At 43.1% G+C, this 130,018-nt stretch overlaps 1 protein-coding gene across 1 annotated transcript; it reads right to left on the bottom strand.

The window, feature by feature from the left end:
- Nucleotides 1-8,628: 8,628 nt before the first annotated feature.
- On the bottom strand, nucleotides 8,629-83,986 carry xylt1 (xylosyltransferase I). The gene is made up of 11 exons (XM_076728664.1): nucleotides 83,652-83,986; nucleotides 45,019-45,607; nucleotides 39,991-40,163; nucleotides 39,645-39,847; nucleotides 34,646-34,726; nucleotides 33,018-33,234; nucleotides 32,440-32,616; nucleotides 27,309-27,574; nucleotides 22,123-22,321; nucleotides 15,539-15,872; nucleotides 8,629-11,910 (listed from the first exon to the last, which is right to left on the bottom strand). Exons 1-11 carry the CDS (start codon nucleotides 83,928-83,930, stop codon nucleotides 11,588-11,590), a joined length of 2,841 nt encoding a protein of 946 aa, XP_076584779.1. The 5' UTR covers nucleotides 83,931-83,986; the 3' UTR covers nucleotides 8,629-11,587.
- Nucleotides 83,987-130,018: the final 46,032 nt, after the last annotated feature.

The raw sequence follows: 130,018 nt of genomic DNA, 5'->3' as shown, positions 1-130,018 counted from the left end.
TTCCTCGACATTCTGACGAGCGCGGTCAGGCCGTCTGGACGTCACGGGCATCCACAGCTAAATAATGATCACAAATTAAAACCAAAATCATGTGAAATTAATCCGCCTTCTACTCCCCTGACGTTCTTTCTTTAACCTCCCTCGCTGCTGCTTGGGGGTCGTATTGATTCCTAAATGAATAATTGAGAAAGTCGGCTTAACTGCCCTTTTCAGTCCTCCCTGGCCTCCTCTCTAATTCACTTCGCCTGCCTCCCTCCCTCCCGTCTTTCTTCCCCCCTGATCTACGTCTTTCCCTTATCCTTCCATCTCCTCCCTTCTCACCTATTCCTCTCACTCTTTTCTCTCCTCCTCTGACCTTCCCCTCCCCGCCTTCTCCTCTCCTCATCTCTCTTTCCTCCCCTCTCCTCTCCTCTCGTGCACTGCTGATGTGGATCCTATTCTGTGACGGGTTGTTCAGGAGGGAATGGGCTGCTCGCATGGCTGGCCAGCCGGCCTCAGCGTATCATCCGTCAGCAAGACACGCTGTTGTTTTAGAGTTCTGCTGGGAGCTGTCTCCTTGTCTCTGTCTCTTTCTCTGTTGCTTCACTCTCCTCACACACACACACACACACACACACACACACACACACACACCCTGTCTTCCTCTGTCTCTATGCTCTGCTCTCAGTCTCTCCTGACTTATTTCAACTGTACATCTTAACTCGAACACACAGCTGATCAGCATTTTAAAATCGACCGCAGGCTCTTCGCTCTCAGTGAATCAATAGCTGAGTTAGGCCGGGACTGAATAATCCTAGTATGTTAATTCAACAGTGTGGGCTTGGAGGAAACGTCTGCTTCGTTTTAGGATAAAATCTGTGAAACAACAACACTCTCTGGTCTTTCCCCTTTAGAGGTGTTCCAGTTTAATGACCTGCAGTCTTTCTGACAGGTGTGTGTATTTTTTTTTTTTTTTTATTGTGTATTATTGTACAGTTTGGTGTTATCTACAGGAGGCGTTGACAAAACCCTTCCTTTTCTACTTTGAACATATGGCTTATATCAAATTGGGCACTGGGCAGATTTTTTGAAACAGTTGCACAATTACAGGACAGTCATACAGTCTGCAAACCGACTCAATAATGTCAGTTCAACAGCAGTATTTATCTAAAGTTTGCTAACATTAGCTGACATTGGCTAGCAACAGCTACTGGTCATACCAGACCACATGTAGCAGCAAAGCCCCTTTAAAATTTCTCCCCGTTAAAATTTCTCCCCGTTAAAAGAAGATCACTGACTGAATGAATGCTCGTGTTTTCCAGTATGAAATGTCTAATAATTACTTGCCTGATAAAGACTACTAACTTCACGGATTGTTCCTGACAGGCTCTGTCAGGTGCTACGTGGTACAAAACCAAGAACCACTTCTTACTTCGTTATGCAGCAAGCTAGCTAATGTTTTACTTGTTTGAAAACTGTGACGTTATAACATACCTGTTAATGGAGTGTCAGTTTTATATGGAAATCTCACCATCCATCCATCTGTCCAAGTGTGATGTCATTTTTCCCAGCCTGGAAATAAGTTAAATTTAACAGTTAATTAAAGGGTAGCACAGCATAGTATTACATAATGTGCCACATTACACATGTGTCAGCAACTATCCAGTGACAGACGTATTACAGGAATATGACATGCACCATCTGTTCATCACGCTAACGCTTTCCATGATGTGTGTATAAAGTAATTATTTTGGGACATATCATTCTAGGTAACAAAGCATGAACATAAGATAAATGATCGACGTGAAAGAAAGTTACTGTTCCTTTTTTCACTTGAATTTGAAATTTACTTTAAAGATAATCCAGGTGTGAGCTATACGAGTGTGTGTGCGAGTCAAATTTCCCGCACAGTTGAACTTTCTGGGACACTCAGGGCCGGGACTGCAGGTGAAGGATGGGTAGGCAGGGGGAATAAAACTGCCAGGCCTGTGTTTCTATGCTGGTTTTCATGATTTGGATCCAGACTTTGAAATGTATGAATAGCACTGAAGCAGGCAGCGTGATAATAAACGACAGTTTCTTTCATTTCCTCAAAGAAAATGGGATCTTTGTCCAACATCCATAAACCATCTTCACTGTTTTTTTGTTGTTTTTTTCATGTCTTCTTGATGTACAGTGTAGCTCTGAAGTCACTTTCCATTCTTCCTCTCCATACATAAATTTATAAAAACTGTGTATGAACTCACAGCTTTCTCGGCACGGCCTCCTCACCTGTGGTCATGTTGTCGGTGAGAGCAAAAGCTCGACTCTTCCTGCCTCCCGACCGCTCACACACACCTTGTACCAGCAGGTGTATGAGTGGAGCCTCGACGGATGCCTTCCCCCAGCCTCTTCGATCAACGTGCCGTGTGGCCTTGGCCCGCATCTCGCTCTCAACATTCCTGGTGTTGTTACTCGTCCGATTCCTGATGTTTTCAGGCACTTCCTCGTGTAACACCGGCACGACCTGTCACCTCTCGCTGCTGCTCCCGCGGCGTCTCGCACCAAGCCCTGCTGCACCTCCTTGCACCTCCTGCTCTCTCACTCTCTTTCTCACTGTCAGTGAGCTGTTATTGAAATATTTAGCACCCACTAAAGCTCACAAGCGTGTACTGCCTTTCTTCTGCCTGGCTGGAAATATATTGGCTTGGCAGTATAAGTTGGAGCTGTGCGGTGTGGAGCCGCCTCAAATCGGATTTGACTGTTAAGGATCTTTTTCTCGTGTTCGGCGGATGTGCAGCTGAAGCCTGCCGCTCTCCGTGGAGCAGCAGGAGCATGCTTGTCTGAAAGATGATGTCATTATTCTGTCCACTGGAAGGAAGATAGGAGAGATAAGTGTCATTACCAGCCAGCTGGTGATCAAAGTCTAACCATTTCCATTTCGTTTAAATCTCTTAGTGGCTGGTGATAGCGCCTTCAAATGGTAGTTTCCCCCAATCCACGGTTTCAGATCGATTCTCATCTCAGCTTGAGTGTTTCACTGGCCACAGAGAACAACATTTTCAGTGGTGCTGCTCGAATGTCGCAGGGAGGAATTGTTCAAAAAGGCAGAACAGTGGGGTTGGACCGTACAAAAAAAACGCACAAGGAGAAAGTCAGTGAAGCTCATCGCATATTCAGTGTAGCTGATGAAAGAATACATGCATACCCTTGAGCTGTCACAAATTCTTGGAACTGAATAAATTTCATCCTCTCTGATGCATCAATAGTGTCCAAGGAAAAGGCACATTCAGTGAAAAATGTACTTTAGGGTGTGTGTGGTTGTTCCAGACTGTAATCATGGAAATGACGACAGTAGACATTTCCAGGAAGCAAACATAATGACATTTTGATATTCAAATACAATAAGATGAACACAGTATACATGTTTTATCATTGTTAAATACTTTTGTGGGTGGCTGGTATTACACAGTTATAGAGCTTCTTGTAACTGCGTCTTCTGTATGTTTTGTTTATTCAGATTAGTGGAAGTTGGAGAATAAGGCGATGTTCTATTGTTTTGTTTTTGTCCACAAATACCATGAAAAGCCCAAACCAACCATGTTCTTCATCATCTGTCTCTGTGGCACTGAGCCCTCAAGCCTATTTGTTCCAACTAAATCTTTAAAACACAACACAAACATAAAGTTTCATTCCTAAAAATGAATAAATAACTTCCTGAAACAGCTGCGCACTACAGTTTTTTTTTTTTTTTTTTTTTAAATGAAACTTTACACAAACAGGACTAAAAAGTGGATTTCTTGAGAACTATTTTTAGCAGTGGATTAACACACAATACACACTCAAATTAATATAAAGTTACACAGGCAATGCTTGTTAGGAGGATCAACTCATATTTAGCTTTGGTCTTTTTATGAGCTTTATTGAACACAAGAAGAAGATATATATAGTCAAATATAACCAAACTTATCCTTTAAATAATACAAGATGTTTTTAGACGTGAATGCCATTTTTAAAATTGCAATGTACCAAATGTAAGAAATGTAATAATCTTTCAAATCTTTTATTTGAGTTTCAATTTTGAAATCAAAACTTCTTGTCATCATAAGTTATTTTCACATTTGGGAAATAGTCTGTTTTTCACCTCCACTCCACCACTAAATGTCCCCTTTGCACTGCGGGTGACTGTTCATTAAGTTTCATTTAGTTCTGAGAATGGGCTGCTCATTACGAGGCGGCATTAATATGCGACTTTCGGGTGAACTGAGGAACAAAGCAGGACACAACCCGAGCTCAGTCTGTGATTAGTATGCATGTGTGTGTGTGTACTTAGTAAGGAGGCTGAGCCAGTTAAGGCAGAAAGTTAAGGCAGACATAATGTGCAGTTTTATGAAGTCACCTCGAAGACTTGGAAAACAAAACATTGCATCAGCAAAGGACAAGTTTTAATATTAGTACAGTATTAGTACATTTCAAATAAACGTGGGAAATGTGTGTACTGGGTTTGGATTATCGGTCGACTGACTCTTCAAACATGGACAAGCATCAAATATCGTCCATCTGTGTGTTGGCAGGCCGACTGGCACTGGTGGCCAGATGGACACTTGATGCTTTATTGGACTGACACTTGACTTGGCTGTGAGCTCCATGGTTAGATGGCCGCAAGCTTTACTGATAAAGTCTTCATTGTTTCCAAACGCAAAGTGGCTTATCGAAGTTTGGGCATCAAGCAGAGCACACTGTCTGTGCTGGAGTTAAAATGATACTGTTATACTGTTTCCTGGAGGAAACTCTTAGAAAGTTTTATTGAAACATTCAGCACGACTTGTCTTTTTTTTGTTGATGTGATGAACAGTATTTTACCTGCTCCACCTTAAATACACTCATTTAGAATCTCTTTTGAATAACATTCATCTAGTTTTCCATTAGTAGTTGTACTAGTAGTCGTCTCCTTTACAGGTGCTTGCAATATATTTTAGAATAAACATAGTTTTCTTTGTTATTGTCATCGGTTTTGATATTTTGCAGTCAGTGTACCGTGAGGATGCTGGCTTGGTTTAAAGATAAGTTTGACTGCAGAACATTTTTGCCAGCTGGGATGTGAAAATCTTGATGCTCAGTATCTCAGAACTGCAGGCTACATCGAGGGTGAGGCATGAGAGGTGAAATCAATCATCAAGTATCTCACTATTAGATGCTGACTTTGTGACTTTAAATATAACCTATTGCCTATTACGTTGGATTTAAGTAAATGTTATAGGAGAGGAGTGATGCACCACACCATGTACGATACTGTGTTTGACATTTCCATAATTCCAGCAGGACAGCAGAAAGATGAGGACAGGAGAGAGAATCAGAGACCACAGAATAATTTCTAACAAAGAGGACACATAAGATGAGACTCTCGTCTGGAGACGAGTGGCAGCATCGTCCAGAGCCCCAAAACGACGTGTTTATGTTCAAGTGACAAAGCCCTCGAGCTTCCACAATTATTATGATGGGAGCAAAGCAGGAGGTGAGTTGATGGTACTGCAAGCGTCAAAGTCCCAGTAAGAATGAGGTCAGGGCGGATGAACGGATTCATCAACAAAACATTGGATTTTAACTCGATAGACCGCTGCGTGTTTCCTGTTTCCAACCGACAGTCATTGTAACCATGACGCCAATGGTCCCCTAACTTTAATGAAGTAATAATAATACTAATAACTGTATTTATGTAGCTTTACAAAGACATAAAACCAAGAAATGCCAGATGTGTTGTTGGCATCCAGTAGTCAATCAAGTAGTCCTTTCAACCCAAACCACATTGCTTCAGCGGGTGTGGACGAAGCACATTTAGCCGTTTAATGTTGAGGACTAGCTGCTTTGTAAAGGCAGAGGACCAGAGTTTATCACTGTGTGCAGACTGCAGTGTAAACTGGTTTCCAAGCTGTTTAATTTTAATCTACATAACAGTATTGTCATGTTAAACTGAGGATTTCTCATTTTTAATGAATCAGCTGATAAGAAGATAAGATCTGCTGCCCTGTCAATATGATACTTTAGGGCTTTTTTTTTTTTTTTTGTTAAAACCCAAATCTCCTATGATAGTGAACCAAACTGACAATTACACCAAACAAAACGCTCAGTGCCACTCACGAGTCGCCAGCATTAGACTGGCCATACTCTGTATTTTTGTTATTGTCAACAAATTCTGTGAAAAGACGGAAAACAACAGCGTGTTATTCCCTCTCTCAGTGCTTTTTTGGTTTTCATGGCATGTCTGTCTGATGTAAGCCAAAAACCCATCATCTTACTGAAGGACATAAATCTTCAAAGACAGGTCACAAATATACTGCATGCTTTCATTAAGAAAAAAAGGCTGAAAAAGAGCTAATGAGTGTTTACGGCAGCAGGACGTTGTAGCCGTAGCTCTTAAAATAAACTGCCGTGCAGAAGTTCACCATAACAAGGAGACATGTCAGCCAGCGCAATGGTGCCGATCACTGATGTGTTTCATTAATGGAGGCATATTTTTTCTTTGTCAAATGAATTTATATTTTTTTGTTCACCAGAAATTTAATATGACACTGAAATCTTTAAGGATAATAATTGGTAAAACTATACATTTTACACATTATCTGTATTAGCGGTTAACATGGGTGTACCGGATGTTATTTATCAGACAGTCATTTTTTTCCTTTCACTGTGACTCATAAACATGCCTTCCTCTGCTCGCCATGTGCACACGGCCATGTTATGGTAGTGACAGAGATGCCTACTATCACCGTTATTACGAGCTCTCTCCGTTTCAGGGGTCCTAATTAATCAAACAGCATGTGTGTCAGTGAGCTAGAGTTAAAAGCTGAAAGTGATCATCAGAGTGTTTATCCGCCATTAATCCGAGTCATTTCCTCCCAACATCAGCAGGGTAGTTTTCGGTGTTTCACATCGCAGTCAAACAAATGAACACCGCTCATCCTGCTGTGGGAGAAGCCAGCAGCACGAGGATGCACATTTCCGTCTTAAATGACACACCCACACAGGCATGTGGACTTGCACGCGATGTTTTTTGCTTCCTCACTGACTTGCTTACTCAGGAAACGCACGCACCCACACTTGCACACACGTAAGCTTACAGCAGAGTAACTGAGGACTAATTAGGCTGCCTGTCCCATGTCTTATGGGACAGTAAATGGGATCTGTTGGCACTGTGGTGTTCCTTTGATCTAGGCCTGTCAAACACTCAACAGTGCTGCGTTGTGGTAGATGCCCTCTGGGAAACACACGCACACACACACACACACACACACACACACACACACACACACACACACACATCCGCAGATAAAGAGTGAACTAAAAATTAGGGTTTGTTTGTCTACCTATTGACAGGACTGTGCTTTTGATCTCAGACGCTGTAAGCAGAACAAGTGTATCTGCACGTCATAGCTGTATTTATGGGTGAAGAGTAAGACTTGGACCGTCTCATTTATAGGAAGTTAACACGTATTTGCAAAGCTTAAACTCTCTCTGTAGCTGCATGGTTAAGAGCTGTGTTTTTGGGGCGAGAATCTCTGTGAGAGAACAACTGTTGAAGCTAATTTAGTGGAAAACATATGGGAACAACTAGCTGTACCCACAGTTAACAATTCAACTACCTCAGTTTGACTGAGGAAAATACTTAAGCCATGAAGTGATGGTTAAAGGCTGCAATTATTTCCAACTGGGAGCCGTTCAGAGATTGGAACATCTTTCTCAAACAGATTTTTTATGATTTACATCATATTTATTGTGCATGTAGTATCATTATTTTAACGATGAAAACATGGATACTCTGTTTGTTTGTACAGCTGTTATGACAGTGTGTTAACAAACTGTTTCTCACTTACAAATCCAGCAGACATTAGCGTTCATTTAGAGTCACGTCCCTGATCACCTTGCAAATCTAAGTCTAATATTCCTTTTCCTTTTGAGCTCTAGTTTGTTCTCCACCACCTCCAGAGGTAAACATCTGGCCCTTCAGCTGTTAAATGCTCCACTGTGTTGGCCAGCTAGTGGCTAACTCTGTCTGTCTGCTGTTTGCTCCTGAACAGATACTGTAAGTTTATTGGAGTGTTTTTGCTGAACACAGCTGCATGCGACAGCTGGAAACAACGCTGATGAGAGCGGTGAGACTAAACCAGTACGGTGAAGTTGCAGGCTGTAAAACCAAAGCAATGAGCTGGAAGATAGTAAAATGCTCCTTAAAGTTGAGGGAAACTGCAGAGTCAGGTGATAAATCTCTGTGGGTTTGAAACTATGAGCATCCGCTGTCACAGTTATTAGTTATTTGATCCTTTGTGAAGCTTGAATAGAAGACATCCTTCCAGTCGTTTTGCTGAGCCCGTCTGGTATTTTGAGACACATAAGGAGCTGAAACAAACTTAATGTCCCTCCACTAACACTTTATATGAATATCCCTGACATTAAAATGATAAAAATAAAATTAAAGTTTAATGATCCCTGTGAGTGAATAAAAATATACCATATTAAAGGCATTATATTACCCAGTTAAATGGACTGCGGCTATATTTGCAAAGCAACGTGCATTTAATAAGCAGCACCAGAGTAATGGTGGAAAGATGCTTCAGCAGGCTTAATGCTTTGTTATCAAGCACAACACGCACACAACTATATTACCACATGAGCTGTTTTTCCATAGAATTTTATTTCCAAAAAGCAGTCAGAGAAAAGTAAAACAAGCCAGTCAAGTACAACAAAACAAATCCCCCAAAGGGAAGAAATAAAAATAAAAGCTGATAAAGACAGAAGGCCTGATGATATATACAACAGCAGACATCTTTTTTGGTGTTGCAGTACCAGTGAATCACTCGACAAACTCATGGTATTCTTCACGTAAGATCCAAACAAATAACAAAATAAGGTGTTTTTCTTTTAATGGACAGAGAAGGTTCTAAAAGTCAGCTAAGGCACACAGAGCCTCCCCGGAAAAAAGGTAACGGGGGAAACGTCAGTTCAGAGAAATTTGTGCAACGGTTGCTCAACAATACATTCCAGCGAGAACAACAACAATCTGGCATGTGATTTTCTCTGAGAGGCAAAGAGGACAAGGTTGCTGTCACAGCTGTCCATAAACACTGAAACAGGTTATGTATTTTGATCAATAAACACCATCAATTCACTTTTTGTGCCCAGTTATTGACACTTCAAAAACTCTTAATAATTCAATGTCATTTTACCACATCTGTATTTACATGTACAATACCTTTTCAACAATAGTTCAATACAAAACACCTATGTACATCTTCTTCATTTGTTAATCATTTTGTTACAAAATAGGACTTCCACAATGAGTTTACATTTATTTAATTCACCTTTTTCCAAAACTGTCATTGAGCTTACATAGTAATATGTATTGTGTAAAGTAACTGTTGTGAGCACGGTGGCACTGTGAGTGAGAAGGTGGCAGCAGAAGCCGGCCGGTGGGGAACGAAAATAGTCCTTTACAACCCATCCCCAGCAACAGTGTGGATTTGAGGGAAGGAGTGATAGCAATTATAATCGACACATCTGACTGAGAGGCAAGGTGAACTTGACATTAATGAGCAGTAATGTCTCTTAATTAGCCTGTGCAAAAACACTCACTTAGCTCGTGTGGTGGCTAAACAATGTTGACAATCGCAGACTGAACTCCTAATTGGCTTCAAATGAAACTTATTTCAAAGTAAAACAAATGTGCGCCCGTACCTCTTGTTCAGGATGTGTTGCAGTACAGTGCTACCCTCCGCGCAATCAACTTGTCCAGAGATTGTCTTGATGGCAGAAAGGGGACTTCAAATGTAGATAGATTTGAAAAGGTGCCGTAGACCCGATCTAATACATGACGCATTTTGCAATCAAGAAATAAGATAATATCGAGTTGAAATTTTACATTATTGTCACAGCATGAAGATCACTACCACTGACTATCATTCTGAAACTGACAGGAACCATGAAACACCAAAAAGCACAGTTTCTCCTTCGATGTCCAGACGTCGTCCGATGTGTTTGGTTGTGAAGAGTGTCCTTGTTCACCTTCTCTGTTTGGTGAGGTTGTTTGGTAGCTGACCGCTGACCTCTCAGGCCAGGGTGGCTTTCTCGCGATGCACTTGGCACACAGCCATGTAAGAAACCGAGACAAGAAGATCTATTCAGACAGGACAACACGGACTAACACGCAGGTGCGGGCCATAAAAAGGTACAGTATAGGTTTGGGGTGTTGGCCTTTGTAAATAAAGGCGGCTTTCTTTACAAAAAAATATTTATCATGCTGCCAAGGCAGCGTCGCAGTTATTTAGTCACTGACTAAAAATATCAGTATTAATATAAACTTATAAATAAATAGCGACTCATGGACTCACCCCCCCTCCCCCCATTCACACACTTTTTCAGACTTCATGTATAATCATGTACAACACTGTTACTGAAATGACTGGAAGAAGTGAAAGAAAAAAAAAAAGACAACACTGAAAACAAGGAGGAGAATTTTAAGGTCAGGTTGAGATCGTTTCAAGTTTGAGGCAGGTTGATAAGAAAACCGAGACGGACAAAACAATTCTCTCTTTGTCCTCTGCCTGTCACAACATCTGGGTTTGATTCAAAAAAAACAAAAGTAAAACCTACACTAGGTGAATGTTAAGTCTTAAAGTACTATCGTACAACAACCACAAATGAAGCATTCATGAATTCAGAACACTAAAACGTCTACATTAAGTTTCTATTATAATCCAAATAGGTTTAATTATTCTGAGAAGGCCTCTGGATTTGCATTTCTCTTTTTCCGTATTTACCAAATGTGACTGCAGCAGATGTTTCGCCCAGCCGCAACAGTTCCACATCCTGATCAGGCACTGAACTGAGAGAAGTTGTGCTGCTGTTGCTGATTTATTCCGCTGATTTACAAACGGAGTCACTGAACTATCAGAGACTCGAGAGTTTTGAAGTAATTGGCTTTAATAATGCTAAAACATTTGTTGTTCAAAGTTTGGGGAAATTTGCTTTTAATAGTGCTGCATTCGAGTCGTATCAAAATAACTGTTCGGGCTTATCTGAACATTCAGATATCTTATTGTGTTTATGGTGACACACACTTAAGGAGGCACGTTAAATTCAGTACCAGGCCACCTCCTCGTATACGTGTCTTCCAGCTAAGGCCTTTTTGCAGCAGAGCTTCGTCTGCTACCAGTGTCGACAATCCACGCTCGCATGACCGCTGTGCCCCGCGCAGGGCTTTAAAAGCCGACTTCATAATTCATTCAGCAGCAAAATAAATGCTCGAAAACTGCAACGTTTGATCACAGTAAAACTCAGCCATGAGAAGAGAAAATAAATACACTGAGAAACTGAAATAGCAAAGCCAGCATAATCCCCTAAAAGGAGGAACCCCGTGGGAGGATCTTAAACATCATTCTCCTCGCTTTCTGTCCACACACCCTCACTGACCTCCCCCCCAAAAAAATCCACGCCTTCTTTTGTTTCTTTCTTTTACACACAGAGAGGAAGAACGTTGTTCCTTCCTGCACCTGCAACAAACCCCTTAAATAAATAAAAAAAAATCAACAGTGAATCTCCTGTGCCGTGGCCTCCTGTCCAGCTGGAGGCCTCGCTGCTACCTGATGCGCCCGTCTGCGCGCGGTGCTCCCATTTGGGATTTGGGGTCTGGGCAAAGGGAGCTCCAACGGTTCTTGGGGCAGGCCTGCATGACGGGGCAGGCGGTAGGGCCGACAGCGCAGATGTCAGCTGCCTCCCACAAGTCGCCCACCAGGCTGTCTACCCAGCGCTCCAGCTCCGGGCCGGTCAGGGCCGCGTTCCTCTTCGCCTGCTCCACGTAGCCCAGGCTGACAGGGATGTTGAGCACTGGGTTGAGGCCATGGAAACTCTGCTCCATGTAGCTGTTCTTCGCTGGCCCGTTGTGGAGCTTCAGAGTATCCTCTGGAGAGACGTGGGAAGGAAGAAAGAGAGAATGGAGAGGGGAATAGATGATGTGTGGAGAGTTGATAATCAGTGGTCAGACAGAGAGAGGGGAGGATTGTAGGAGTGGAAGAGAGTTGAGGGGAAAGGCAAAAGGGAGACATGAATGTTAAAATATCAAAGCAGAGAACGTGATTTGTTTTATTAGTATCTGAACAGCTTAAGGTTGCTGATTTGCTTGGATTGATTTTCACCGCTGGACTCCCTGAATCTCATTCCTTGATGTGGTCTGTCAGACCACTGCAATGCTGACTGTTCGGAAACGGTCACAAATACTCAGACGCGCCCTCATTCTTTCTTCCCATGACGGTCAAGCTCGGCAGGAGGACAGAAATCGTAGACACAACTTTAAACACTCTCCCCACCCTGATCACCACTGAAGCTGTAAATTCCTCACTGGCCCTCTAACTGGGGCGCGAGCCATCCTTTGTAAGCATGGCTGAGCAGACATCGGCGCTTTCATGCACTGGTGACAGAAAGATGCAGTCAGACATGAGGTGCTCCACCAGGCAAGGAGATGTCCGTCCTGTGCCAGCTAGCTTTGCAGTACCAGAGTGTGTTATGAAGTCGTGCATCTGCGTAAAGTTTTGTGTTTGTGTGTGAAAATGTGTAGTGTGTGCATGTGTGTGTGTGTGTGCGTGCATGCGTCTGCTGCTGCCAGAGTGGGTGGAAGGCCACGCCATAAAGTTTTACTGGCACTGCATGTAGAAGGGAAACCTGGTGCCAGGCATGGCAGTAAATTAAAGATGTGTGGATGGAACAGCTAAGGCGAAAGCACACACACACACGCAGAGTAAGACCAGCATACGCATGATTATTACCGTGACCACTGTGACCACAAGTGACAATTACAGTACGTCCGAGCACTAAACTTGGCATGTTTTACTGCTGTGATGAAATGATTGAAATGTTTATCTGTTAAATGCTAAAATGGGGTCTAACAGTGGGTTAGAGGAGTCCTACAGTCGGTGAACTGACTCGATAATGCCAGGTCTTCAGTAATATCTATGTAGTTTGCTAACATTAGCCACTATAATCTATTGGTCGTACCAGACCACACAGGCTGTACCTGAATGTACTGAATTGAATAAGGGTGCATTAAATTGCTTATTTGAATGTAACTGTACACAATCTTCCTCATTAGTGAGAGGAAGATTGTGTTATTTCTAAATGAAAAAGTTCCAGCCTTGCTTTAAATATGCAATTACAGGAAAAACACAGGCCTAGATTTTCAAGTATGATCAGTTAAAAAACAAAACAAAACAAAACAAAACACATAAAAAAGGTTAGACCTCTATAATGATTACACATAACTGGCGTACAAATGCAAAGTACACTCAGTTTCCAGTTTATTAGGTACACCTTGCTAAACCTAATGTGGTCTAATACAACAACCAGCGGTGGAAAGTAACTCAATACATTAACTGTACAAGAAATGTACTAGTACAATTTTGAGGTACAGTTAGCTGTAAGGATTTCTATTTTATACACCCGACTCCACTGTATTATCTAGCAGAGATATTGTGCTTTTTTAAGGTTTTACTAACAAAACATCTAAAAAGCAGTTAAAGTCAGCTCTACCTCTACCAGTTACAACAGTAAAATGCTGCCACACATGAATGCATCAATAATCACACACAGTATGATAATTTAATATGAATGTTGAGACATTCTGCATAATGAGTCCTTTTATTTTTGATACTTAAATGGTCCAGCATGTAGGATTTAGTGGCATCTAGCAGTGAAATTGTTTTAGAGATGTGCTGATTTAACTTCACGGTCATTCTGAGTTGGAGGCTGAATGACATTAATAAGAGGAGTTTTCTCATTTAGTTTAGTTCATCCCATTTGTATCAATGAATCACCAACAAATCATCAATGAATCAGCGCCTGTGCCTCATAAACTAGCGGCTGACTCTATCTGACATTCCTAATCTTCCTGGATAACTGTGCTACAGCACTGCAGGGACGACGAGCCAAGAAAGAAATGTCTTGTGGTGACACACAGTTAAATTAGTACCAGGAAAATTTCTCCAGAGAAGCCAGGACATGATTGTGTAATACGATCCTAAACAGCCGTAAATCAGAGATGAATATTTAACTCGTGCTGTCGCACAACAGACGCCCCCACAGCCCCGCTGAGACTCGGGTCAAAGACAAAAGCTGTAACTTTATTTGTTGTTTCTCTTCGTCATTAAGGCGGCTCAATGAGATTATTAAATGGAGAAAGACGCGATTATGCCGAAGCCAGCGTCTCAACTCTCAGGTGACTTTCAAAGCAACGTGGCTGCTTACGGTTTAGAACAATGCAGCCTTGCCCCTTACCCGTGCTGGCTGATTGATTTAATTGTGTCTTTGTTTTTCGAGGGCTAAGTGTGCTGTTGTTTAACACTCTGTTTAGTGTGTATGAGCAGCTCGCTGGGTTATTAAGGGTGACTTGGTGACAAACAACAAGGGTCTGCAGAGCCCCACAGGCTTGATTAGAAAGGGCATCACTGCAAATACAACGCTCTGTTTGTGTGTGTGTGTGTGTGTGTGTGTGTGTGTGAATGCAGACATTTTAGAGCACCTAAACTCGCGATTGTTACTTCACAGTGAATGCAATGTGGAAGAACAATAAGTTACTCAATAATAACTGCAATAAGTAACGAGATTACACTGTACAAATATTATTATTACTATGAAATTATTACACTGCAGTAATTGGTTTTTTCTACTTTAGATTCAGATTTTAAGAAAATATAACTTTTAGATTTCAATCGGACAAAAATGACTCGGAGAGGATGAAGACTTTTGCAGTGTGTGGATTCATCGACAAAGTATTGAGCAACTCTAACGATCAGATAAATGTAGTGCAGTATTACCACTGCACATGCACAGGAGCAGAAGTAATATGTAGCATCAAATGGAAATATTCAAGTAACACTGTTTTATATATTATGTTACTGGACGGTTATTAATGGTGCGTTAATGTGTAGCAGCACTTACTGTTGTAGCTGGTCGAGGTTGAGCTAATTATATATTTTCTGACAGTGTTGCTTCGTCTCGCTCATGTTTTAGAAGCTATTTTCAACAAAAGCAGCAGTGGAAATGCTCAACAAACCACAAGTGGCACAAAAACTGACTTATGCACAACACTGAAGTAAATGCATGTAGTTATTTTCCACCGCTGGTTACACTTGACAGTATAATGATACAAAAATGACAAAATAAAACCTCAGAAATTACCAACCAACTCCTCTGTGAACACCACAACAAAGTGTGGTGGTGCTATAAACTTCACACACACAGGATTTATTGCCGGGCTGCTGTATTTGATTGCACTGTGTAGCTCTTATTTTACCCGAGCAGTGCGGGACTTCCACCACATCGAGACATGTAGTGAGAAGTTTGGCATTTAGAGTAACACCTTAAGTACTTTTTTGATGAATGATTATCTTGTTGGAGAACAGCACATCGGTGCAATATGTCTCGATAGGCCTTTTGTACAAATAGCACAATCAATAGTCATTTTGTGTTATGATGAAGTGGAAACAAGTGCTAGTTATAAATAAGCCTCATGACCATCATAGAGGAATCTCTCTCTCACCTTGTCGTATGGGCTGGTGCTTATTGTAGGCCAGCGGGGCAACAAGGAAGCGCATCTCAGCCACGGGGCTCCAGTGGTGCAGGATGCGAACGCTCCACACGCCAGGCCGCAGAGGCTGGTTGAGCGGCGGGCGGTAGTGGGTGAACTCGGCGCTGGCGTCGATCAGAATGTCATAGGTGGCGGCGATGACGTTGGTGGGGTCGATCCACACGACTGTGACGGTGACGTTAGGACCCTTACTCCACTTCTGCATGCCCACTGTCTCGTCCATCGGGCCCATCAGGCCGCCGAAGTTTCGGAACATACGCTCTTTGGCATCCCACTCTGTGCCAATCTGACAGCGGAAGAGGGAGGATAAGGGAATGAAAGGGAGTGGAAACAGGAAAACAAGATTGAGTGACAGAATGAGGTAAGAAGAAAGACAAGGAGAGACGCAACAACCAAAAGCACAAAACATGAGGGTACAGAAATTCACTCCTGCAACTGCATGTAGAGTGCAGAGATCATAAATAAGCAACACACTGTGTGCATGCATCACTATTTGACCATGACCATGCTATGAAGATAACCAATATCTGCAGTGAATTATCGTGGGAAATAATCTTCAGCATGCATTTTTCATCAAACAGCACCACACTCCGGCACAGCCCTCCACACAGCCATTATATAACGTTACAATATGCAGAAGCTGACAAGCCTGATTGTTTCGGCCTGCGTGTTTGAGTCCATTTGTACGCAGTCGCTGCTACTGTATGCCTGAGCATGTCTTTGGCAAAGAATATGAGAGACAGGCTGAGGAAGGCGCACGACTAGACCCCGACCATATCCCCTTGGGGTGAGGATCAAATGCATCCCTGTTTGCACATTTCAGACAGATAGAAAGGGAAGGCAATGAACAGCAGTATCCAGCCTGAGCAGTGTTTAACTTAACCAGAAACTACAGGGGGGGAGATTACAAACTGACACAAATGGGAAAAATCCAAACAGAGGAAGACACTATACATACTGACATTATATGCAGACACAGCGACCAGTCTTTTGACAGGGAAAAAAGGAGGAAACCTCCATAATAATAAGGTTTTAGCGCTTCAACAAAGGCTGAGAAGGCTGCATTCTCTGCAGCAATTTTGAGAAACTGAATGTAAAAATGTAACAGATAATACCAAAGTCAAATATATCTTTGGTGAATTATGAGACATACAGTGCCTCTGGCTGCAGAACACAGGACTAGCTGCCAGCCTGCCGCACACTGGAGGACTGCCAGCGGAACAATGAGCCAATTTAAGATTATTACGTCCTGTAAGCTTACATAATTAACAGTTTGAATACACATGTTTGCAGGTTTGTTTGTTTGATTAAACTGAGATTTATGGGTTAAATTCGAAGACGGATTCTGTCGCTCAACTGCAATGAAATAGAGCCAAAAAAGAATAGAAAGAACAAATTACACGAACAGGAAGACTACAGAAGTGCAGCTAATTGCCTTTAATGTCTTCATGGCGGTCAAGGCTGTAACTGAAGAGGTGTGATCTGTGCAGGATCGCAGAGACTGCAAAAGTGTGTGGTATGCAAAATGAGAGAGCGATGGAGATTGATGGGGGAGATGGGATGATAGAGAGAGGTAACACATGCTCCTGCGCACACACACACACACACACAGAAATATGTATGGGGTGTTAGCAGAAATATGAGAAGCATGGTGGCTTTAGGAAGCGCTCATCCTCACAATGGTAGCTGATTAACACAGCCTCACCCTGCTGAACGATCAATGGCTGACTGGAACTGACTCTGTCTTACATCCTTTGAGAACTGTGATTGCGATGTACAGTATAAATAGACATTCCTTGCACAAATGAGACTGTGTGTGCGTGTGTGTGTGTGTGTGTGTGTGTGTGTGTGTCTGGGCCATCCGTGAAAGACACCTCACTTTCATCTCCATTATTGGACTGACCTCTGCCATTTCTGCACCTTGGACCTCACTTCTTTTCTCTTTAAATTACTAATCAACTCTCTTGTCTGGCACCTCTGTAGCTCATTACTTTATTCAAGGCTGACTCTCTGGCACACGCTACATCCCCAATTGATTGGCAGCACGCTCGTTCTCTGCCGCAGAGAGAAATGAAAGGAGTATTGACAAAGGAATCTCACTGTAATCCAGTGGGAGAGCGCATGCAGGAGGCCGACTAAAGTTAGAGCTGTGAGAGAGAGTTTCTGACAGTGTTCATGTTGGGTAGGAGGGGACCCCCGCCTCCTCCCCCCACCCGGAACTTGCTTCTGCTTCTTGGCCGTATTGCGATGTAAATTATGCACAACAGCCCAAGTTGCATGTTTTTGAGCCATGTGAGGCCAGATGAGTGGGCAGCTTTACTCCACAGGCTTTTCTCAGTACCAACACACACACACACACACACACACACACACACACACACGGCACTCCCTGTACATACAGATTAATAAAGTGCACATGCAACTTGTTGACTGGCTGTATGCCTTGTGACCAAAGCTCAATGCCTACCCTGGTTACCACTGAAATAGTGAGCAGAAGAAGGCAGTTTATCCTAAAAAAAAAAAAAGTGAGACATATATTGACCTATTGTATTTTTCTGCAGACAGCTGGAGGTCCCTATGCCCACGCAAATATGTGTTGTTGTCTCCACATCAGCTCAAAGTTTGCTGAAACATTAAACTTAATTCACAAAGTTTAGCAATTGAAATGTTGCAATTACTTTTTCCTGTAACGTCACTCTCTCAGTGATTCGGCTCAAGGTGCAGTGTATCTGCAGGTAACAGACGAAGCCACCAGCAGCAAGAAATTCTTTCCTCCAGTGTGAAAGTGGGTCAAACAGGGATTAACTTCTGGCCCATTTCAGCCTCAGCCTATAGCTTACGCTGACCTCCACACTCAACCTGCCCCTTGCTGCTTCTACCCAATAAGCTTTAGCTTAAGACCAATAGCCAATCAAGCCTGATGACCCCTCACCAAGTCGCAGGCTTATGACCTTCTTTCACTTATAGCCATACTTAGAGGAACACGCCTTTTTGGAATTAATGCTGATCTGGCAACCTCACCATGACCTCTAGCCGCCTTTTTTCATGTGCTCCAGTCTGTCTACTGGCCTGTTTACTCACACTTTCCACTCAAGCCAATTATTCAGACTTTCCATTCATAACCACCAATTACCAACAATCATTGCTAACAACAAACAGAGGGAGAAACTCACACCTAATGACGTATATTATACAATATTGTACATTATACTTTTCTCCACATATGCCTCATCATGTCGATTACCCGCATTACATGTTTGATCCTCTGCTCAATCCCATCACATAAAACACCCCCATCTCATAAATCACCTCTATTCAATTTCTTCCTTCTGACCTGCTAACCCTGCAGACCTTTCTCCCCGTCTCTATCTTGCCAGCGCCCACACTCTAACACGTCTATTAAAAAGACAGGTCAATCTGATCAGGTAGCAGCATGGACAGTCCCAGTCTGCATCTGGCCCTGCTTAAAACCATAGGGCACGGATGTCCCTCGAGGCTCCATTCAGAGGCTTATTAGTGGCACTCTTTGTGTGGGTAATCAAACACAGGTGCTCACCAGCAGTACCAGAGGACTCCCCTGAGACGCTGTTTACGCTACTGAGGGACTATGAGCAAGATGGCTGGCTGCTTGCTAATAAAGATACACTCTGGAGCGACGTATGAGGATGGAAGGGTGGAGAACAGAGTGTGCGAGTAAGAGAACAGGACATTTTCTGTTGTAAAGATGCAGGTAAGAGTAATGTGATGCATCAAAACGGACTTAAATGACTTAAATGAGAACATCGACCTAATGACACTCACAAATGAACACGTTATATCTTGTTTGTTTAGCCAGTGATAAACAGGAAAAGGAAGACAACCTGTTGTTTTATGGGAGGTTGCATACTGGAACTGTTTCTTCAGAAAGATCCAAGTTAGATAGTTTCCTCCTGTCTCCTATGCTAAGCTAACTGCTGCTGGCAGTAGCTTCATATTTACAGTAGAGACTTGAAAGTGGTTTTGTCTTTACATCTAACCCCAGGCACGAAAGCAAATAACTGCATTTCCCAAAATGTTTATTTGTTACAGCGGTTAACGGAAATTCGATAACCACTTAGCATGTTTGTCTGTGGTCTGCTACGTCCTACACACCTCTCCTGAATCTGTCTTTAGATGTAGATTAAGACATTTAGGTGTCAGGTGCATCATGTTTACAGTAGGGTGGAGGGTCAGCTTGATATATATTACAATAAAATCCCAATTTTTGGGCTCAGATTTTGCAGGTTTCATAGTAAATTAAATGAAAATGCCGAAACAAAAGGCTGAGGGGAATCAAAACTGGATAGAAAAGGAGAGCACAGACTACTGCCAATAGTCCACTCTTTGATGATATGCAAATCTGCATATCTGCATCTGTCATGCAAGCACAACCACTACACACGTCTGGATATATTTACAAAACTGTATGAATTATGTCCAAAAAAAAAATTGGAAATATTTTGCACACTGCAACATTTGTGGGAAGCAGAAATTACTTTTCCATAGCTATGCCGTAGTTTGAGAAAAAAGCCTTGTGGTGATGTGGTGGTGAAAAAGTGAGGTGATGTCACAGTTGTATCAGTTCTCCCATCAAACCACTGTTCCCGAGAGCTCCATAACAACTGCTGTCTGTATGAAGTTTGAGCGGCACACGTGTAGGCTTCCCCAGAGAATTACTGCTACCCATGAATGTGGATTGTGATACGGAGTCATCATCATTTCTACAACTGGCTTTATTTTGTCACCATTGAACATTCGCTGGATTTTAATCTGTACGGCTTTTATTGCAGCGAGGCCCAATGCCCCCTCACGGAGGGATAACTGAAGTGAAAAATGCTCCCTGTGATTCTCATCCACAGTGGGTTCTTCCTTGACCCATGTTACACCCTTCTACCAGGTTTAATGAAAATCGGGCCAGTGGTTTTTCTGTAATCTTGCTGAGAAACAGACAAACAAACCAACCAACCAACAAACAAACAAACCTGACTGAACATGTAACCTCCTTGGCGGAGGCAATAAGTATGAAACGTGGGGGCCTTATGAGGTCGTCTCAGGGACTGGATCTGTCCCCTGGGATGATACACAGTTTATTACTTTTTGTGTACATTTTTATCTATAAATACAAAGAGTGGACAAAATTAAAGAAACACCTCACAGTATCCAATCTGATAGTGCTGTAACTCATAATGGAGGTACATCATGTTAATTTTTTTGAACTGTCAAGACAAATTCTTATTGTACTTACATCATAATGAATTCCTCTATATGTACTGTATGTATGTACATTTTGGTAGAACGAGGACTAAATCATCAGGCAAAGTCAGTCATTCTACTGTATAAGATTTGTCCAACTAAGGGTAATACACCTCTCAATGTCAAGTCTGAGTTGAGGTGAAATACTAATTTTAACAGTGTGGGCTGTAAGTGGCCTTACACTAAATCATGCAGTAAAAAGGCCTATAAAGGCAGCTGGGAGGCGGCGGTAGAGGAGTGAAAAGAAAGACATATCTGTCTTCCTTTATAGCTAAAGGAGGACAGGGAACACATTGTTAAGCCAACCATATGGTTTATCTAGCAAACTCCAGCGTATAGCTTTAGTATAATGGGTCATATCTGCTAAGCTGACAAAAAGTCTTATTTAAGCTCTTTCTGCTCTCGTTTTGAATGACAGATGGACAAACTGACTGACTGTCAGCCGCTGCACACTGCCAGACAGTGAATGCTTTCTCTGGCTGAGCATCCAGATAAAAGCCACAGCTCACATCACTTCCCTGTCACTCACGGTTTCATAGGCCAGACACACAAACAGGCTTAGAAAGAGGGACCACTGGAAGTCTGGATCCCTTTGAGTTCGCTCTGTGACAGCTGGTAGAGGTCACCCGGGGTCAAGGTGTGTTCAGGTGTAAGAGTGTGGTCCACAGGCACAAACAAAGCACATTCATTCAAAGGTCTGTTGACATTTGTGCCTCCCACAAAGGTGTGCAGGATTAACCAGAGAAAAAGGTCAATTTATATTCACTCGGTTAATTTTGTCCTTTTTGAAATGACGCTGTGCGGCTGTCACATCAAAGCCGAGCTGTGTGTTGTGGTAAACAGAAACACAGATTAACATAACAAGACAATCAAGGGAGGCATTCCAGTGTGAAGGTGAGAAGAAGTTCTATTAGGAAACAACAAATAAGCAGCACATGAAGCGCTCATCCCTATAAACTTGGATGAATTCAATCAATTTACATTTTACAAGGCCATTACAGGCACCAGTTTAATTGTGTGGAGATGCGCTGCTATGAGTCTTGGCAAGGTCGCCATAACAGTGAATATAAGGTCACCATGGCAATGAGCTGTATATCTCACCTCTAATTATATGCATCACATAGGACAAACTATGAGGTGCTTAGGGTTTTAATGGAACTCATTTCCTGACACTGGCAATGGCTGACTGATTGTTTTGTGGCTCATGCCAAACAAGTGACTTAAATGAAAATTAAAACCGAACGCGAGCCGATCTGCTGACTCACCTCTGCGAACTGCAACCTGCTGAATGTGCTGCTGGGAGGAGTCGTTAGCTTGAAGGTCTTCTTGGGTGCCACCCAGGTCTCCATGGTCTCCAGCTTGCTAGTTGCCAGATTGGTGGCGTGGTGCTTGACCAGGTAGCCCTGGAACTGGTCTGACTGGAAGTAGAGATGCACTGACACCGGGTGGCCCATGGGGAAGTACCTGGCAGAGCATCGAGAGCGAGAAAGAGAATCCATTAGCAAACTCGATACCCGCTGACCTACCTGCTGAGCCGCTTTTCAGGGCCAACAGTGTAAGAGGAGCAGACTATCTAGATTCATCTGGATAACGTCTGCGAGGGACCAGCCTTGGACATGCTAATGTGGCCGCATGCTAATGTAAGCTCTCAATGAAGATTAGCGGGGAGTCAATGTGCTCTGTGATGGTGTGACATGGTGGACATTAATTCAATGACCTTTAACAGAAAACCAATTGGTCAAAGACATGTGTCCACCATGCTGAGAACTCGCATTAAGTATTGCTTGTTGGCTGCTACGCCCACGCTTGCATAACAGGGGTTTTCATTTATTTTCATGCTTGTACATGGTTATTACAGTACTATATCAAAGATAAGTAATGGATTAGTGAACAGTTCATCAAAGTACCACTGAGAACTTCTAAGTAAGTAAATGACAAACTTCTTCTCTGCTAATTATTGCTCTACAACGTGCTGGTTGCTTCAGCATGTGCTCCGGTTCTGAAGTGGAGAGGATGCTTAAAGACATGCGACAGCGCAGACCGCAGCGTTCTGCTGCCTCCAGAAAATTACAGAAGAGTCATGGGCTCTATTGGCAGCAGATTCAGATTAGTCAGAGTCCTGAACACACACAGACAAATCCAAGTGAACACATTACAAGTCTGCCGAACAAAGTTGAACTGGGTCATCCAGTCAGCCGAAGCCGAATGAAGGTCTTGCCCCTCTGATTAGTCTGTTGTTTGTTTGTATGTCGCTTCATACGTGGCAGAGGGCCGGCCCTCGGGGCAGCCAGCCCGAGTGACTTCTGGAAAAACAAAAAAGGGGCCAGGGTGGGCACTGCTGGGGAACACTCCACAGCTGCTCTCTGCACACGTTCTGACTCCTTCTTGCCCAGATTTCTCATCCTTCTGCTTCCTTGAATTCGTCTTTATTCCCTTCTCTTTTTACACACACACACACACACACACACACACACAGTCCCTCCCTGCTCCCCAGTGCCCATGGCCTCATCAGTATTCCACTAAAGGACCAGGAGTCAACCCGTCCCGGTAAATGCTACCCTGACAAGCAGAACAGCAAATATTTACACCCACAAGGATAGCAGTGCACACTCCCTCCTCTCCTGCTCCCTCTAACTGCGCCTTTCTCCCTTTCTCCTCTACTCTCCCATCTGCCTCTTCCTCTTTGCTCTTCTCCCCTCTTCTCCGTCTTTTATCCTGCTTTCTGTCTTCGTCCCTCATCCGCCCCCCGCCTGCCCCTGTCTTTCCCAAAAGAGACGTGGCTGCCAGTGTGAGAGGCAGTGAGAAGGGGTCGGGGCGTAGCCTGCACAGAAGCTCCATTCAGGCTTTTACTCCAGTCTCTCCAATCGAGTCACAGTGGGCTGCTAAAAGAGCCAAATCCCTCCCTGTTGCCTTTTCCTCTCAGTCTCACACTGAGGCTGACCCATCCATCTGCTGTTAACACATCTGAATTCTACATGCGTGCAAAATATGCGGCTATGCACACACATGCCATATGTGGCCACACTTGAGACTTCAGACCAGGACACGGATAAGACGTAGACTTCAAAGCAAATCCTTGATCGGTTTTAATTACCTCGCTTGTTCAGTAAAATTCTAGGTCAATAAAAAAGAAATAAAACAGGCCACGCCAGGCAGGCCTAGTGCGGTCATGCCACACACACACACACACACACACACACACACACACACACACACACACACACACACACACACACTGTGTGTTATAAGAATGATAAATTTAAATCTAAAATCACGAGGCTCATTTTGCTTTTTATCTCTCCCTTTTGTTCAGCCTGATCTCAACAATGCTTCAGTGCAGCTGTGACTCATTGTAGCTCATTATTTATGTACGAGGTCCTGATTTTTACTCGTACACTTGATAAACTAGTATCATATACGTATCTTGCAACACACTAAACATCGGCCTTTTTGCCTGTTTTATTACACAGAGGATTTTGAGAAATAGTGCATTATTTATGGCTTCCACCTTGTGATGCTGCAGTGATGAATTTATGACAGAACACATGATCAACCAGACAGGACTGCTGCGGCTTTCGGAGACGGTGTGTTAAATTATGACACCATGTTAAGCCTTGGAAAATGTAGAGTACGGTATTACACGACAGCATCTGTAACACAATATAACATGGACGTGTTGGGTGCCTCTCATGTATTAGCATTACATTCAATCCACAGAGCTTAACACATGTTGGAGATGTTTGAAAAACCCACATTTACTGCTGCTCTGCTGTAAAAGCTTCTTCGAACCAACTGAATGAAAAAAAAAAAGCATTGTCCATTTGAAGACAAAAAAAACCTGTTTCCCAAAGTTTCTCTCCTATTTCAGATAGCTGGAGATGACATATGTCTTTGCTGTTTTTGTAAAACACAATCAAATTATGAATGCAGTGTTTTGAATTAAATATAGGAGAGAAATATTAATATTTGAGAGAACTGAAATGCTAAAAGTTTAAATTTTAGTACACATTGTATGAACAGCAAAAAGGGGCCCAACTCAGGAACGGCTTAAAATCTTTGTTACTGTGCAGGAGACAGAATGTTTTAAGTGGTTAAAAGAGTCTGAGGATTCTGTAAATACTTTCAGGACAACGGAAAGTGATCTTAAACATCCTACTGGCTCCGTCAACGATCACCTGGGAATCGTTTGTTATTTTGTATAAAATCAGGCGCTTAGCTGTGTGACTCCAATGTAATGTTAATACACGAAAAGCACAAACTTGGGCAAATGTTGGGTGAGCTTATGGGTTTCTTTCTCCTTAATTCTGTCTTTCACTGTGGAAATAAAAAGTATTTATACTGTATATTCCTGGCACTGTGTACCAGTAAGCAATATCTGCTTTTCACACATCCTGCTCATTTCAGAAAGGTGGGCACATACCACCAAATCATTCTTCTCATTATGAACCCGCCTTCTCATCTGTGTTCAATTAGCTCCATCTCAAATAAAATGCAATGAAAGAATCTGCACTCAGTGATGTAAAAACACCATTAAAACAGCTTTGCAAGCACTCGGGCACCTCACAGACTTCACCCTGACTTACAGTTTGCATACTGTATGAGGACTTAAGACTTGCCCTAAAAGGCTTAACACAGCTCACGCACAAGGTGACACTTCAGTCAGTGTGCATTTGCTGAATATGCATGGAGACACTCACTGGATCACTGCTGGGTGGACAGAGAGAAACCCATAAACACCTACAAATACACAACGAAACACATGCACATAAGGTGACATGTGAACTTGTGTGTGTGATTTAATAGGAAGCAATACACACACACACACACGTATGGGCAGACACATCCACAGGACCACTCTGCGGTTGCTTGCACAGACACACACACACTCAAAACTTACCCTGCATACACACACACACACACACACACACACACACACACACGCAGACATTTACAGTAGTTCTCTCCATTTCCTGCTTTTTGACCTTTGGCCTCTCAGCTATGCTAAACTGCTTTTACATGTAAATGTTAAAGGCTGAGGTTTGCTTGTGTGACTGAAATGCTTTTTCTCACAGGCTCATTTCCTGGTAATGACAGACACGTGGAAACCACCCCTCTCTCTTACACATGACAAAGACACACGCACATACACGCATGCATGTACGTAACCACCTTTTCCCTGCTCTGCTCCTGCTCTCGCTGCTAACAGATGCAGCCTACGTGTAGAAACAGCTGTAGCCAATAGATGGTTTTGAGGTTTGACAGAAGGAAACATGCTTCCTTTCTCTGCTCGGCTTTACCCGCAGGACTTTACAGAACACCCACAATGCAGCAGGGTGGGGGGTGGGCGCTGGCACGGGACGCCTTGATGTACTGGAGACCTGCTTATGAGGAGCAAAACATCACAGCTGACACAAGGGTTTGTGCTGCCTCCTACGTTTCCTCTACAACAGCAAGTGACGCTGCACTCCGAGATGCTATCAGTCAGCTTACCTGACAATTTTTGAAACTTTCCTGAGTAGGACAATATGAATTGGCAGCCTGGATGACTACAAGGAAAATCAGCGTGCCTCCATATATTGCTAAAACAACTGCTTTCCGTCACGTTCTGCTCCATTTGCTTTCTGTTATCCTGTCTCGTGTGGGGAGAATTCCTCCTAATGTTTCTCGATGTCATTAAGATGAACATAAAGATGCCATCTTGCTTTATCTTTTATTTCGAGGTGAGATGCTTTTTATGAGCTGCGTGGGGCTTTCTGTCACACATGCACAAATGAGCAATTTACACCTCTCCTTTCTGTTTTGAATCAGCATATTTAATTTGTCACTGCTTTTTAATTGCTTTGTGTCTGGGTTTTATCGCTGTGCAAATAAACTAACGGAAAGCTCACCTAAAATGCTCCTACGCCAGATGTTACTGAAAACATATGCTGCTGAAAGCCCTTACTGAAGTACGTGAAGCTGAAACGTTCCATTTGGCCATTAAATATGAACCCATCGTGTGATTCTCCCCTTTCATTCTAACCACATACAGTATGTTAACAGCACTGGAATTCATACATTTCCACTAATAATACACTGGCCTGAGGGGACAGCTTTTGATACTATGAACCATATAGCCTCATTATCTCTGGGATGAATTGTCATATCATGTTACAAAATGAACAGCATTACCCAGCGTTCCCTGCTGCTGACTGGAGCTATTCACTGCTGTCTTATTACCATGACATGCGAGGCCGGACAGAGAGGTCATACAAAAGGTCTTTATATATGTTGTGGTTTCTCATGCTCGAATGGGTGTGGCTGGCCTTTCAGAGTAAACACAAACTGAAGTGCACCTGTGGATGTTGATGCAGGCGTGCCATGATGCTGTGGTGATGATGATGACGGTGTGTGTAGATGGAGAGCAGAACAAAAAAGGATTTGCATAGGTGAATGCACTCAGAAAACTAACCTGCAGCTGTGATCCTTCGGGTTTCCCTGCAGCGAGGCGGCAGCTCTGGCCAGACCCAGCCGTGAGAAGGAGTGGTAGTACGTGAGCTGCGTGTCCGACAGACTGGCCACGCCATCTGGCTCGTCGTACACATTCTCCCAGTACGAGTTCAGGCCTGGCGTTCCTTGGGGAAACGGTCCAAACAGGTAGCTGTCCAGCTGGTTCACTATCTCCTGGTTCACACTGGCTTCAAACTTCCTGGCGAAGAAGGTGGGCCGCACCGTTTGCTGCAGAGGGAGAGGGAGGCGGGGAGGGTGGGGAACGTAGCAGCAAAGCAGGGAGGGAAGAGATAAAGAGAAGAGAAAAAGAAGATTAGGAAACGGTGGTGTGAGAGGATGGCAGGGGAACAAATGTGATGTGTTAGATGTGTGTTGAAGTGACGTGTGGGCTGAGAGAAGAGAGGGAAGGAGTATAGGTGGTAGCAGATGAAAGGAAGCAAATCTGTTCTGTATACTTATGTGAATTAATTATTATGCACATTATACACACACACACACACAGTATATCTATGCATATACATAGATACATACACACATTATATCATCGTCTCCTAGTCTCTCTCTTCCATTCATTTGCAGGAGGAATGGTCTGTATGTATTAGATCTTGTGTCCTCCATGTCAGTCACTTCCACCCTGGGGGTCCGGCCCACCACAAGGAGTTGCAAGGGGGTTGTGAGGGGGTTAAAAGACTGATGCAGCAGAACCAGGGACACTGTCTTTTTTTATTCCAAAGGTTCTTCCTTCTCATCAAAACCTGATTCTGATTCAGGGGTTCTGGTGTGCTATGCTAAGCAGAGAGGGGCAGAGGGCTACAGAGGTCTGGTAAGCTCGCTTCTTTCTTCACTGTGACATCACTTGAGGCAGTTTATCAGATTTCATGCAGCTTCGTCTGTAGCCACAAAAAGCTTTTTTCACATAATAAGTAAGTTAGTACCCTCCAAGTCCCGTAAACAGACCTTGATGTGCAAAATTGGCACAGTTCCTCTTTAAGAAAGGAGAAATCTTCGAGTAAAGTACTGGATAAATGTGCCTCTTCAAGACTGAATAAAACAAGGAAGAAACAACATCAGCCCAAACGGTGATGAAAGCTCACAAGTAAACATGACTTTGTTTTAAAGGGTCACAAGCCAAAAAGATTGGGAACCACTGCTCGCTGTGGCTCCCATGACTCAACTTCCCCTTATCCAGCTTGTCAAAACAGTGCACCCACTATAATATTTGAATTAAAGAACTCCACATCTGATATACGCTGTTAGCCCTGCAGACAAGATGAGAAAAAACACGCTGTACAACACTATACATTTTCTGAGCTGAATACTTGAAACATCCATTGACTTAGAAAGGCTGTGATTGCTATCTCAGATGCAGGGAGGGATGTCAAAGGTTAAGGAGAAATTGAGGAGAAGATAAATTACCCATTGAGAGAGGTCTTAAAAAAGTTAATCACATCACAAAGAAACTATTGATGAAAGGCTGCAAGTCACTCAGGGCATCTGTGTCAGACAGCTTCATTACAGGAATTACAGTCAACGCTCGTACCCAAAGGTGCTCGACTAAGACGGCTCACAAGTCTCCCTCATACGGCACCGTCCTGTTGCCTCCTCTGTATTTATCCATCCATTCATCACATCTTTTCTCAACACCGCTTTGTATTTGTCGCTCTGTCTGGCCTCCTCCACTCCAAACCACGTCTTTCTCACCCTCTCTGTCTCTGCTGCTCGTGTGGTTGATGGTGCATCATGAAATCTGTCGCCTCCACAGCTTGGCTTACACACAAAGATGTCTTTTCAGTCCCAGACACAAAACTATTTACTGATAGTTACCCTGCACCGAACACCTCGGTGCTACCTGCGAAAGAAAAACGGAGACCTAAACAAGCTGCGGTACGCTTCAGCTCTCTCTCATGCTGCTCCGAGAACCATTAACCATCGCTGATCGGCCGCGGATATCAGCCGAAACACGAAGGCTTTTTGCTCTCTGACGCGCCCTCGGTGCCAGCCTGTCACAGCTCATCTTTCTGACAGACTTCCCAAATGCACCTCATTCTGAAGCACATTACTAAACAATGATGCACTAAAACAAAAAGGCACATCGCCACTCTCCAGAACAGCCCCCTCCCCTGGTGAGTGCACATCAAAATCCCCCTGCGGGATACTGCACAGTTACACCATGAATTATTGGTCTCATCTGCAATCAAACTGCTTTACCTGTCAGTATCTTCCCCAGTGCTACGGTTCATTAAGTCCTATTAATACCGGGGCCTGCTTTGCTTTTGGAAAGGCTGCTTTGTTCCCATGGTTGGACTTAAGTGATACCAGGGTGCCAAACAGACCCCGCGGCGGTGCCAAGGGCCTGTGGTAATGTGTTGGCGCTGAGCTGCCGGAGGCTGAGGCGAGACAGACGGCAGGCGGGTCTGGCGAAGGGAGAAGTGAGGTCAGTGCGACGGCTTTGACTGGTATGTGAAGGACAAGAGAGACGGAGTGCGTCACGCCGCTTAAATGGCATGACTTCAAGAGATATTTAACTGTGGCAGAACGTTTTCACTTTGTAGCGCAGCTTTTACTTTTTAGGAGCGCATTAAAAGTCAAACTGCGATAGCGGCTTTCTCTGGGGTCCTGGAGTCAATGCCACTCATTCACTTTCATTTTGAAAAGCTAACTAACCCACTTCTCTTCCTCATACTCAAGGCAAAGAGGATCTAATTACTATTAATTTTTTTTCCCTTTCAGGGTCATACTAATCAAGACATAATTTTGCACGTATTGATTGTGAAAGCTGTGGGAACTGGCTGGATGCAGAGGCTGAGAGGACAGACCTTGAGGGCAGAGAATTTAGAGATTGGCTGCTGCTGATTTCCCACGACATAGCGAGATGTGTGCGCCGCAAAGGTCCACTCAGAGTGCTGGATTTCATACTAATTTCTGTATGTTTGGAGGTTTGTCTGATGTCTCTGATGGACATCTGATGGAAGATAAAGCATTATATCTGCAGCGTGGCGCAGTGCAAACTTATCAAACTGCTGAAAGGGAAATTTTGGACTTTAATGAAAGTTAAAAGTAAAAATCCTTCACTTTCACTCCTACTCACAGACATAAGAATAAAACCTACTGCTGAAATTTATTTTGACTGGAAAATAATCTTGAATCTTCTAATAATCTTGAATTTTTATGCGTATGTATTGTTTCTAACATATTCTTTGAGACTTTTGAGACTTGTGTATGCAACCCTTTGCATCCCTAAAGGGTGACTGAAGCAGATACTGATTTTGGTTGTGGTCTCTTTCTGTGCACCATTTTTCTAGATTTTCCTTATCATATGAGAGTATATGATAGTAAAATTCCTACAAGTGTAATCCCTGCTTATACGATTGCAGGCTACTTGCTGTTAACATCATGTGTTAATAGCTACTGAAGACAACAGAATAAACAATATAGCAGCTGTAGGGTAAATGCATCTGATTCACATTAATGGGATTAATCATGTGATCCTCTGCTCTTACAGGTTCCTCCTATATTTCACTGTCAGTAGGAGTAAGTCACTGCATCTGTCTTATTCTTCATTTTTAGCAAAGCAACATTTACTCCTAAACTGGTCCTTTGGAGGATTCTACTTTTGCAACTATTGATATGTGAATGCTTAAAGAGTGGGTCAACGGGCAACATGATGCTTGGACAGGAGCAGTGACATATGTAATGGATTACATCTTACAGGCACATATACTGTGTATAGTAAACTGTTGCAGCATTTTACATAATGTTCACGTCATAGTCTTGAGATGAAGGCCGATTTCTCCAGCGTCTGTGGAAATTGCGGTCCAGCCGTCCTTGGGTGGAGGGTTTGCCTGCAGCTATTTCTTTGTGATGGCTTTCTTGCTTGCAGGCAAAAGGATTTTAAAGAAGTATTCAACCGGTACTGTAACTTTATCAGGGACTTTGCCATAGTTTTATGTTTCAAGTTGTAAATAAGATAAGAAAAGATATAACTTTATTGATGCCACACCAGGGAAATTAAGAAGCTACAGACAGCAGCGTATGTAAAAAATATGTGATACTGCACAAGATATTTGCAAGGATGTAGTGGATATTAGCAAAATGTTAATCGTAAATCATGCAGCAGTGCAAACAGTTGGTTTGTGATGTTGATGAGCATCAACACAGTGTTACATTAAATGACTGGAGTTAAACAGCTGTTGGAATGAAGGAGCTCCTTCAGGCTGTAAATTTTTGTTATATATTATACAATACTATACTCACACTATCCTCACAATATACAGTACTTGTATCATATTTTAAAGTCTATGCCATATTGTTATATTATATTATATATTTTGTTATACAAAATACCACAGTTCATCTTAAATTAGATTTTCTATCCCATTCTGTACATGATTATATCATGCTATAAAATAATAATTTAAGTTAATATGTGCATTATGTATTATATCACATTTCTGATTGATACAGACAAACACAAAGTATCATTGCTAACTTATCTTGTATATTATTCTGGTCTACGCTGTTATAGTAGATGTATCATGTTACTCTCATGTATACTAGAACTTTACACCTACTAATCCCACCACCACGCATGTCACTTCACTTGAGACAGTATAGCACTACTAGTACTGCGGGTACTGTATGTGTGCTGCTCGCTTCGTAAGTTTGAGTTTAATTGCTTTTGTATAGTTTCTATTTTAATTTGAAGTTCAATTTTATGTACATGTAATAATTAATACTCTTCTCTATTATTCTGTACTTATTTTTTTTTTTACGTGTGCCTGAGCCTGAGTTTCCCTACTGGGGAATCAAAACAGGCTTGTTTTTCTTAATTATGTCTTGGAAAAATATAAATAATTACAGGACAAGGACAAATAAATTTTTTTTTTTGCTTTTTTTTTTACCAGACCACCTTCAGCATTGTCTCAGAGAAGCCCTTTGTAATGCAGTACATTTTAATTTCAAGCTCTTTAGAGAATCCCCAAGTATGATTCTTTGACGATTGCTAAATACAGGCCCTGACCTTCTGCTGCAGCTCGCTCTGCTTCTGGCCATTGATTGAGTATCTCCACATTAGTGTTGCGTTTAATTACTACCTGGAAGCGGTGGAAGTCTGCAGGCTTGAAGTCATTAGGGGAGCATCCGCACCAATCGACGATGTGCTTGTACTGGCACTTACAGCCCAGTTTACGGTTCCAGTTGGTGATGCGCAGGTTGTTATCCACCATGCTCTCACAGTGGGCGCTGTTTTCCAGCACCGTGTGGAAGAACGACTGCGTGATGAGAAACAGAGACAGAAATGGGATGGGGAGACGGAGGGGTGGGGGATAGAGGGCAGAGACAGGGAGACAAAATTAGAAAATTGTATACCTTTTATTTTTTACACCATTCAATTCATGGAGAGCAAATAGAGCAGCAGCAGAGAATGGAGATTCACAGCAGCTCATGATAAAAATCCAATTTCCCCACAGAGATCATTCAGTTCTCATTCAATCCTTGTATACGGATGGAAAGTCAGCCTTTACATCTTGCCTTCACAGCCATGAAAAGAGAGCGGTGTATACTGTCTCTATAAGCGATGCAGTGTAAGTACAAAGCAGTGCTTACCTGTCAGTCAGAGGTTAAGAAGCACTTGTGTGAAAGCGGTGTATCTGTGAGTATGAATGTGCGTTACCTCTGCAGGCAGCAGAGTGTAGGCGTAGAAGCGCTTCATGTTGGTGACCAAGTCGTCCTTAGAGTTGATGACATATTCCACGAACATGCGGTTGAGAAGGAACCAGTCGGACCCGCCGTCCACCGAGATGCCCTCTGGGATTTTACGGTCGCCCAGCCTCCACATGTGGGTGTCGCACTCGTAAAACAGGCGATCCAGACCCTGCTTACGGATGAACCTAGCGAACACACACAAAGGTATGGTTATACCGCTGCTGCTGAATATATTTAAATATACAAAACAGGCCAATTATTTTTGTGAATTTATATGGCAGGAAAAAAAAACTATATCCAGGTGAAAATCAGACTTTAAAATTAGCATTTACATAAAAACATGCACTCTGTGGTTGTTTTATATTTAGAGGGACACTTGCATAAACAGCAGCTCCTTTATATTTTTCTCATTACTTCTTATAAACAGAGGATTCCTGAGCCGTGCTTTTCATAAGAAGCCCTTACTGACTGTAACTGTCACCGAACATTGTCCTCATTCAGGAAGAAACACAACTTTTGAGTACTTTGAGTGAAAATCTTGATCCTCCTAAAAGGAATCTGGGCTGAAAATTGGTAAAAAGCGAAAAGAGATGGGCTAAAAATGGGAAAATATGCTCACAACTCACCTGCTGCAACAAGTGATTAAAGACAGATGAATCATTTTTCACAGTAATTGTTATTAGTTTATTATCAAAATACTTGCATATCCAAACATTACTTCCTTCTGCATAATTGCAGAATTTGTCTCCTGTGCTCGGCCTTAAATGACTCGACAAACGTGTTGTTCACACTTGTCACTACACACTTTTATCAGCAACAACAAGAGTGACACCCTGCATACATAATGGATGGCATTACTCCTGCGAACGTATCGGGTGTCAGATGAAAGGAGTCAAATTCAGGTCAACTGGCTCAGATTGTCTCTGTTATCTCCACACTGACTGTTGAGGTACTGACCTTGTGGCTCATAGACACACACGCATGTACATATGCAGGGGACATCTTAGCAATGCACGCATGCATTTTTCAAACACTTGTTTGTTTCAATCCGTCCACACGTGTGCATATGCTGTAGTAGTGGATTACTGAGATATTTGTTGTTTTTAATTTGGAATTAAATTGCCAACAAAACAGCTTTGCTCTCGTCAAACAGCACTGAATAAAATTCTCTGACTGCAAATATGAAAAGGTACCGCTGAGTCACGCTGACTCATACATCCTTGCTGGCTGTTATTTTTTTCCTGCGTTTTGGGGGTATTTTTGCCCACAGTGTCGGGTGATGACTGGTTTGTCACCAGGGTGTGATGAGGCAGAAAGTAGAGGGCGGCAGGGTGGCGGCGGCAGAGAAGGCTGTTCTGGCAGCGACCTCGCTAGCTCACCCCACCAAGAAGGTTAATTAATGAAGCCACAGATGGGAGCTAATTGTATTATGATTCAGTGACCACGCTGTGCTGGCAGGAGGGCGCTGTGTGTGCACATAGGTGCTGCTGAGTGAGTAAGAGAGACAAACACAGAGAGCTAGCCAGAGAGTGAGAGGGAGAGAGGGTGGAGTGCTGCGGAGTGATTAAAATGGAGTTTGAACAATTTGCATCTCACCTGGCGTTGTCCCTGCCGTGGGACTTGATGAAGTTCATGTCTCTGTATTTGGACAGGAAGGCCACCAGCTGGTTATTGGTCCTGAAATGGAAGAAAATGACTTACTTTTGACTGGGAAACATATGGTGAGACCTAGCTGGAGGTGGACCAGTCACTGCACATGCTATAGGTAAAATGAAATGAGAAAAACTAACCTGTTGTAGTGATAAAAAAAAGGCCCTCAAAGACAGTTGAAGTTCTAACCCTGTGTCCCCGACTGTTCAGTTATCTCTTATTACAAGCTAAACATATATAATATTGAAATAATCTTGCCCATCTTGTGAACCCACACCTGACCGTCGCTAGTAGAACAAGATCATGGATCAGAGGTGTGTGTTCGGATCTCAGCTGGATCTGTCTAATTTATCAGTTTCTTGATTGTTCTCCTACTCCTGCTCAGACAAAGCCATCTGATCAGTGATTTGATTTAAGTTCCACTCGTAAACTAAACTCTGCCCGCATATTCAGTTTCCCTTGAAATTACGTCACATTACAGTGGCACTCTAGTGGAACTGATGCAATTGGTGGACTGGAGCTTTTATAGTATCTTTGCTTTTCTTACTGGTTTGAAGTGGGCTGAGCTCAGAATGTCACGTCCTTCCGTGCACAAATCAGAACTTGACGTGACATTTGTGAGGGCCGCTGTCAGTCAAATGGGATCAAACCACAGAGTCCTGATCAAAATGATTATTATTTATTGATTTTTTAAAAACGTTTTTGAGTGTTAAACTCTTAAAAAAGAATAGCTTTATTGTTCCAAATTCTGAATGCTGCATATTTAGTCATGAATATTTAAAGATCATCTCCAGGCACATAAAATACTCTGCTTGAAATAAGAATCTGTGTCTGATACGGTTTTTCCACAGTTCAATGAACTAGTTAAAAATCTCTTCAAAGAACATCGACACCATCTCCCTCATTGAAAAATCCCAAATCTATGAATATGCAAATGTTTATCATTTCAAAAGTGAACTACCAGACACAAGATGACGCATCCTCAGCGTGTGTGAACAGGAGCCTTCAAGTTTCCACATCACTCATGTGTAAGCTACAAAGTGGCTCGGGATTGGCTCCAAACTTGTTGCGATGTCACACATCATGCTAGTGTGTGAGTGTGAAAACAAACTCTGCACAGTGCGGGTTAAACATCAAAGAGCAGAAAGCAAAGACACGTCTTTGAGTGGAGGGGGAGTTTAATGCTGTGGAGAAACACTAAAGCCAAGTTTTCAGCAGCTTTAAGTCACGTAATGATCAATTAAAGACCTCGGCTGAACTCGGTGTCAGTCCCTCAGTTCCTTCAAGCCCTTAAAACTATTTAGGGTTATACAAAAGATTCTGCTATCCATGATTTTGATGAATGACTTCATGCTGCTCTTACATTGTAGAGCAGTCGACTTCCTCATATACAGGCCAGACAGGCTAAAAGCTTTGCTCTGCAGGCTATGCCCCAGTCAATGGCTCTAACATTTCATCTGTGGTGGAGCCTTTCATGATGGCTTGGCTTGCCTTTCTAAAAGAGCAGCGAGGCCCTGGTAAAAAGCTCAAGGATCAGTGGGGGGAGGGACAAGTGCATATTAATGTCATTTTCTCTTGAAGGAGCAATTTCACAGCCTGGGGGGCTTATCTTAGGAGGTCCTGAGCCATAAAGCCTAACTGATGATGTGCTGTGCAGACACATGCGCTCTTCTCTGTCTCTACTTCCCACACACACGCTGTGTATCTGCTAGTATGCACACTGACAATACAATATACATGCACAGAGACACACAAATGCTTGTAGGCATGCAGACGCACACACACAGAGCGAGGGGAATTCATGTCAAGCTCCAGATTTGCCACCTGAGTGGTCACCCCGTCCACTGGGTCTAGTTTGCTTACTGTCAGCCCTGTGGCTGCTCTGTCTCACAGTGGTATTCACACGCACACATTACAGTAACACACACACACACACACACACACACACACACACACACAGAGTGCTGTGAGTTTCAACCCCACCTGACGGCTAAAAATGAGCACCTTTTCAATATCATAGCCAATTAAACTTCATCATTATGCCACTGTTTCACTCCCATGGCCTTGCTGTTAAATTAATAATGTGCCTTTTTATAACTAGGACTTTAAATATACCATTCCTGAGGGGAACAGTTGAATTCCAGTGGCTGACAGGTTATGAACCCACACTCTAACAACACTAAAGCAGATGAGAGATGGATCATAAATTCATCATCTTTGTCCTGGAAGAACCTACAGTGCAAAAACTTCTGTAACTTCATTAAAAAAAAAAAAAATCCTGCTAGTTTTTCCACAAGTTTTTTACAATTACATTTTTAAATGAGTTGGCTAATGGGTGATAAAGTTTGGTTTTTTTTTTCACAAGAGGAAATGACACCTATCACTTGTGGAACAAAGCCAGAATATGAGAAACAGCACTTCCCTGACAGAGATGACAAAGTGAAAGAGATTAGAAGATATGACGCCTGCAGCCAGTCGTTGTCTCACAAAGCTCAGACTTCTTAAAAGCTGCTGTAAAGTCCATGAAAGGAGCTTTAAAGGGAAAAAAAGAGGTAAGAGCAAGGAGGCTGTGTAGATAAAAGCTGGGAAAGAGGGTTGTACTCTGACAAAGCAAGCGTGTAACTCATCCTCTGGCCTCTCTGGACACACGCACGCACATGCACACAAACACACACACACAGCATATCTCCCCCTGGACACGAAGCCCCTCTGCTGGTGTGAGGGGCTCTGGGTTTGCCTTTGAGAGCCATCCATGCGGCAGGACAGACATTATCAGGGAATTAGAGGGGAAATAATGCTTGTCTCCAGTCCCACCGATAACAACAGCAGTAGTCAGGGCAGTGCGGGCAGGGCAGCCCCCAACCCTTCCTGCCTGCATCTGCACAGTGTGGTCACAACGGAAAAAGGAGTGCCATTTGGAAAATCTGTGCCCTGAAATACTGAAACAACATTAAGACAAGACTGGTACAAGCTCACATATTTTGAGCTGAATAAATGTAGAGGGATCAATATAAATAATGGGTTAATTGACAAAGGAGGAGGCAGAATAAGGGTCGGGTTATACTTCAAAGTGCCGTTGTTCCAAACAGCCACTCTTTGCTAAAAGAGAGGTGAGGAAGTTCAAAGCGTGGCTCCTTTCTCACCTTGCGCACTGCTGACCATTCACGGCGTGAAGTGGCCATGAATGTCGGATTGTCGATTTTAGAAAATAACAGAAATGGAAAGGTGCGGGGGGGAGGGGGTTTCCGTTCTGATGAAGCAGACTGGCAGCTTAACACAGGGTTGTATTTGCAGTCTGGCAAAAGTGCGGCATCTGTTTATTCCAACATGTTTGTCTGCGCTGCAGTGTGTTACAGTAAGTCCATAATGATAATGTAATGCTGAGGTGTTTATATCTGAGGGAGAATGTCTCTGTCCGCCTGATCCGGTCCCCAAAGAAATCAGAAAGGATCGTCAGCAACAAAACAGCTGAATGGGTTTCAGTTCCTTGCTTGAGGACACTTGAGTTGCTCCTTCTGACAGAGGCTTGAACCCAGGCCTGTCACTTAAAGGACAATATTTGCAAGCTCACCTCAGTAAATATGCAGTGCGAAGACTTGGTCAAATCCAAGCTGTGGTTACAAATGCACATGCTAAGCAAAGATACAAGACACAATTTACATATTTCCATATTGCATGGATCCAAAATGTGCAGTTCCCTCTTGTTCCCACACCTAACTGCTTACTCTCCCTCTCTCGCCTCTCCCTGTCATCTCTGCCTCTCAGCTCCCTCTTTCGCTCCATCAATCGTTTCGTTTCCCAACAGATGGGGCTTAAAACCTCCACTGTCAGCCCTTTTCTCAACAACATCACCCTCATGCAAATGAGGAGGCAAAAGACAGGAAGAAAACAGTGTCTGGTTGTGTGCACTTGCAAATACCTTTAATCACGCACTGGCAGACAGACAGACAGGCGTACAGACAGGATAAATACGCACACATGTACACAGACAGGTGCTGAGACACACTGAACTATGCAGACGGCATGACATAAACTCAGGTGTGCACACACCGGTGCAGACACACATGCACAAACCGCCTGTCAGCAGCGTTTATCGATATGGTGAAAAACCTCAAGTGAGTCTGTCTATGAACAAAATCCACATTTGTCCCTGCATCTTGGCTCCAGCTGTGGAGACACCAGATCCAGCTTCCTGTTAGCCAGTGGTCATTACAGCTTGTCTGAATTCAACGGGTGGACATCTGGCTGCGCAGAAGAGATAACTCTCTCCTTAATAGGAGGATTTTAATTGGCTGCTGCAGAGCCACATCAAAAACCCAACAGACCCTGAACTCCCGCAAGGACTATAAACTCACATAAAAAAAAAGCACAAGTCACAAAATTTCTTCTCCAATAGGCTATTTCCATGACTTCATGTCCAGTCCACGTAGACTTTGTGGCTTTAATTACCTTTTACAGCTTTTTAAAAGCAATGGTTTCAAGTGGAGAGATGGCTTTCGGGCCGTAGAGTACACAACGGGACTGGAGAGTCAATAGGTATTGACCCTGGGCAATTAAATTGTAATCAGTTCACCATGTAACCCATTCAATGGAGTGCAAGCAAGGAAGCAAGGACTTGGAAGAGAAGGTGTTAAGAAATAGTGTTTAAGAAAAGCATAGGATCTACTTCATTGATCTGTTTGGTTTGGAGTGACTCTATTTAAAGCTCACAGTTAACCACAGGAGCCCAGACCAGTGAGTATTGAATTTCTTCCTTATTGGCTGAAAGCTGTCTACTATTGTTTGTGCTCTGGAGACTGCCTTTGTCACCTATATTAGATGCTTGCCCGTACACTTCAGTTCATTTCCTTAAAGGACAATTCATTACCAGACTGCCCTCCCCTCAGGCCCCCCTCCCTGACTATCCTTTACTGAACCTCCTTGCTGTGAGATCCATCTTTGTTACCTGATGGGGTAGTCGGCAGCACTGAGGTTGATGAAGAAGTCCCAGCTCCAGTCCCTCATGGCCAGCAGGTCAGCCATGCTGCGAAGATACATGGTCAGCAGACTGGCACCGCCCCAGATGGTGGCCATGCGCCACGGTGTCACCCTCACATTCGGATAATGCGTAGCCAAGGCGAGCACCTGCCTGTGCAGGTAGTTAGAGCGCTGGAATACAGGAAATGACACACTGATTAATATCATGTCTGATATAAAGAGATTACATTTTCCATTGGAAAAAAGCAACGGATTTACGAAGGTTTGCCATCACATTAAAGGTGCATCATGTTCACAGGCTGTCTGTGGCTCACCTGATCGACGTGTATGTAGTAGTAGTGCGAGGTGTGGTAGATGGCTTTGAAGAGGCGCTGAAACTGGCGAGAGGCTCGTCCATGGACCACCAGGACAAACGCTATTCTCACTGGTTTTGATGGAAAGCTCTCAGCAGAGTCCTCATCCCACTGGACATTGACATTAGCTTTACCTGTGAGGTGCAGAGACAGCGTCTATACAGTATTCATGAAATCACACCAGGAAATACAATTCTTGCATTTATGAACTCCCTTTAATTCACACACTACTGCACAGGTTCTTCATCAGTAACATAATCAGGGGCTGTTTGCTTGTTTGATTACCAAATCAAATCTGTTATGCAGCACAACAGGCACTATTAGCCGCTATATGATGAGGAGGACGTATAAATATCCTCCAGGGACCAAGAAAATCAATAACAAAGCAGAATGAATGTAGTTATTAATGATAATCAAATGTTATTCTTTTATTAAACAACAAACGCAAATAGCTAAACAATGAGGTTGCTAGGCAACATGATAAGCAGCAGTTTGAGTGGTATGATTAGCATATCCATAATAATTAACTGCAATGTCAATGTGAGCGTTCAGTGGGTATTTTCCATTGTCTGACACAGTCTGAACCGAGGTTTACTTCTAGTTTATAACTGCCACTCAGATGCTCTCTTGGAGACATACATTAAGACTGTAGTTCAACCTTGAAAAACTGTAGCAGGCAGAGATAGCAGGTCAACATGGGTTCACTTCCTTTTGCTTTCCACTGTGCCGTTTAAAGAAATGTTCTACGTGTTATGAACGAGGACAGAACCTCAACTATCTAATATCTACAACTGAGACATTAATATGTAAATGAATAAACAAGACCAAATTAGTCATACAGCGAAAACAAACACAAAAAAACAAAACAAAACAAAACCTCAAAACCGCGACTCACTCATCTATTTTCTTATGTGATTGAATTGGAACTATGACAATTTCAAGCCGACAGTACACACACACTGTAACTACTATCCTCATTCAGACAGGAATCCTATAAGCGATTCCTCTGGGGCTTTCAGGGTGGAGCACGGTTTGACAATGTGCCATAATTCCTCTCCAGCAAAACTCCCGGAAGATGCCTTGGATTTCACACAAATGACAACAATAAGCGTGCAGAGAGCACACTGCCCCGTTCGCGGCCTGCCAAGCCACTATCAAATTAAACAATTCCAACGATCTCTGGAGATCCATTGGTAACCTCACATAGCTCTATTGTGCGGTTTGTACCACCCTTAACCGCTCCAAAACAAACACTTGCACTTCAAACCTAAAAAAACCTTCCTCTAAGCAGTTCTGCATCATCAGGTCCCCCAACATTATCCCAGACATTGTTTGTTTTTAAATCTTCAGTTATTACAGCAAATGTGCAAACGCAGCTTATGAGACATGTTTGTTCACAGAACGTGCCTTAAGGAGATTAATGACTATAATTTGGGACTTTGGTTCCCAAGAGCCTGGTTGTGCCGAACAAGTAGAGGAAGCTGAGGGAATCCTGAGGTAGGGGGCTGTTTATTCCCCTGAGGCTACATTTCCTGAAAAATGCCCCTCCCGGCTCCCGTCCCTGGCTGGCACTGAGGTCCTATAATTACTCAAAATTTTAGGGGAAGTGTCTGACATGTCTTCTCTTTATGAGCTGACAGGGGCGGACTAAGAAGGCCTGCTCCCTCCCGTTCAACTAATCTCATTCATTCAGATTTAAGGGCAGGTGTCCAACATGGCTTTGTTTAAAAGTTGACCACAAGGTTGAGGTTAATGACATGCTCCCATGGCTCCAATTGGCCCCAACTAGCCGTGGCTCCTGTGAGTCAGTCATATTTATTTCTCACTTCTCTCTCTCACTCTCTCTCTCTCTCTCTCACTCTGTGTGTGTGTGTGTGTGTGTGTGTGTGTGTGTGTGTGTGTGCATATGTGACATCTCGGGGGGGTACGCTGTGGGCCGTATCAGATTGAACGGTAATTGGTGGCCAGCTAAGAAGGTTCACTGGTTTGCTTTGCACACGGATAATTGGCCAGTCGCTTCACAAAGCACTTTCAGAGTGTGTGCTATGCTAGCTAGCTGAACTAATGAGCACTGCTGTGTGTGTGAGAGAACCGAAAGTTTACTGTCAGTTTTGTCGAGCATGTGTGTTCCGCATCTGCAGAAGAGCTTCATGTGTAGTATTTTTTGAACAGGCTCTGACTGAAAGGACCACAGGCCTCTTCCTAAAAGAAAAAAAACAGAAGCCCTCCTCTTGAACTCATCACTCTTCATCATGCTTCCCGTCGCTATCAATCTTTTAAACTACCTCTCCCTCATCTGCTATCACCCCACTCTCTTCCTTCATCATCTTGTGTAACTTCGGGCTCTTACCCACCCTCCATCTTAACTGCTCATATGAGAGGTTAAAACAAGAAGTGAACTAAACCCCAAAGGATTTGTTTCAAATTGCATTTGAAAATGTCTCAGGGATGTTGTCTGCTCCTTGAAACCATCCACAAAGCCAAGTTTGCAGACATATAAATCATATCCATGGGTTTGATTTATTTGAATACAGTGACAAATTTCATTTCCTTTTTTTTGCACCTGTAATAAATGTTTTTTTTGTCACTTTGAGGCAGAGTAAACACACACAACACTTAAATATTATCACTTCTTACACAGATGTGGTGAACTTGTTTGCAGACAATAGCCCATTCAAGGCAGCTCAACCACAATGTGACAATGTCACTGCACACTAGCTGAAACCCATTATTTCCATCGGCTTTTTGCTGCGTCGAATGTGTGGCGTACGCAGCTCAGTGTGCTGCTTGGTGAGACGACGAACTGCTGAAGGCAGCGGCAGACGCAGCTCAAATTGCGTTGTGTCTGAAAGGGCCTTTACACATCCAGCAGACACAGCATTTGTTTGGAGTACAACTAGCTAACAGCATGTTGACATGGCATGTTAGCTAATTAGATAACCATCAGCTTATTACATGCTAGTCAATAACAACCAACTGAGGGAGTGACTTTACTCTTCATCTGCTATATGCTGTTGCTAACTCTGCTGCTTGGTGCCAAGCAGGTAGCATGTCGGAGCTGCTGAACACAGCGACCCGCTATGGCTGAAAATGATGCTATGAGAGCTGTGAGAGTGAACCAAAACAGGTAGGGTGAGGGCCAGAATCCTTTTCAGTACAAGGCCTTCAGGTTAAAGCTACATGGATAAAAGGTCACTGTCTGCCAGCTAGGACCTCTGCCGGAGCAACACAGCACACTCATCGCATTATTAGCCAAGTAAGCATATGGCAGGCAAAGAGATTGAACATAGTCCTCCTGTATTCACTGATGCTAATTCTGCAGCTAACACAATTGCTAATCTAGCCAAGGCCTCAAGGACAAAATACTGATAAAACTGGCCAATTTTCCACTAACAAGGTCGGACTTGAATTGGGGCAGGGGGCAGAGGGGGGCGGAGAAGAAGAGAGGGTATAGAATCACACATTGGCAGGCAGCAGGCAGACAGAGAGTAAGAAAGAAAAGTGATTTAATTTAGCTGTCGTGTTGTTCCAGTCCAGCCACCAGGGGAAAGCCCTTTTCAATTTCTTTGTCTCCTTTGATCAAACTGTCAGTGTGAATGGGTTGGTGAGTTGCTGTGTGAGATGACAGGAGCTTAGGCACAGACAAACGATAGTCCTGCTCTTGGGAAGGGGAACGCACAAAAGTTCTAAGTCACGGTGCCTCCTCGACTTCCAATAACACGAGTGAGGGCTGGGAAGGTATCTGACTAGAAACAGGCAGAATGCATAATAGCTTTCTCCTCCTCCCCTGCTGTCCACACTGCATTTAGTCCACTCTCATGAGTGTAAATGCACGTGTGTGTATGTGCTGTTCACTTAAACATGGTTGCCGATGCATGCTGCTCACCGATGGCGGCAGCCACAACAGATTATGTTTATAGAAGCCACAACCAGTCTGCAGATGTCCATAAATTCTCTGAATAAAAAAAAAAAGCCTGTGTGTGTTTGTGAGCGTCTGTTTGAGAAAAAGAAAGGAGAACCTGTGTTCTGTGGCCAGCTTGACAAAACAAATGAAAATTGGAAACCAATTTGGAGAGAGTACAAGCAGCATCCCGATTTTCTACAACAGTTTACTTCACCAATTACACATCAGCAAGAAAAGGCCTTTTTTTGCCTTTGACGAGAATTGCAATTACGTGTACTAAAGCCTGACTGGACAGACTGCACTCTTTGTACTTAGCTTTGTGGATATCATTTTTCTTTTTTTGCTATGAAAAAAGCTTGTGCAGCAGAGAGAAGGAGGAAATAACATGAAAAAATTAAATGTCAAATTACATGAGGAAAGACATTGACAACCTGTCAGCACTGTTTCCAGTTGGTTTTTCTATGCGTCTTGTACTTTACTAAGATGGCTAGAATAATCAACTACAGCAAAAATCTCTGTTAGTGTATTGATCTCCTGATTTTTAATCTATTTTTGAAGCAATTTGAGATGAACGATTGTTTAAAAAGCACTGCAGTAAGGAGCTCTTCAGAGTGGCTCCTTTGCATCATCTATTTTAACTGCTTTCACATAAATGCTGCATTTGGAAGATTAATTTCTCCTCATATGTCTTGGTCCTGAACACCACCTCTAACCCAGTGTTAGTGTCCTTCGCCAATTGAGCTGAATCAGTCTACAGCAAGTAGCAATATGACTGTCACACTTTGAATAAATAGGAACTCAGGACAATGGTGTACCGACTGGGCCACTGCAAGACGTTTTTTGTCTCAAGTGTAACTTCAATTGTGGCTTTTTTAGCCATGAAAATGAAATGTCATAGAGAAATACTCCTTCTATTAGGCATTTCACATAACACAACCATTTAGAGCTCAACAATCAGATGTCCTCAAGCTGGGAAGCTTGATAGGTATCAACTATCGACAGGTACAGGTATAGTGACTGCACGAACTTCATCATTACTAAAATCAAACAATCTGTCACATTAATTACATTGACTAATTACTCACCCTCGAGGGGGCAGTAGCGAGTGACCTTCTCAGGCATTAACTGCCCTTCCTTGTGTCTGCAGTACACCTCAGCGATCTGTTGCCGGCACTCCTTGCTCTTGGCTCTGGATAGAGCTGAAATGGCTTCCTTCCCACTGATCTCGCACTTGGGTGGCTGGTCGTAGGTCACATCCAGCGGCGCTGCAGTCGCCTGCCTCCTGTGGGGGTGCTGATGTCTGTGCTGCGACTGGGCCTGCTGGCCCTGTGAGGCACGATAGTGTTGCCGAGATGCTCCCGCGACGGCCTGACCACCCGGGTAGGAGGCATTATTGCCGACCGCCAACGACTGGTGGCCTACAGGCAGCACTTCGTTTGAGCTGCGGCCCAAACTTGGGGAGTTGTCTCGCCAGGCCTGCTGCTGGGCATGGGCTTTCTCCTGCAGACGCTCACGCTGCTGCTTGCTGCTAGTGGCCCCTACAGACTGCCGGTGTGGCTGTGAGCGTGCGCCAAAGTTACTATTGTCTATGTTCTCAAAGTCTTTGGGCACAGAGTTCTCGTTGTTGCTGTCCACTCGATTTTTCTCCTTCGGCCGGTGGGAGTAATAACCATCCTGGATGAAGAGAGAGGGAACAGGAGGAGAAAGGCAAGGGAAGTGTTGGGTAAATGGCGGGGAGCAAGGAGGAGGAGGGAGGACACAAACAAGAAAAACAAGATCAGAATTGAGTGAGCACGGTGCATATCAAATGTCGGATTAACAATCAATGTGGCATGTATGAGTGGGCAGCGCTGCATTGAACCGTGAGGCATGAAATGAAGTAGCAAGGTATTGAGTGTGAGGACTACAAGGTGCAACCTAACTGGAGGTGATGCAGGGCTGAAGGCTCTGCCGCTCCGTGCCATCATCAGATTAGCCCCGGCTTCAATTAAATTCTCCCTCAAATGGACCCAGCACTCCATAAACAGATTACCAAGAAGGGATAAAGGGCCAGAATATGACTGTGAGATTGTGTGGGTGTTCGTGTTTATGCGTGTGTGTGCATGCATGTGTACAATTCCTCATTCAGTCAACACACATGAGAATGGAAGAAATTGTAGTGGTGTGGCATGTGACTGGAAAGGCTGCACTTGTCAGCGCTGTGCGTCTGCATATGTGAGATAGTGTTGGTGTGTGTGTGTGAGCGCGTGTGTGAATGTCTGAATGTACAATTTCCCTATCTTTCCAGCAGAATAGACTGAAAGCGAAGGAGGGGCACAGGGGAGAGCAGAAAGAGGGAAAAGGGTAATGAGTGAAAGTGGGAAGTGCAGGGCGAAGGAGCTCTGACACGGCATGAGTTCTGCTCCCAGGAAGCGATGGCTTGTTCCAGTGAAATGTGCCGCGATGCATCAAACGGAAAACTAAGAAAGCAGCCCGGCTGCCACACCACTATTGCACACCTTGCTAGACACACAAGAGAAGAGGCGGAGGGTAAAAAGTGAGAGGGAACGGAACAACAAACAGCAGCAGAGGAAAGACAGAGCTCATAACAAAAGGGATCCCAGATGTATTTCTCAATTTACAATAACCGGGAGGGGGGGGGGGGGGGGGGGGGGGGGGGGGCTAAGGCTAAGTGCAGTATGAGGTATGTAAAATAGAATGCAAGCAGGAGAGGCAACAAACACAAGGGAGGCAAGTGAGATGTTACTGTGAGGCAGCCACTCAGCATGGAAATGCCTTTCCACCCCTAAAGCCAGGCATCTTATCAGCCCATCAACCTTCCTTCTCTGCAAACACCTTGTACCAGCACAATTACAAAGGTGGCTGGATGACACACTTTCATACTCAGAGAGATGGGGGGGGGGGGTGATCCTATAGAAGCGAAACAAGAAACAACAAACTGGATGAAAAACAGAGGAGGAACAATATTCTCATTGTCAGCTCCTTTTAAGCTGCTTCCTTGGCAGAGGTCTAATTCTCACAACACTGGATACATTTAAGCTTCGGTCTCTCCTCTCCTTGTTTCCTCTCCTCTTCCTCTACACTCATTTCTCTCCACGCTTCTCTGACTTCTCTCCACTCCTTGCCTTTTCGTTCCCTTCACACTTCTCTTCGCACATCCCGATTCAACCTATCTGCTCTGCTCCTTTCACCTCTCATCTGCTCCGCATCTCACTCCCCTTCTCTCGTCATGTGTTTCACCCATTTCGCGTCTTTCGCACCTCCTTTTCTCTCTCCCCTCCCTCCTCTTTATTCCCAGCTTCATCTCTGCTCCTGTCTGTCATAACCTCTCCCTTTCCCTCCCCTTCTTGTCTCTCTCTACTTTCTTCACCCTGCCAGTTTAAACAGACCATGTTGTCTGAATGGCAGAACCTGCTAATCCTGCATGTAACAGCTGCTTAGGCCAGTGATCACCTAAAAAGAAATCCCTACTTGCCGAGTTTCAAAGGGAATGCTTTAGGGAGCTAATCCATGCAGTGCATGTCACTGGATGTTTGCAGAGGTAAGATGAGTCTGTGTGCATTCACAATTATGTGTGTACAGTGCATGCTTCTGGTGGATTCACACAAGTGTTCATTTGTGTGTGTTTAAAGGATGGAGAGAGCAACTGAAGCAGAGGCAGCATGTGTTTGCCCCGGAGAGATACTCTTGCTTTGAGTCCAACTGTGAGAGACATGAGAAGATGAGGGACACAGTTAAATTGAAAAAAAAAATCCTAAGTGAGCAAATGTTAAAAACAACAGCGCCAGAATGTCCCTCAACCTGTCTGTATGGAACACATCGGTTTCGCTGATGAAGCATTCTCCACATTATCTTACCGCTGAATTGAAAATATACAAAATCTTCAAAATCAAACAAAAGTATGGTAAGTACCTCTTTACACTAAGAGCCTCATTTCACAGCAAGGCCAAATAAGGTCTACCTGTCTGTACTGTATAGCCTATAGCAAAGAAAGGACTGATGCCAGACTGCAACTAATTACTATTTTCATTATCAACAAATCTGTTGACTAGTTTTTGATTGATAAATCAATAGATTTACAGTCTAAGCGACAATCCAAAAATGTCCATACAATTTAACAAAGCAGCATTCCTGCAGCATTTTAGAGTGGAGGCGTCCCACCTCTCCTGAAATAAGGCCAGCCTTCACTCTAAAATGCTGCAGGAATGCTGCTTTGTTAAATTGTATGGACATTTTTGGATTGTTGCTTAGACTGTAAATCTATTGATTCATCATTGTTGATAATGAAAATGATAATTAGTTGTAGTCTGGCATCAGTCCTTTCCTTGCTATGGGCTATACAGTACAGACAGGTAAACCTTATTTGGCCTTGCTGTGAAATAAGACTCTTAGTGTAAACACGTACTTACCATACTTTCGTTAAGATTTTGTATATTTTCAATTCAGTGGTAAGACAATGTGGAGAATGCTTCATCAGCGAAACCGATTTGTTCCATACAGATAGAAAGTCAGTAGAAAGCAGAGCATTCTTATGAAATATTGTATTGGGTTTATTAAAGGAATAGTTCACATTATATGCAATACACTTATTCACTTTCATGTTAGCTGGATGAGATCAATACAACTGCCATGCCTGTATGGTAAATATAAAGTTGGAGCTAGGAGACCTTTAGCTTAGCTTAACATAAAGAGTGGAGAAACAGCCGGGCTCTGTCACTGACAAAATCAACCTATTAGCACCTCTAAAGCTCTCTAATAATGCATGATATCTTGTTTGAAGCTTACAAAAAACAAAGTGTAAAAATGACAATTAGCTGTTTGGTGTCAGACTACTTCTTGGATGGTAACCAGCTGAGGGACTTCAAGAAGTTAATGCTCGCAGTCAAGCTATGCTAAACCGAGCTAACCAGCTTCTGGCTGCAGCTCTAGAGTTTATTCACCATACAGACATTAATAAACAAGTGTATTTGCCAAAATGTCAAGCTATTCCTGCAAGCTTCAGGGAAAACAAGCAGACAGTGATGCTACATAACACACCAAAGGCCATGTATTCTGTAAGGGAGTCAATACCTGAAGACAAGATACAGCTCAGCAGGTGACACTGACTGATTGATCACATCATATGTTTGCTTGCAGTAATTAGTGAGAACAATGTGGAGAAAAAAGAAAAAAGAAAAGACATGCAAGCCCATCAGGCACACTCAGGTGCTGTGCAGCCAATCCTCCAAAACCCAATCATGTAAGACAGACAAAATCCTCACATTGGAGAAGCTGGAACCAGCAAACGTTTGCCATTTCTGATTGATAAATGACTCATCAACAATTGCTCAAGTACTAAAATTGTTCTAGATTCATTTAGATCAACTGGCTGCCTCATCAACTTTTCATTTCAGCATGAGATAGCTGTATTTAAAACTACTTCTTTGAACGCATTCCAGCTGAAAAGAAGCATCACAAAGATGTTGATTTGTTGCTAATTAACTGACACGGATGAGAGTCAGATGAAGTTAGCCCCATGTGGCCCTGAAGTGGAAATGAGGAATATTTGTAAGCTGGCACTGAGGAGATTCCTCTGGATAAACAATCTTCGCACTGTGCTCCTTTCTCCCTCCCTCTCCCCCACCTCCTGTGAGCAAAGGACTCCAGTTGCTGTGTTGCTCTTTAATCTCAGGGACCGGGCTCTAAGCAGGAAGCGGTGGGGCACAGAATTAATAGTGGTGGCCATTGGAGATAGGAGCAGCGCTGGGCTGCAGATGGGGCTGGGAGCTGGGGGTCGCCATTGATTGTTACAGGGGATATGTTTTCTACTCCCTGGGAGTGTTGAGGAGGCCAAGCCAGGATTGCCTGGCATGCGGTGTGCTGGCTGTGCACACTGACAGAAACACACACACACACACACACACACACACACACACACACAAACACACACACACACACACACACACACACATAAACAGCCCTCCCTGAGCTCTGCTGAGGAGTGAGGAAAAAGCAGAGGGGGTAAACGTTAATATCATCCATCACTGGTAGGTACATTTAGAGAGAGGCGTGCAGGGCTGGGAGTTTCAGCATCCCCTCCGGGAATGGTTCAGTCCATTTCTCAATACAGAGCTGGCCCTTTCCACTTTCCCCCATTTCCTCTGCCACAGGGGGAAATATTTCACCTGTCCTTCTCTCTTTCTCTCCACCCTCCTCTCCGCCATTCTCCTGTGCTGTACAGAGGGAAAAAAAAAGCACATATCTCTCTCTCAGCACCTGTCCAGCTTCACCACTCTCCTCCTGCACCTCCTCCCCTGGCCCACGTTTCATCCCACGCTCTAGGAAGGAAAGCAGTTCATCTGGTCCGCCCCCTCCCCTCCTCCCTAATGCCATCATTTACTGTTGCAGTCCCATGGTAGATGTGAGGGAGCGCAAAGTAGCAGCACATATCAGTTTCACCCCACCCTCCCAGCCAGCTTCCTTTAAAAGACATCATTCCTATGGGCCTGAGCAGAGATAAGCTAGTGCGTGTGCCAGCAGCGTGTACTCTGTCAACACAAGCTGCTATATGGACAGCCATGCAGGCAACCAAAGCACCATGTACATTTTATGCCTGTGTGTTTGTGCCTATCAGTCGTGCGCATGGATGTTTATGTTAGTGTTTCCTGTACTTTAACTCCCAGCTCGGGTCTGTGCAGCACTTTGGTCAACATGAGTTGTTTTTAAATGTGCTTTATAAATAAGTTTGACTTGACCTAACATAAACATATAGTCAAGCTGAATAAGAAAGACAGCGCTGCTTATGTATGAGTAGGTGGGTGCTGAGTCACCTGGACCTGCAGGCCAGCTTCTGCTACGACTTGCCTGCCATGCGGCTAACGAGCTCAGATTAATTACCTGGACTGAATCCCTGCAATACTCTGAGCAAGATGTGGCGTCTGGCATGACACAGAGGACTGATACGCTGACAGACTTAGTTCACAGCTGCTCCAGCACCTCAGGACACCTCGAGGAGAAATGAGCCAGGGTAGGACGACCTAAATGCTTAGTGACTTCTTAGAAGTCTTGCTTATTGTAGCTTATCAGTTGTAGAGTTTGGGGGCGAGAGCAGCTGCTCCTTTCGTCTTTCTTAGATTCACAGTTTAGGTATCAAATGCTCATACAAAGTAAGGCAAAGAATACTGAGCCTCAAATTCAGTTCGGTAACAAATAGCCTCCAGGAAAGAGGTTTAAAGTGTCTGTTACCTCACAATAAGAACAATCAAGTTGTTAACAGGGTAAAGAAATAAATAGATGAGTCATGGAGAGAGTTTTTTTTGATGCTTCAGTCACGTGGTTTTTTTTATAAGAGATGCTGAGCTTGAGTTGACTGTGTTTTCATTGTGTTCTAGTTATGAATATTTCCTGTGTTGCTGCTGCCTTTCTCTTTCTTTTTCTCCCTTCGGTCAATCCCTTCAATCCTCTTCTCTCCCGACGGCTAAAACTTGAGGAATGCTGGTCACATGTAATGTAAGTGTGTACGTGTGCGTGCGCGCAAATGCACGATTAGTGGCGGCTCTGAATGAACAGTCTGGGTTTGGTATGCACAGAAGCCTCTTGTTGTGTGCCCTGTAACAAGCCCCGGAGCGAACGTGGTGAAAAGGGAGTGTGTGTGTGTGTGTGTGTGTGTGTGTGTGTGTGTGTGTGTGTGTGTGTGCAAACGTGTTACAAATACCTAGAGGAGAGAGAGACAGTGAGAACCTCTGAAAACTACTTAACAGCTTTAGGTTTGGCAAATGGAATTTGCAGAAAGGATGCATTATCTGAAGAGGAAGCAAAAATATTAAAAACTGCCTCTCCTCTGGGAATCTGCTTAAACAGACAAATGATTCTAATCGGCTACTCGTTGTAAGTACTGAAAAAAGATCAAAGTCTTCCAGAGACAATGATCCTTGTGGGTGTTCATAAAGACCACAGGGCAGAGGTGAATTCGCAAACTGCTGTTGAATTTCCACTTCTTTCTGATGGACATTCTCGCATTGCAATTATATGGCTTCACCGACTATATTTGCATGCATGGATTTCAGCTGGGCAAAGAGACAAAAAGCCCAGACCTCTGCACCCACAACCACAGACACCAGAAAGACAGATTTCCTCTTCCTTAAAAAAGAACTTTTCTTAAATGCAGCAAAGCTCTACAAGAAAAGCTCCACACAAACATCCATATGAAGAAATGTATTAACTGTAGGGGAATCTCCAAGGAGTTTCTACAAGGCCACAGTGGAATTCAAAAATACTTCTGCTTCCCTCACAATATGTTTGCATGCCATGGCAATACCTTTGTGATTTCCTGCAGCCGATTTTCCCCAGAGCTTCCCTTGTGTGTGCATAATCCTCAGCCCACTCAAAGCATTGATGTTGTCTGATGGCCTGTTGATATGTGCAACCCACATCTGCGCAGTACAAATCATCCTAGGATGCTACAGATATAATATTTAAAGGCCTGCACACTCACTGCAAACCTACACAGGTGATTTCAGTGATTTTAGCTGATTGGGCCTCTTGTCAGGACTGTGTGGGCATGCACAGACTGTACTTGAATGACACCTCCCTCACTCTTCTTTTAGCTTTGTTGCACCTGTTTTGGTGTAAATGATAAAATGACCAATGGCTGAATCCCATTTAGCTGCTTCAGTTTCAGGGTGCTGGTATTGTGCATGATGACTCACTGTCACATTGTGATGACTTACTGGGACACTTGAACAGAACAGAGCTATTGTTAGTGTTATTAGTATCACTTGTGCTTCATCTGCTATGACAGATCAAAATGTCTGCTTTGGAAAAGAACTACTGCAGCTCATGTGCAGCAGTGAATTGTGTTAATTAATGAAATTAAGCTTGCCATTTATTGCTGCCACTGCATTTTGTTATTTTGTTGAGTAGGGTTCGAACATATTTCATTGAAGTCAAAGTCTGAATGTGCTTTTAGCAACACTAGCCTGAGCTATATGTATACGTATGTCATTCAAAGTAAGATGATAGCACGTCACAGCCTTGTAAGGAGGTTAAAGCATTATTTGACATTTTGGGGAATACGATTACTCACTTTATTCCTGAAAGTGAGGTGAAATGATTGATATCACTTTCATGCATGTACGCTCTATATGAAGCTACAGCTGGTAGGCGATTAGCTTAGCTTAGCAGAAAGACTGGACGCAGCTAGCCTGGCTGTGTACACAGGCAAACAGAAGAGCCTATCAGCACCTCTGAGACTGTAGCTTTTACACTTCAGTTTTTGTATGAATTAAAAAATGAGATATAACATGCCAATGCGTTGATTAGTGAACTTTAGAGGTGCTAAATTTTGAACCCTTTGAACAGAGCCAGGCTAGCTGTTTTCCCATTTCCAGTCTTTATGCTAAGCTAAGCTAACTGGTTGTAGCTTCATATTCAATGGACAGACATGAAAGTGGTTTCGATCTTGTCATCGAACTCTTGGCCAAACTGTTCCTTTAAAGGTGTTCACTGAGGCTGTACTGTAGAAATAGCTTCCTGGGAGGAGTCCAAAATCTGTTGCCAGAGAATGCAAAGGCACTGGTAATGTAAAACAACTACTTGGGGATGCAAAAGTGTCAATAAATGCAAGAAAGGGTTGGTTCAGGATAATAAAAAGAGATTCATGGGAAATTCCTCTTCTCTAAGGCACTTTGAGAAACAGTTTGTTGCTGTTTGTGGCCTCCACTGTTGATTCAGTGCCACGAAAGCCACTTTGTTTAATTACCCTCCTCCTGCATTGCAAAAAATCCTTTGTTCTTCCTGGCCACTACTACTTCATGTAGCATGATCCCACATCAGTATGCTATACTCACACTCTTGACCAGAGCTGTTGTGAGTATCACAAATCTAGAAATTCATCATTGCACTTACGATAAGTCATTAAAGCATCAGATAAATGATTGAAATGTAAATGAGTCACTTAATGGGCATAATCTAATCTAGAATCTGCTCACTGTTGTGGAAATGAACTGAAGTGAATGCTACAGTGCAAAACTAAGAAAATAGCGTAAATGTATTGATATGAAAATTTTTCTCTTCTGGAACTTTCCCCCAAAATTGGATTAAGTAGAAACTGAGTTGAGACGCGACCTCAAATAACCTCAAATATTCATTCTGAGTGTGAACCAACAACAAGGAAACTCACACTGGGAACAATGTTTGAGCTCAAATCCTCAAAGCATGTGGCAAAAGTGAAGCCAGGCTGCCTAAGTCTCACAAGGTTTGGTTCGCCTTCTCCCCTAAAAATCTTTACTCGGCATCCCAGCAGCTTACATAGATGGATTACTGAACGCACGCACACATGCACGCCCTCACACACACCTGCATCTCCAGACTCACTTGCCCTCTGTTTCTAATAGACACACCATACTGCATACACACAGGTCTGCGTACAGACACACACACACACACAGACACAGACACACACACACAGACACACACACACACACACACACACACACACACACTATTCACTTGTGAGACTGGTTTAATGCAAGTCCCATTTATCCTGGGGCCTGTGTGTGTGTGTGTGTGTGTGTGTGTGTGTGTGTGTGTGTGTGTGTGTGTGTGTGTGTGAAGTAATATATGATTACTCTGTTGTGCGGCAGCAGAAGCCAGAAGCCAGGTATTGAATCTGGTGTGTGTGCCTCAGTGTTTATGTACAGTAGAGACTGAAGTGTGAAAATCAGCTCTAAAGGTGCACTTTGCACATCTATGCCCACCAAGATTTCCTCTGTTCAATACATGTGTCTGACATGCTAATACAGAGTGCTCACTCATCTAATCCATCATGTACCAATATGTGACCATCCAGAATTTCCATTTCTATTCCAACATCATGACCTGTTTGCTTGACAAGGCCCAAACATACAAACGACATAAGACAACAGAATTGTGTCTGTTCTGTTCTAAAAAGCAGAACGTTGTTGTGTTTTGTCCTGGAGTAGCTAGTTATGGGCAGTAAAGGTGAGGGCAACCGTCACACATTATCAATGGAAAAATGACTGTTGTACAGCTTTCAGTGATGATACAAAATCATCACGATTCTGGAGTATTATTAATCTTAATCTACAGCTCACTATGGAGGAAACTTGTGTGTCTATAATAGTTTGCTTTAAGCCGATGAAAAACAAGTTTTCCTAACCTACACCAACAGAACACAAGTTTTGGCCCTACTGGAAAACTTTTTGTGGCATGCTGTCCGTCAGAAGCTGAAAAAAGTTCACCCCCAACCCCAAAATGTTTAGAAATCATTAACAATGACACGGGAAGCATCTAATAAAAAAAGGAGCTAAGTTGAGTTTAGTGAAATACAGCTCAGCACAATAGTGTCAGCAACTTTTATTTTCCCTACATACATCATATCCAATCAACTTAGGTTCACTCCATACGTTTCCCCTGCAGTGACCTGCCCCTCACTTTGACAACCACTGACATAGATTTAGGTGAGCTGGCCAAAGTTATTAGTTTCCTACATGTAATTGTTCATGAGCTTGCCTTTATGAACATCAGAGTAGTGTTGGGATAAAGTGAGTTAATCTTGTGCCAGGATGTGGTCTAAATAGACAAACGCAGGTCACCTGAATCTTCTGCAACACTGACCAGGGTCAGACACAGTTCTACTATAGAATAAAAGCATTTCAATTAACAACCCTCACTGGTTACAGTCTGAGGTTTGCAACTCAATACAGCTCCCACAATACACTGAAATATTTCTCTCTAACCTCATTACTGCTGCAGTCAACGTCCTTTTGTAGAGTATAGTGAAATGATATATGCCCACCCACTCCTTCGTTCTCTTCCCTTTTATTCTCAGAACCACTTCCTGTCCTCTGTCTTGCTCTGCCTCCCTGCTGGGTGAACCCCAGGAGTTTCCACATGACAACAGGAATCTAAATCATATGGCTTACTTACAGTATATTAGGTCTTATATCTCTCAAGGGCATGAAAGCCCTTCAACAAGCCATGAGAAGATACTGGCAACCCTCCTACTGTGTCCCTTTACCCCCCCCCCCCCCCCCTCTCTTATACCGGCCTCTTTTTTTTTTCCTCTGTGAATAAACCCCAGAACTTTACATCTCCAGCTTTGAATGGAGGCCATCAGGCGATTTCTGAGCCATATCTCACAAGGGCATGAAAAGGCCTTACCCCCCCACCGCTTCTCTCCACACACCTCCCTGTTCAGCCATGAAATGACACCCCTATTTAATCAATTGTGAATCATGAAATTTTGCACAAGAGACCCCTTTTCTTTGCACTTGACAGTGATTGAACTGCACAGCCATGCAATTCCATTCACCACGGCGATGAGAAGAAAAGCGGGGGGGGCTGTGCACTGTGTGTGAGAGAGTGTGTGTGTGTGAGATGAAGGTGATTTCCCTGTGACATCATGGGCCCCTACTCAATGGCACCGCAACAGAGGGTCCCTTCTGTGTATTGAGGCCTCGTGGTCAGACAGCATAGTTGGATCCTACAGCTGATCTATAGGGGCGCAAAGGAGGTGTGTGTGTGTACATGGGCATGTGTGTGTATGCGTCACATATGAACAGCAACATGAGCTCTAAATAGACCAGGGGTTAAGAATAACAGAGGAAAAAAGGGGGCTATGAGAGATTACAAGTGGAGGGGGCAGAGTGAGATAAAGCCTGGGAGAAAAAATAGAAAAGTAGTTTAGAGGAGAAGAACGAGAGAGAGAGTGGGAGATGGGGTAAGAGACCCCTGATGGGAAAGGCCCCCCACCCCCTTTCTTTCTTCTGCATGAACGGGCTGGTGGGAACGACATGTGAACGTATGATGTCAGGTCTGTAGGGAGTGTGTCAGCGAACATAGCTGAGATTCCAGGCATCTGTGTGACATAGTGGTGACACAGCATGACCCCACTGTGACCCCCATGCAGAGGTCAGAGTGCATCAGCTCCTTCATGTCATGGCAGTGCACAAAATGACAAGCACTGGATTTATGCAAAATCCATCAATTCACTGTACATTCTTGTGAGGGGAAGAGTAAGAAAAGAGGTGGTTGTTTGTGTGTTTCACTTAAATGCCGGTGTTTGAGTACAGTGTGCTAACGATGTGCAAATATATCACAGCGGTGAGAGCTTTGGTTTCACTTCCACAATGCAACCAGAAATTCTGCTGGCAGGACAAGCCTCTAGAAGCACATTATTGTGTAACATAAATAATATGGAGAAGTGCAGAATTGATTCCCCCATGACCAACTCCACTGAAAACACTAACTATTTTACATAACTATTTTTCCTATGGTGTAAGTACTTTCATCTGTTATTAAGGTGAAAGATGACTACACAAAGAGAGCACTCATAGAGGGTCAATATGGTATGCCACTACTGCATGCTGCTCTACATTTGTTGTTTACTTTTGCCATTTTTGCATTTAAACAAACTTCGCTGTGGCAGTAGCCCTGTTTTATGGATGGCAAATTCGGCTTTTGTTCATTCCACACACAATCAAATATCTCAACAGCCATTTGGATGTGTTGCTGAGTAATCCTGTACATACATACATGTACTGTTTGAGGGATGAACCCTGCTGAAATCGGTAATCCTCCGACTTTCCGTCTAGCCGCACCATGAGTTTGACATTTGAATTTTTGAGTAAGCGTCTCAACAATGATTGGGTGGACTGCAATGAAATTTTGTACTGACACTGATGTTCCCCTCAGAAATAAATGGCGCTTCCTGTGGCTTTTCATCCAGCATCACCATCATGTCAAAATACCTGTGAAACTAATTCCTTTCAGCCATTCCCATCAGCCTCAGCCAAACTTTGTGTTTAGTGCTAATGAGCAAATATTAGTATGCTAACACACTAAACACATATGATGAACATATTGAAATTTACACTTGCTTACCATCAGCATGCTAGCAGAGAAAAAACACAAATGTGTGTCGCAGACACACACACAATTAGCACTCAAATGCCAATTAGCAGGCAGATGATGCCTGCTGATGTTGGCATGCTGATGTAAGCTAAATGTTTAGTTGAAAAAAAAAAAAAAAAGACTTATTGCAAAATGAATCCCTTCTAAAATTTCTGGATCAGCACCTGGATGCAGCTCCGTACCAAAACCAGTCACCTGCTATTTGTGTCATGGCTTAACTTTCAACCAAATTTCAGTGAAATCTGTGCAGTTCTCTCAAAACAATCCTAGCTCGAGGTCCATTTACTGGCTTGTAACAGAGCTTTCAATGATAACATACAGTCTTCCATTCTGCTGATTAGGACTGCCAACACAGATGAGAAGCCCTAAACAAGCTGAATTAACAGTATGATGAGATATACTATGCATCAGTAGAAATGTGTTCACAGGTAGAGGTACAAGCAAGTAAATGGTTTGTCAACTGGTGTTTTGATGGAACAAGTGTGAACTGTCAAGCTCAAGGTTTCTGAGATATTTTGCTTAATGACAAACAAACAAGAGAAAAACATCCCCTCCTTCTCTGAGGTAAAAACAGACCAGGGCATTGCTTTAATTTGTTTTTATGTATTTCCTGTTCCATCTCTGCTGTCGTGGGAATTCAAGGCATCTGTTAATTACTGTTATTAATGATGTTCTGGTGTCCTGGTAGGCCTGATTACTCAGATGCAACATACGTCTTAACACTGTTTCGAATGTGGCTCGTGCCCTGTCACCCATCAGCTCTCGCTCTCATCTGTATGCAGTGTCAAGACGAATTCAGCTCTGGAAAAGTGCACCTGAATGCATCACGCCCAGACAATAACAGAGAGGCATTTTTCTGGGAACACAGTTTTGCAAATGACATAAACTGTCAGTGACCTGTGTCACTCTAACAATACAAAGAGCACATGTACCGTGCACCGAGGTTACGACCCTATCTGCTCTGTTTATACCTGCAGGGGAAATTAATTTCTGTGCACTCATAGACTGCTTGTGGGGTGCAAAGCAAGATGAAAAGACAGGGAAGAGGCACAATGCTAATCACCTGAGGCTTTATGTGTGTAGACTTGAGCTCCTCCAATGAGTCCAACTGCACAGACAGCTGCAGGTTACTTAGAAAGCTACAGGGTACAACGGGTTCGAGTGTGAGTCGCTATACATTTAGCATTTATCGTGGGTCCGAACGGCCCCTGAAAATGCCTGCCATCAGAAAGACAGGCGAGGCGTGATAATCGCACAAATGGTGATGATGCCGCACAAGGTTTACATGGTGTTGCACACCGTCCAACATACCAAAAGTGATGCAAGGGGTTAAGCCAGAGTGAAGTGAGTGAGTAAACCACACAGTAATCACAGTAAACCACACTCAGCTGAATGGGACTGTGTAGTGTTACATATAGTGTTTAGCCATCATTTGAATAAGGGGTGACACTGTGGCAGCAGTCTTAGACTAACCCAGGAGTCAAACAGACACCAGGGCCAGGACAAGTCCCACACAGAGGTGTCATGTATGCATAAATGCATGATGCGTTACTGTGTAACTGAGGACCCCTGTAGGACTCCAATTATTTCCAGAGGGGATATTTTGAATCTTGTCACAGTTTTATAATCACTTCTTGGCTGTCAGACAAAAACGGTTCAGGCTGAGTTGCAGGAATCAGAAGTAGCCTGTGGAGACAGTTGGTTGGATATCCGCCGTGAGAATTGGGGGTGAAAATCTGTCAGGGCGCAGCACAAGTGTTTACTGAAGCAGAAATACACGAAAAATTACTTTTTCAACAGCGTGAATGGTCCAGTTGTTGCATTTACATTTGCTTAATGCATTTTGCATGCTGAGCAGTTAAACGTTTGTCTTGAATATCATTTTCCAAATGATTATAATCAATTCATTTTAAAGTCACGTCATGTGGTCAGATTTGCATTTAAACAACAAATGCGAGCAACTAATGGCTTTTTCCAAACAGCTATGATAATCTTGTAGGGTTATACAGTGCGACATACTGCCAGATACGATTGGCCACCACAAACTAAAAAAGAAAAAAAAAGATAAACTCCTATAGTAATGCATGGTTTCAGAGGAAGGCAGTTGATAACTTTCTAAAGTCACAAAAGTCTAGAGAACTATCTGTCTGATGGAATGACAGAGAGATAAAGATCAGAGGAAAACAGGGGGAGGAGGAGAAAGTGAAGGTGAGGAGTTAAGCACATAAGCTAGCAATAACGAGTGGAGAGACAGCTGATACGATCTTTTGGTCTGACACCCAGATCATTAAAACATCTAAATGATCGAGGGCCCCACTGTCCAGCACAGCAGATCCTGAGGCAGAGAGGAGAATTCAGACTTTAAGCTGTTTTCACAGAACCTCAAATTCAAAGAAAAATCAACAGTCCAGTGAAACGTTTACAGGGTGAAAATGTTATATGGTCCTTTTTTGCAACAAAACAAGTCTTTAGTCTCTCTCCCTGACAGAATGAGCCCCTCTATTGCAATAACTGCGGTCACTGTGTTTATCAAGGGAGCTATTGATTAATTCTAATCCTGTTTGGAATGACAGCCGCAGCTTTCCCTGCTTGACCCTGGTATTAATTTTGCCACTAGCTACCTACAGTTTTTTTTGGGGTTTTTTTTTTTTGACAACAAAGCTTTTATCAGTGAAATTGACTTTTGTGGCTCAAGTTATTTGCAGATGATTTGGACAGAATGTTGACAATGGAAATGTGCGGTTGTCTCGATAGAGAAGCACAGGACAACAAACGCTTATATTCCCTCCTTCTGACTACAGCGTGCATTTTCACCAAAACAATCTGCTTTTATATTCACTCGAACTCTTTCACTACGTCACCCGAACACTGTGAACACAACACATTAATTTGCCTGTAAAAAATCATTTAAAAGCAAAAATAGCATCCAATTCACCAGCAATTATAGCTAATCAGCTGCTCTGCTGAGGTGCCCAAGAACAACAGGCACCATGCCTCTCTTCTCACTGTTGACTTTCCAACGCTAATCCCACCTCAGAACAGCATGGAGTCTCTCCTAAATCCCACCAAACCTTTTAACCCCGACATCAAAAGCCATTTGTTGCCAGCAGGGTTGGCGGACCAGGCCACACCCAAACAAGTTGCAACACAAGCCGGTCAAATTACAATGTTCACCTCCCCCTTTTCTACCTTAAAGGGCACCTTAATATCCCCTCCACCACCTGGCTGGCATCAAAGCCCAGAAACCCAGTGCTTAGCAGAGAGACACACCAGCCACATTGTTGGCTTTCATTTCCTTCTCCGCAGCGGGGGTGCACAGGGACATGCCAGCGCCCCTGCTCAGTGTGAAAGAGAAAAACACTGAGGTAGACAGGGAGGCTCTTTTGCAGCCAATAATGTCTGTAATTTGTCCACAGATTGAGGAGAGAAGAGACAAAGAAAGGCCCTCAGACACCACTCATTCAGCTGAAAGCACATTTATGCATGTGTGTGTGTGTGTGTGTGTGTGTGTGTGTGTGTGTGTGTGTGTGCCTGCATTCGTGTATGTGTGTGTAATTGGCAGCAGTGTGTTACAGCTCCTTTGCTTGGCTGCAGGGTTACTGAACCCCAGGACTCCTTCACCACCCCACCACCTTCATCCCACATATGTTGAGTTTGGCACAACAATGGACCAACCCCTAAATGGACAGATGTTTTGACGGACACACACATGAATATGTCATGTAAAAGTGCACTGAATGCGATGCACAAAATCACACACAGAGGAGACACACATGCAATCTCTTCACTGTCTCTCCTCCAGTCTTGCCTGCTGGCCTTGTATGGCCTCTACACACCCACCATATGCTAACTGCTGGAAGAGAGCTGTAATTTGTAAATGATTTAACCTTTTAATAGAGAAAAGATGAGGTTGGCTACGGCTGAGTCCCTCTGGATGTGAAGCCAGAGAAGAAAAATAAGGAATGGAGCTGTGATTTAGACATCATTTAATTGTACCGTCCAATTATCTATGCGGTTCATGTACTGAAGTGATCTGTCTGTCTGTTGTGTGTGTGTTTGTGTATGCCTGAATGTGCACTTGTTGGTGCATTCTTACTTGTGGATAAATGTGTGTGCATGCAAGTGTGTGTGTGTGTGTGTGTGTGTGTGTGGTTTTCAAAACAAGCTGGTGCCAAGGCTTAGCTGATAGGCTAATTAAGCTCACCACAGGGAATAAATGTTTCCTCTCTGCCTGCCATTTGTCACACCTGGCACGGAAATGTCACAAGGAAACGAAACACACACATGCACACAAACACACACACACACACACACACACACACACACACACACACACACACACACACTGGGCACAGAAGACACACAGTGGGAGAAGTGCTGAGGCAACAGAGCTACTGCGTGAATACAAGTGGAAGCGAAAAAGAAGAGGGAAACAGAAAGAGGAAAAACAGACAAATGAGACAAAGATACACAGCAGAATAGAAAAAGATGGAGGGAACTGTGCAAATGAGGAAACATGATTGAAAAAATAGCAGTGAGAAAAGGAAGGGGAACTGGAGAGAGAAACAAAAAGCTTTCTGAACCCTGCCAGACAACAGCATCCTGTTGAGCCTCACTACTTATGTTTTCATTACAGTGACATTTCTGCAGAACAAAGTGTGAGCGAGCACGTTTCCTTCAGCTACAGCTGAATTTAATATATATTCCGGAGGACATCACAGGATTGCATAATTAACCGAGCACCAGTAAGTCTGATAAATTATGACATGTCATCGCTGCTTCGCATCTAAGGGGCGTTTGTGTGTTTTCTTATGTATGTGAGGGTTTTATCAGCTGCTATGTAACAGGGGGGGTGAAGTTGGACTGGAAGTTGCAGTTACAGTACGTACTCTTTTGAATCAACACCGCACACTGTACTTTTTATTCTTTGGCTTTTCCAGCACAACATGAATGCTCTGTCTCCAGCAGACGCCAAAGCAGCCACTGCAGCGTCCAGATGTATTCCCAAAATCTGTTCCTGTCTACCTTTATCACATCCCACTTTTTCAATATGCCAACTTTTACATCAAATGCTCCATCAGCATGCTAATATGCTCGCAATGACAATGCTAACATCCTGAAGTTTAGCAGGTATAATGTTTACCACGTTCACCATTTCAGTTTATTGTATTAGCGTGCTAACAGTTGCTAATTAGCACTAAAAACAACGGTCAGCTGAGGCTCATAATGTCCCTGGTCATAAACCAAAGTGCTGAGCAAAACTAAATGTTGACAAAAATTCCTGAGAATACATCTAATAGTTGCAGAGATATTTCCCTTGAAACCCCAAATGTCAATCTTACGGTGGTGCTAGAGGAAATGTCAGGGGATCATCATCATCAGGATTCATCATCTAGGAACCTCGAGTGTCTGCACAAAATCTGGTGGCAATCCATCCAATAGTTGTTGAGACATAAGAGGCGGATGAGTCACTGCACCTACAGCATGCTGCTACCATGGCTAAAAAATCAGAAGGGCAAGTTTAAATAGCGAATAACATCAGACCAAGTGAAACCTCAGCAGTCAGTCAGACCCTCTCCCGCAAGCTACAATGTTTGCCATGTTATACTACACTTAAACTCCAGACTTCCCTCTCTCTTTCTCCCTTTCAGACGCGCACACACACACACCGATAGATGAGCTGCTTCACACTGAAATCTGCTGTTCATTACAGGCGTGACAGCTTAAGTGGAGTGTAGCCCCACAGCCATTGTTGCACTACTAACCACCAACACAGACCCACTGCTGCACGCTGCTGCACAGGAGAGCAGGGCGCACACACCTGAGAGTCCACGGGAGATTTAAGGTCGGGATAAGGAGCGATGACAGAAATTATGGAAAGCCTCCCCGGGCCGATGCAAGCTCTTTTTTTGGGAGGAACTGAGAGAAAAATAGATGTTGCAAGCGTCTCTTGTTCGATTGAAACAAATGACCTGCTGTTGTTGTGGAGTGCAGCACTGAAGTGGATGCCCTCTGAACAAACACTCCCCGCCTGGATTACACGGTGTGGGTCTGGGTGCTGGAGTGAGGCACGCAAGCGTTAGGGAGGCAATTCCCTTTCATTTCAGCTCGCTTGAAAATGTAAACTGAAACCGCTGTTCATTTGCAAGCGATTATTGGCCGATAGATTAGACATAACATCCTTTTCAGAGCAGAAGTTTTTCATTATCAAAACTTTGATGAAAGCCAACTTTCGGAATTGATTGCAATTGAAAGTAAAGTGAGCGGTTATTGCGCAGAGAGTGTGGGAGTGCATCCTGGTGTTATGTTGTCAAAGCAGGGGGAAAAGCTCTGTGGCTGTGCAAGCCAATGCGAAGGCTCGGCATTAGGGATGCCGCACCAGGCTGGGTCTTTTTTCATCCAATGCTGAAATTCATGCATGCCACATGGTGTTATTTCCATGGATCACTTCAAAGGGAAGTGGAATCAAAGATCTTGTACTTTACTAAAGCACGCTGGCATCAGAGGCTCACTGGTACTTTCCTTTTTCATCTTTGTTCCATGGAGTCCTCTTATCTGTCTCTTGTCAAGATGTCACTTAGTCATCCTTAACTAACACCAATCTTGGTACCAGCTGTCCTTTCTTCCCTCTCCTCCCTCCCTCCCTCCATCCTCCTGCTCAGCCCCCCTCTCATTATTCATTCCACCTCTTTCCTCCTCTGTGCTGACAATCGAAACAGTGCCATTGCCATCATCTGCTCTAATACATGCGACACACAGTCCGACAGCGCCCGTATGGTCCCGTCCTGCCCAGCACAGCAGAAACATGTTGGCCCCATATGGAGCTTCCCCACAGGGGGATTGTGTGTGGGACGCCTGGTGGAAGACAGCGAGGATGCTAGCTAAACTATGCTAACACACCAGTGGCTTTCATGGTGCTACGGCACAGGACTGCTGTGGAAGCCTTAAGAAGCTTAAACTGCAAGGTGGGACTGTTCTGATGAAGCTCTGTGGCTTCCTCTCTCTCTCTCTTGCTCTCTCTTCCTTTTTTATTCTAAGACGTCCGTTCTCATTTCAAAGTTTCCTCGGGAATTCAGCCGTGTCAGACTAGTTACACACCGACTGGACTTTCTTTTTGCATGACACCTACAGCTCAAAACTTTCTCAACTTGCAACACCATTCCTTTTCTTTTCACACGTCACTGCAAACACTACATGTAGTCCAATGGTAAATTTGAGGGCAACTCCAACTCCCTATGTTGTTGTGAAAGACCAATGTTCCATGCAGCAGTGATAAAGGAGAAGAAGAGCAGAAATAAGACAGTATTGGAGCTTGCGCCTCTTAATCTCCCCTCCTCCGGCTCAGCCTAACTGACATTTTCTTAATTTATTCCTCTCAGGATTCCAACATTTTAATTAGGTCACTCCAAATCTCCTCCCACGCAGCGTTATTCCAAAAAACTTTTTTATTTCATCATGTTTGTCATTTGCCTCCGTCGTCTCTCATTCTCTCGCTTCCTTTCTTTTTCGCACTTGTCAGTTTTGCTCAGCGGGTTATCTTGCTAATGATGTTCGGCGGCTTTTGCCAAAAGTAAATACTGCAGAGGTAAATACATAATTGAATGGTGGAATTAAATAAATGTGCAAGTTTTAATAGAGAAATCTCTCGTCGGTGTCAGTGGAAGAGAATGGCATGGTGCGATAATAAAAACTGAAGTGCTGCTGTCATCAGCTGTTCGGTGTGTGTATGCTGTGTCTGATGACAAAGTGTCTGTGTGTGAACACGTAGGTTTATGTAGGTCAGTGTGTACAGTATGCAGGCAGTAAGTTCATATTTTGTGCATTCTTGAGCCCGCACAGCATGCACACTTATGTGTGTGTGTGTGTGTGTGTGTGTGTGTGTGTGTGTGTGTGTCTCCACTATAACAGAAAGTGTGTATAATCTGTAAGTTGTTCCTCAGTGTACCAGGAGCCCTGGCTTATCTCCAGCCTCAACAGAAACAAGAGGAAATTACTTTTCTACAAAGCGTCTGACAAGGCAAAATCTTTTACACGTTTTCCATCGGCACAGCAGACATATACTACGACTTAAGTACTTTGTTGAGGGCCTCCAACACACAACTGAGGTAAAACCTCTCTGGTTGCAATTCTCTTTTACGACCAGCCGGTAGGTGTCAGAGCCCTGACGCACCAAGATGGCTGTCGGGCGCCGCTGGGTCGTGGTTGAATGTTGACTGTAGCTGGCTGTGAGTAACAGCCTGCTGTTGCTAATGTATCAGTTGTTTTCTTTTTTGTGTGTCCAAGTGTAACTTTAAGGGAAGCGAGAGATTCAAAGATCACGTTGAATGTGGCAGTTCTTTAAGGCAGGAGGAGTGTTATCAGTACAGCTGCACACTGACATCACTTTCACAGTTTTTCACATAGTGTAAGTTTGCTTTGCTCAATCACAGAATTACACCAGACCAGACTCACAAATCGTTGAAGATAATAATGTCAGAGAGCTCAAACTATTTGTCAACTGATCAGTGGACAGAAAGTTTATCTGCAAAAATTTGAAAATCGATCAATCATTTAAGTCACTTTTTAAGAAGAAATGCCAATAATTTGCTGGTTCTAGTATCACAAATGTGATAATATCTTATATAATATCAGTATCTTTGGGCTTTGGGCTGCTGGCTAGACATAAGCAATTTATAAACCAAATGATGAATGAACTCTTTAATCAATAATGAAAATAAAAGTTAGTGGTGTAACTTTTCAGGATGTTTCTCCTTACTTTCTCTAACTATGAAAAATTAATAAAGCAGAGAAAAATGAAATTTAATGAAAAGTATCACTGAAATTAAGAGCAACCAAATGCATGTGTATTACTATTCTTACAATGACTCTCATATTAAATCCTACAGTTAATACAGAAACCTTTTATCAGGTTACTTTGAACAGGTGGGGAGACAACACACTGTCTGCTGACCCTTTCAGACTGATGGCAAATACAAGTTTGTTAAACACTGTGAGATGTTTGGGGTTTGTCTTACTGGAGTAAACTGATGGTGAGGCGCTGAGATGAAGCAGAGGGATGGAGATGATATAAGAGGAAAATAATAAAAGATTTATTTAGTTGACAAATGAATCTATTTCTTTTAGATCTCACACTCTTGACAATTCCGCTGTTACGCTCTGACGCACTGCAGGAAAAAACATATGCCTGAGAAAGTCCCCCCGTTTCATGAATGACTGCACAGACAGACGTTCAATTAAAGTATTTCCTGGCTGAGTTTTGTCTACTTCTTCTTTTCCTGTTATGGGGACAGGATGTAGCGAGGGGAAACTCAAATCACCCATGTCCACTGGCTGGTACGTACTCTATATGAAGATTAGGTATGAAACGCCACAGACACTCAGGAACACAGGAAAAGGCTTATCTGCCATTCCCACGCAGCCCCCCAAAACTCATTCATTTGCTTCCTCAGTCTGTCTGGACCCCTCTTCTGCGCTGTTGTAGCAGAGCGACTCTCCAGTCCTCCAGAGGAACGCCAGTAAGATCCCGTTCCAGCACAGCCTGACCAGCACCAATCAGACTTTCCTACCACAACTCCGAGCTGTTCAAGCTGCGATACCGGTTTGTTGACTGAGCTCGATGCTGATCCATAAGAATGAGTCAGACCTACAAGGCCCAAGGATTGCTAATCCACGACCTTCTGAGAAAGATAAGCTGAGGAAGTCGGCTGTATCTTCACCACACTGCAGTGTGGGTTATGAGGGTTGAGCTGTAGCCTTGTAGTCTCGAGTGCTCGAGGGTTTGGCTAAAGCGGCTCTCTGCAACTGCAGGATCAAGCTTCTGCTCTGCATTGAGAAGAGATTCGTCCAGATGAGTGCAGTAATTATGTGGTTAGCCTTGGCAAGTGCTGGAGGTTAGCTGATTATTGGTACAGCTAAAGGCCCGGAAGCTGAAGGCACAGCTAGCCGGCTACAGTGGTGCACTGTGTGGCAAACCAAAATCAGGCCGGAGCGAAACTCCCTCTGTCTGAGAGGAAACCGTTAAAGAGCCATACAGAGCCCCCTGTGTGTGTGTGTGTGTGTGTGTGTGTGTGTGAGATGGAGTGAGAAGGAGTATCTTTACTGAGGAGTGTAGGGATAGCTGAGGTTCACTGGGTTCGGTCACACTGTGAATGTAAAGACTGCTTTGTGTGTGTGTGTGTGTGTGTGTGTGTGTGTGTGTGTGTGTGTGTGTGTGTGTGAGTGTTTGGATGTGTGCGTACGTGTGCAGGGAAGTGTGTGACATTAGACTTAACAGTGTTGCACTGTAACATAGCAAAAAAAAATCTATCACACACACACACACACACACACACACACACACACACACACACACTCCATTTGGATTAACTCTGTACCTTCTACATTGATGTCTGTTGTCTTTTCATACGTACACAAATTGAATGCACACGCTGTGCTTGTTCCCACTGTATTGTGGCTCAGATTTAATGGTTATGTTACCATGTAAAACAAATTCTAATACAAAGTGACAGATCAAGCCTAATGCTTACTAGTACATACGGAAACCATATGGGCTTGTCACCATAGTAAAGACAGCATTTGCTGTGCTAATCACTCCGACATAGCAGATGCACAGACTGAGGCATGATTGGCAAAATTAAAGCTACTTTCCCTCCTTTTCACAGTGTGAAACAGCTGTCCAAAATTTGAGAGAGAGAGCTACAGAGAGAGAGAGAAAGAGGGAGTGATGGAGAGAAGGGGAGAAAGGGAGGGCAATGAGGAATGGAGCGATGGCCAATAGCCAGGCCCCGCAGTGACTCAGATCGGATCCCCCGGAGTTGAGGATTAGGTTTTTGATCCAGATTTCAGGCTGGATTTGGGGCTTTTTCCTCAAGCTGGGCCCATCTGAAATTCTGGGTTTTGCGCGATGATGTCATATTGTTTGTGTGTGCGTGCTGGTGGGAAACAAAGAGAGAAAAGCGCTCACGGCCATCACTTGGTATTCAGAGTGCACTGCGGACGATGCCAGCCACAGAAGGAGCAGTTAGCCAGTCCGGCAGCATCAATTTGTCAGCATATCCCAGCAAAAAATCCTCTGGGGCCCCTGGGAGCCAAAGCAGGGCGCTGGCAAGAGCACAAAGGGCCTGGGGTGACCCAGCAGGCCCTGAATACACACAGCTGTACACTGATATAAAAAAAAACACACAAGGATGTACGTATCGCTCACAATGAATGCATACTAATAGTGACAAGTGGATGACAAACGCACATATTTAGTCCCATTTACAAAAGCCTTCTCCCCCCATCAGCACTGCACAACAACATAAACAAATACACAGCTGTAGCGTTATATTAACAGCTGCTGTAGAGAAGGGTCAAAGACAGTGCACGCCATGCAGCGTGTGTCCTCTGAATCATCGGCCCCGCTGCAGGCTGGGACGCCATGTGGCGCAGAACGCACACAAACACACACACACACGACGAGAGAGAGCTATCACCTTCCCTGACCTTTGATGTTCAATGCAGCGAGCACACACATCTCCTCAGCCCCAATCCCACCTCTATACGCACACACAAACAGAAAGAGTGTGTACAGCCACAGGCCATCATAAACTCACAAGCTTTCATCCATTAAACATAAGTCATGTCAGATTGTTGTACATGATATATATAGTATACAGTGCACATGTTGGATGAGTCCTGCTGCTAACAAACACTTTGATCTCAGGCATCTCTCTGACACTCAACACACACACACACACACACACTGCATTTATAATTCAGCATATACTCCAGCATATACGGTCCTGTGGTTCTAACAGGGCTTATGCTCTCACTCAGTGTTTTCAAGTCAAATAAATGTAAAGCAATTTGGTGTCGATGGTGTGTAGTAACACACATGGTGAAGAAGAAGAAACTGGATCAATGTGACAGTGTGCCTACAGCGAGCATGACATGCTAGCTTTGGCAGCTTTACTATACAGGAGAAAAGTGCAAAGAAAGTTTTTGATCCTGGAAAGCTACTAAAGACACCGAGGGGTGGGATCGACTTCTTCAGGTTTCTGATGGCCGTCTGTTTTTGTGTGCAGGTGCGTCCTCGACTCAAAACATATGGCAGTTAGTGAGAACAACATAAACTATGATAATAAACCATGTGATAATGATGAACACTGAAGTGGAAGTCTGACAGCGGTAATGTGGAGGATAAATTTGATCACTTGTCTCAAATTACAAGTGATTAGATAGAGAGGCCAAATCTGGTGGGTGGTAAAAGCTGCAGAGTCCTCAACAACTCAGGTAAATCAAATGGTGTCTAAATGGAAGATGCTCGTGCTTGCAATAACACTGACAACCACAAACCTGGATAATGACATAACCATATATTCAAGGACATAAACAAGCATTGTCAGGCTCAATGTATATAGTGTACCTGTATCTGTATGTGGAGCTTCACATTTTCTTACTACTGTTACCAGGCAGCAGACATCATTATAACCACCAGCGTTGCTATCAAGTATTAAATGGAATAATTTCAGCAGAAGTAATGCATAAGCTATATTCTGAGTCTATTAGCGAATAAAGAAAGACAAATAAGAATTTTTTAAAAAAGGTAGCAGAGCAGCATTGAGAAGCTAATAAAGCTCACGCTCATTTATCTCCATTGCTGCCACCAGACATAATGCCAGTGAAAATACAGTCCCATTCCTTTGATTATTCTTCCCACCTTAGAGCAACACGCTCACATCAGGCAAATAGTCACCAACTCATTACAGTCCTTCTCTATTGCTGTTAAATTACAGTCATTTGTGTCTTTTAGGCAAATAGACTGAGTACTAGGCAAGCAGATGTGCCCTGGCTGAATTATAATTGCCTTGACCAAATCTCTTTCTCAGCAGTTAAGACAATTATGTCTGCATACTCTATATGCCTGTGGAACACATGCATATGTGCAGGAGGTTATTATTAATAAATACACTAAATCAGCCACACACATGCATACAGTGTACAGTATATATACAGTTCAGTACGCCAGCTAATTGCTACGATTTTGCTTGTGCAGGTACGGGATGTGGCAGGGTGTGCTTACATTTCAGCGCCGTAGAAGCAGCCAAGCCTTGTCCACAGATAACCTCACAAAGCCACGAAGTATGTATGAAAGTTACTGGAGGAGTGCAGCGAGACCTACTTGGCCCTCCGCGTAAGAAAGAAAAGACGTATTCATCTATGCCGTGGATAAACTGAGAGTTACATAAAAAGATTGTTGTAGGCCTATTTGCCGGAGTAAAACGGATTTCACTCACGGCGGTTAAAGAGAAAACTTGAGGACAGAAAAAGAAGTCAAAATGCTGGACTGGCCATTCAGAGGAGAGAGAGAGAGAGAGTGAGAAAAAAGAGCGACATTGTTCTTTGTTTGAGCTCACGCACACACACACACACACACAGAAACACACACAAACACAAATAGAGTGCTGACACCAATAAGCACTCAATGATTTTCCTAATGGTTCTCTTCTATGGAAAGGCAATTCTCATGAGGATGGTTAAAGCACTGAAAGCCATGTGTAAACTCTCCTCATACCAGTGGCTCACACACACACACACACACACACACACACACACACACACACACACACAGTGTAAAATCCGTCTTGGCAAGCTCTCCCTTTCCTTTAACCTCTTTTTCTCTTTACATCTCAGTCTGTGTGTCTTGGAGTCGATTAACCCTCTGTCTCAGTTTTTTTCCCCTTTACGCCACAAAGTCTTTTTTAGTTACTTTCCTCATTATTTAACCAACTTTCCAATATTGCTCAGCTGCAATTTCAGTCTTTCTCATCCTCTGTCACATTAAGCATGAACATGCACAGACACACACAAACACACACTCCCTCACCTTCAACAAACCGCCTATAACTGCCATGGGCTGAAACACAGGGGGCTTTATGCCCTGTGAAAGTTTTATGAGGGAACGCATGAACGGGGGAATATTTTGCAACAGCATGGAGAGAATTCGAAAAAGACAGCACTTATGGGTGAAATGTTCAAAGTGTTTGAAATTCAGATCATTTTCCAAAAAAAGGAAGTTCAAACTGTTGCACAAGAACGATCAAGCTTCCCCGCTTCATGCCACAGAAGCATGAATGCCTTAAGTACGTAGCAAAGAGGCATTTGACATTGTGCTCACACAATCACCCATCCTAATTATCTCCTCTCCCTCTGCCCCCGCCTCCCCCTACACACACACACACACTTTTTTTTTTTTGTACATTGTAATTTCTGTATACCTCTGAGGCATGCCGTCCAATGAAATGGAACAGAAACGGGAAGGATGGTTGGAGAGAGATGAGAGGAGCGAGGAGAAAAGTGAAACAGAGAGGAAATGGGAATAAAATAAGTGGAACGAGAGCAATTGACGAGAGAGAGAGAGAGACGGAGAATCAAGTGAAAGAGCAGGTCAACTCCGGCGGCGGCGGCGGCGTGGAAGCGTCTGCGGAGCGTTGCTGATGTGATGGCACGATGATGATGGTGTTGATGATTCACCGCTGGTAGGAAATCAGAGAGAAGAACGTATTATTATCAAGCAGCTCAATTACAGCGCAATTTCTCCCCGGCAGCGACAGCCTCTGCAGGGCTCCTCATTGAAGCTGATTTGGGAGGCCTGCGGCGTCTTGAGGACCAGCGAGCGACTCGGCGGCGCAGTAAGACATCCCCACTCAAGATGGGAGAAGAAGTGGAGGAGGCAGGAGGGGACGGCCGGGGAGAGGAGGGGTGGGAGCACGCGGGGATGAAGAGGGGGAGGAAGTAGTCACGGAGAAGGATGCAAACGTGACGGCGTTCATGTGTGCGTCCGCGTTCAGACCTCACGAGCTCCACGCTTCGGCGGAGTGGAGACAGGCAGGAAGGACAGACTGGATCTAAATGCTCTGCTGATGGAGAAAACACCTGTTCAGTAATGAGCATGAGCTCTCCGGCTGGTCCTGGTGGTTAACATGAATACTGAAGAGCAGCTATTCATGTGGTGCACTGGGTGTTTTATAATTCTATTTACTCTCAAAGTGTGTGCGTGTGGTGCACGAGCCAAGGTGGAAGGAGCAGGGAGATGGAGGCCATTGTGTATGTGCAAACGTGTGTGTGTGTGTGTGTGTGTGTGTGTGTTAGTGCATGTGTTTGTGAGAGGGAGATTGTGTGGGTGAGTGTTTTTTGTGATGCAGGGAAGAGTATTTTATGATTTTATGCATTCTGTAGGTGTGCGCCTTCAGCACCAAGGGGACACTGAAGAGTGTGTGTATGCACGTTTATGCATTTGTGTGGATGTTTTGCAGGTGTGTACATCTTGACTGGTACGCTCTGGCTGTCTTCAGTGAGCTTTCCAATGTTTTTTCATATGATGCATATTCCTAATCTGCTTACTGCACATTGAGTGAAACATTTAAATCATTTTTTTATGGCTGCGATATTGTATTTGGAATTTCTGTTTGAGAGTTGGTGCAATACCAAAATTATGTTTTTTTTAATATTGGAGAAATACTGATATGTTTTTCTATCTTTTGTTTTTCATTTAACAAAATAATAATAAATTCTTAAATGTTATTTGTTGTCCAAACACAAGTAAACATAGAGGAAGGTCAAATAATAAGCCAACAGGATTCAAAAACTGACCAGACATTTGATGCCAGCGCTCCAGTTTTTGACAATGTGCTGCTGGCACATTTCCATTGGTGCTAAAAAAACAGAGGTTCAATACACAGCCCCAGTGGCACCACTGCAGAAAATGGAAAACTGTAAATTCCTTTTGCATAATTTAACACACATTTCTCTGCAGTCATGATGATGATTATATCATCGGTCTGTTGAATGACATCTTCAAACAACAGAAGTTCTCCTCACCTCAAACCGTTGGCAACTCTGAAATGTTATCCAGGTGTGGACACTACAAAGAAATATCTGTCAGAAGCAAGTATCCACCCGGCTGGATAATTAAACCAATGGAATCGCAACCTGTTTCAAGTGGCAGTGGAGAACTGGGATTATTGGGCAGATTCCTTCAGCCATCCTACTCAGTGTAACCCTAAATGAGAGCTCGTATTTAGAGATGCTTGATAAAACCAGCTTGATCAGTGTCTTGGCATCAACTTACCTCTAAATCCTAAACTTCACCAACAGAGGGGGAAATTACAGACCTGATCCCTGCATGCATGGAGGCTATTTGGACTCAGGTTAGTTTCCAGAAATGGCCTCCAACTACGCAGTCTTTGCCAGCCGGGCCCAAGCTACACTAGCAAGGCTTCAAACCAAACCGGGTTCCCCTGAGGATTACGCTGGGATTTGAGTCGACGTCGGATTTGTAGAAGGGATGAGACGTTTATCTTTTCTCCTCCGACACCCCCCCCCCCCCCCCCCCCACCCCAACATTTCTTCCTACACCTTTCTACAGTATTGCATAGAATCTGCCTGTCTCTATCTCTGCTTCCTTCTTTTTCCTCTCACTTTCTCTCTAATCACAGATAGAGACAAGTCTTCTGGACTGCTGGCATTCAGCTCCATTAGCGAGAAAAGAAAAGAGGAGGAGGAGGAAGAGGACGAAGACGAAGAAAAGCGCCGCTGTCAGTTCCTCTCCTCTTGCTCCGAGGGACTGGAAGGACAAAGGCTTTGCCTGACAGGCCAGATCGCCCCTATCTCTACCCAGCTGACGTGTCATCACCCTGTGTCCTCACCATACTGCCACGTACTCTTTTCTCTTTCTGTCACAACCCCCCTCGTCTTATTAGAGTAACACAATTCATGGGGATTAGTGTATGGTGTGTTGAAGAGGAGATAGCAAGGCAGCGGCTCATGCTCAGTGTCATTACCCTGCGTGGGTGTGATTACATGTTCATGTGCATTTGGGTGTCACACGTGGATCAGCATGTTGCACGTCTGTATCACGGCACTGCAGAGTTTTCAGAGAAGTGGGCAATCTACCCTATACTTCCCCTACAATGAGGCCGTCAAGTGTTTTTCACTGCGATGTGACCATTATGGTTTCGAGACAAACACACTCCCAAGTCCATTTATTGTGAATGTTGCAGGGGCTACAATATACTGTAGATGTTATAGATACAGTACACAATGTGAGAGGGGTGAAAAATCAGCAACAAAAAGGATATATGAGGCAATCTGACCTGATGGGATCATGCTAGTGCAGCTTCTCATCATGTCGCACCTCCCAGCTTGGCAGCATACACCATCAAGAGAAAACTCACTTGTGTTCCATTATAGAAAAGACACACGATCCTCCCTCAAATACAAGTCGCTCCAGAATTTGTGTATCGAAACACAATCAATAAAACACTACGTTTTTTTACAAATGACTGTCTCTCCGCTGGCCATAGGTAAAGGTTAGTGTGAGCACAGGCTGTATTTTAGCTGAAGTTATTTCCACATTCATCCTCACAAGGAGCCAGTTAATGTGTTTGTAACAGTACTGCCAAATCTGAGTTTCTAAGGCATTTTTGGAAATTAGACTTGACGGCTTGAAAGTCTTAAATTGATCCAGATATCCTGGTCCTAGTATTTAGTCCCTAGAGCAGTCAAGACCAAAAAATGCCTACTGGTTGGTGAGCAGTCGTGTCTTTCAAACTCCTTCATACCTCCAGTCAGTAACGCAGGCTTTCTGTTATAAATCTGAAGCCTCAGCCAAGTTTATGGGGGATTTAAATTTAGTTTGCTTGTTTTTTTTTCAGTTCTGATAAGGGTCTGAGACACATGCTGTGTGCATGGGCCTAAAAATAAAATTATGATCATACAGCACCCTGAGCCTTAGTTTTCACAAGCTGTTTCTTTCTGCTTTCTTATCCTGAAAATTGTACCTAACGGATCAATATCACATCCTATCTTAAACTGGCCCCAGCATCTAATGAAAACTAGAACCAGTATATTCTCCCACCTTCAGGCTGAGTCCTTGAATCAGCACTAAGACAGAACAAGAAATAGACTAGTGTTTAAATCTACAATAATGTGAGTATGATTCAAACCAGTGCAATGAATTTACAACAGCTAAGTGTGTTCCTTTTTCTAAAAAAACGTTAGCTTTTATTAATCAGTTCAATGCGATGACAATAAATTCCAAATTATTCAATTCAAGTACAGTGTCTTACAGCAGTTGGCACTGATCTGTATAAAATACAGCAGATCTATTTAAGTGGATAATCCTGCAACAACTAAACAGCAAGGGAGTTGAACGATTGGCCTAATGACCCCTCCATATGGTGATGGTCTTGACCAAATTGTGTGTGTGTGTGTGTGTGTGTGTGTGTGTGTGTGTGTGTGTGTGTGTGTAGCCTTTCGGTTGTGCGCTAAATATCAACATGGATACCCGACTTCAGATACCCCCCCCCCCCACCCCACGTCTTGTCTCCCTATCTCTTTCTCTGTCTCTCTCTCAGGGCTGTCTGCTAAGCCTCTTACCTGTGGGATTATTGGCAACGCTAGGTATTATATAGCTTCATTCATCTGGATGATGCGTTATTAATGTGTTGGGGAATGAAACCATCTGTAACGGAGGCTGAGGATGATGGGAGGATGAGGGGAAGATTGGGGGGAGAGAGGCAGGCTGTCTTACAGAGGCAGGAGAGACGGCTGGGCTGGAGCTGTGGTGTTTGCGTGTGTGTGTGTGTGTGTGTGTTTGTGTTTGTGTGTGTTTGTGTTTGCGTGTGTGTGTGGAGGGAGGGTTGACACAGAGTGATGCAACTCTAATTGGTGGTAATGGTGAGGTTTGTTTGAATAGACTTGACAGGAGAGAGATGAACAGTAGCTACGATCTTTGATTTTGCAGTTTTACAGATGAGGCATACAAAGGCATCAAGCTGAGCACAGAGCACACACAGACACGCAGGCATGCACACAGACGAGCGGAGGAGAAAGGACTGTAAATGGTGTCTGTTAAGCCCCTTCAAGACATGTGCATTACTCTGTCAACGTGCTGTCAAAAGAGACCCTTTTCTCCCAACTTGCCCCCATTCAGACATGGCATCTGGGACATTTCCATGTTCACATATCTGTTAAAGAAATTGGTTTGGGGCTTTCAAACATACAGACAGGTTCGCCGTCACCAGATCTAAACCTAACTGAACTATTATGGACACAGATGTTAGATGACGCTCTCCACCACCATCATCAAAACGCTAAATGAGGGAATGTCTTTTACTTCGTATGCTTAAAAATCAATAGAGTAGACTCGGAGAATCTATGACAAGGAGCACTTCCCTTTACAAATAGTGAATTTTCTTTTCATCTGTCACCCATCTGTGGGGTGACATGGAAAAGTTCCATGGTGACAGGACCATCACGAATGACGACACAGTGCTTGTGCAATTACTGATTCATCTTTAGTCAATGACACGTCAGAAAATAGTGTAAAATGCTTGTCAGAATACCCCCAAATTATATCTTTAAATTGCTTGTTTTGTTCAACCAACAGCGTAAAATCCACAATATTCAATGTACAATTATTTCAAGCAGAGAAAAGCAGCGAATCCTCTGATTTGACAAGCTGCAGCCAAAGAATATTTGGCAAAATGTGACACGGAGACAGAGAAGTGTTCCCACTGGGGACGTCAGCTTTGGTTCATTTTGAGCCAAGGAGCGCACTGGACTGCACCTCCCAGACAGCTCTGATGAAGTGACAGGTAGCTGTGATGTAGCTTTCATTCATGACAGCAGGCCAGCAGTCGGTGCTCAGAGCTAGCTTGTCTGGCCCGGCTAGCTTGACTTGTAGCACATCTTTCTTCTCAAAGTGTTTTTCAATGCGTTTAGTCACAGCAGCTCTCGATGGCATGACGCACTCAGGCTCGAGGTGGTGAACTAGCTCTTTGAGTCCCTCGTCCTCTACCTCACTGAGTGGCAGCAGGTCTCAATCATTCAGCACACCAACTGGGTGGTGGTCTCGGACTGGTGCTGGATACATTTTCTCCACCCGGCTGGCAGCGATGTGATCTTTGGCTGTGAGCCATCCTTCGAAATGGCTACTTGTTCTTAATGTGGTACAGGATAATTTCAGTAGTGTGTAACTTTGCGATGAAATTTAAAGATTATACTTGCGCATGGTTTCCCATCTCACAGCAGCCCCATATACTGCAGCTCAATGCCTTTCTTAAATTGCATCTGTAGTACGTTGAAGTTAACACAACTGCTTGGTCAGAGTTCTTCTTAGACTTCTCAGACAGGTAAAATTCATGACTGCATTACTTTCAAGCTATCTTGAAGAAGAATTAGTGCACACATGTGGCAGACGTTAAACCCTCAACACACTGTTCGCTATTGACTTGATGATGCAGTTATCCATTTGCCTTATTAAATATAACACGATTATGGAACTTGCTCTACTCTCATCTCCAAAACAAGACTCCACATAATTGGCAGGACTGTGTGAGTCATGCAAGTGTGTTTTCTGCTCCCGTGTGTACACTTAGTATTTCTAACATCCTGACACTTGTGGAATAGTTAAAAGCCTATTCCTCCTTTACACAGAGTCAGCGAAGAGGACAGAGGGGTGCAGAGAGAGAGGCTGCTGCCTCTGCTGTAAACAGATTACATGGATACCACTCTGAAGAGGCCCGCAGTACATTCAGCACCTGTGCTAGGAGTGTTTCACAGACAAGTGTCTGCTGTGATGTTCGAGCTGCTATGGATACCCCAAACTTTCAGTGTACAAAGTATACATAGTCTGAAGTGTTGGGATTCCATACTGACGTTGATAGTTTACATACGAGCAGGATCAGCACAGGGAAATGACAGGAGAGGGTTTTAACGGTACTCTGCATTATGAGAATCATAAAATGTTTTCCCATGGCAGGTTTTGAGGGATGGTGTCATGTATACAAATTACACATCGACTTCAAAGTGTCTTGGGTATTCAGTGTCTCTCTTTTAAGTCTGAGGTGCGTACGTCTTCCCTCAGATCTCAACATGTTCCCACCTCTCTCTGAGACTAACGGCACTTGAAAAAGAAGCTCTCTGTGACGACAGATGGATGGACTGATGGGCAGGCAGTGCTTTACTTTTCCCTCATTACGGGTTTTACAGAGTAACACTTTATTGGTGTAATGATTGGGACGGTTGAAATTTTAAATCACATAGTGCATCTTCTGGGTGTCTCTGGACTGTAATTATGTATGTTCAAAGGTCTGTTTAAAGCAGAATAGCTCACGCTTCAAGACGATTTACTTTTGGGGAGTGCCAATTTAACTGCCAATTACAACTGCTAAAGTGGTTTGCTATGATACAAAACCCAGCTCTGACAGTGACTGGCACATGAAATGGCTCCGGAACAAGCTACGCTGCCAGGAACGCAATGTGAGAAAGAACCGACTCTGAAACACGAGGGGAAGGTGAGAAAGGCAGTTTTGTTACAAAGTGAATGAAAAGATGTTCACGGAAGGAAAAATGAGAAGGCTGACACACAATAGTGCACTTCTGTATCACTCCTCTGTAATACACAGTATATGTTAGAGCTGTCACTGTCAAAAGTTTAGTTTGAAGGAACAGGCCACGGCCTGTTGTGCTTACAAACGGCAAAGTTTAAGCGTTTTCTCACACATACTGTAAATTTAGAATTCAACCAGATCATTAAAAACCAAACACTCCATTTGTTAACATGTTCTTACTGCAGTTTGAATTTCAATTCAAAGCTATGACGTCGGTGCAGTCATTACAGGCCTGACTGCAAAAAAGTTGGGACACTGTGCAAAACATAGATAAAACAGAATGGGATAACTTGCTAATCCTTTTTCACTGTTTCATGTATTCAACTGAAAACAGCACAAATAAAATATATTTAATGTTTGATCTCATCAGCTTCATTGATTTTTGTAGCTTATTCTGGATCTGATGCAGCAACATGTTTCAAAAAAGTTTGGACAGGATCAACTAAAGACTGGGGAAGTAGTGGAACGCTCCAAAAACACCTGTCTGGAACATTCCACAGGTAAACAGGTTCACTGGTAACAGGTGATAGTATCATGATTGGGTATGAAAGGGGCATCCTGGAGAGGCTCAGCCGTTCACAAGCAAGGATGGAGCAAGGTTCACCACTTAGTGAACACATGACTGGATTAAGGATATTAATACACAGGTTCAGGATCTCTTTGTAAAACCATTGTCCCAACTTTTTTGAAATCGGCATTTGAAGCTATGACTGTATACCCCCTCATCATAATGTATGTCATAACGCCAATTCAAAAACACAAATTGGAATAAAAGGACTCTTTGTGACTCTTTCAATTTGTGCATTACTATAAATATGCATGAGAATGTGGGTGTGTTTGTGTGGAGCTGCCTCCCTGCATTTTACATGCACACATACATAATTTTGGGTGTGTGTGTGAGTTCTGGTGTGTGTGTGTATGTGTGTGTGTGTGTGTGCGTGCGTCCGTGCGTGTGCTTGTGTGTGAGTCAGCACTGTGATCATGGACACAGTGGGATGAATCACATTGTGGTTGTGGTCGGTGAACAGACTGGTAGCAACAACAGATTTCAGCAAAGCTCCTAGATGCAAAACATATGTAGAGTGCATTGTTACTTGTGCTGCACATGAGTATAATTTAAATGATAAGCCCAACACGTCTGAAGTGGTCACTCAGTTATTTCATTTTCAGTCTCTTTCATGTTAACTCTGACTGCCTTTACCAAACATCGCAGAGCTCATTTAGTCTCATTAACTCCTGAAAAACAGCTTCAAAGACTTGGATTGCAGCATAAGAAGCCATCACTATAAGAGAATGGGAAGTGTTATTTAAAGTTACATAAGACCATTAATATCAGGCTATTTACGCTGACATATGGGAACCCCCACAGAGCTGGTAGTTGCAGACTTTCTTCCTCTTTTTCTAATACAGTGTCCAACATCTTCTGTCAGTCACAAAATACTCAAGTATCATATCTGCTGGCACTCGTTTCTTTGTAGAAAATTAGGCCTGCACCAAAGCCAAGTGAGCCACTGTGGGGAAAAAAAAGAGTGTTGAGCATCTTTATCATAAAATATAATGTCTATTAATTTGTGGTTAAGATGTATTACCACCATGCAGTGGAACTGTGTAGACAAAACTGCAGTAAACGTGCATTTTCTGTTGGTTTGTAATGCCATCTTTGCCATAGGAAGCCATTAGGAAAACTCTGTACAATGGAAAGAGTGTACATCAGGGGTAAAGTTACATGTAATACCATGACTAATAGGGAAACTAATAGGGAAACTTTTCACAACATGTGTGAGCTGGACACCCGCTGCGCACATGAGGATCATGACAGTATACGGCTACCGAGGCAGATGGAAAGAAAGCGCTGACGGCCAGATGTGAAGGCTGGAGCCAGGCACTTCTCAAAGCTTTATTCAGTCTCCTCCTGGAGGTAGACTGGTTTAATTCTGGCACTCTAACAGTTTTTCACATCCATCACCAGCACCGCCTTAATAAGCACCTATTAATAATAATTGTATGATGCTATCTCCTATAATAAACCGATGTCAGGCAAAACAAGACAGAGTAATTAATAAGTCTAGAAATTTATAATGAGGAATCTACAACAGGTAGCCGGCGTCTGTGTGAAAACACTCGCAGCTAACATTGTAGCACTCGTGCGAGTGCATCCAGATATGTTGTGGAGACGTGAACAACAGAACTTGACCGAACCAGAGAAGAAAACATGTATGCTCTCTAGCAGCATTTCCCTCAAGAGACACAACAGGAGACAACCACTAATTACAACTGTAGCTCCTGCCTGCTGGGATGACACAGCTCTGCCTGATGTTTCATCCAACACAAGTTAGCACATAGAAATTCTGCTTTTGTCATACTGTAGCTTCTGGCTCATTCTATTCTGGATCAAAGTGCTGCTCTCCCGTCTCTCAGGCGTGGCGCTTCATATAGCATCAGTTGGCACTTATGCGTCACCCTTAGGCTGGACAACTCTGCCTTGCCAAGCCACAGACACACACAATGACACGGACACACACACACACACACACACACACCACCCACAAAGGGAGAAAGAATGAAAAGGCGGTGATTAACCAGTTGAGGGAATGCATGTGGCCGAGGGTGACCAGTTGAATGTTAAGAGTCCGGGGGCCACAGAACTGCAGAGAGGGAGTCGGCGATGTGACAGGCAGGCAGCAGGCGAGCTGACTGGCTGGTGGACTGACTGGCATACAGGCTGTGTGAAGTGCCTCGAGGCGATGGGGATGAAAGGCCTTCTTTAAAAGGTCGCGGGTGCAGTTCCACTGTGTGCTTTAATAGTGAAACACATTTGGACAAACGGATGATGACGCAGTGTGAATAGGTTCTGACACAACTGAGCCACAGTTCCTGTTATGTCATTGCATTACTCATTTCTGTACAGTCCTTATTGGGAAGCTGCAGTAATTCCATACAGCAAACAATAATAACAGCCTCTAATGTAAACTCACTAATGAGCACAGCAGACACACTTTGTTAGAGGATTCTCCAAGTGTCCAAAAATAGACTCAAACATAACCCATCCTCGGCATGACTTTGTGCTGTGGAGATGCCGGCAGGTGGGACAAACAGTTCTACCAGATGAAGTGAGTGAGTCACTGTAAAATCTGCAGAGGAGACAGATGATACAGCGCACGGCTCCGAGTGACTGGCTGAGCGCGGAGGCCACAGTGTATCAAGCTACATCAAAGCCGGTTATCTCCTGGTTGCATGGTGGCTGAGGAGCAGGCTACACTTGAATGGCTGGCAGCTTTGTGAAGGGGAAAAGGCTGCACGCTTGCCACGAACAACCGTGTCCAATTTCTTCAGGGCAGCCTAACTGCTTGAGAGACCACGCGAGCAAGAAGCCCAATTTTCGAGAATTTAATTCCAGACATCAGGTTGTGAAAATTAATCACATGCTGCGCAGGAAAAAGCTCTGTACCAATACAAAACCTGCTCAGTGTGCAGCCTGCAGGGCACAGGGAGCAGTCAGTGGAGTCGGCAAGTAAACATTTGGATTTTTGGGGGAGCCAATTCTTATATTTTCGAGGAGCAGAGCGGGGCATCAGCTCCACTGTTTCTGCATGGCCACGCTTCCACAGGCTATCTTTAACTTCATTTCCTCCTTTGCTGTGCAACATGTTCATTTGGTTTGCTCCACAATCACATCTATCTTCAACCTTTGCCTCTCATGTTGCCACTACCAATAAAACTCTTTGTGTTTTCACAAACAGCAGATGACTCTAATCTTTGTACACTCATCAAAAACAACTCTGCAAATTGGGTTATGTTTCAATTTGGCCTTGCTCAGACAGTGCTGCTGAGCCATGCAGCTCCTGTGTTTGACTTCAAATGCCAAACAGACCGTGACAGTTCGAGGCTACAACCCCAGCCAGTGGCTCTGCTATTCGGGCACCTCCTCAGCTATTATCTTATGAAAGGATTCGCCCTGCCATGGCCATCAGTCCGCCCTGGAGAACCACACCATCCTGAGTTCAGATGTCCCCCTCAGCTTTGGCATTTTAAAGCGGAGACTGGAGTGCGTTCATTCAAACGGCGCAATGTGTCCTCAGCCCGTGCTCAGCTGAGGATGCTCGTCTCGTAAAAAACACGGGAGCTCGCTTTGCATCTGTCTTGCTTCAGACATCCTATCATTTCCCAACGAGACAGCCTCTGATCAAGTGACAACAATCAAACATTCATTCATTTTGAGGCCAGGCCGTGTGCTTGTCTCACATAAAAGAGCGCACACTGGAGATGTTTTGACCTGCCTGCCAACCCCTCCGGGCTTCATCCCCGGCGAGACAGTCTCTCTTTTTAGCGGGTATGATATGAATACATGTGTAGCGCCTCTGTCTTACCGGCTGCTGTATGAGGCGAGACGTCCCCTTCCCCGGCGGAGGAAGATGCTGCTGCTGCCGGACCCCGTGCTGGAAATAGTCGCTGCCAGCGGCTTTGTTGCCTGCGACCTGGTCCCTCTTCCCCCGCACGTTGGAGCCTCCGTTTTCCCTGTCTTCGCCGGAGTCGAGGCTGCTGAAGTTCCACACAATCAGCGTCTGCACCAGCAGCACCGTGAGGGCTGCGATCAGGGCGGACCGCGACCGGCGGGCCAACCTGCGAGCACACAAGCCGCCGACCATCTTCGCAGCGGGCTGCACGGAGCTGGAGGACCGTCTGTGGCTCTGCGCAGCGCGACGGGAGGAAGGAATGGAAGTAGAGGGAGGACGAGGAGGAGGAGGAGGAGGTGGTGGTGGTCGGGGAGGAGGGACGGAGGGAGGTTGAGCTTTACGGTGGCGGAGGCGAGGCGGAGAGGCACAGGGCCACCGTGTGGTGAAACTCGGCGTGAGGCTGTTCAGCGACAGACACGGTGCTCCAGGCTACTGCAAGGCTCACTGCCTCCTCTCTAGACTGAACCCTAAATTTTCATCTTTGCAAGAGGTGATTATGATAATGATCAGAAACCTGCAAATGCTGAAATTTCCAATCTTCCATATGATTATTATAAGGCAGAGGACAGCGGTATGACTGGGCCTGCAGGGATTCTTGACAGACGCTGATACCAACAGGGGCGTAGCCAGGAAATCCCCCCTGCCCCCCCATATAATGCTACCTCAGGCACCTTTGAACTAAGTCAAGCCTCCCAGTGAAACAGTTGTAGGGCCTCTCTCTCTCTCTCTCTCTCTCTCTCTCTCTCTCTCTCTCTCTCTCCCCCAGCTGGAATCCAACAGGAAAACTAACTGTTCCTTCTCTGCCTCCCATGATGGAAGTTACAGCTGGCTGAATTCAGAGATTTCCCCCCATGACAGCCCTGGTTCGGTGTGCCTGCCCATTTTTTCATGCAGGGAACTGATTGAAAGGGCTGGTCACGCTGTACCCAGTACTGTGAGCCGCTATATAAGCTGACACTTCAGTCCCCCTTTGAAAGCCTCGCTTATCTCCATATTATTTCCCCAACAATGTCTACACATCACATTTAGCACATATCCACTCACCTCTCCTGCTCATATCACCGATTTCTACTGACTGCAACAAACAATTATTTTCATGATCAATTAATGTGTTGATTTTTTTTCCGAATGAATTGACTTATGGTTTAATATATAAAAGCTCATCACAATTTCCCCAAAATAAAAGAAGCCAGTTCAGTGTAGTTAAACCCAAATTTAATGGAGGTATTTAATTGTGAATCCACAGTATTTTAATCCTCACATGACTCAAGAGAGACAGAATGATGGACAAAATCAAATTCACAGGCAGTTTAAATAAACAGTCGACATTAGTTCCTTATTAAAGAAAATAGTTATGAGGATGGTGTTTGAAATCTCCAAGAGGAATGAGAGCTTTTAATCCATTTTTTCAAGTTGAGTTTGAACATGCGGTTCAGCTAGTTGGTATACCTGTGGGCTGATATGATCAGAGAGCAGAGGTAGCTGAAAAACATAATAAAAAACTTTTGATTTAAAATAAGCTGCTTCAAAGATTTACGATCTTCGTTTCTTTTACTGATACTGTAATGGCCCGCAGAAATCTTGCAATTTAAGTTTAACAAGCAAGAAGAAAACACCTCTGCAAAAGTGATCATCTGGTTCCTCCACAGCTCTGATTGGGTTTGTTGCACCTCAGTGCTCCAAACGGACCATGTGTTCAATCATTTCTCTGCCACTTAACGTGATTAAAAAGATGCTCCTCAAACTGGTGCTCTCCCTGGATGTGTCACTGAGCAGCTCACGTGGAATCGTTTCTGGAGCAGAGAGGAGGACACCTTGTAAATGAATCCACGAGAGAAGCCCGAGCACGTTCACATTTGATACTTAAAATTCCTGCTGCAAATTCTCCGTGCGTGTAGATCAGTCTGTTCGTCTTGACTGCACATGGTAATTACTAAGAAAAACTGCAAGACATCTTAAAGTGATGCTTTCATTCACACGGGAGGCTGTCTAGCACTCGCTGAGAGTTTGTGTAGGAAGCTTCATAAATAGCTCTCAAGTCCTACTCTGAGGTGGGAATATTTTTAGTCCAATCAAACTTTCTAAAGAGCGACTCAGAGATGCTTGTTAAAAAACGATTCCTGAGCTCCACTGACACGGAAACGCCAGGAGGAACAGAGGTGGACCGGCAGATGCGTAGTACATCTCACCTACACCAAGAGGGTCAGTTTGGTTTCGCTTCTTGGTTTGTACAGTAGCAGGATGACGTGGACGCTGCCAAGCTTAAGACCTCAGCCAGTTCTAAAATGAATAAGAAATACTCATGAGAATAATCTTCTATTTTGACTTGTGAGTCAAGAAATTCGTTGCAAAAGTAGGGCTTAGGCACTCTGCATGAAGTGCTAAAATAAACTTACAGCTAAATCTGTGACTCAAGCACTGACGGTGATGAGCCCTGAGTGTTGTAAAATAAGGACCAGAGTGATGCTGACCAAAACATGCTCTTGCTCAAGTGCTGAATCAGCCAATTGCAGGCCTCCAAAGGTTAAGAGTCAGGGCTGCATCACACCATTCATGGTTTAGTGCACACCATTCACTCACTGTGTCCACTGTTACATATCTCTTTTCTCCTTTTTGTCACTCTTGCTTCCTGAAATCACCAAATGTCCAACGTGAATTATTCTTTTTCTATTCATACATTTCTATGTGGTCAAGCTGTAAACTGAGAAGAATTACATTAACGCAAGAGTATCTGATTATATTCACACAATTCAACCTGCCATGAACTTAATGATGTTCTTCACGTTCGTTGAATACTGCCAGATGGCAAATTAGCTACTATTCATGTAACTTAAGCACCAACAACTGGACAGATGTGGCACAGAAGAGCATGATGAATTGTGGGATACACTCAGCTCTGACTATGTTAGCTGCCAAGTGTGCTTGGCTTGCCAACTTACCTGGTGGTGCATACAGACACACTTAAGAGCTCACGACCACATGTGTAGGTGTGTGTGGGACAGATTATCTAGATTTAACAACTTCACGTCATCAAACATTTCCAAAACATCTTTCTGACATCAGAAAGTCTGTGGGTGACTCCAACAGGGGGTGTGATACTTTCAATGCTCTCTTAAATTATTGATATGCTGAGAGGAAGTCTTTGCTCTTAGACACATTTAGGCACGGCATTTATTCTTAATTTCAATGAGATTAAAATGATGTCATGATTTGACTTTGGCTGACTGTATGCACACAGGCCCTGGAAATAAAAGTCACCCTGAGAGAAGGCTGGTGAAGCAGACTAGTTTCATGAGTTTTTGACATAATAATGAATGAATTTTTTCCCTCCTCAAACTTTTCCAAATTATTGCTTGCTTCATCATGACTTTTTAATGGTCCAGAGTAATACTTGAAACCAAGCTTTCAGGGGCTTTAAGTTAATTTTAACATTTACTAATGATGATGAAAACTATGCAATATACTCCCACCATTAACTAGTTGGAACAGGTTGTATTTGTCAATTACTACACTACTGTAATTACCCGTTGTGTGTCTCTAAAGGCGTTGTCCTGTCTCTGAAATATGGCTGCATTGTTGTGGCTTACACTAGCAGATACAGAGCAACATCAGCATTAATTTGAAAATATCCTTAGCTGCTAAATGCACTATGTTCACCTGCTAGTCACTAACTTTGTCTGCCTCTTGGCGCTGAGCAGAGTGCACAGTGGGTCAAAAAAACAAAAACAAGAAGCTGAAAAATGCTCCGCACATCAGAGGGGAACTGTCAGGGATGACTCTCTGTTGGCTTGTCAATAAGAGTGCCACCTTTCACATTGCATGTAGTCATTTGATCCATTGTTTACATAAGAATATTAGTACAGCTTTAAAGCTGCCAGAAAAAGGCACCAAGAAACACCCCAGAATCACCCCATGAGGAAGCCCTGAGTGACAGCTGTGACACTGTGATAAACAAGACCCGTCGAGCTCCTAATGTTAAAGCAACTGTAACACTGGTTCGCCTAATCACTCAGAACAGACACCTGTCTGACGTTAAGGTTAGCGTTTCATTGGCCTCATATTCAAAAAAGAACAGACGCTTTTAATGAAAGCTGCTGTACTGTGATGGGAGTGTTTTTCATTTACTAAGATCTGACACACAGGGGACAGTTACATCAGACTATTGGTAAATGAAGAAGAGACTGCCTACTCCAACCACTTATCGTGTTTACTCTGTGGTGTCGAGTAAGCAATTGAGCTTTAGGCTACTAAAGTCTGCAGATGGGATAAATGATTATTAGCCAACAAAAAAGGCTAATTTAAAGGGGTTTTTGACGGGACTGCGGAAGAAAACCTTTGAACGTATATGTTTGTTTCTCTGTTGTATGTTTCAAGGAAGGCCTTGGCAAACTGCTAATTGCAAACCAAGGCTCAGGAAGCTTTGGGACACAGGGTACAATACTATTCAACACCGAAGAAAGAGAATACACTCAACACTTCATTTAATAATGCTGAAGAAACGCACTGACACTCTCATGAAAGTTATTCATGGTCAAAGCCATTTCGGTCTCTTTTTTTCTTTGTTTCTGGGCAACAAGCCATCGAGGTGAATAAATAAGATTGCAGGCCTGACACAGACAGTGGATATAGCTTTCTGGCACATAGCACATGTGGCAGGGAAAATAAGATAACTGGGGGCAGAAAAGAAAATTGCTGGACGTGAATTTTGACACCAGACAAAGTTTTGCATATATCAAGACTTGAATTGGGAAGTGAATTATATGCTGTGGTGGTTGCTGAAACACAGAGAAGGAGTTATCATTTTGAGCACCACATTGTGGTTTTCATCTTCAGGAATGCCTGAACTGACACGAAGACAAAGCATATAATGCAAAGCCCAAAACAACAGCTCTGTAGGAGACAAAGGCAGATATTTCAGAGTGTGAGCCGCTGACCTTGTGGTTCTCCAGTCGACATGGCAATTAGACATTCCTGCCATTTTCAGAATTACTTCTGGGTTTTTACAATAGCTATTCATTTTCAGCTTAGCTGTTTGTTGAGCTTATCCCCGTTCACTTCTCCCTTGTCAAAGAGTTGGAACGAGAAGCGATCGAGCACGTCTATCCAAACTTTAGCAAAACGAGAGGGAGCAATTTGTTCATGTCGCCCATTTTGCAGGAAATCATAGAGCTAGAAGAAGAGAAAGCTTAAGTATTCTGTCATCCATGTTCAAGTCTTTAATCCAGACCGTCTTCCCCAAAAACATCTGTATAGGTCGTTTTATGGATGTAACCCCAGTTCTAGACATGCGCCTACTCTCTGACAGTCAAATGCGTCATTTTTTAGTCACTGGCAGATGACCTATTCCGTTCTTTAGGGATGAGTACACGTTGCTTTAATATCTGTATTCTCATCATACAACTTTCTTAAAGTATTTGAATTGCAGCACAAATTATTAACTCGGTGGTATTTCTGCAGGCAAACAACGCCACCCCTACAGAGATAAGCCTGCAGACTACAGACAGATAAATGTCTTTATATGCTCACAGACACTCCAAAGGTATTTTAGCATCTTATAAAAGTGAATTCTCACTTCATCAAAGAGTGTGAGGGACAGGAGGATGGAGAGAGAGAGCCTGCAATGGAAGGAAAATGTAAAGTTGTTCATTACGGAATGAGGGGACAGGAACGAGGGAGGAGATGCATGTGCTGCCGTTAATGAGAGCAAAATGAAAGTGGAGCGAGATGAAGACGGGTTAAAAGACAAAACTAGATGTAATTAGAAAGTAGGGGTGAAGTCAGAAAATGAGAGAGAGAAGAGAAAACATAATCAAAGCATGGCGAGTATGCCTATAGGTCTACTAAATTAGCAAAGAGCCAAAGAGAGATAGATGAGGGCAGAGTCAGAGGAAGACAAAGAGCAGAAAAACAAAACCATTTAGGAGCTCTATGTAAAGATGATTAAAGACGAAGAAAAGGAGCCGTGTCAGAGCCATGTCTTCCCTTCTCATTAGCTGTAGCTCTGTTGCTTGGGGGACCGGGTGGGCTGACAGTCACCACGACAATGGTTACCATTCCCCGCAGCAACAAATGCTGATTTTAATTAGAGCCGACCTCTTTGTCACTCAGTGATACAGACGCACACACATAGACTGACCAGACTCACTTGGTGGGAGATTCAAGCCAGCATGCAAAACCGTCCTCACAAACACCCTGCCCGAGTCTGAGGTACAATGAACAGAGAGACGCCAAGGTAGAGCGAGAGACAGATGATCAGCCAGCTGGTGGAGTGAGTCTGGGGCAGGAGGGAGAAGAACTCGGGTAGGTGCTGCACAACATGACTGCTGAAGCCTTAGGCATCCCGCTGTAGGACACTCTCATGCATTCAGTGTTTTATGTAATCAGGCAGCGTGCTGACTGGAGTGCACTAGAACACAGCGAAACACAGCAGCAGACAGGTGTCCTTGACAGCGATGTCCCCGGGGGACCAGAGGGAGCCTTTTTTCTCCCACTGTGATCCGACAAGACACTAAAGCAGCAGCCATGATTCGTACACAGCTGATGCTACTGTACGCACAGGAAGGGAGACAGATCTGTTGACTTTTTTATGTAAGTGCAAAGAGCTGCTAGAAAGTTCAATGCAATATAAGAGGGGGCAGCTGATGTGTTCTGCCTGTGTCAAAGATTGAACATGTCACAGTCCTGAAGAGTGGAGCACCGGTGGTTCTGGTTTAAAGTTGATTTAATTGATTGTTCAGGAAAACCCTGCCCTGCCACCGTAGCTATTGGCACAGCAGGCAGGACGTCGTCAAGCTTTGGATTTCTGTGTGCACGAGGTCTAATAAGTTTGGAGGGTGGTGTCCGTTTCTTTATCCTTTCCAAACTAAAACCACAACCTCAAAGTGTGTAATCATGCATTAAACTGTTGATCTGCTCAAACCGTCATGTTCAAGCTAACTCCATAATTTTAGTTGGGTTCCCAGATAAAATACCTGTTCAGGACTGGAACATCCACCATCAGGAGCCAATATGCCTTTATATCAGAGTTTAGTAACATTAGCAGCTCTGTCCTGCTCTGTGTTTACTTTAGGGAAGTTTACACATACTCAGATAATGTTATGTTTCCCAAACTCATTGGTCGACGATGTTTCATCGTCAAACCCTCCTCTCTTGCACAAGTGAAGCATAATGTCTGGAAATGCAAACATTAAAGCATGATTCTAACCTCTGTCTTGTTTGTCCAATGATGTTTTTAAAGCATCCAAACCAGCTAAGGCTCATGTTAGAACAAATAATTAATGACTTTTTCTCTTTTTTAGTAATGCACTGATATAGTGTGACTAACCCTGCCACACAGGAACAATGCTGAAGCGCTGTGGGCGAGGATACTGACTTTTTACCTGCATCAAATCATTTGGTAACCTTAAAAAGTCAGCAGGAGACAGTCACTGAGTAGCTTTTTAGCCTTAGCATTAGCACACAAGCTACAGCTCATTTCAGCTGACAAAATTGGTTGTCACCTTCTTTTACTAATTTACTACATACTAAAAATTACAATGAATTTTGTTGGTAAACCTGTGGTGATTGTCATCACTGTAAACTTCATGTGTGCCACACTTAAAGGGGAAGCTGTCAAAAGCTGGAAAGGTAGCCAACTGTCACTGAGTGGACTTACAGACACCAAGTGAAACTAAGCTTAGCATGTATCATTGTTCTGTGGCCCTGGGCACCTGTAGTCAGGGGTCACAAAGGTCACTGCAAAGCTATTAAAAGGTCGGGGTGTTGAATCCAAATATCCCATCATGTGACACATCCTTGATGTGACACTGCCATTAGCACAGTGGTGACAGCTTGCTGTTGTGATTGGCTCATTTGGTAGCGGAGCCCGGTGATGTGAAGTCAGTCACCTTATCTCACATGGTGAGAAGCTATGTCAGTTTGTGCTGGCACGTGTGCACATGTGCATGAATGTGAGTGTGTTTCCTGAGGAATTGGATGTATTCCAGGATACTAAGCTTTTCTCACATCAGACAGCTTATCCTGGAGGAACACAGCACCTCTTATCAGGTACAAAGCTGAAAACACCACCAGGGACAACAGACCATCCAGTGCAACGTGAAGCCCCAGCTTCTAAAGGGCAAAGGGAAAATCAGCCCAGAGAAAATTTCAACAAGACAGTGCATTTACGCCTTTGTTTTGAAAGTGGAAGACCATTAAAAGCTGCAGAAAGACATTTGCACATCAGAGTGGCGATTTGATGTGTTGTTTGGAATGGGGCTGATTTCCATATTTGTAGTATTAAGGGGTTTTATGCACCTTTATAATACCACAGCAATCATTCTGGATCCCAATGTCTTCTTCAAAGACCACTGTCAAGTTAACAGGTCACCACATCAGTGTTACTGATCCATAACATGTTTTTGTTGCTAAGCAACAAAAGCAGCAGATGTCGCGTGTCATTGAGACATTTTTTCTTTTTAAAGAAGCATGAAATTTCTTGTTGACTTACTTGGATAACAAGATTTATAATTGGCATGCTATTCATAGTTGGATAACAGCTCAGTGTAATTTGAGTATTTTCCTGTTGTTGCTATCAATCCGCCAGTCTATTTGCTATACACATCTTACCTCCTCACAGATTCCTGTGTTTAAAGAAAATCTGCCACCAAAGATAATAAATCAATTTTGTCTTTTTGTTTCGAGGGCTCGTTCACCTCTCAGTGCTGTTGTATTTCTGTACACTGTGAACATATGGGTGATTTTAAAGCATACACATCCTTAATTGAGTATCGCCTGTCTGTGGTACCATGGTACCCCAGGCAGCCCAGCAGGTGGGGCACCATTCCGGTGGTGGTGCATCATCAGGGCATCAAACAGTAGCCCTGGATCCCTGGAATAAAGCTCTCTTCCATCCTCCCTGTATTCCTCAAGGGTCAGTGATTGAAGAGAGCTCCCGAGAAGGCAGATGGCACATGAAACAAGTCTTTCAGTACAAATAATTACACTGCTTTCAAGGCACAAACAGAACTGACAGATACAAACAAATGTTTTGCATTTTTTTTTTTGCAAAGTGTGCTGATATGACTGTTTTCCTTAGCACAGAACCACCACTCTCCCCTCCTCTCCATCTCTCTGCCTGTGTCTGCCTCCTCCACCTCTTCTTCCTCCTCTTCTGGTTCTGTGTGCCCTGCCTCTCTCTCCTCTTCCTCTCTCTGCTCTGTCTCTATCCCAGTGTCTTGAAACACCAGCACACAAAGTAACCTAAATCTATAGCTAACGTGTAGCTACGTGCTGCAAAATGAATTCATTATCTACCTGGAAAGCTTCATCACTCGACATGACTCTGTGTGAGTCTGTGCGTCTTCCTCCTCCTCTGGTGCTGGTTCCCCTCCTGCCTCTGCCATCCCTGGCCTCCCTGACACCAGTGTCTGACTGCTCGCCATCAGGCTGTGGAATACACAAATAGTTACTGTTGCTACGGCAACAAGTGACAACTGGCATTCGCACATAGCTTAACTTAATCGTCCGAACAACAATAACCCGTAAACATACAGTTCGGCATATTTCAACAAAATCAACAACAACCACCAACAGCCATACATACACCTTAACTAATGTATCGTCAATTAGAAAAATAACGGCTTCAGTCCCAGAGGAGCTGTGTTAGCATTAGTGATGACTGCGTCCACTGACCTAATGCTACAGTTCCCTCAGACAATGTGTAGTGAAGATGTGCATCAGAGGGACTTACAGGCTGCATGTTGTCAGTATCACCTTTAAAAAAATATACACAGTGAGAGCAGTATAGGCAGCTGGCAGACTTGATTTCAGTTTCATTTGTTTATATTCTTGTCCACCTGGGAGTATGCAGGAAATGTTCATGTTATTCATATTTCATCACTTTTTCACCTTTCCGCTTTTCCCACAGTTTAAGGTACTTCCAGTGGCAGTGAAGAGGCAAAATCATGCAGAGTGGGAACACAAATATGTCACCAAAAATCTGACCAAATCAGGCAGAAAACCTGTTTGAAATGACATCCACTGAAATTCTAGTAATAAAAAATAAATACATGTATCAGACAGTAAAAAACTACATGTTTTATTTAACATGACAGATTAATCAAGGCGACATCCTGCCTGTGATGTTCGAGTGAGGAACAAACCGTAGCAGCGTCTGAGAGGGAAATAAGGAAGAATTAGTACCATGGCCTTCAACAGAAAAGGGCGTCTCTTGTACGTGTCCTATTCACATAATTTAATTTCTGGTGGAGGAACATAATCATATGTAATCTGTGCTCATTTAAAAAAAATTAATGAGGCTCGACTGCAAATACATCAGTGGGTTTAGTCTTGTCGGGTGTTATGGGGGACAGGAAGCAAGTAAAATTACACTGGTAATATGCTTTGGATGTGCTCACTGGATGGGAAATGAACAGTTTCATTATAAACAATAGATCTATTCCCATTATATGGTATAGATGGGTTTAGTAAAAAATGCTGGTGAAATCAAAGCTAGTGTTTGCCCTTAACAGTCACACAGTGAGTCATTTTTTCAATATTTTATGTTCAAATGTGGAACAGACGTATGGATCTGAACACACCTGGATTATCGACTGTGATAATTATGACTATGATTGTGACTGAAGCAATCGACACTTACCTTTTTTCTGGTAATTGATTTGTTCTTTCTCCATGCTATAAACAAATTCTTAGTATGATAAGTGAAGAAATACTTTGTTCTTTCCTTTGTGAAACAGCAAGTACATAACAAAGCTGCTCATTGTGTTTTTTAGTCTTGACAGCAGCAACTTGGACGAGACGGCAACACATGGAGTTTCCTGTTATGCTGCTGTCATACTGGTGTGTTTGAGAGAGGTGACGAGGAAACTGAGTGTCACTGAGGGTCACACTACGAGTCGCCTTACGAGGTTACGATCACACTAGCTGCTCTGTGAGGCTGTGTGCTGCTTAGGCACAGTGGTACTTTGGGCTAAATGCTAGTATAATGTTTATCATGTTCACCATCTTAGTTCGGCATGTTAGCACGCTCACCATTGCTTATTGGCACTGATTAGTAAGCTGATGCTGAAGCTGAAGTCAATGTCATTTGTTTTTAGTTTATTTGGTCATAAAACAAAGCATTGGGCACATTAATTAGCAAATTAACATTTCGCAGCAATCCATTCAATAGTTATAGAGATCTGTCACCCTGGATCAATGTGGTGGACTGACATGCCTGCAGCATATGAACATTTTGCATGCAAATGTTTCAGAAAGCCTGAGGAAATCTTGGATGTATAGTATATGATCTAAATTGCATTTGAACATCTAGCAGCTTTTGTCCCTCAGCACTCATATTGTCTATTTGGGATGTAATTGGCCGTGGTCCCTGGTTGTCACAATGATTGAATAACAGCACAGGAAGAGGGCACCTCTAAATCCAACCTTCCCTCTGCAAGCCAGACTGTATGGATGTCGTGTCATGTAACCTGTCAGTAGCATTAACCTTTGGGGAATAGTGCAGCTCTCTGTAGCTTTACATCTATTAATATTGATATTCTGTGACCTTACAGCTACTCTGTTTGTCCCGAGTCACTTGGTGAATTTCCTCTCCAGGGGACGCACCGTTTTACAGACCAAATTTACCCCTGTGCACCTTCATTAAAGCACTGAATAATTTATCCTTCCCAGATCCAGCCCCTCCTGTTTTTTTTTTTTTTTTTTTTTGCTGACTGGATATCATGCAAAGCCCAGTTAAATGGGTTTGAATGGATCTCCGTGTCTGACGGACAGAAAATGACTTCTTGTGCATTGATGTCTGCTCCTCTGAGCATGAGTTATTCATATGACATGGAATCCAGTGGATTATATGAAATAGACTGTGTGTGACCTCTATGTAAATAGGCAGATATTGTATTTCACACGACCTGGCGCCTTCAGAGCCGGGCTCCACACGGCATTTCTAATGAAAAGGAAATCATCACCACATATGGTGTGGATACTTACAACTAAAGTAAGGTTTTAGTATTTTATATCACAGTCTCCTGCCTGTGAAAGTCATCCTGTACATGCACAGCATAACACAAATGAGGCAATAAACATATAGTATATTGCCAAAACCACAGTTTCATTTTAACACTATTTTTTGTACAAGTTCTAATCTGTTTATTATTGAGCTTTAGAGGTGCTGATTGGTGGATTGTGTAGCCATTGAACAGCTACCTTTATGCTCAGCTACATTCTGCTGGTGGTAGCTTTGTATTTATCATTTATTTATTGTTCAATTAAGCCTCAGTAGGAAAGTGAATATGTGTTTTTTCTCAGTTGGTCAAACGGTTGCTGTATGATACAGTGCAAATAATTCAATGCAACAAAAACACAAACTATGACCTCAAAAATTGCCTCAGAGCTGAATTTAAACTTTGCTGACAGGCTGGATCACCAATCGGCATGTGTCCACAAGTTCATTGGATGTCAGTTGGTTTTGCTAATTAACTAATTGCCAACTTGCAAATTCACACCACTAAAGAACAATCTCTGGTACTACTCTCATACTACTAATCTCCTGCATTATTAACTCATTTTGTGGTCAAATCTTCCAGGGCCAAAATCGAATTTTAACAGCTTTGTTGTTTCATTTTATGTAATGTTTTCGTGTTGTGTATATTCCTACATAGAGGTGTTTCTAATCAAATAACCACATCTAATGTAAACTAAGTATTATCCCAGCATAGGAGTAGAGGATGAACAGGACTGAATGGGAATTTGGAGGCAAGTGCACCCATACATGAATTTCAGATGTGAATCCCCAAAGCAAATTACCTGCTAACCCCATTTTTTATATTACCATTTTCTCATAGAGTAAGATAAGATGATCAATACATCATGAAGCTTGAGCTTAGCATAAAGACTGGAAATGGGGAAACTGCTGGCGTGGCTCTATTTGAAGGTAAAAGCTAATACAAATTCATAGAAGAATGACACAAATCCAAGACAATCATTAGTTCAATTCATGCCTCCAGTTAAAGTTAACACGGTGAGAAGGTAAGACAGTTCAAATGGTTACTCAGTAGTTCCACTTTATTCAGCACATCAAAGTCTTTCTTCCTTTTTGACTTTTCAAAGGTTCAACTTTTCTTCCCCAAATGACACCACACAACCCTGATTTAAGCCCTGATTTTCTTCATATTCACTCAGCTGCAGGCTGATTCTTTTCATCTGTCTTCAAGGTTAAGAGTTTGTCTAACCATCGTCTGGACTGCAGCAGCAGCAGCTCTTGCACCCGCTCTGTCTTCTTTTCCTCCCATCTCTCTCCATCTCGGGGGGCTCCACTTTCAGCCCCAGGGCCCTTTACTCTGAGGGCAAGCGTAACAGAAGTAGCGTGTCTGCATCTTCGATCTCAGTGAACATTTCTTTCCTTTACCGCTCCCTGCAGCCCTCTGTGACCAAGCAACCTTGTTAGATTGGTAAAAATAGTAACACCAGCAATGATTTGAGAGAAGCAAGAGACTGTTTAGAAAAAAAGACAAAGAGAGAGAGAGGGAAAGGAGACAGGTAATGAGGGAGAGAGAGCCTGGGAAATATATGTGCCAGCTACAGAAGCCCTCAGAGCGGCCCAATTTTCAGCTGCGTAGGTGAGAGAGATTATATGCCCCTGCTGGTTTAGCTGATTAGCAATGACCTCTGCTACAGAGGCAGCGACATCGCAAATTACCACACTTAGATCATAGCACACTTCTTTATTTAAATTGTGAAGTTTTCTAATTTGAATATTGCAGGCAGGTTTTTCCTTTATGCAACAGTAAGTACTTCTTGTACCTTTCTTGTCGTGAAATGGTGCATCAAAATCTGTTGTTATGGAATCGCTCCAGGATGAATGTTGCATTCATGGCTGATTATATGAAATCAGACGCGAAAAATAAAATATACAGCAGATGGCCTGAAAGACAAATCTTACCTCTTGATATTTACAGTAAGTGCAACCTTGGAGACGGTGCTTTTGAGCACAACAGAGAAATACCACATCAATTTTCAAAGTTCCATCTGAAGTTTGGAGCAAACTTCAGACCGAACTAAGGTCGAGCTTTAATGCCGTACCTGATATTTTTGGCAGACGCGGCGGTGGCACTGCAGAGAAAAGGCCTGCTGAATTCAGCATTAAAACACTAACAGTTTCCACTCAACCTGTCCTCAATCAATAAGATGCCAGTGTAAGTGTTTGCTCTCAAATGAATTTGGAATTCATATTGTTTTGGTCCTGCTCCTCCTCCACTCGATGCCCCTCTGCTGCTATTATGCCCCCGCTGTTGGTGCTGGTGGTTAACTTTTCCGCCTGATAATGGAACAGAGTGGACCACTCATCGATTTGTTTGTCTAGATACAAGTCAGCGCGCGTTCTCAGTGGAGCAGTGCTGTTATTTCTTCTCGCTGCGTGGCGGCCCGCAATGTCAATGCTTCAAATTAGGGAGTGACAAGAGGGGGTGGAAAATAGGCCATGTCATCTAATGACAAACATTGTACATTTTCAACCAATTTGTTTTCTTTGTGCACTTGATGAGGTCAGTGATGAATCTAATCTATGAAGTGCCCCTCACTCTGACAACAAGCAATACGTCTTTGGCAGGAAGCGCTGTATGCATAAGCTTGGTCTTCCTCAGTGAGCATTGTGATGAATGAGAGCTATTATACCGATGCATGTGATTTCTGCTCCATGTGGACTACTAATATTGGACTGACCCTACAAATGTATTTTTTTTTTCCCCAGCCTTATCTCCCTCTCTTCCTCTTTTCCTTCTCCAGGTTACATACACCTGGAGAAGAAGATGTTCACTTCATCTGATATCCAGGTGGCTCGGCTCCAGCAATGGGGCAAGGATCTATTATGCGATAATTGTAGTTGCCTTTTAGCCACAGGAGTGCAGGTGCATGTGCTCGGAGGACGGCATATGGAAGTGTGTGTGTGTGTGTGTGTGTGTGTGTGTGTGTAAGGGTTAGGGTTGTGGGAGGCTTTCATCTCAGCTTTGCTTTAAGGCCAATATAGCAAATGGCGCGGACTGACCAGCTGCTTGACGTGCTGTTCAACCGCCAGCAATCCCAGCTTCCTTCCAGAGCCACCACTGGCTGGCTGCCCATTTCTCTCTCTCTCTCTCTCTCTCTCTCTCTCTCTCTCTCTCTCTCTTCCTTTTATCTCCCCCTCCACTCTGTCTGTACTACTGTCATGCTGCTATCTTATTCTCCGTCCTGTCACTCAATTGAGCTTGCCTGTCTTTCATTTATCTGTCTTTTTATTTCAGTGTAGAAATTTAACTCACCTCCTGTCGATGTTAAAATGTCCAATGCCTTTCTGAGATTTGTTTGTCTGCATTTCAGGTAGTTGCCTTTAAAAAAAAAAAAAAAAAAAGTCTAATTCCACGCTGCTATGCTACGGGCGCAATCATAATTGTCTTGACAGTCACGCAGTGAGAGAGGCCGACCAGTCAGTGCGGGTGGAGGCATCCTTACACTCTCACAGATTCAGTGCTGTCAAGGTCCTTCTGTCCTTAGCCCATAGCCTCTGGACACGGCTGGTCCTGTTGTCTGAGCAGATTAGCATAGCACAGCACAGCAAAACCATGCTCAAACAGTAAAAGCATACACACATGTGCTCACGTATGCATGTTGCACACTGAAGTGGAGACACGCCAACACGGTACGTGCACACAGACTCTAATGAGAGGCAGGTCGCCATGTCGCTGCAGGAGGCCAGTCCCTGCAACTATGCAACAGAATACACAAAAGGCGTAAGATGAATCTTGACTTTTTGACAGGTTGAACCAAAGCTGTGTTTTGGGTTGGAATATGGTTATTTGATGAGTCAGTCCAGCTGAGCATCTCGCGCCTTGGCAAACGACTCCCTCATTAATCTGACAGACAGCAGTCTATTTCTGGTCAGCGCTCCGCAGCTTTTTGGAGTCGAAATCGAGCGCATCATTTTATTATCTTTTGAATCTGAAACTGAGGAACAAATTGCACTCGCAAGCCTTTGTCAACATAAACAAACAACAGCTGTGTTTATGCAACTGTTCTGCTTGGCTTATAAATGAAGTCTAGCCTCGACACAGCCATTAAAATGTTGTGCATCACATCATGCAAAAGGGAAATCACATCGTAACATCAGAGGCATCTATAATGGGAGCAGCAGTGGAATAAGCTCAGATCACCATTGCAACAACCAGCCAAATGATAACAATCACGGCATTCAAGTAGCATTCAAGTGGTACAGATTAAAAGCATTCTGCTGTCACATGCAATATTTAAGCGTGACCAACTTATCATGTCGTCTATAAAGGAGCCAAAGAAACAACTGAGAAAAACTTCTCGCCGCTTCAGAAGAGTCTCAATGCACTTAACGACAGTGCGCAACACTAGCGACTAATCTGAAGATCAGAAATTGAGAAACATGAATTCAAAATGTTGCTGACTGGGCAACTGACACGCCATCTTCAAACAGTGAAACATCTGTGGGCTTTGTGCGATTAAGCCCTGAGTTATTAGTTCATCTTTTCTCATTTGCTGTGAAACACCCACTGCGACATTGTCATTTAAACTTCAGTCAGCACTTTAAAGTCAAGCTGGAATTACACTTTTGTGCAATTGCTACTACTACAAATAGCCTACATAATCAAAGCTATGTGTGATTGTTGAATACGGGGAAAAAAAACACTTGTATTGATAATGTAGGCTATGCAGGGCTCAGAAGTGCTCCAGTCATCAGCGTACCATGGAGGTTAACAGCAGGCTGGATCTCAAATGTCAGTCAGCCACTGCTATGGGAAACACCCACCAATGGGTTTCATGAAAAATGGAAACACCTGCTCAATATCATTATTTTTTCTTTTTCTTTGCACAAAAAGTGAGCATTCAACTTTCGATTCAGCTTTGATTTAGTGGAGAGGATGTTGGATGAGTGTTAATGCTGCTGAAAGTGACTCCTGTCACCCACAGTCTTTTTTTTTTTTTTTTTTCGGTTGAGACCGTCTCTGCTCCGAATTGCCAGCTGCGACTTTTAAATCAGGCTGAGCGTGCATTGCTAAATTGTTGTTGTTGTTGCTGACTTTGAAGCAAGGTAATGACACAAACATCACTCAAAATGCAATTACGCCCCACCCCTTTCTTTTTGAGACTCAATGGAGTGTTAAAGTGAATGAAGGGAAATGTAGTGTGAAACCAGTGAGGCTGCATGGGCCGGGCTAATGGAAGCCACAAATGGTTGGACAGGAAGCAGTCTGTCCATGAGGAGCCCCCCCCCCCCCCCCCCCCCCCCCCCCCGCCTTCCACCTCCCCTTCTTCTGTTAAAAGTCACATCACGCTGGTGGAGTGGGAGAATGATGGAGTGAGGACTCAGTCAAAGTCAGACGGGAAACAGAGAGGAATAGAGGATATTTTACAACATGACAAGCACTGTTTATCTGAGCTGGGAGTTGAGGTGGAGTGGTTTGAGAACATCTATCCCAGGGTGTGTTGTTACAAGGGGGGCATGACTCGAATGTGCATGCTCTAAAATGACTTGTAGAAGACGTGTGTGTGTGTTTACCCGTCTGTGTGTGCGTCGGGGGCATGTCACTATTAATTTCTTTCACTTTAGGCACCGTTTTATGTTACAGGCACGAGCAGCCTTCTCTTACGTGCTGCAAACCCCTGAGTAAGTGGAGACAGCTTCAGTCGGCTTCTCCAGAGGGACTGAGCGCGAGAGAAAGAGGGATACAGAGACAGTGACACAGGAGAAAAGTGTGGAAACATGGCACATACAAAACAGAGGAAAAACCAAAAAGGGGGAAAAAAAAAAAAACGGACCGAATGAAGAAGGAAATATTAAGAGAAGGAGACGCATCTCTGCAGAGGAGCCAGAGAACCACCAAGGGAGACAATGGAGAGAATAGCCTGTATTGTTTTCTCTTCCCTTTGATTTTCTGCCCTCAGCAATAACACCCCCTCCATACACACACATACAAGCACACACACACAGCTACAGTGGCAGAAACACTCAGGGCTTGTTCTTCCTGTAACCAAAGATATTTCCTTGTGATTCTTCTCTCTGTCTGTGGACAGAAATAAAAGAAATGTTTGCCCTTCTTGTTTGCTTCTTAAGGTCTGTGATGTCTTCCAGGGATGAAATGAATATCTCTCCAAGCACCATTTAGCAGATCGTATTGAAGACACTAAGGTTTGAGTTTGTGACACGGACACTGAAGTCAAAGTTAGCATCCACCACAGAGCAAAGCAAACCAATTGCCAGAAATTAAATGCATCGTTTTTTGGAAGGCTGAAGGTTGTTCAACAACACTCAGCGTTGTTCTGGAGGTATTTCAGGAATCCTCAAAGACTCTTCTGACCTTCTGGATAAAGAAATATTCAGTTTCTTTTCCCTAACCCAAACAAAGATGGTTGCCAGAAGCATATCTCCTTGCTCAATTTGTATAACGTGAATCAAAATGACAGATTTTGCTATCAGTTTTATTGATATGTACTGATTTTTCACAAAAATAAACACAAGGTTAATGTTGTGAAATGGCTGCAGTTCGATTAGGTTTAGGCAACAAAACTACTTTGTGAGAAAAATATGATGATTTACATTAAGTCTGTTAACTTTCTGACATAATATGTTAAACCAAGTCAAAACTGACTTTTTTTTTCGACATGAAACATGAACACCAACCATCTGGTTGAAAATCCTGGGTTTTCTATCCATCCATCAACCCCAACCTCCATCCACCACCCTATCTGTACTTTCTCACTCTTTATAGTACATATACTGACATTTTGCATGGTATTTGGATGCATCTGCTCTCCACAGAAGTTAATGATAAGGACCAGAGTATCACCTGAATGCAAATTTGACGTTGGGAGAGACTGGGCAGGAAATACAGTAACAACTTGGGAAACAGTTGAAACAGACAGACACAATATGCATATGAGTCTTTTCAAAGATCACTAGATATTCATTTTTCAGAAAACCTGATATTTATCTCTGTGACTCGAATATCATGATTACACAGACTGGATCTAATCATCTGTGGTGTAAAAATTAAAAAACTAACTTTTCAGTACAACAAAAATATGTAAAGAAAACCAAACAAACATGGAATTTACTTTGTAGTTTGTGGCAAAATGTTACCCATTAATTCCCAACATCATCCAGGACATGAAGTACAGCAGCAATGTTAAGACGCATTTCTCCACCAGCAGTTGACCACAATGAAATCCATCCACATTCTGCATTTTTGTGGATTTCTTCTTCCAGACATGTCAGCTGGCTATTCTGCAGCAGAGAGAAGCTACGTATCAGGGGGATTCTGCAAGTCTTGGAAATACTGAAGAAAGTTGAAAAAGTGAGTGAGTGTTTACACCAGAACAATACATAAAATAAACAAAGAAGATAAGACCTTAAATGCACTGAGGATCATAAGCTGGTTGGAGTGTAGGTAACTTCATTGGTTCAAAGCTACGTAGATGAACTTCACTAACTAAACCCCATCTGTACCCAAACTGAACTTAACTCAAGTGAACTTGATACAAAAAAAAACCTTTCACAAAACCAATCATCAATAAACCAAAGAATCATTACAATTCATAATTCTACTAACTGATAACCACTCAATGCATGTCTTAGAGAAACCAAGGTTATCTGTGAGGATCACTGAGGTCCATTTCTCAACACCCTGCGAAGGCCTGGTGGACCTCTAAGGGATGCAGGGCACGAGGACTGGAAGCTGTGCTTCTGAATGCCAATCACAGTCTCTGGAGACACCTGATCCCCCCCAATCCTTCTCTCCCTCTCCTCTCATCTCTCCTTTTTCTCTTGTCAGGCGGAAGTGAACGCTCAGGGCTACATGTGTTAAGCAGATGTGTGGGAATTGGAGAGAACATCAAGGTTAAGACAAAAGGTGCAGAGAAAACCCCAGGCAACTCCGCTACCTGTGTAAGTATTTATGTCTGAGAGTCTCAAGGGAGGACAGATTTATTTGCATATACAGGTATGTGTGCCAGAGAAAAAGGCAGGTATTTCTATTCACACTGCGTGTGTGTGTGTGCGTTTTTCTCTTTCTGCATGTATGCGTTCTGTATGTTCATGTGCGTGCATGGGGCTCATGCATGTCTGTTCGGTGGGTGTAATTTTACAGTATGTTTGTGTTCATATTAATGTGCTGGTATTTTGAATGTGTTTCATCATCAGGCTTGAGTACCAGGTGGCACAGTGACAATGACCAACACTGTACATCTGTATGGTTTCATTTGTACAGCATATTGTTTGTGTAGAGGTGTCCATCTGTGCTCATGTAATAGTAAACATAATGTATGCATTCACACATGCTTACAGAAAATGCAATAAATATGTGTTTCATATAGAAGTATAAGCTACAGTATAACAATGTGCATGAACAGATCTAGAAAGGTAAATATGTAAATACCATAAAGACCAATAATATCTGTCATGCAGATGTACAGCAAGTATACATCTCAATCCTCCATTATGGGAATATTTACAGGCTGTTGAGCTGGAGTGCTGAACCATTCATACATCTATCTACCAAAGCAGTGTGAGGCCTGCTTCCCAGCCAGCATTCCTCCGTCTATGTTTCATGAGGATGATGATATGATGATACAACAACTGTGTTCAGCTGTATAATTTTAACCAGCTTCAAAACTTTCCCCACTGTGATGAGAAATCCTTTGATGTCTCCATGGGTGCGGGCGGTTGTGAGACAGCACGAGGCAGCTGTATGTTCAGTTGTTCTGTGTTGGTCTGATGCATTTTTTATTGTCTTTTTTAACTGCCATTTTTGTAAATAATTTCCAGGTGCAAAAGTCTCTATGCAAAATCCTTTTCTTCAGCCCAACCTGCAAATAATGCAGCTGACTGAGGTAGCGCTTAGTGCAGTCGTGCTGGGGGAAACTTGTTTTGGTGGAACATTTGCATGTGGGGAAGCCAGCCCTGCCAAAGAAAACATATCAGCTGCAAGCTTATTTACATTTGTACTGTTAGCGACCAGGAGAGCTAACTTGCCATTTTGAGCATGTAGATTGGTGGCTCAGAGATTGCTGTTGTTGTTTTCCATAATGACAAGAAATTTTGAAACGGTAACAAACAGATAGCACTCAAATTTTTTGCTTAAGTTAAAACTCACTTTATTTTTCAGCTATAGCTGCCGCTGGATGTTTGCTCTCTGTCACAGTATCATGAAGGTGCAGCGGTGCCATGCCATCGTTCTGACAATCAATTATTTTGATTCCCTGTGTTATTTTTTTCCCACCTGTATTCCACGAGGACCCGCCCCTACTCTGATCGACCAACCACCTCCCCTTAACCAAGCAATGAGCAAAAGCCAATCAGAGGGACCCTGGACAAATTTCAGACTATTGCGGTTTCAAAATAATGGTCAGCACCTGGGTGACAGGTGTAGTGCACAGCAGCATTTCCTTTGCTGTTAGAGCATTATGATAACAGTAACTCTGAAAATGAGGATGTGCCCGAGGCTAGTGACAATGAGGAGTTTGTTTTTCTTCCTAGTCTGAATCAGATCACTTAAATGCAGAAGCAGAGCATGAGAATGACAATGCTAGCTAAGACAACATGAGCTTTGAATGGGACAACTGTTAATATACCATCAAAGCAGCAGTCCCAAGAGGAGTTAGGACCGATGAGGGAACACTCACGTAGTTTTCCTGCCAAATGCCCAACTTGGGAAGCCCGACAATCTCAGAAGTGCCGCACTTTTCTGGAAAATTTGCTTTTCTTTTCTTTCTTTTTTTTTTTTTTTTTTTTTTTACACAAACAGCACTACCTCAGCTGAGAGGAACAATAAAAATGCTGGAGATGTGGTGTGTACAACCAAAAATAGATAAATAATAATGAAAAATTGAGTTAATCCATGTCTGCTCATCCCTCTGCCAAAACTAACAGGGCAGTGAATGTCATGAGAAGAGGTTTAATTTGATAAAACAAAATCAATATGAAATAGGATTGGGAATCTTATGAATAATTGGCAGCACATTTGAATTGGTCCACAGTCTTCTCTTCAATTTCAATCCCTGGCAGCATTTTAAGTTGTGGGTGTTGTGAAAGGATCTCTTCTGTTGAAATGTACGGTGAGCAGGAAACACATAAAGTTTTGTGCAAGGGGATAAAATTCAGGTGAAATCAGGCTTCAGTGGTTTTTAAAAAGCAGTTCAAAATTAATAATAACATTGCAACCTTATAGAGGAAATATATGTCAGGTTTGTTTTGAAGTTCTTCTGCCCCCTGGTGGTCACAATCAGTTGACGTAGCTTTAAACTAGATTGCAGTGGGTTTAGTTCATTTGATTATGAGATTTTTCCCACTGAATTTCAATTTGGAGAACTGGGAATAAAAATAAATGAGTAAAACAAAACCTGTGATAGAACTGGTTTAATTGGTGTCATAATTTGCAAAGGAGCATCTTGCAGTGTTTTGACACACACACCCACACACACCCACACACACACACACACAAAAAACACAGGCATAAAAATGTGTGCTTCAACTAGAACACCTCCTCAAATAACAGCTTGAAAATCTAGAGCTTATCATCCTTTGCTGCTCTCCTCCTGTCAGCTTTGACAACAAAATACCGATTACTATCGAAGTAAACTTTTGTCACCAATGAGGCAGGTATTAAAAAGCCTTTTTTGATCATTCTGCCTCACAAATTGGACAGACAAAACTGCCTCTGGAACTGGATTACACAGGAAACGTTAGATTCGTTGTAGCATGGTGTTTGCAGTGTGGAGTTTTATCAGTGTAGTTTTTGTTAATTACCAATGCACCATGCCAAGATAATGGAAATTAGTGAATCAGTGAAGCATCGTCAGTCAAGATCAGGAAATGCTTTCATTTTGGGGCTATAAAAGAGGAAGTTATTACCACATGAAATCAGACAAGATCCCCTTTATTTCCTGAGTTAGACTTCCAGATCGAAAACACATCCCCTTATGTTTTGCTGACTTGGCAGCACCTGTACACACACACATAGCATGGCTTATTATGTACTGTGTGTATACACAGGAGATGAGATGAGCAATAATTTAAAGCGTTCATATCCTTACACACGCTAAACACACATCTCCTGCCCCCTTTCTATTCCTTCCTCAAACAGACTCCGTCTGATGGCAAACATCCCAGATAGACGCACACTTGCAAAGCTAACATCGCTCTGATTTCTTCTGCTGCATTATCGAGCTTGGATGACATAAATTCGAGCATCAGCATGTAATATTCAAAATCCCTCAAGTGCCCGGTGTGAATATGGTTTACCAAAGGGCATTCATATCAGAGCCATGTGTGACTCTGAAACTCTCCGCTCTTTCCTTCTGTGGATGAGTTAAACCAAAGGAGCCCAACTTTTCATGCCAGACAGACTCTCAGCCGTGCACTGGTCCCAGCTGTCATTCTGCAGTCATGCGTAACAGAGACAAACAAACAGTGGGGGCTGCTCTGTCTCTGAACGCAACCCATCGATCATAACGCGGCACCGCACATTTCCTGGAAGAGGGAGACAAGATGATGCGGAGAAGGAGAACAGTGGAGCCGGTGCACTTGTCGTGTGTGTGTGTGTGTGTGTGTATGTGTGTGTGTGTGTGTGTGTGTGTGTGTGTGTGTGTGTGTGTACAGATACAATAGAGAACTGGAAGACATTCTTGGGACTTAGACATCCTCTGAGGTACCACCCAGACATCTGCCACCTCCCAGCACCGGCCTCCTGACGCTTCCTCCAGCCTGTGGTCAGAGTTCTCATTCCTGCGCCCACCACATCCGGGAGGATGGTGCAGCTTTGGCGAGATGGAAAATAATAGAGTAGGAGGTTCAAATGAGAAAGAGGATGAAATAAATGAAAAAATGAAGCCAACAGGGAATAAAGACAGGAAGAGATTAAAGGGGGTAAACAATACAAGAGGGTGGGAATAGAAGAGGAACAGTGGGATTAGAATTCCAGCTATAAACCCTTTCTTTTTCCTCCTTCCCCACATCCAGGGGCTATCTTCACTCTCTGACTCCCCCAGCTCCTCACCTGCCTCTCCTCCCCCCTCATTCACGTGCCTCCTGGCTGTCTTTACTCTCATCACCCCAGCCCTCAGTCCTGGAGAAAAGTTCAATCTTTGCATTTTCATTGTGGTTGCCCACACCAACCCTGTGCCTCATGAAAGTTTCATCTCTCTCTCCCCCCTTCTCTCTTTCTCTCTTATCCTCTCTCTCTCTCTCCTAGCCTCCTGTCACATATGCATCCACGGCTGAATCCAGCTCCCCAGGTGAGGAATGATGATGAGAAAATGCGAGGCAACCAGCAGAGATTTGCCATGCTGGGCTGTACGCGGCTCTGCTTGGGGGTGAATGAAAACAGACTGCACGGAGGAAGACTGGAACTGCCTTCATATCTGTGCCACATAGCCCAAAGCAAAGGATGCAGCTGGTCTGATTTGAGGCCTTTTTGCTTCACTGGTACAAAGATCTTTTGGGAAAAAGCCTCTAGTGGACATCACCGGATGAATCTGATGTATGCTCAGGAGACAAGGCTGAAATAGCTGATATGACTTTGCAGACACAAACAGAGACTATCTGTGTTCCGCCCATGCTTGCCAAGTGAATGTACAGTATGTATTTAAAACTCAGCTGCACATGCAACCACACATGCGCATGTGTGCAATTGTAACATTTATTCAGGCTCACATTATCACAAAGCAAATACTGGCATGCCAAGTACAGGCTGAGGTTGTGGTGCCAGCTAAGCTATAAAAAGGCCCCTGCGAGCATGGCAGGCATTCACGTTATGAGAAAAGGTTACAAAGGTGAATAACTCAAGATGCATGATTGTCAGGAAGCCTGACAAAAAAACATGTACTCAGTGAAATCTTTATTCTCTGTATTATCATAAATGCTCCACATTTCTTTTCAGTCCTGCATACTAAAGAGCATTTCCTCCATAGCATTAATCCAGTGTTGATGTCACTGCAGTATGTCTTTAACCCAGTGGTTGCCAAACTGCTCTCACCCTGGGAGATGTAGGGGAGGGGAATAGAAATGGGTGACTCATCAAACAGAAAAGCAAACAAGGCTTATCACTCTTAGGTTGTTGCGGTCTAAAACCTTGCTAAAACAAAGTTTAGATTTCATTGTTTGTTTCTAAAGTAACAACTGTAAAGGTGAGAGGAAAGATGCAGATCATGACCATGATTAATACTGTTCATGCAACGTCGGGATGCTAACATATTCACAGTGACAATGCTAACATGTTTATGTTTAGCATAATGTTTAGTGTAATTACCATTATCACTATCTTAGGTTAGTGTGTTAACATGCTAACATTTGCTAATTTACACTAAACATGAGACAGAGCTCATGATGATAATGATGGAAATGTTATGCAGGTAGAAATTAGAAAAATTAAAAAAGATTAAAAAATTTTCCTGGTGATGGTGCTAGATGATAAGAATGGAATCAACATTTTTTATTTTTTTTTTAACAATTGATCCTCTCCAGAGTGTGAATGTATAACAGACTTACATCCAATAACTGTTGTGATAATTTACTTGAAACAAAAATATCAACCTGCTGGTGACACTAAATGAAATGCCAGGAAATCATTGAAGTCATTAGGACTCGTCCTCTGAGCAGCATGAATGTTTACAAACTTATATGGAAATCCATCAGATAGTTGTTGAGATACTTCAGTCTGGAGCAAAGTGGACCACATGACCGACCAACATGGCCGTCCTTAGAGCCACGCTGCTGGCAGTGCTAACATTAAACTGGTTCACTTCAGAGTGAGGTGGGCATGAATTCTTCTCCAGTCCAAAGGGAGGTATGTAGAAAAAGTTAGCTGGTTTAACTGCCTTAACCTGACTTCAGCTCCAGTTGGTCCTCAAAGCTCACTGATATCTGAAATAAACACTTAATACTCTCTGTGAGACATTCACTGACTCAGACCTTCTCCTCACTGGAGTATCTCAATAGATTGTTCAAATCACACCACCTGCCTGAGCAAGCATGGAGATCAGTGAAACGACTGTCCAGACTGTTGTAAATATTCTCTTGAATCCCTGGAAGCAGCGTCTCACACAGCTGCTGGTCGGATCTGATGTTACTTCAGGTCCAGTAACGGAGAAGCTGTAGTAAAATATCTCGTTCAAATACAAATACATCCACAGAGACTTCATCTTGCTTATTTACAGTAGCCCCTTAAAGCCAACAGAATGTCAATGTGCAGCTATTACAAGGAGTGGGAGGGAGAAGGAGATGGAGGGCAGATAAACATCACTTACTAAATACCAAATTACCGTGGGCCGTCAGAATTTAGGTGGAAACACCGCTATCATATATCAGGGTGACAGCTGAGTTTCTCCCTGTTGAAGCAGGCGCGGTTGCCCATAATGAATCTTAAATGCCAATGCCTACTGGCAGTACAGCCTTCACTCTTTAGCTCAATGGCGGACTCAGGCTGTCTGAGGGGCTGAAGCAAAAATAATGCATAAAAAGGACGCCAGCTGCATGCAGTGGAGCACCAGCGCACAGAATGATGTGATGCGTTCATGGTGAAACTGTTCCAAACCCTGGTCAAGATGAAAATTGTTTTATTGGGTAACTCAGATGTAAAGTATAACTTCTACGTCTCTCTCTATATATATATCTATACATACATACATACATACATACATACATACATATATACACACACACACACACACACACACACATATATGACACCAATTTGGCACTGCGTAGCGTTTTCCCCATTTTAAGTGAACCCTTTAGTGCACTACACCACATTTATCCACTGGAAAGGCGCAATAGAGGGCACTTTGTCACATTTTCTCCGCTCAAAGGGCACCCTTGAGAGCATTTTATCATGTTTATCTACCATAGGGGCATCCAAGAGGGCACCTTTGTGGTGGTTTTTCAATCATGGGGGCACCAGGGGGTGGGGGCAATTTCCCCCAAGTAAGCCCATGCCTTCACCCTTCCTTCCAGCCTCTCTGTGTCTTTGTTCGCTCTTGTTCACATCAATGTCCCACTTCTCTCACCCTCAATTTTTGTGCCTCTCCCTTTAATTCTTGTTCAATTCAGCGTATCATAGCCCTATCGTCAGACATCCTGTATGACAGCGAGCTGAAGAACTCTGGATACGCCTTTATCTCACTTTTTTTTCTCTCCCTAGCTCTCTTTTCACACCGTCTCTGTCACCTTACTTGTTGTTAGTTTCAGTTAAACATTTTTCTCTGGCCCCATATGTGATATGTGAAATAGCTATCAAATAGCTTCTCTCTGCATTTCTCAGATCTTTGGCAAATCTTTGCTTCCATCCACGCTTTAGAGATGGATGTGAGTTTTAGATTCCTCCATAAAGAGGTAAGGGGTTGAGACAGAGGGAGAAGGATGAGAGTACCAGTGCAGATCCAAATTCCACATGCAATACTCGGCAGAACATGAATAATGTGTTTTACACAAATGTTTACTCCTTTCACATTATTTTTATGCATATCATGTTGCACACTCATTTTCATAGAGTATGATGAAATCTCATTGAATAAAACAATAGTTTCAACTGGAACATGTTGGTGACACGGTGTGTGGGGGTAAAGCATTGCTGCCTTTTGTTTGAATTTGCAATTCAACTTCATTCCAGACTCACAGGTCCAGACCAGTATGAAAATTCATAATAAATACAACACAGCGCTAGAATTATTGCAGTCCACAGTGATTAAAGCACATACAGGCATCTGTTCCAGTGGTTCAACAAGAGTACCTTTGTTACTATGTGTGGGCTCAGTTAAGGCCATTACAGTTAGATATTTTTTTAATCAGTTAAACGACATATAAATTTGTACATAAAATTCCCCGGCACGGCATGAAAGGTGGAAACATCACTAGTCGCAAACATATTTCTTGCACTTGTCCATCTTGGGAGCTTGAGCAAAACTCTAAATGCATCATTAAATGCATTTAGAGTTGTGCCCTTTTTGCACCACAGGTGGGCTGCATAGGGTGGAACACAGCAGGCTCTTAAAGGAGCTGCTTTAACGTCGTCTGTGCACAAATGAAACTGGCCTGCTGGCAGATTTTCTCGTATGTACAGTTTGCAGCACTGGCGCTGCACATCATCATCATCATCACATAGATCATTGCTGATGATGTGACCCAAATATTTTACTTTGTTCACCACATTCAGTGCTTGGTCAGCCATGAGGAATGAAGGAACATTTAGCCTCTGATCCTCCTTAATTTTAGCAATCATGGCACCACTTTTTTTTGAGTTAAGTTTGATGCCATACTGCACACCATAACAGAGTCTGAGCGGTCGCTGTAAGCCAGCGCTATAAGGAGACAGGATGACTAAGTTATCAGCATATCAGATGGTTAATAAAGCTGTTCCCCTCCACACATCCAGTCTTACATTCCTTTAACTTTTCAGAAAGATCACTCAGACCGAAGAGAACAGGTGATAGTATTGCACCTTGTTGGACCCCATTGGTCAACAGGAAGGGGGCAGGTCTGCTCTTACCCCACCTGGTTTGTATGGTTTGATGCAAATACCAAAAATGCTAAATCCTTACCGAGTATGGGGCGACTCCTTGCTCTTGTAGGTTAGCAAACAATTTACCATGAATAATTCAGTCAAAATCTTTGGGCACATCCAGGAAACACATAAACACTGTAGTGTTATGTTGGCTATACTTTCTAACAATTTCCTTCAGTGCATATATACATAAATCTGTGCTGTGTTTATTTTTAAAAGCAATTATCAGTGGTTATTATGTGTTCTTGAAGCCTTTCCAAGATAATGTTCTAATACCTTGGAAAGGATGCTAGCCAGGGCATTTGGTCTGTTATTTTCTATGCTGGATATTTTACCAGCTTTGTATTCCACTACTGGCACTAATGGGACAGATAACATAGAGTCAGGTGGTATGCCATGCATTAATAATCCAGAGAAACACATAGCAAGTAGAACTGAGATCCTGTGGCTAACATACTTCAGCTGTTCTGCTATTATTTGGTCAGAGCCACATGCTTTGTTCACTGCCAGCCTCTCAGTGGTATAGCACTTCACCATAACTATAATAACTAACAGCATCATTATGAGGAACATCACTAACATGGAAATCATCACTCTTAACACAGTTACAAATGTCCTTATAATGTTTTCTCCACAGTTCAGCAATATTTTCTGACCCAGAAATCCCATCAATACTGGATGGCAAGGGCATCTTGCTGTTATCGCTCATCTTAATTTATTTCCTGAATTCATAAACATGATTCTGCTGAAGCGTTTTGACCATGGAGTTTGCCCTCATGGCCTGCTCATTCCTTTTAATAAAGCAGACAGCATATTTAAATCTAGCGTTCTTGTGTCCGCACTCTGGGCCATGCCTCGCCTTTCCTGATAAAACCCAGTTCTTACAAGCTTCTTTGGCCTCTAAATGGAGTGCAGTTCCATCCAGGCCCCATGTTTTGTTGTTGTATGATTTACTGCCATTTTTATACAATTCACAATTTTATTACACATTTCACATAGATCACTACTGTGTTTTGGTACTTCCACAGAATAGCATCTAGTGGAAAATCAATATTACTTTTGCTCTAATAAGTCTGAATTCTAATATCAGAAGTCATCGTCTGTAAGTATGATATCTGTTGTGGCCAAATCATACAAGAGTTCAGCTTTCTCAGTAAAATCATGTGCATCAGCTGTACATACATGGTGATCCAGCCAACATGTGGTATGCCATGATTCACTGGTATATTTGTGGCTCTCTGTCAAAAACAACACTTCACTGGAAAGGAGCAGCTCATTATCTTGATCAACTAGGGAGTTATTATCTGAAATGTCAGTGTTTATATCACTCACAACAAATACACATATATATGGACATTCTCTAATAAAAGAACCTATAAAAGCTACCGTACTAGGAAATATATCTTTTTAACATTGTAATATAGAATTTTAATTGCTATAAACCAGTCCACATCTAGCCTAATTACACAGATCAGTGGATCATATTTCTTTGCCAAATAATAGCCCCCCTCCAGGTCCTCTGCCACACACTATTCCCATCATTAAATCTGTGGTGGACTCCCTTGCCCCATGGAAATCACTGTTAAAAGAATGAAGTTCATCTAAGTCTTGTTTAACTGATAAAAACTCTATGCACTTTTGTCCCCCGTGCTCTGTCCTATGTGCATAGTCATGCAAGTTACATATATGGCAAGACTCTAACAGTCAAGAATCATGATCAGATTTACATTGCAGCAGATGCTCCAGCCTCAGGCACACACACATTCCCTGCAGCAACAAGTGTTTTTCCATCCACTATCATAGAAATGCTTTACTGAAGTCCCTCCTGGCCCAAACAGTGGCTCATACATCTCACTCACTGCAGTGCACTCTGGGGTTCTTTTCAAGGAACTGAGCCGACTTTGAGCGGTGTCTATCTTTTGACAAGTTACATCAGGGCAGAGCTTGTCTTTCAGGTAATTAGCCTGTGTCTCTGAGTCTAAGTCAGGCGAGAATTTTGTTGCCAAAACACTCACCAGCTTAGTTAGTATACCTTGTATGTTTCCCCCAATGCTAGTTCCAACAATGCCAACTAATGTTTTCTTGACTTGTTGATGACCAAAGAATTTCTTTCCTCCATGTGGTCTGGTTTACTGATCATCAGTCAAAAATGTGTATAATGTAATATTTTTATTATAGTATTTCTATTCCTGACACTGTTTTTGGCACGTGTTTATGATGAACTATTGAATAGGTTGCCATGAAATTTGGTACAGTTATTCATGGCCCCAGAGGAAAACGCCCAATGACTTTGGTGACGCCCTGTTTTTTTTGCTCTAGTTCCACCATGTGGTTCACATTTGTGGTACTGTGGTAATAACTTCTGAATCCCTTCACTTTTTATCTTGTGTCATCCATCCATTAGTGAGATGACTGTTATGCTTCTTGACTCCAGCATAACAGATTGGCATTACTAAAAGCTGTAGTATCCCTGTTTGTTGGATTTAACAGGTTGCCATTACCAAACTTGTATTATCAAATTGTTATGCAACTGTGCTTCTATAACTAACATATTTGTAAAATACTGTTTTTTTTTTTTAAGCATATTACCCTTAACCCTAAACAATAAATGTGTATTTCTTACTTATGTGTGTGTTACTACACTTACTACAGACTGAATGTCTCTTGTAAAGAGCACGTCTTTTCTTACTAGCTTGTACACTCGTCCCAAAATGCTGAGAGTTTCATCCACATGAATCACTGGTCAGTGCTGTAATGCAAATCCATTTGAAATCCATTTTTTCCAAATTTTGCATTCAAGAAATAATGTGTCTGCTTCTTCAAGCACCTTCTCCTTCATCAGCGGCACTCAGAGAGAGCAGAGCAGACTATAAGTGTCATTATTCAAGAAATGAGAGCGTCTGGCCTTTTCTGACCTGCACACATCACATACCTGTCAATTTCACACTGTGACATCAATATAAAGTCAATGATTTCTACTGTTTTAAATGCACAGGGGAATAAAATGTGTTGAACAGACTTCAAAGAGCTGATTTCACATAGATTTTTAAAAATGCAACAAGTCCCCCTATCTGCAATCTGTCTATCTGCCCGCAGGCTTCTGGATCACAAAACTACAGTGACATGAAAACTTCACTGATGTCAGATAAAGCTGTGATGTTGTGATATGGCTGAAGACTTTCAGTGGTCCAGCTTACAGTTTAGCCAAGCAGCCGTCTGCTTTTACAGGTTGGTCCTTTCTAACATGCTTCATGAACACTGTCCAAGGTGCTGATCCTGCTCGCACAACGGTCTGGGAGATGTTTTACTGATTAGCAGGATTCCCGCTGTACTCAGATATGTTGGAGTCCTGACGGCCATCAAAATAGCATCATTGCTATTTTATGAAATTTTGCTCTCGAGTCCCTGCAATTCATTCATCATTTAATTGGTTTATCACATTCAGAACTCTGATCTCATTCAAACAACAATACAATGTGATGTAATTCATATTAATTCATACAATTTGGAATCTGGAGAAGGCCAACAAAAATAGCAGCATCTTTGAGTACATTGCTCTTTCACTTATGTGGCAAAAAGGTTCATTGTTCATGGATATCCACAGCAATTCTGTGGATGCAAATCCATTTATTAAGCAAGTCTTGATTCAGAATTAGAGATTGGTGGTATTCCATCTGTTATGTTGGCCATGAATACAGTGTTTTGGAATCTCTGAAAAAAAAAAGTCAAAGGGAAACTACTAGAAAACTAGGAGATTCAGCCCCCCTCCCCACCCCAATCATTTCTGCACTGTACCTCAGAGCTTTGTTGTAAAGGTTAGTCGCCCTGGATACAGAAGGCATCCAGCTTCTTCTCACAGATTCGCCATATAAACAGTGTTTAGTTAAGATGTTGTTGTCTTTTGCATTCAGCATCAGCTAATTGTTTCCATAACGCCAAGAGCAATAGCTGTTTTCAACATTCACTGTCTGCCGCTATGCTGCAGTCTCAATCTGATACGAACACTTGTTCCTCTGCAATAATCTTGAGAGGTGTGTTGCATCAAATGACTTCACTTCCATATGGCTATTATGGATACCGAGATATTTTCAGACATTCTTGTGTGGCTCGACAGAAGCTCTTTGTAATCAAATGCTGGAGCCTGAGGCGGAAGGAGGGGGAGGCGAATCAAAACAGCTCCAGTTCCCAATCATTTCAGCCCTCATTGAGAGCAGATATTGACATGCAATGATGTGTGTGTCAATTTGACCAGAGCTCCATCTCCCATGGCCAGACCAGGAGGCACCCACGGTGAGAGAAGCTAGAATGGAAAGAGAGCTTTGGATAAGGAGTGGAAGATGGGAGGGGGGTTTAGAGATGGATCAGGATACAGAGAGAAATGCAGCGGCAGGGAAACGGATGAGTACATAGATATAGAGAAAATGAAACTATGCAAGATATGAATGGAAAAACTGAAGGAGAAAAAAAGAAAATGTGTTTGAGTAACTGAATGGGTGAGGCTGGGAGAGATAGAGGGGGGGAGATAGCTGGGATGAGATGAGATGAGTCTGTCTGGGCTAGGAGAGATGGATTATTGTGTCTCCTGCTACCTGTGTGGGGGTCAGTGTTAAACTGCCGGGGCCAGATAAGGGCTTGGCAGTAGCTTGAGTGTGGGCAAGCGCGGACTGGTTACCTCATTGATTTAGCTGGAAGTGAGCACAGAGCAATCACCACAGTTCAGACATGTACAGCTGTTCATCAATGTGTCAGGGCCTACGGGGCCATCCCTGTGACCACATCAGACACTGGGGGGACACCATAGAGCGAAACATGGAGCATGATGTAAATATTTTTAAGTGGGGATGCACATGAGAAATGGAATCTGTCGTCCAAAGACCCCTTCAAGCATTGGTTTTCTGGATTAGGTGCTCATAACACATTTTTAGGCTTTTACATTTCTTTACAAATATTTATGCTCTAAACTGTGTAGCTTTTGCTCTTCAAAGCTACGGAAGCCCGTGCATGAAGTCAAAATTATGAGATACTTGTGAGTCAAAATCATTCAACAGTGAGTCAGAAATGCTAATGATTACTGCGAATTAATATTCTCTTCTTCTGTTTTTTTTTTGTAATTAGATTATCAATTTTTTTTTTTTAATGTTAGTTTGATACCACTGACTGAATACATGCCTCTTTGCATCCATATAATTTGACCTGTGGGTATTTTTTTAGGTCAGAAAATTTGGACAGCTTTACCCTCCATGCCATTACAACCACAGTAACAGGGTGAAACACCAATGGCAACAATAAATGATGTAATGGTACAAAACAAAGGTGCATATTGAATGGTGGCTTTTTGTCCTCGGACAGGGCCAGGCTAGCTGTTTCCCCATTTCCAGTCTTTCTGTCAAACCATTCCTTTAAATTTTGACTTTGCACATCAAAAATTCGAACTGATTTTTATGCAGTATCTCATAATGTAGGCCCACTACGAGTTTTTATTTCACGCTTTATCTCAGTTTAATCAAACCCAAAAGAAATGAAAATGCAAAATTGCTCCGACACACAAAACTGTGCATGTACAGACAGTAAACACATAAAAAACACAAGGCTGTGCTCACCAGGGAGAAGTCTTTTATTACTTGTTCTTCTTGTTCTGGGCCCAGTGCTGTTCTGACATTTGTTTTGAGCGTGGTGGTGTGGGGAGGTGGATGCTGGAAGAGGAACGGTCCAGGGTAGGATGTCTATAATTACATATTGATTTCTCTGGGCCCGCTGTTCAGCCAGCGCTGTGAATGTGTGGAATAAATCACTTGGCCTCTATGATAGCTAAGTATTTATTCTTTTTAATTCTGTTTATGGTGATCTTGATTCATGCCCTTTAACCCTGGCCACGCCTCAGTGCTGCTGCCTCCTTCATGTCAGAGGGAGGTCAGGTACATGACTGTGTGCACGCACCAATGTGAGCATTCAGCAGGGAGAGCGCATCACGTCCCAGTGAAAATGAAGGCCCTTAGAATAAAGGACATTTTACAGTTACTGATCCTTATCCCAGTCTGGGAGACTATTTGTAGAGGCTTTTCTCTCTTAACTGTGTTTAGTCAAACAGAGTCATCTTCAAAGTGGCAGTTCTCCACAGAAAAGAAATTAAAAAAATAAAAAGAATCACACGGAAAAGATTTTCAAGGATAAAATAGGAAATAAGAAGAGAGATAGACACACAAGCAGCAAGCATCACTGACCCGTTAGACAAGGATTAATACTCAGCACACTACAAACATATAAAAATGTGTGCTGACGACTGTGAGTTTCCTCATGTTTGCTGTCTCTCATGACTGCATTTCGGTGTTTTCGAAATAATGCAAAGAGTATTCATGTTGATGATATTTCAGACACAGCAGATTCAATTTTGATCAACTGGAGTACTTTGAACATGATGCATCTTACAGTTTGATTGAAATTACACCATAATATATTTCAGGTAGACATAAGGTTCTGTATTTGTTGCTGATTGACTCAGATGTTGGGCCTGCATCACTGGTTGCAGAAGACATTTTTACTGCTCCCTTGTTATTAAAGGAAGAAAAGAAGAAGACTGAAATGAACTCTATTGATCCCTGAGGGCGAATTTAGTTATTACTGCAGCAAGAAAATGATATAGATAAAATACAGTATATACACTGTATTTACTGATCATATTAAAGATTAACGATACGTCGCCTTTAAAGGATTTCCAGCTAAAGTAACAATTTACAGATTCAGCAGCTGATATTTCACAGTGAACTGCAGCAGCGTGCAGATGTGTGTCTTAGAAGCTTTTCTGCTGTGAAGACAGCCGTGCAGGGTCGTGAGGGATGAGGTGAAGGTGGACAATGCTTCTTTGGCTTTTTGTCTGATTTCAAATTGACAATTTCATTTTCGCTCACTCCCTCTAAACTCAAAGGCCACGGTTCGCTGCCATGAGCCTGCGCAGGGAGCAGAGCACTAAGCAAATGACAGTGCAGGGTGTGCGTTCGTACTTAGACTTATTTCATTGCATAGAAAAATAAGTCTAGGCACAATTGATGTGCTTTTTATATGTTTAATTGTATTTTTTAAAGCTGCACTAATCAATATTTATTTTTAGATTAAAAATGATGTGAAAGGTTTTGCCCACAGTCTTAGGAGACATATTACCCAACTCTGTAGTTCCTCTCAGCTCTACACAATGTTTTAGTGTCTTTCAGCTCATTTTGCTTCAGAGTAACTTTACTTCACTGCTCTCATCAACCTTCTTTCCAGCCACAACAGGCAGCTGCCTTCAGAGAAAAAGCTATCTTATGCCCACAGTATGCTACCAGCCGTGCACCAAACAGCTGATAGGCGAAGTTTGCAACTAGCTGCTGAACATCATGGAGCATTTGGGAGCTAAATCCAGATATTTCCCTCAGAGCTTGATGGAGACCAAAACAAAGCTAAAAGGAGACTCACTATTGGACTTTGGTCAGGGAATATACACACATTTCCAAGGATTTTGCCAACAAGGTGGGAAAACTAAAACTGGACTCGAATGAAAGTATGGTATCTTATGATGTTACCTCACTCTTCACATGCATTCACAAGACTGTAAGGAAACGACTGCTACAGGACAGCGCTCTCTCCAAGAGAATCAACCTCATCCCAGATCACATGCGTGCCCTGCTAGACCTCTGCCTGACAACCACCTATTTCTAGTACAACCAGGGTTTCTACAGACAGAGGCATGGCTGTGGCACGGGGTCACCACTCTCTCCTACAGTGGCCAATCTCTGTATGAAAGAAGTGCAGACCCCTGATCTCCTTCAGAGGATTTCCACTGGTTTGGGTACGTGGAGGACACCTGGGTCAAAATTAGAACACAGGAAGTGGAAGCTTTCACGGATCACATCAATGCAGTGGACAGCAGCATCAAGTTCACTCAGGAGGATGTCAAAGGAGACAGCCTGGCCTTTTTGGATTGCGCCGTGCACATCAAAGATGCCAGGAGCCTCAACATTGAAGTACACAGAAAACCCACGCACACAGATCAATATTTGCTCTTTGATTCTCACCACCCTGTGGAGCACAAGGTAGGGGTAATCAGAACCCTTCAACATCGAGCTCAGAACATGACTACAAGGACTGAAGGCAACGATAAGGAGCAGAAACACATCAGGGAAGCACTCAGAACGTGTGGATACCCAAACTGAGCCTTCATCAAAACTGCAAAAAGACACAGAACACAAACAGGAGAAAAGGACCATAAACGGAACAACAGTGTCATCCCTTACACTGCAGGAGAATCTGAAAAACTCAGGAGGATTTTCAATAAACACAGCATCCCTGTTCACTTTAAGCCCAGTAACACCCTGAGACAGACAGACCGACAGACAGACAGACAGACAGGTAGACAGACAGACAGACAGACAGACAGGGTAATGCAGCGAGGAATGCACAGACTTGCACATTGGGGAAAACAAAGTAACCGCTTCACTTGCACATGGCACAACACAGAAGAGCCACCACCTCAGGTCAAGACTCAGCGGTCCACCTTCATCTCAAGGACAAGGGACATTCATTTGAGGACCATAATGTACTTATTTTGACCAGGGAACACTGATGGTTTGAAAGAGGAGTGAAAGAAGCCATCCATGTCAAACTGGAAAGACCATCACTGAACACAGGAGGTGACACCACTTACAATGCAGCCCTGAGATTTCTCCCCAGGCAGCTTAAGAGCCAGCCACACCAGGACTCACATGACCCTGTTGAGTCACATGACGGGCAGGCGGGTCAACGACCCCCCCATTCTCACCCATCAACACCTATTGAGCCATCAACACCATGACTCATGTGACCCTAACAACTCGTCTGATGCTGGGCGGAGCTATAATCCTGCAAGAGGACAATGACCTCATCTGGCCGACAATGATCAATTAATGTGGGTTTAACCTTTACGTATTCATATTTATGGTTTCTTTGAAAGTCATGCTAATATAAGAGCATTTATGTTTTCTCATTGTCAGTCAGGTGAAATGGTTGAATCCCGATCCATTTGCACATTATCCCAGGACATTTTATATTCGAAGAGTGTCTCGATTTTTATTTTTAAGGTAAAAAGCGTTAATATTTTAAATTGTTTAAGTTTGATTTCATTTGGCTCTGTGTTTTTATGCAGATCTCCCCCTCAGTCTCCACATTGAGCAGTTATCAGCGCCAATGAGAGCAGTGAATTTACGGTTCATCTCTTACCACATATGCTGTGAAGGGGAGCATCTAAACACAGAGATATTACAGTATTGACAGAAAACCACATGGAACTACCAACTTGTCACTGCGACATGCCGCCATTATTCCTTTTTTTCTGACAGCTTAGGCTGCACTCTGGGCAAGGCTCTGTCATTTTTTCAGCACCTGAATTTGATCAAGATGGAAGCACAATGAGAGGCACCATTAATGTGATTTATAGTTGCCATCAGGGTTGCTGTGGTAACCCAACTTTCAATACTCTCACCTCTGCAAAAGCAGTTTGGATCCCTATTGCTTGGCCACTAATGCACATCGATGTCTGAGCACATACAGTACATATGTGGAAATACACAGAGACCATTAACTCTCTCTCTCACGCGTGCACACACAGACACACACACGCCCAGTGAAAGCAGCACAGTTCTCCCAAGGCCAAGGAGCTTGTGTAACACACTTCATTTGGCACATTCATCGTGCAGCTTGAGCTAAAAGCATTGCACTCAAATATGAACTGAATTCATTTGCACTAAAATAAGAGAACAAAAACAATTCAATAACCCACTGAAACGACACTCGTCTGCGTCTACTGCGGCTCAGTGGCTGCACGAGCAGAATGAGTTATTGGCTGGAAAAAAAGAAGCCGACAAATCCAATCCACCAGAGCTGTCATTGTGCCTGATGAGTATAATGCCACCTCAGCTCATCCCTCAAACTCTCACTCGCTGTTTCTCTGGCAGAGCCACAACAGCTCATTGCCGTTTTGCTCCTGTTGTGACCCATCAAAGTCAAGGGGAGGTTTCAGTCATGTCTGGCTGTTTTCATCTCGTACGTTTCCGCCAAGGCGAGGTTTAGCAGCCGCCCCCGTTGGCGTTTATCAACTGCATCACCGCAACATAGTGCAGTCAAGAGCCCAACGAATTACACATGACGAATAGAGAGATCCAAAGTGGATCGAATGTGTAATCTGGTGGAGGGGGGTTGAAAGCTGACTTTGAGTGTCTCAGTGAGAAATGAAAGACTATCACCTTTTATGACAGATATCCTGTCAGAGAGAAGGCAGAGCTGCCAGCTGCTTAGAGGCATTACATGTTCCATCTAAACTGATGGCTGATCGACATCACAGTAAACAAAAGGACTTTCCTCCAGCAAAGTTGCTCTCAGCGCCTGTCACACGTCTATTTTTATGAATCCTTGAATATGTTCTGATAAACAAAAAAAAAAATAAAAAAAAAATGTCAGCACAAAAAACAGAACTGAGACAACTTTTACATGTTTGGAAAAAGTTTATCCCACCATCAGCAGAGGTTGCATAAACCCCAAGAAATCCAATTAAAACTGCTGCAAAACTCTATTACAGTTTATTGTTACTTAAAGCAGCAGCTACTTGAACATGAACTCATCCGTGACCTCCTGCCTGCAGTTGCAATGGTCATCTTATATAGCTCGTTTTATGCAGCAGAGCAGTGATGTGTAATTGCACTGCAGTGCTGCTAACCTCAGTAATGTTGTCTGAAGTTATGAAACATGACCATTTGGTTTCACTTCATTTATTCAAACTGACTTTGTGTTCATGTTAGCTTAGGGAGATGGCTGGGTGGGTGGATGTGTGTGTGTGTGTGGGGGGTAATTAGCCTCTAAAAAAAAAGGTAAAAGAAAAGTAAAGTATAAAAGTGGTCTTAAACTATAACACAATAACCAGAAATATGTTGATTTAACTTTTGTTGTTTCTGTAAGTGGACTTGTGGCAGTTTTTGGAGGCCATTTTTCTGTCACTAGTTTTCATGGGTGTACTCAGTAGCCATGTAGGATGAAGTCCCCATTATCAATCTTGCCTACTAAGCTCTAATTGTGTCTCCAGCCAAGGGAAAGAGTCTTGTATGACCACAACACCATGAATTGCTGGACAAATCAGACATGTGGCTGGTGATTCAACGGTGTGGAACCAGGCTAAATCAGAGCTGGATACATTCTGAGAAACAAGTTGGTGATCAGCATGCGATGGCAGCCGCAGCAGGTTCCAGTCATGTTTTTTGAGTTTGGCAGGGAGGCAATCTTTTTTTGTCAATAAGATAATAAATTGCACCATTACATATTCATATCCAAGCTGCCATGTGTTTATGATTTGACCAATACAATATATCAACTGGAGAGCTTTAGACATCTTGAGTATAGAGCTCCAGTAAGCATGTTTTTTTTTTGTAATTTGCAGGTCAAAAAAGTCTACACATCTAGACTGAAATTTCAATTAGGTTAAATGTTTTTAATGACCATATTTAAAGCAAGGTTGGTCTTAATTATAGGCTGGCATGTAGTCAGTAAAGATGGTTGAAAGAATGTTTGTACGGAACTTATGCATAAAAAAAACCATAACAAAATTGAGCCCAGGTAGACAACTAGACATTGTTTGAAGTGCAGATCAGCAAATCTGTGCACAGGGCTGGTCTGCATCACTCAGCTTGAAAAGTTTTTTTTTTTTTTTTTTTTAAATTAATGCTCTTGACTCTCAGGAAATAAATTGTTTTCAGGGGAGATGTATATAAACCAGTACAGATGATAATTGGAAAGTTATTGCTAAAAAGTGCATAGAATCTAGCTTTAATGTGTAGTGCAGTTTACAGTCGATACTGTACAATAACACTTTCAGCTCTGTAAACCGGATTATAAAAGCTCTACTTTAGCTTACAGAGATCTGGAATGTTTTTCAGAATGTGTACTTCAAGGTGAAATATCAGTGCATCCTGCACACAGAGATAAAATGAAGCCTTTAGAACATGACTTGAGACCATTCAAATGGTAGAAAATGAAATTCACCAATATTTACTATTTACTAATCTAATTAGATATGCTGAGTTGACCACAGCATGCCAGGTTTAGCAGGCTATTGAGGTTTTGGGGTAATGAAACACCCAAAACATCAACTCCAGTGTGGTTTTAAAGGGTGGAGGGCTGATGGTTTAATATTCCTGTAGCAACATTGTGTCTGCCGAGTGATCCATATTATTTAAATGAGTCAACGCTAATGTGAAGATTATTCACTGACACAAGCCCCATGGGCAAACCTGACCTGTCATCACTCTCTCTCTGCTCTCTGAAGTACGGTCCATCCATCTCACCTCACCCCTCTCTGTCTCTCCCTCCAACCCTATCTTGTCTCATATCTTGTCCAGAAGTCTGGCTGTGGCTTGTTTTTCACCGTCAGCTTTGGTAGCTTTTGTACCTTTAGCCTTTGGAATAAAGACAGTGGATACGCTGTGCAAAAATACATAAAACTGAAGTCAATATTAAAAGAAAATGGAAATACAGCTTTTATTTTTTTCCATGAGTGGCATCTGACAGCTGTGGGTGTTGACTGGTGGCTGTCACCTCTGGCACCTCTCTTTCTTTGGCCTCTTTCCATATTGGCTTCCTGAACTTTTGTTTTTGCCAGCAAAGTAATTTCACCTCAGCCTACAACTTTATTTACATCTCCCCCAATTCCCTCAGCAATAAAGGCCACAGCCCAAGGCGACGGCAAGGACGTACGTTTGCACGCGGCCTCGCTCTACACGTGCGTGTGTTTATGCACACCTGTGTGCAGAATATATGTGTTTGAATTCCAAAAAAGTCTGCACGCGCACACACACACACACACACACACACACACACACACACACACTGACCGTGATGTTGAGCAGTGCAGAAATGTCTAAAAGGGTGATTTAGCACATGCAGAAAAATTGGAAGCGTGCAAAATAAACTCCGCCCTCCGCAGACCCTTAGCCGCTCAGTCTGTCTCATGTCCCTCAACCTCAGCTCTAGGTCAACGCCTCCCTGAAGCCCTATCAGAACTTTACAATTAGTTGATTGAACCTGCCTCCAGTGAGCCATCTGCCTGGGCACACGGTGGAACTGATGTCCTCACCTGCCAGAGGCAATTAACTCTAAATACGACTCTCCCCGCTCATGCACCGCAATCCTCCTCCCAGCTGAGTATAATAAGGTTGAACTACATTGAAGTTGAAGAGGGGGCGGGAAGCCTGCTCATGGGCCCCAGAGGGTGATGGGTAATTACTTCCGTCAGATTTATACTGGCAGTCATGCGGAATGGTGGACGACTGTCTTCGACCCTAGTAGGCAGAGGAAGCGGCAGAGGTTTTCGGCCGCCTTGGGTCAACTTGGATGGGGGGTCAGGATCGAGAGAGAAGGGGGAGGGAGGGAAGGCAGCTGGTGGCGTGAAGGGAAGGTTAGGTGATTAATTGGAGGAGCAGCTCAGGGTCAGCCTCCATTGTTGGGGTGATGGGTCAAATGAGTACGGCATTGATGGCGTTACCTGATGCATGGCTCACCCCTGTCCTCGGCTATGGCTGAAAGATAAAGTTGTTACTCAGAGCAACGAAAGAGACAGAAGAGAAGAGAAAGAGATGAGGACACCGGAAAAACAAAGATTCTGTGGATTTGGAGTCCCTGTCTCTCCACTGACATTTCAATTAAATTGCCATCACAAGTGCCAAGAGTATTGTTGACTTCATATCTTGTTCAGATTTTTCGTTTCACCCTGAAGGATTTGAATTACTTTGGAAAGTGTAGCAAATGTCCCCAACTAAAGCAGGAGAGGATAGAAGTGCCAGAAACAGTCTCGACTTTTACTGATGGTAAAAAGATGTCCGCTGTTAGAAAAGAGCCCGCACAAAGAAAGACAGCTCGGGTGACTGTCCATTCACAAGAAACATCTAAAATAAAAATTAAGGTAATTCCCCTTCACCATTCTACATCGAGACACTGACATCCTTAGTTTTTTTTTTTATCTTCTACAAAATTCCTCTGGGTTTCTATGATGTGAATGTCACTGCAGCTCCGCTCTCCTGCTAAGCCATTAAAGCCGGCCTGGAACATGACAGATCTTTGAAGCCGCACCCCCACTCTTCCCAGCGATGTTCCTCTCCTCCCAGCCCAAAGTGACGAGCTCTAAGAGCTGTGCAATGTTACAGCACCGTATTTCAAACCAATCGTGGCAACAATGTTGACAGTGGTCTATTTTTTTCCCCCTTTATTTTTCCCCTCTTTGTCCTGCATCTCTCTTTCTATTATTCATCATTCGTCATTTTATATGGTGTTGTATACCCCTGATGTCCTTGAAGAAAACAGTGAAGATCTACAGAATGCTAAGAGGCACATTGCCGTATCACTGATAGCTACCGAGAGCTATCAATCTTTGAAACAGATGGCCTGTCCTCGACATGTCTACTACACTGCATAGAGGTGACCTTTCGAAGATAATGCACGTTTAAGATGATGGTATGTGCTTAATTCACTTTACAAATCACTTTTTTAAGAAATGGAAATTCGACATATCTGGAGTACTTTAGTTTTGATAATCACTGTTACTGTAGATAATTAACATTATTTCATGTATTTTCATGCCCTATTTTCAATGGGAGCTAATGAAAGCTCGGATGAAATGTAAAATAAATGATTAGGCTTTAACCAGCTGCCCATTGTTCCACCACCACGTCCCGCTTATCAACAGCTCCATGTTGGCTTTCACGGCACAAGAAAGAGCGGCCATGTCAATCCTCATTAATTCTCCCAGTGAATTAGAGGCAAAGTAGATGATAGGAAATTAATGTCTGCAAGGAGATACTTAAATTATTCAGCAGTAACAGGATTACGATGAAAGATCACTAGCTTCTTTCTCTCCATCCTCATCCATTCTTCCTCCCCCTCTTCCTTTCCATACTTTCACCCTCTTTGCTTTTCTTTCTGTGAGATGGCAGCCATTGCCTGGGACATGTGCATATTTTAAACCCTGCCTAATACTTGTGTTATCCCTATTGTTGGTGATGGGGTGACGCTCACATAATCTGACCATGCATTATGCGAGAATACTTTTGTTTTATTCATTCATCTTCATCTTTTAATCCTTTTTAAAAAATCAAGCACATTTGATTTAATGTGTTTAGTGTTTCCTCTGTCAAGGGGATTATGTGTTCAGTCCTGTTTGACATATCTAAAAAAGAGAGCAGCATTCGTGAAATGTGGTGGAGTATGCTGTTGGCCATGGGACAAATGTTCAGTTTTTGGTGCAGATCTGGATTCATGTGCTGATCCAGAGTATGTCTCGGATGGTAAAGATACTATATGTTTGTTGTTTGTGATCCTGTATCCCATGACTACAATTATTAGTTACCAGACAACTCTAGGAAGTCACTGCCAAGAAGTAATCTGGCCCATAACCCCCCCATATTTTGACATTTGGACAGAGCCTGGCTATTTGTTCCCTCCTGTTTCCAATCTTTATGCTAAGCTAAGATAATCAACTCCTGGATATGGCATCATATTCAGTGGACACATGTATCAATCTTCTCATTGATCTTTTGGCAAGAAGGTGAATAAGCACATTTCTCAAAATATCAAACTATTGCTTTGAAAAAATCATTAAAAAATGATCACAGCATGCACTCTGCTTGCTAAATAATCTGTCTATTTTAAAATATAGATCAGTTTGCAGCATTGGGTTTGGGTTAATGCTGTCCAGTCAGTTTCTTTGTAGGTTTGATGAGTGTCCATTCTCAGGTCAAGAAACTAAGCAAAGAATTAATCTCCAAGAGCCAAGCAATTTCTGTATAAAGGGTTGTCACAGAAAAACATTTGTGATTGACAGTATTTTGTGACTACAACCAAAAACCTACAACATATCATATATTTTGTAAAAAAGACTGGAAAAAAAAAGAACAGCAGGCTGCAACCTTAGACAATGAGACAGACAGCGGGGCTGTGGAGGCATGTGAGGATGTTACACAACCATGTCAACAAAGTATATTCTGTGTGTTGCAGTGAATGCAGCCATGTACAGCTTTTACTTGAATCTATAGACATGGAACAGCAAAGGTTATTGTATCTTAACTAGAACTAAGGTTGAAAAGGAATAAACAAGACTTTCTGCCACACAACAACCACAATAAATTGAAACTGAAAGAGAAACACAGTGACTGGACTGAGAGAGTGAATAAATACATTAGTCCCTTTAAAATGAAGACTAGGATGCATTAAAACATTTACTGTTTTGTGACCACTGGCTGTGTAGGTCTGTGCTGTATACAGACAATGACACCAACAAGATAAGTAATAAGGTAGTTTATCAGGTAGTTGTTGCTGTAGAGACACCTGCATCTGTTCTGCACCCTGTGCAGGCTTGAAAACTGGCTGTATAGAGTTTGTACTTTCTTCTAAGCTGACTGTCACTTTAAACTATCAAAGGGGCTTTTCATGTAAGAATCTTCGTGTCCTCTCACCCACAGGGGTGTCTGAGACATATTCTATATTTAACGCCCTTACCTTGAAACTTTAAAATGCTTCTTTTTATGCAGGAGTTTTGTTATTGTTGGCTGCATATTACCATAGGTTATCTGTTATGATTTACTCTAAAGACACTGGACCCAAATGCTGGACTCAGACACAGAGACAAGAGTAAGAGTTAAACAACAATTTAATGAATGTTCACAAAATGTACGAAAGAGTCCACATGATCCAACACTGTTGCAGGTCCAAATCCAGATTTACTCATGACAGACAAACTTGCAGGGTGCAGCTCGAGCAGATGGAGGCACATAAAAAGACACAAGTCAGGACAGCAGGCAAGCAGACAGAAGAACACGAGCAAAAACACAAAAGACAGGACTGGGAGTCTCAGTTGTCCCCAGGTGGATTAACAGACAGTTCGACAAATACTGGATGCAGAGTCGGTGCGTAAATACTGGGGCAGCAGGTGGGTCTTGATTGCATGATCAGCAGCAGGTGTGATAAAGAGGGGGCGGGGCAAGCAGAGTGAGAACCTGCCAGCCACGCCCTGCAGGTGCGCACACACACACACACACACACACACACACACACACACACACACACACACACACACACACACACACACAGAGTCCCAGACAGGATGAGAGACAGACAGGGGGACACAGGGGAAGGGAAGCAAAACACAAAAGGAAAAGGAGGGAGAACTGCCAACCCCAAAATTATCCATTACTTCAGTTGATAAATGCATAGAACAGACGTTGGAGCATTGAAGTTTGGAGTTTTCACTATTAGCTGGAACAAAATGCTTTTTATAACACAGTATATTAACATGAATATATAGTCTGGTATCGAAGATTTAAACGGCCAGAATTTCGATTTAACAATTCAAAAAACAACAACAAAAACAGATTTTAGAACACATTTTAATGCCAGCTCTAAATGGTGTGTTAATGTTCAATTAAGGAGGATTCTGTACGACAGTCATTTTTTGCAAAATTGTGTTTTCGACAGACAAGGGAAGGGAAAAAGGAACATTTGAGCAAACCAGTGAGTCTCATTGAGGAGGCAACACAGACAGGCTGTGAAAATCTGAAATGAAAGGCTGCCATTTTTTTATGATCTTTACATCCTCTAAGTGCATATTTAGAGCAAAGTGTTTGCCATGATGCTTAAACTCTGAACCTGAGCGTAGCCCCGCTACTTGGCGTCCCATCCCAAAATGTGGCAATTTAA

This window comes from Chaetodon auriga, chromosome 4 (assembly GCF_051107435.1).
Source record: "Chaetodon auriga isolate fChaAug3 chromosome 4, fChaAug3.hap1, whole genome shotgun sequence".
NCBI lineage: Eukaryota > Metazoa > Chordata > Actinopteri > Chaetodontiformes > Chaetodontidae > Chaetodon > Chaetodon auriga.
Note: the sequence above shows the minus strand (reverse complement) of the source record. Positions and strands in the feature narration are given on the sequence as shown.

Coding starts and splice junctions, on each gene's coding strand:
- xylt1 (XM_076728664.1), bottom strand. CDS start 83,930: ATGGTCGGCGGCTTGTGTGCTCGCAGGTTGGCCCGCCGGTCGCGGTCC. Junction 45,608..83,651: donor CTCGCCTCATACAGCAGCCG/GTAAGACAGAGG, acceptor CTCTTCATCCAG/GATGGTTATTACTCCCACCG. Junction 11,911..15,538: donor GCACCAGCCCATACGACAAG/GTGAGAGAGAGA, acceptor ACGTCTCTCCAG/AGGATACTCTGAAGCTCCAC.